Source organism: Nyctereutes procyonoides, unplaced genomic scaffold (genome assembly GCF_905146905.1).
Source record: "Nyctereutes procyonoides isolate TBG_1078 unplaced genomic scaffold, NYPRO_anot_genome, whole genome shotgun sequence".
In the NCBI taxonomy this organism is placed as follows: domain Eukaryota; kingdom Metazoa; phylum Chordata; class Mammalia; order Carnivora; family Canidae; genus Nyctereutes; species Nyctereutes procyonoides.
The window spans coordinates 704,522-844,570 of record NW_026575051.1 but is presented as its reverse complement, the minus strand read 5'-3'; the positions used below and the strand labels follow the sequence as shown (position 1 = coordinate 844,570).

At 47.0% G+C, this 140,049-nt stretch overlaps 6 protein-coding genes, 1 long non-coding RNA gene and 1 pseudogene across 18 annotated transcripts; 3 read left to right on the top strand and 5 right to left on the bottom strand.

Annotated features, from left to right (window-relative positions):
* Positions 1–34,832: 34,832 nt before the first annotated feature.
* Positions 34,833–53,194, bottom strand: MUC21 (mucin 21, cell surface associated). The gene is given in 6 exon segments (XM_055330321.1): positions 34,833–35,021; positions 35,574–36,664; positions 51,319–51,432; positions 52,210–52,425; positions 52,704–52,959; positions 52,961–53,194. Coding segments are annotated over 6 exon segments (2,100 nt in total).
* A 78-nt stretch (positions 53,195–53,272) lies between these two features.
* LOC129512772 (gamma-soluble NSF attachment protein-like) lies at positions 53,273–60,845 on the top strand (annotated as a pseudogene).
* A 2,136-nt stretch (positions 60,846–62,981) lies between these two features.
* On the bottom strand, positions 62,982–72,522 carry MUCL3 (mucin like 3). The gene is made up of 4 exons (XM_055330320.1): positions 72,441–72,522; positions 65,304–65,690; positions 63,616–64,850; positions 62,982–63,128 (listed from the first exon to the last, which is right to left on the bottom strand). The coding sequence occupies exons 1-4, from the start codon at positions 72,520–72,522 to the stop codon at positions 62,982–62,984; spliced, it is 1,851 nt and encodes a 616-aa protein (XP_055186295.1).
* A 6,818-nt stretch (positions 72,523–79,340) lies between these two features.
* SFTA2 (surfactant associated 2) lies at positions 79,341–80,030 on the top strand. Its single transcript, XM_055330319.1, has 3 exons — positions 79,341–79,457; positions 79,708–79,796; positions 79,944–80,030. The coding sequence occupies exons 1-3, from the start codon at positions 79,397–79,399 to the stop codon at positions 80,028–80,030; spliced, it is 237 nt and encodes a 78-aa protein (XP_055186294.1). The 5' UTR covers positions 79,341–79,396.
* A 2,454-nt stretch (positions 80,031–82,484) lies between these two features.
* Positions 82,485–96,439, bottom strand: VARS2 (valyl-tRNA synthetase 2, mitochondrial). Of its 4 annotated transcripts, none has more exons than XM_055329961.1 (29): positions 95,917–96,439; positions 95,744–95,825; positions 95,542–95,642; positions 95,131–95,252; positions 94,949–95,015; positions 94,755–94,852; positions 93,955–94,036; positions 93,699–93,818; positions 93,180–93,291; positions 92,273–92,361; positions 91,470–91,560; positions 91,125–91,252; positions 90,897–91,000; positions 90,546–90,627; positions 90,155–90,231; positions 89,989–90,064; positions 89,602–89,707; positions 89,329–89,399; positions 89,063–89,188; positions 88,738–88,842; positions 88,517–88,585; positions 88,313–88,433; positions 88,064–88,191; positions 87,791–87,943; positions 85,465–85,671; positions 84,736–84,847; positions 84,402–84,577; positions 84,087–84,215; positions 82,485–83,993 (listed from the first exon to the last, which is right to left on the bottom strand). In XM_055329961.1, exons 1-29 carry the CDS (start codon positions 96,115–96,117, stop codon positions 83,898–83,900), a joined length of 3,231 nt encoding a protein of 1,076 aa, XP_055185936.1. In that variant the 5' UTR covers positions 96,118–96,439; the 3' UTR covers positions 82,485–83,897. The 4 variants fall into 4 exon arrangements, with proteins under 4 accessions (XP_055185936.1, XP_055185938.1, XP_055185937.1 ...); XM_055329963.1 differs by having other exon boundaries at positions 84,473–84,577; XM_055329962.1 differs by having other exon boundaries at positions 88,313–88,391.
* A 136-nt stretch (positions 96,440–96,575) lies between these two features.
* GTF2H4 (general transcription factor IIH subunit 4) lies at positions 96,576–102,158 on the bottom strand. The gene is made up of 14 exons (XM_055329965.1): positions 101,969–102,158; positions 101,285–101,427; positions 100,938–101,042; positions 100,453–100,584; positions 100,071–100,167; positions 99,891–99,979; positions 99,587–99,698; positions 99,378–99,446; positions 99,092–99,175; positions 98,582–98,714; positions 98,248–98,378; positions 97,566–97,613; positions 97,335–97,413; positions 96,576–96,858 (listed from the first exon to the last, which is right to left on the bottom strand). Exons 2-14 carry the CDS (start codon positions 101,422–101,424, stop codon positions 96,686–96,688), a joined length of 1,392 nt encoding a protein of 463 aa, XP_055185940.1. The 5' UTR covers positions 101,425–101,427; positions 101,969–102,158; the 3' UTR covers positions 96,576–96,685.
* Positions 102,159–102,299: 141 nt separating this feature from the next.
* On the top strand, positions 102,300–106,682 carry LOC129512662 (uncharacterized). Its single transcript, XR_008665079.1, has 2 exons — positions 102,300–102,915; positions 106,458–106,682. It is a non-coding gene; the product is annotated as an uncharacterized LOC129512662 (long non-coding RNA).
* Positions 106,683–107,116: 434 nt separating this feature from the next.
* Positions 107,117–122,735, bottom strand: DDR1 (discoidin domain receptor tyrosine kinase 1). Of its 9 annotated transcripts, XM_055330143.1 has the most exons (19): positions 121,133–121,340; positions 120,383–120,510; positions 118,370–118,508; positions 118,179–118,281; positions 117,755–117,983; positions 116,222–116,369; positions 115,883–115,991; positions 115,278–115,464; positions 114,927–115,173; positions 114,314–114,409; positions 114,044–114,195; positions 113,007–113,172; positions 111,809–111,919; positions 110,451–110,695; positions 110,151–110,278; positions 109,670–109,888; positions 108,944–109,178; positions 108,230–108,379; positions 107,117–108,117 (listed from the first exon to the last, which is right to left on the bottom strand). In XM_055330143.1, the coding sequence occupies exons 2-19, from the start codon at positions 120,383–120,385 to the stop codon at positions 107,977–107,979; spliced, it is 2,808 nt and encodes a 935-aa protein (XP_055186118.1). In that variant the 5' UTR covers positions 120,386–120,510; positions 121,133–121,340; the 3' UTR covers positions 107,117–107,976. The 9 variants fall into 9 exon arrangements, with proteins under 9 accessions (XP_055186118.1, XP_055186120.1, XP_055186116.1 ...); XM_055330145.1 differs by lacking the exons at positions 120,383–120,510; positions 121,133–121,340 and adding an exon at positions 122,668–122,735; XM_055330141.1 differs by lacking the exons at positions 120,383–120,510; positions 121,133–121,340 and adding an exon at positions 122,492–122,651.
* Positions 122,736–140,049: the final 17,314 nt, after the last annotated feature.

The following is a 140,049-nucleotide window of genomic DNA, read 5'->3' as shown; positions in this document are numbered from 1 at the left end:
ATACCCCCACCGCTCAGCTCCAGGTCTAGAGATTAAGGGAGTGGACAGTTTTTATTTTCGCCCCTAAAGAGTCAGGGAAAACCTTCAGGGAATAAAAGCCATGCACAGCAGACAGCTCCCACTGAGCCCGGCACCCGGCAAGGGGTGGTGCATCTCGGCCCAGGCACACATACCTGAGGATCAGCAGGGCACGGCCCTCCCCCAGAAGACCAGCTGGAAGAACAGGGGAACAGCAAGTTTAGGGACCAAACAGGACTGTAAAACTCCTGGACTGGGGGAAAATAGTATGTAGAACTTGAAGTTTTTTTCTTAGGATTCACTTATCTTTCAGTTTAAAATTTTCCAATATTCTTTCTTTTTTCCTGCCTCAACTAGTTTCTTATTTTATCAACTCTTTTTGTCTTTTTAAATTTTATTTATTTATTTATTTTTTAAGATTTTATTTATTTATTAATCAGAGACACAGAGAGAGAGGCAGAGACACAGGCAGAGGGAGAAGCAGGCTCCCTGTAGGGAGCCTGATGTGGGACTCTATCCCGGGACTCCAGGATCACGCCCTGGGCCGAAGGCAGGCACTAAACTGCTGAGCCACCCAGGGATCCCCCATCTTTTTGTCTTTTTTTAAACTTTCATTTTTTACATTTACATTTTATAGTCTTTATTTTTGCCTTCATTTCACTGCATTCAATTTTATTTTTGTATACATGTAAGTTTTGGTTTCTTTATGACTTTGAAATTTAGTGTCTTCTAACACACAGCCCAAGGAAATTCCTTCCTGTGTGATTCATATATGCACAGATATTCCCCTAAGTTAGAGGTCAGATCAGGACTTTGTCCCTCATTTCACACCATGACAGAGATGAAACTCAGTTATTTGCTACAGTGGCCTGTTTCCACTGTAGATGCTCACTAGATATTTGTTTAATGACCAGTTAGCTACTTCCTGTAAACATAATCCTTTGGCCAGGGTGTGGAGAGGACTTGGGTGTAGTGTTCTTGAAAGACGAGAAAGCTATCTCCTTCAGGTACACCGACTCGGACTGGTCAGACAGAAAGGCATAGAGTGTTTGGCCCATGCTAGGCATTCCATTTTGTTAAATGAATGATGACATCGGGATCCCTGGGTGGCGCAGCGGTTTGGCGCCTGCCTTTGGCCCAGGGCGCGATCCTGGAGACCCGGGATCGAATCCCACATCGGGCTCCCGGTGCATGGAGCCTGCTTCTCTCTCTGCCTATGTCTCTGCCTCTCTCTCTTTCTCTCTCTGTGACTATCATAAATAAATAAAAATTAAAAAAAAAACAAACAACAAAAAACAAAAACAGAAAAAAAATGAATGATGACATCTAGACAGAAGCAGATGAACATCAGCTTTATTTCTTTGACCAGAATTAATGAATATCTCTTACACCTGAATTGTGTCTGTCTCCTTCAAATAGTTTTCACAACTAAACCTGGTAGATAGGTAAAGGCAATTTTCCTGAGGAAGCAACTATGGCCAGACCGAATTAGGAGATACTCGGAGCAGGCAGGCATCCTTTTGGGTGTTCCTGATATGCTTGTTCCCAGGGCCAGCTACCTTTCTCACCTGGTGGTTCCAGGGCTCTGGAGTGGGGAGAAAAGTGGAGGTCTTAGGATACATGTCATGATTCATGGTCCTGCAGAGCCTGATGGTGGACCGATTGGCTCTGGAACCCATTACAGTTACTTACTGCAGGAATCCTTTTCATGGTGCACTCCAATCCATGGCATGGGGAAAATAAAAAACCCCGGTGGATGGATTTAATGGCTGCAGGAAACAACTTTTCTAGAGGAGAAAAAAGTGGTTTGGTTTTAAGACAGTTCTTCTCTTATCTCTTGTGGTGAGTTATCAAGATCTATCCAGCTCCTCTTCCCAGTTTTGTGATTCCTTCCTATGTCACCATTTTCTTTAGATCTTGACTCTTACCCCTAGAGATACAAAATTTCCAAAATGTTGAAGTCAGGTAGGGAAAAGAAAAATTTTGGTAAATGGAATTAGTGGGGAAGATGAAAATATAGATAATTCTTATGTTTTCAACATTTTCAGTTAAATGTTTAAAAGTTAAAAATTTAGCACGTTGGAAACACAACTTTCCTCTTACTCCTGAGCTTTGAGCCATCTCTTGTTTTCAGTCTTTATAAAAGATTAAGAAGGCGCAATTACTAGTGACTGCTCTGTATCAGTACTTAGAGGCCCGGTTTGGAGGGAGGAAAGTATCCACCAACCTGGAGCAAGAGTGTCCGATTTTTCATCGTCATCCACATAATTAGAAATCCACTAGTCTGTGTAACACTGAAGTCAAGAGGTCCTTCCTCTACCAGTGAATACTGAATGTGACTCATGTGTGTGTGTCAAGTACATATAGAGGCTACTGTTCCCACTTTCCTCTTGTCAACTATCCATCAGAATGCTCTAGTTTCATAGTGTGATTTTGAATTAAACATGAACACCTCAGCTGAATAATACATCCCTTTTGGCTTAAATCACACTTACAAACTGATCTCAAGCTGTGGCTTTGCCTCCTGGGGCAGAGGTCCCTGCATAGTGGCATCAATGACCAACAAGAATTAATGAGGCTTTAATGACCTACATGAGCTGGCTAGTCATGTAAGCTGTCACTTGTTAAGATTCCAATGAGAACTTAATCTTTAGTCAGGACTACCAAAAAGGAGCAGCCCTTCCCCATCCAGCAGAAGTCAGACCTTGAAGGTATAGGTCTTGGACCAGAAGTCAGTAAGGGCAAGCCACAAGGCTAGCATGGAGTCTCTTTATCAACTCTTGTAGAAACAATGGGGCCCCTTAGAGGCAGAAAAATAGCTAGAGCCCTGCTTTGAGAGCTCTTACCAATTGTCTCACCAATATAGAGTAGCCATGCTCATAAAAACCTACCTAAACCTGGTTTTATTTTATTTTATTTTTTAATATTTTATTTATTTATTCATGATAGACATAGAGAGAGAGAGAGAGAGAGAGAGGCAGAGACACAGGCAGAGGGAGAAGCAGGCTCCATGCCGGAGCCTGACGCGGGACTTGATCCCGGGACTCCAGGATCACACCCTGGGCCAAAGGCAGGTGCTAAACCACTGAGCCACCCAGGGATCCCCCAAGCCTGGTTTTAAAAAAAACTTTTGCAGAATTTCAGAGCTGGCAATCAATACAAAACATCATTTTTGACATAAGTGGGCCAAAATGTTTCTATATTCTCTTTTCCTCTTACCACCAATTTCCTGTCTTTTTATGAAAATTTCAGAACTTTTACATCTATCTATACTTAATGGTTTATGCCTTTCTCCATAACTCTCCATGCCTTGCTGTATTTGTGTTTTTATGTTTCTTTCTGTCTGCTTTATCTTTCTCCATACTTTCTTCCCCTTCCCTCTTTCTCTCCATCCCCTTTTGTCTCTAACACCTTCCTCTCTCCCTTAGTGCTGCCCTCATTTTTTATGCTTCTTGTTCCTCTCCTTTTCCACATCTGCTTCTGTCTGTCTTTCTAAAGCTCTCTCTGTGTACGTTTCCTCACCTCTGACAATTTATCATGGCTTAACTCTTCATGCCCACATCCTCCTCCTCAGATACCCCTTTGCCCATAATGTCCTTTACATTCTGGGCCAATACTCACCACAAAGAAGCCAAGTCCAACAAGGAGTGCAACTGCCATTGTGGTGGCAGCCAGGGAAATGAGGACGTCAACACCGTAGGTGTCAACTGCCCAGTGGGTTTCACTGAGGTTATTGCAATTGTTCTCTCAGGGCGAGTGTCTGGATGTTTAGTGATATAGTTCTTGGTGGTTCCCAGGACAGCAGTAAAAGAGCCCTCGGTGGTGGCCAGGTCTGCAGAGGCATTGTCTTCGGTGGTGGCCGGGTCTGCAGAGGTTACCCGGTGTTCAGTACTGTAGTCCTCAGTGGAGCCTAGGTTGTCAATTACTTGATTTTTGGTGATCCTAAGGCCACCACTGGTATAGTTTTGTTTTGTCTGTGAGTCATCAGTGCTGCTCAATGGGTTTTTAGTGGGTACATTTTGGCTTGTTCCTATTCAAAAATAATCTCTATTAATGTGGCTCTTTGGTAGCCTGTCATCATCTGCTCTGCTTACTATTTTCAATAGTTATCCTTCCCATTTATATGACCGGTCTCCCCATATGATGTGGTTGGATTTATTCGAGTTAAGGATCATCTGGTATTTTGGATTTAATTCTGATAAAACATATTCCACAAGGAATCCTCTTGTACTACAATATGGAGTCTCTAGAGCTAAGCCATAACCTTAGGAGGTCTGGCTCACCAGCCTTTGAGTCTGCTTTTTGCAGTTCTGGTCTCTTTCTGTGAAACACTAAAACTGACTCTTTCTAAACATCACTGCCCCTCCCACTTGCATCCCCAGTTAGTAGTTCAGCATATTGGGTATTCTTACTCCATAAACAATTATGTCACCTCTCATCTAGTTATGTCTGGGGTAAACAAATGAGGCAGGAGCTGATTCATACTGGAGATTAAATTCAGGACATGGCTTGGTGTATGATCTAGAATGAGACAGTTCCTGGTTCTGTTCTGAAGCTGAAGTAGCAAGATTGGAGGCAGGTAAAATTTAAGATGGTTTGGGGGGTAGCATGAGTCGTGAGGAATCAACCTCTAATTGAGGTTGATAGCAAAACTGAGTTGGGTGTTAAGTAGAGGAAGATGCAAAACCTCTGTGTCTCCCACTGTCCCCACCTGCAGGACATCAAGACTGAGAATATTTATTCTTATGAATATATGCAGCCTATGTGGCATAAATTTTGGAGTTTTGGATCCTTCTGTTCAAAGGAATTCCTCTGTATCTGCAGCTGATTCCCAAAATTCTTCTAATAAAACTCAAATCCTTTATTTTTAAGGAAAATTGAGATAGAAAAACTTAAATAAATATAAATGATCAAAAGAAGATAATTTCCTTAAAAGAGGATGTGAGGGAGAGAATGGACGGGACTCTGGCAGCCCTGCTCACCTGTGACCGAGGTTTGGGGCAGGTAGCAGGGTCCGGAGCTTGCCAAGGTTCATTCCCTTACTCCATAGCTTTGCTTACGACTGGCCTTGCCTAGGGACGCCCTGGTGCCTCAGCCGTTGAGTTCTGTTTAAGGCTCAGGCCGTGACCCCGTGGTCCTGGGATCGAGTCCCGCATCGGGGGCCCCGCGGGGAGCCTGCTTCTCCCTCTGCCTGTGTCTCTGCCTCTTTCTGTGTCTCTCATGAATAAATAAACAAAATCTTAAAGGAAAAAAAAAAAAAAAAGACTGGCCTTGCCGGAGTCCCAGGATGCTTTTCCTCCATGGGTGGCGAGCCCGGAGCAGCCCTTGCATCTTCTCCAAAGTTCGTTTCCTCGCCCAATTCTGAACCCCCCCGAGCAGAAGCGGGAGCAGCAAGAGAAGCGATGTGGCCCAGCAATTTCTCCTCCTCATCTCAGGAGAACGCACAGGGGCTGGAAGCCAGGGCGCGCTTTCCTCCCTCCCTCCCTCCCGCGCGGCCGCGGCTCTCCTGTTCTTAAGCCCCGGTGGCCGCGGACTTCTGTGCTGCGGCCCAGGGAGCCCGAGTCCTCCGTCTTCCTTCCCTCAGGGCGGAGCAGCCTGCTCGTCGCTGTCTGTCACCAGGGGAAGAGGCGCCGGTGCAGCGAGCGGCCGGGGAGAAGACGCATGTCCCGGCGCAAACAGGGCGCAGAGCCCAGGCTGCGGCCCTAGCCAGCTACGGAGCTTGCGGCCTGGGGGGCGTCGCGCTGCGGCGCAGGACCCCGGGGCTGCGGGCTGCTCTCCCCCGCGTCTCGGTGCCCAGCGAGGGCCTTGGGCTCCCTTCCCGCCGGCCGTGGGCGGGGGGCGGGAGGCCGTAAGCCGGGTGGGCCTGGGGGGACGGTGCGCGGCGATATCTAGGAAAACTGGGTGTCAGACGGCACGAGGGGACATCAACACCCAATCTCGCTCCTCCAAAACCACCCTCTTCTCTCAGTCGTCACCCAGATCCTTCTCATTGGCTTATCTGCAGCCCACAGGCCCACCTCCCCGTCCCTACTGTTTGAGTGTCCTCCCCCTACCAGGATTTCCTCAATTACCAGATGAAGGTAGCTCGTGTCCCCAGGTTCCGTCCGGGCCTGGACAGAGAATGCCCGCATTCCCTCCTTCTCGGACCTGCGCCAGAATTGCACTCACCGGGTGGGTCTCCGCAGGCTCCTGCAGTCTGTGACAGTTTCTGGCTTTCTTTGTTTTTCATGATGACATTTTTGGTTTTTATTTGTTTGTTTGGTTTAAAGATTTTCTTTATTTATTTGAGAGAAAGCACAAGCTGGGGGGAGAGGCAGAGGGAGAGGGAGAAGCAGGCTCCCTGCTGGCAGGGAACCCAACATGGGGCTCGGTCCCAGGACCCAGGACAGCACACTGAGGTCATGACCCGAGCAGAGGCAGACTGACTGAGCCACACTGGCACCCCCTCCATACTCAAAGTATTTTCTTACATCAGAAGATGTTCCATGCTCATTTTGTATTTTCTCTGCCCAGGCCCTAGAATCAACCATTTCTCCATGTAACTCTGATTCTATTTATTAGAGAATGGTATTTAGAAACCAAGATCTGGGCACTCATTGAGGTATGCTCATTTTTAATTAGGTGTTGCTACCTCTTGTCCATCATAGAAGTTAGAGCTAGGAAATATGTATACTAACTCATGCATAAACGCATACCTGTATTTATTTCTGTATTATCTGTCTGTATTTATATTAAACATAAGTATGAATCCTGCAGCTGCAGCCCAGCAACACAGAATTCATTCTAGCTTTTTCTCTTCCCTTATTTGTAATTTCTTCCTCTGACATGGCTGCAAAATTTCTTTTTTTTTTTTTTCATATTTTATTTTTTAGTAATCTCTACACCCAACATGGGACTCTAACTCACAACCTCAAGGTCAAGAGTTGCATGCTCCACTGACTGAGCCAGCCAGGTGTCCCTGCAATATTTCCAGTACTTATTTATTCATCCCTATTGAACAGATGGTAGTTTCAGAGTTGCTAATCTACACCCATGTGAGAAACAAATTTGTCAATGAGAGTAGTGTTTGTGCAGTTCTTTTTATCTTCGGCCTAACAGTCATAACACTTTTTCTTTTTTCTTTTTTTTTTTTTAAGATTTTATTTATTTATTAATGAGAGACACACACACACACAGAGAGGCAGAGACATAGGCAGAGGAAGAAGCAGGCTCCACACAGAGAGCCCGATGTGGGGCTCGATCCTGGGACTACAGGATTACACCCTGGGCCTAAGGCAGGTGCTAAACCCACTAAGTCACCCAGGTGTCCCTATAACACTGTTTTTCAAAGTTACTTAGATCAACTCCTTCCTTATCCCATTTGATGTGGTGATGTGATTCATTTGTCAGAGTCTGCATTCCACCTCTCCCCACATACCCTGGATGATTTGCTAAATTTCCACACAGTAAAATTCACTCTCTGTAAGGTACAGTTGTATAGATTTTGATAAATGATAGAATCATGTCTTCAGCACACTGAAACATTCCATCACCCCCAACCCCTTCCTGGCTGTTCCTTAATAGTCAACCCTACCTGATTACCCTGACTCCCAGATTCTGGCAAAATAGACCTGGTTTCTGTCTCTATAATTTTGCGATATCCAGAATGTTGAATGAATGGAACTACACGGTCTGTAACCTTATTGTTTTTACTATAATCTATATATTATCCATAGAAATAATATTTGCAATTATCAGTCAAGAATAAAATATTTTTCTGGATATGTTCTTTTGTTTTGTTTTGTTTTCAATAATGTTTTTTTAATAATAAATTTATTTTTTATTGGTGTTCAATTTGCCAACATACAGAATAACACCCAGTGCTCATCCCGTCAAGTGCCCCCTCAGTGCCCATCACCCGTTCACCCCCACCCCCTGCCCTCCTCCCCTTCCACCACCCCTAGTTCGTTTCCCAGAGTTAGGAGTCTTCATGTTCTGTCTCCCTTTCTGATATTTCCTACCCATTTCTTCTCCCTTCCCTTCTATTCCCTTTCACTATTATTTATATTCCCTCTTGGATATGTTCTTGAATATAGTGTTTTAAATGAAAGTTTTTATAAATAAATATATTTTCTTGAGTATATTCTTGACTATAAGTATATTATTTAAAATTTTTATTTATTTATTTTAGAGAGAGAGCCTAGGGGAGAGGCAGAGGGAGAGAGAGAGAGAAAGAGAGAGAATCTCAAGCAGATTGCCTGTTGAGTGGGGAGCCTGACATGGGGCTCACTGAGGGGCTAGACACGGGGCTTCATCTCATGACCCTGAGATCTTGGCCTGAGCCAAAATTAAGAGCTGGATGCTTAACCAACTGAGCCACCTAGGTGCTCCAGCAACAAGATATTCTTCAGTCTCCCCTCTGCCTTTCCCCTAGTCTGTAACTATGGCAAGAGGGAGACGTTGATTGTTGGGTTTTTTTGTTTTTGTTTTTGTTTTTTAAAGATTTTATTTATTCATTCATGAGAGACACACAGAGAGAGAGGCACAGGCACAGAGGGAGGAGAAGCAGGCTCAAGGCAGGAAGCCCGATGAGAGGGAATCGATCCTGGGCCTCCAGGATCACGCCCTGGGCCAAAGGCAGGGGCTAAACAGCTGAACCACCCAGGGATCCCCTGATTATTGTTTAAAGACAATAAGAAAATTCAGAGAATTAAGGCACCTGGGTGGTTCAGTCAATTAAGCATCTGCTTTTGGCTGTCATGATCTCAGGGTCCTGGGATCGAGCCCTGTGTTATGCTCCCTGCTCAGCAGACATCCAGTTCTCCCTCTCCCTGTGCTGCTGTCCCTGCTTGTGCTCTCTTTCTCTCAATAAGTAAATAAAATTTAAAAAAAAAGTAAATAAAATCTTTAAAGAAAAAAGAAAATTTAGAGAATTAATCATTTGATTATTTTAAGAAAATTGCCTATAGCTGTTAGAGGAGGACCTACTTGAAACAGGACTTCTTGACAAAAGTCACCATGGGTTGTGGAGAAGGGGATTTTTAAAAAACTACTAGGCCAAAGCCTCTTTAAAAAAAAAAAAAAGATTTCATTTATTTATTCATGAGAGACACACAGAGAGAGAGAGAGGCGGAGACACAGGCAGAAGGAGAAGCCGGCTCCATGCAGGGAGCCTGACGTGGGACCGGATTCCGGGTCTCCAGGATCATGCCCTGGGCTGAAGGTGGCGCTAAACTGTGGAGCCACCTGGGCTGCCCGCCTCTTTTCTTCTTGATTCCCATTTCCATGTTTTTGTGGCCTTGGATCTGTTTGTTTGTTTCTTTGCTGGGATATTACAAGAGCCTTTGAATTCCAATCCTTACTGGATTCCCAGCCTCTATTTCCTACTCACTCAGGCAGAGCGTTCTTGCTTGGAAAAAATATTCCATCTCACAATACCTTAAAACATCTGTTGAATTCCTATTGTTATAGAAGGAAATCTCACCTCCTTGGTGTGGCCTCTAAAGCCACGCAGTTAACCTTTTGGCTTCATTTCCCTTGTGCTGTCTTATCTGGGCCCACAGCTCTTTTGATCATTCACTGGCAGTGCCACACCTCTTCTTGCATGAAGTGCTTGCATGCTTGACATTTCTCCTTTTCCTCCTTGTAAATGCCTGCTAACTCTTTATGATTCAAGTCATAGCCATTTTCTATGTGAGTCAGCTCCTCCTCCCTTGATTGAATTATATATTTTTTCCTGGGCTACTTTAATTAGTAGTACTTGATGCATTGGCCTAAACTTAACCTGTCTGTAAGTCTTTCTCCTCTACTAAATGGTGACCTACATATTTATCCTCATCTCCCCAACTTTTCTGAACCAGGCACCCAGCAGGTGCTCAGTAAATATGGTGAATGAATAAATGAAGAAATGAATGAGAAATGTGATAATTATTTTATTTATGTATTTATTTATTTTAAAGATTTTATTTATTTATTCATGAGAGGCACACACACACACACACACACACAGAGAGAGAGAGAGAGAGAGGCAGAGACACAGGCAGAAGGGGAAGCAGGCTCCATGCAGGGAGCCCAACGTGGAACTCGATCCTGGGACTCAGGATCATGTCCTGGGCCGAAAGCAGTGCTAAACCGCTGGGCCACCGGGGCTGCCCTGTGATAATTATTTTAAAACAAAAGACTGGGGACTATTAAAACTGAAGAAGAAATAACTGACTAGTTACTACCTTCAAATATAAAACTATTATTTTATAAAACTTTAAAGTATTTATGTAGTATAATTTATTTAAAAATTATATAGTATTAAATTATTATGTGGCAAAAAACCAACTCTATCATATCATTTTGTTTAGATAAAATTTCACAGACTGTGAAATGCACAGATCTTAAGTATTAAGTTAGATGAGTTTTGATAGATATATTTATCTGTGTAATCAAAAGACCAACCAAGATATAAAACATTTCTATCACCCAGAAATTTTCCCTTTCTAAAAATTCTCATACCCATGGGAACTCAGTGATCTAATCTCTGTCACTATAGATTAGTTCTGTTTATGCTTGAATTTCATACAAATGGAATCATACAGTATGTATTCTTTTGAATTTGGCTTCTATATAGCCTTTTAAAACTGTTTTGTTAACAGTGTTATAAAATGTACATGAACACCTTTGATTCTGTTAAGAAGGCTCTGGCAAAGATCCAGACATTGAGAACTGTAGAAGCTGAAGAGAGTTAGCAGGGTTAAGGCTAGTGATTTTGTAACCGAGAAGGGTTAGTTGAATGTGTGTTAGGAGCAAGTTGCACCAGAAGCCTTGACAACCCTATGTCCTTCACTAAGAGCATGGCACTGACACCTGGGCATCGTGTCCCTGCTGGAAGGTCTGGCAAGGCAGTCTGGGCCCGCCTTGCAGAAACTGGGAGCATGGTCTCCTTACCTGGTACCTCTCTTGGGGGTGGAAGCCCACAGAAGAAAAAGGTGGCAACTCACACCTGTCTTTTCAGTAGAGTCCAAGCCCAGGGCAGACATGAGTGACCAGCGAATGTGGCCATGCCTAAGGATAGCCCCATTAACAGCTAAGTCCTTCTCTGCCTTGCAGTAGTACCCCTACCCCTCACCCTCTAAGTTCCATTCACTTTTTGATTGTGCAACATAAATCTGTGAAGTCCAATACCTGCCTTCCCCCATTTTCCCTGATTGAATTCTTCCATCAACCCAGAGGCCTCAAGGGGATGGACGTAGGACAGGGAAGAAAATGGGACAGATAAAAATCTCTGGATGTCACTCTAGGGATTTGAGAGCTGAAAGGATACAGGAAAGAGGGGTCTGAGATACAGGGAACCTCTATTCACAGCAACATATAAACACTAACACATAGAGTCTGGCTTTCACATGTATTAGACACATTTATTTAATAATTCGGTCACATCTACAGCCTCTGTTTTATGGTCAGGAAAAACCAGGGGGAGGGAGGATGGTCAGGGCTGGTAGGAGTAGCCTGGGGACTTATGGGAGACACTCAGACCCCCATACATCCAGATCAGCTCCCTCCCTCCACCTGGTGATGCTTCTGCCTTCAGGGCTACTCAGATCCATTGGTGTCTCCCAGTCAGTTCCATGACTGCAGGGGAAGAGTAGTCTCCTTTGAACTCAGTCACAGATCTGCATGGACTCCATATTAGCTGTGAAGTGTAGACTAAGGTTGGAGCCATGAGGGTGGTAGAGATGTGTTGAAGAGGTTTCTTAGGCCCAGAGAGTTTCTCTAGTAAACAAAAGGATGAATTGTTTGAGTTATGCCCCCTCCTCCAGGGCTCTCCAGTCCCAAGCATCCTCTTTCCCTGTCAGCACTCCTCCTCCCCATTGCTTTTTTTAAGGTCCTATATTCCTCTCATCATTTTCCTCTGAATATGTCTTGACTTTTCTGTTTGTCTTGCTGGTTCTAACATGCTATTTCTGGATCTTGTTTTGTAATTCCTGATTTCTCATTCTCTATTATCCCTACAGTGACGCTGCTCTCTCTACCATACTTCCTTTATCACTTTCCTGCTCTCTTTTTCTTAGAAAAAGAGTTTCCTGTACATCAGGCACTCACAAGACAGAAAAGGAGCCGAGTGAAGAGAATCACAGCCATTGCGATGGAGACTAGAATGATTAGAGCAATTTCCCATGGCCTGAAGTATCTATTACATTTTTTCTCATTCCACAGAGGGGTAGTACTTGCACTTGTGACATTAGAGGCCATGGTTATTGTGTTAGTTCCACTGGATAGTGTGGTTGGTCCAGGCTGGGTGGTTGTGATGTTCTCACTGGATAGTGTGGTAGTTCCAGGGGGTTGGTTGTGATGGTCTCGCTGGATGGTGGGGTTGTGCTGGGGTGAGTAGTTGTTACAATTGCTCTACTGGATAGTGCATTTGTGCTGGGATGTGTGGTTATGACTGTCATCCAATGGATAGTGAGGTTGTGCTGGGATGGGTGGTGGTGACAGTCTTTCCACTGGATGATAGTTTTGTGCAAGGATAGGTGGCCCTGACTGTCATCCCATTGGATAGTAGGGTTGTTTCAGAGTAGATAGTTGTGGCAATCATCCCAGTGGATGGTGGGGTTGTTCCAGGATGAGTGGTTGTAACTGTCATCCACTTGGATTGTGGAGTTGTTCTGGGATGGGTGCTTGTGACAGTCTTACCAGTGGATGGTGGGATTGTGCCAGGAAGGGTAGCTGTGATGGTTGCCCCACTGGATGGTGAGGTTGTTCTAAGGTGTTGTGACAGTCATCCCACTGGATGGTGGGGTTGTTCCAGGTAATGTGGTTATTATAGCTATCCCATTGGATGGTGCGGTTGTGCTGGAATGGGTGGTTGTGGCAATCATCACACCAGATGGTGGCATTGTACCAGGGTGGGTGGTTGTGATAGTTGTTGTGCCAGGATGGGTGGTTGTGACTGTCATCCCATTGGATGGTGGTATTGTACCAGGGCAGATGGTTCTGATGATCATACCAGTGGATGGTGGGGTTGTTCCAGGGTGGGTGGTTGTTACAGCTGTCCCGCTGGATGGTGGAATTGTTAGGATGGGTGGTTGTACTTGTTCTCCCACTGAATAGCGAGGTTATTCCAGGGAGAGTGGTTGTGATGGTCCCACTGGGTGGCATGGTTGATACAGTGTGGATGACTATAATGTTAGCATTGGAAGTTACAGCACATTAAGGAAGGATGACTTGCTAGTTTCTCTGGAAACGTTTATTCTGTACCTACAACTAATAATAATGGTAGTTATAGTAGCTATCACTTATTGAGTGGTCACTATGCATTTTATCCAGGCATTGTGTTAGGTGCCATGTATGAATTAGTATTTCAAATTCTTACCATATTTCCATGAGATAGGGACTGTTATTACTCACATTTATACATAGGGAATTTGAGGTTTAGAGAAGTTAAACAAGTAGTCCCAGGTTAAAATAGCTAGCAGGGGATGCCTGGGTGGCTCAGTGATTGTCTGCCTTCAGCTTAGGTTGTGATCCCAGGGTCCTGGGATTGAGTCCTGCATCAGGCTCCCTGCAAGGAGTCTGCTTCTCCCTCTGCCTGTGTCTCTGCCTCTCTCTTTCTCTGTGTCTTTCATGAATAAATAAATAAAATCTTAAAAAAAAAAACAAGGTAGTCTGGCGCAGTGTCAGTCCTTAGCCCATATATTATTACACATCCAAGATATTGGGGAGTCATGTGACCTGGGTCCCAGGAGGTTGGTATTATTCCTCTTCTGACTATTCATGATACCAGATAAAGAATGAAAAAGAGAAAATAGGACTGTGTGTACATATTGAGGTGCTCTCCAAAAAGAATTGTACCCTTTTTCTAGGAGAAAGATAATCAAAGGTAATTAGTTTGGGGAGGGACAGTAATGGGCATTTTTACTACTATCAGGTAATTTTTATGCATATGACAGTTTGGGACCCACCCATTAAGGGTTCCTAAATGTACTTAGTACTTAGTCTAGCAAAGAACTAGCCACGTGTAGCTCAAATAGATAAGATATCCTAGGATGCAGGAAAGGGACTAAACCTCCTTGGTTAGTGAGTTAAAGTCAGTATGAGGCCATGCTTTTCCCCCCTATCTCATGCCTACCTCTATCTCTTATTTTCCATCCCAATAACAACTTGTTCTCCCATATGCCTATATGTCCAGTTAAGAGAGAAACTAAGTGAAACATCGAGATGCAAATCTGGCTTGTGGAGAGAGAATAGATTTATTTTGTGTTATTCAAGGGCATAAAACAAATGAGCCAAAGCTATGGTGGAGCAAATTCTAGAAAAAAATTAGAGCTATGCAAGTGTGCATTATTCCTGACATATTCAATTAGAGGCTTGGCAACTGCTGTCATAGATATTGGAGATGGATCCCTGCCTACTGTGAGTGGTCAGATATTAACTTTAAGATCTCTGCCAACTCTAATGTATCTCCATTTGAGATTAACTTGTGACAGAGGAAATAGGCCAGGCTTCTGTGCAGAAGAGCTGCTACTGGGAAAAGAATAGAGAATAAATGTTGAGTTAAATTGGAGAGAATAGAGCAAAATAATGGCCTTTACCACTTTTTGGAAAATGGGAACTAACAAGACAAAGTGTGCATCTCAAGAGTTGTCAAAATTTTCCCCAAATTCTATTCAAACTCCAAGAATATCCTTTTTTTACACAAAATCACTCACCATTTCCTAAAAGTAGAAGAAGGTGAAACAGCAGCCAGCATGCAAGGAAAATACTTTTCCTTCATCTTGAGATAATCTGCCTGTGAAGCCTAGAGAGTAGGGCTCTCAAGTCCCAGATATAACTAAGACCTAGAAGGAAAAGGGGGAAAAAACAAAACAATGGAGGATCTTGAGAGATTAGTGAAGATCTGAGGCTGGAGTGCTGGGAGTTTGAGTCTCCAAAGAATGGGTCCTTAATCTGAAGAAAACCACAGGAAGGAGGACCTGGGTTGCAGAGTGGAGTTGCTGGTGGTTTCCTCCATAGAATGTTGCCTCTTGGGGATCCCTGGGTGGCTCAGCGGTTTAGTGCCGGCCTTCAGCCCAGGGCGTGATCCTGGAGTTCCGGGATCCTGTCCTGCATCGGCTTCCTGCATGTAGCCTGCTTCTCCGTCTGCCTGCGTCTCTGCCTCTCTCTCTTTGTGTCTCTCATGGATAAATAAATAAAATCTTAAAAACTCTCTTTGTGTCTCTCATGGATAAATAAATAAAATCTTAAAAAAAAAAAAAGAAAGGATGCCGCCTCTTTATCTTTAAGAGAAAGTCTTTATAGTATCATCTGGGCTGGGCAAGGGCAGGGTATGTGGCTTGTTGTTTTTCCAGCTGTAGGCAGAATACTTGAACTCAGAAAGGAGGGTACAAAGCAGAGGTCAGGAGGTACAAAAAAGTGGAGAATGACATGATCCCATTAGGCAGGGCCTGGGCAAGAGCAGGAAGTAGGACAGTTCAAGAGGATCAAGTAGTCAAAGTGGAGGGGACCCACCCTCTGAGGCAGAGATGGGGCTGAAAACCTATCCTAATTCAAGACCTTATTTCCTGGATAAGAAGTCCTGAGTGCCTGGGTAAGAGTGAGGCCGGCTGTTAGAAGGAAGCCTTCATGAACAGCGCTTAGCAGGAAGGACACATAAAGTGAGATTTAGTGTGAATGGAAACTGGGGACTGGACCTCTGAGAGCTGCTGAGCCTATAGCAGGCATGTAAAATTCATTGAATCCAGGGGGATGAGAGACTCAAGGATAGACTTGGAAAGTCTGGGGCAAGGGAGGTAGTGGGTGGAAGGGCTGTGGGCTGCTGGGGAGATGAGACCAGTAGTATACTGGCATTAGTGCATACCTGTCTTCAAGGGCCCTAAATTGTTAAATTTTCAGCAGTTTTTGCAACACAGCCATCATTAAACATTATATTAGCTTACAATGAACTAAATTACATTTAAAGCAATGGTAAAAATACTCAAAAGTCATTATTTCCCAATTATTATACTACATTACTATGCTCATGAAGTCATGTACCTTTATTGTATCTGTCTGGTGGAAATAGCATATTTGTATATATAATAGTATATAATGGTGTGTGCACATCTCTTCTCAACCTCATGCTCAGTGATGCCACATTGATTAGCTTGAAATCAGCCATGGTGGGAGCATTTGCACCACAGAAAACTGGTTGTTAAATTTCACTGGATAGGACTTACAGGGGGTAATGACAACTGGAGAAGAATGTTCTTGTTTCCAAACCCCTTCATAGGGATTTCCTCCCTTATTTTTGAAGAGCTCATAGGAACTTTTACACCCTAGTGAACTTCAGCTGCTTCTTCCCATCAATGCTATATGCTGGATAAGCTGAATGATCAAGGAAAACACTGCCAAAAAAAAAAAAAAAAAAGGAAAACACTGCCAATATGCTGGAGATCTGAGACCTTGTGGTACAATTTCGTTTAGACACTTGGATGAGGCCAACAGAAATGACACAAAGCTGAACAAGGAGAACAAAACAAAGACAGTAGTGAGCTAAGGGGATTGATAGTTACTTCATCCACAGTTCATGGCAAACAAATTGGGAATAGACTCTCTGGAAATTTTAACTTTATATTCTATGTAAGCAAAACAAGCTGTCTCCACTCCCTCCAAAAGTCTGGCAAGGCTTCCTGGCAGAGGAACCATTTCAGATCATTAGACATTTGAGTGAAAGAATATTTATGGCATATGAAGCCTGATGGAAGTGAGCTGAGAAGCAAGAGATGGATGGGGATTCATCCCACAAATATTTAGTGATTGCCCATTATGTACTGGACATTGTACTCCAGTAAACAAAACAAATAAATTTGTGTTGAGAGTTTATACCCTAAGGTATGAAAGAACTATGAATGACTATGTCCTAGAAGCTGGAAGAGAATGAGCTGTGGTAGAAAATGAGGTGTTGAGTGGGGAGGGGTCAGGAATCTAGATTCTAGGATGTCTTGGAAGTTCATCTGCCTATTGTCTGCAATGGGAAGTTGCATGTAGAGGATGGATGAGTGGTGTGGTCAGTAACAAGTTGCTTCTGGAATCTCAGCACTCTGCTCTAAGAGTAAGAATCCTTACAAAACTTCTAAATAGAAAATTTTTTTCCCTCTGGAACCAATTGGAGTTAGAGAATTTGCCTTACAGTGAAATCTTGCTCACTTATTAGCTCTTTTTCTGAGTTTCAGTTATCTCATCTTCTTAATGGGGATTGTAATCTGGACTTCATAGGTTGCTGTGAGGACTACATGTAGGTTTATGTAAAACCACTTAGCACACAGCATGGCACAGGCAATCACTCAGAAACAAAGGACAAGAGCAAAACAGACAAAAACTAAAAGCTAAGCATTTCATCAGGATACCACATGCATTAATGAGTTTTTATTCCTTAGAGTGTCTAGTCATTTTCCTCTCAGTCATATAACATCTGAGGAAGACACAAAAGAAGAAAAGACTTCTCAAAGACAAAGTTAAGCTCTGAAGGGTACTGGAATGACCTGAGTGGAGGGAGAATGGGAAAGCAGCTGTGGTTTGTGCGGTCACTGTGCCCATTCTCACCCCTATCAAGAGCCAGCAACCTCTTTGATCTTGAGATTCTGAGTTATGGGGAGAGTGCGGAGAATGCATTTACTTAAGGTCGTTTCTAAGCCTTGTAAACCATGTCATCATTCAAAAGCACACTCTACTTGAACTGTAGTCTCATCAGTCAGATATTGACTTTACTTGGTTCTGTTCTTGAGTTATGCCATGACCTAAGGCCATTCCCTGGGAACATTCTGGTCCCACATCTTGACTTACTCCCCCATTATAACTCTTTTTCTTCTCCTCCATGACCCTCTCCTTTCATAAGGTGACCCCTTAGAATGTCTCTCATTTTCAGTGGCTATGGCAATGCCCTCTTAACAGACTTCCTCTAAGGTCTGTATGTGATTGTCATTAACATGACTTCTATCATGGTCCCATATCTGTGGCTTCCACCCTGACTTCCTCTGTGAGTACTTCACGATTTATTCTGTGTTCACATTCATGATTGTGGCTCCATTCATGGCCTGCGTTATAACTTCCTCATGGTCAAAACCAAGGCCCTCCATAGCTCATTTTATTGTTGAAGCTGCAGGACAATTAACCCAGGCCTAGGTCATGGATGTAATATGTGCTAATGTTTCTCAGGGACAGAAGAGTATCCCTCTAAAAGGAAAAAAATGTAAATACTTTAAGAAATTAGTCTTTCTTTCCCATTTCATAGCCTCCTGGTTGACTAAAGTCACAGACTTTAACTTTTTAGGAAAACCATTAAAAAAAATCTCTTTTTACTTTCTCTGTGTCTCTTCATAACACTGCTGTTTTATTCCTTAGCAAAACTGGATAGCAAAAATAACATAAAATAACGACTTTACTGTGCCTACGAATTCTCACTTATTGTGCCATATTGATATAGTAGAATTCTGAAAACAAAAACAATCAATCTCCCAAATTCAGGGGATGGACCCATCAAAGTGCAGAAATCAGTCATCATATTAACTAAAGAAATGTATGTTTGGGAGACTAACTGATCTGGAAAACCTACAGTCTTGAAATTCATCATATGACCTTGCAGTTGGGAGCATGGGTTCCTGAATTTTAAAAATCCTGGGTTGAGATCTAAGTCTGCTGTGTGCCCTTCAGTAAGTGACTTACCTGTCTATGCCTCCTTGTATATGAGATTTGAATAGTGTCTTTGTATATGAAATGTAGATAATAATAGCACATTTTTTCCCTACAGGGTTGTTGAGAGAAGAAAATGAAATGGCACATGTAAAATACTCACACAGTATTGGAACAGAGTAAGTGCTTGGTAAACATTACCTGCCATTATTATTGATATTATGTCTTGGTCTTTTTTTTTTAATTTATTTATGATAGTCACAGAGAGAGAGAGAGAGAGAGAGAGAGAGAGAGAGAGAGAGAGAGGCAGAGACAGAAGCAGGCTCCATGCACCGGAAGCCCGTTATGTCTTGGTCTTAAATAAGAGCGTGCCAGCACATTTAGGAGAAGACTAGTAGATGTGAGTCTGTATATAATGCTGTCCAGATGGAAGAGTCTAAAAGTCAAGAAACCATTCATGGTCTGAGTTGTCTTCATCGTTTACACCCTGCTATTTTCCACATGTTGTAGAAAATAATCTCTCTATAACAAGAGATATGGCATAAAAATTCAAAACGAGAAGTAAATACACTGGAACAAGACAGAAAGTCCTGATGAATATGTGCATGCAGAATGCAATCTGGGACTGAATGCGGCTCTCTCAGCCCTAAGGAGGAATGCTGGAGAGCCCGGGAGCCCTGGCTGAGCTCTGCAAACTCAGCACTTCATCAGGGAGACTGTTAGCGTTTTGTCTCCTGTCCTCTCTGGATTACTCCTGTTAGTCTGCCTTGATAAGGGCCATAGGTTTTTGTGTGCCAACCTAGTTCAACTCTTTTAAGAAGATACACCCTCAGTGGGATAGAAACATTAAAGGGCAAGGACTGTGCTCTTGGAGAGCACAACTGGATTAAAGGGTAGAACCCAAAGGGAAGCCAGTGTAGAACACTTAATTCTCCTCTCCTTTGCATCGAAAAAGGCTCCTGTTGGTGCTAAATTTTGGGAATTTTAGAGTTTTGTTCCCCCTATTCCTTGTCTCTATATTCCTTGTCTCTATATTCTCCTAGACTCCTTCAACCTCCTCTCCCCTATTTTTTAAAAAAGATTTTATTTATTCATGAGAACACACATAGAGAGAGGCAGAGACACAGGCAGAGAGAGAAGCAGGCTCTGTGGGGAGCCCAATGTGGGACTCAATCCCAGGATCATGACTTGAGCCAAAGGCATGCGCTCAACCACTGGAGCCACTCAGGTGTCCCTCCCCTCCCCTATTTTTATCTCCTTTCTCCATCTCTCTTTTTGTTTTCTGCTTTACTCTTCCTACCCTGTCTCTACAAAAACAATGCTTTCTGTCTCTGAATGACCTTCTTTTTTTTGTTCTAACAATCTTTACCATTTATTATTTCTAACTATGAGACTATTTTTTTAAAAGATTTTATTCATTTATTCATGAGATTTTTTAAAATTTTTTTATTTATTTATGATAGTCACAGAGAGAGAGAGAGAGAGAGAGAGAGGCAGAGACACAGGCAGAGGGAGAAGCAGGCTCCATGCAGGGAGCCTGATGCGGGACATGATCCCGGGACTCCAGGATCATGCTCTGGGCCAAAGGCAGGCACCAAACCGCTGAGCCACCCAGGCGCCCCTATGAGACTTTAAATGTCCATGCATTCCACACATATCTTCTAACCCATGATCTGTTGTTACCAAGAGCCTCCTCATTAACCAGTGACAAATACTCACTAGGTAAAATCCAAGTTCTACTAGAATGACAGCAGCTGCAGCCGAAGTCAGAGAAATGAGGATGTGCCCAAGACTATAAATATCTTGGTTTTACCACAGCCACTGGAGTGTGGTTCGTACTGTGTGTATACTGGAAAGGACTTGGTCTGCTTCATGAGTGCTCTCAGTGAATCCAACAGTGGTGATTATTTTGAGGATAGATCCTATTCTACAATTGTCATGACAGATAGAGGCAGGTCCCTGGGCTGTGGTGCCTGAAGCAGGAATGGTTGTGCCAATCTCAGTGGGAGTTGTGCCCAGGGCAGAGTATGATATTCCAGCCATAGGAATACAGTTGGTGCCTAGACATAGGTGGCAGTCTCTGTTCTAGTAAAGATTGTCCTTAAGAAGCAGTGTTCACACTATTCCCATGGGTGCTGTTGCCTGAGCCAGGGAAGGTTTTCATCTTCCAAAGCTGGTATTACCTGGGACAGAGCTTGTGGTGACTGAGTTGGAGGAGGTTGTCCTTTCTCATGATGGTTGGATCTAGGTTTAGGGATGTGCTTGCTCCAATGGTTGTCTGCTCAATCAGAGGCTGATGTTCCTTGTTCAGTACCAGATGATCAAAGGCTAAAAAGGCAAAGGTCGTGGTTCCTGTTCTGATCATAGTGCTGTATACAGTAAGGAGAGAGGTGCCCAGTCCAGGGTGGTTGTGTCCTGGACCAAAGTGGTTATGCTTTCTCCCACAATGGCTACGTTCAGGATCCGGGTAGTTATGCCTACTTTGGTAACGGTTAAACATTGGACTGGAGAGACTGATCCTATTTCAGCAGTAGCTGATTCTTGGGAAGAAGTGACGGTACCTGTTCCGAAAATAATGTGAATGGAATGGTGGTATATGGGATGAGGATGATGTGCCTGATACACGAGTGGGTGTGCCTTGGATGAAAGTTGTGCCAGCTTCCATGGTGGTTGTGCTTAGGACTGTGAAGATTGTTGTGCCTATTCCAAGGGTGACTTGCACCTGAAGCAGAAGTTGCTACACCTGTCTCCATGGTTGCTGATCCTTGAGCAGAGGTGGGTGTTCCTTTTCCAATGATGATGGTGCCTGTGATGAGGGTGGATGCATTTGGGACTTGAATGCTTATGCTTTGGGCAAAAGTTATACTTGTTTTCGTGGTAGTTGTGCCTCGGTCAGAGGTGATCATTTTTGTGCTAGTGCTGGCCTTATCTGAAATAGGACTGTCTGATTCTGTTCTAGAGCTGATGGTGATTGAGATGGACAAGATTAATGGTATTTCAGTGGGGGCTGAATTTGAGCAGTAGTGGTTGTGCCTTTTTCCTTAGTGGGTGAGACTTCAAAGGAAGAAGTGATGCCTATCCCAGTGATAGTGGTACCTGAGATGAGAGTAGATGTATCTGTTTCAGAAGTGTTTGTACCTTGCACAGAAGTACTAATGCCCACTTCAGTGGCAGTGGCATGTAGGCCAATCAAGATGGTTTCTGTTTCAGTGTTGATTTTTTCTGACACAGGAATACTAGATTTTGTTCTAGGGTTAGTGGTAACTAAAACAGAGGTATTGGTGACTATGCCTTGGGAAGAAGTGGTTGTTTCCATTTCAGTGGTAGCTCCTACTCTAACAGTAGAATGTGTGAGAGGGGAAGGAAGGGCCTGCCATGGTGGCAGTGTTGGGGGTCAGTCTCAGTGCCAGTGTGGGAGGAGGAAGAGTCTGGAGTTAGAGAGACCAGAAATAGTACAAGATCTTGAGGGGCATCCTCAGGGATTATTAAGGCTAACAATTTGAAATTAGACAGCATTTGTGGAGGAAATAGCATCACTTGCATTACCTTTAGATGTGGGCCTTGTACTGATTTGGACTTGAGGATGAATTAAAACTAGGATCTTCTGGTTCATTATAAAACATGCATTAATCAGTTTCTTCAATCCAGGATACTCAGGGAGTTGAGACTCAGTCTCTGCCCCCTGATCAAGCACTTGTCTGGGGGAGATGAAATGGATTTGCTTCAAGAGAAATGTGGGATCAGTGTTGTGGTCTGAAGAGTGGAACCAGTAATGAATTTCATAGAAATGGGCAAAAAATGTAATCATCATTGTTTCTAGAAAAGGAATAAGAATTTGGGGACATGATGCCTAATACACAGGACCCCAACTCCTTTAGACTTTCTGTGGTCTGCATATTGTTCTTTTTGATAAACCAGTAATTCAGCTACTAGATGCCAGGAAGTGAAAGGAACCAGAAGATGGAAGAGCGCTTTCTTCTCCTTATCTTGAAATAATCACCTGGGAGATTTTCTGGGGCCCAAAGCAAAAAATGAGCTGCAGATGGGGACAGTTAAGGATCAGATGCTTCAGGTCTCAATGGGAAATGAAGTTTCTCGGTTAGAGGTGAAGGCTGGCCAGGAGCCAGTCTTGGGAGGAGAGCAGTGGATGGTGGGAAGCCAGGAGCTGGGAGAGCTGGACTCCTGGGAACCACATTCTGTCTTCTTTTTCTCCACCTGAGTATAGCTGTGGCGTTTATAGCTGCTACTAGGTAAAGGAGGCCAGTGTTTCTGGACTTCTGCCTTTGAAGGAGCAATGTTTGGGGGATCAGTGTGGTTATTTAGGACTGAGAGAGGTGGGAGAGTGCAGTTTTGCTTGGAGGAAGGCATGTGGTGGTGTTAGGGGAAGAGAGAGGATAGTTGGCCCACTTCCTTTCGGGAGGAGATAAGGAGGAAAGCAAAACAGGGACAGCAAAATTTTCAGATATGAGGAGACCTGTCCTCTGAGCCTGAGAGGAGCAGAATCATGGTTTTCTCGGGTAAGTTTCATTTTTAGAGCAATAGGAAGGAGGAAGAAACTTACCTGGTCTAAGCTCAGTGAGTCCCTGTTGCATGACAGCTGGGGGTTTGGAAAGCATAAAGGTGCCTTTACCTTCAAGATGAGATTTTCTCCCTAATACTGATTTCTAGGGACACCTGGGGGGCTCTGTGGTTGAGTGTCTGCCTTCGGCTCAGGGCGTGATCCTGGGGTCCAGGGACTGAGTCCCACATTAGGCTCCCTACGGGGAGCCTGCTTCTCCCTCTGCCTGTGTCTCTGCCTCTCTCTGTGTCTCTCATGAATAAATACATAAAATCCTTTAAAAAAATCATAATGAGATATCACCTCACACCAGTCAGAATGGTTGGTATCAAAAAGTTAAGAAATAACAAGTGTTGGCAAGGATGTGGAGAAAAGGGAACCCTCATGCACTGTTGGTAGGAATGTAAATTAGTGCAGCCATTGTGGAAAATAGTTTGAAGTTTCTTCAAAAAATTAAAAATAGGGATCCCTGGGTGGCGCAGCGGTTTGGCGCCTGCCTTTGGCCCAGGGCGCGATCCTGGAGACCCAGGATCGAATCCCACGTCGGGCTCCCAGTGCATGGAGCCTGCTTCTCCCTCTGCCTGTGTCTCTGCCTGTCTCTCTCTCTCTCTCTGTGACTATCATAAATAAATAAAAATTAAAAAAAATAAAAAATAGAACTACCAGTAATTCCAATACAGGATATTTATCCAAAGAAAAGGAAAACAGTAATTTGAAAAGATAAGTGCACCCCTATGTTTATTGCAGCATTACTTAAAATAGCCAAGATATGGAAACAACCCAAATGTCTATTCATAGATGAATGGATAAGGAAGATATATATATATATATATATATATATATATATATATATATATATATATATGTATATGTATATATGGGTATGAATATTACTTACCTGTAATGAACGATGAGATCTTGCCATTTGTAACAACATGGATGGACTTAGAGGGCATTATGCTAAGCAAAATAAGTCACACAGAGAAAGACAAATACCATACAATTTCAAGTGGAATATAAAAAAACAAACAAACAAACCAATGAACAAACAAAAACATTCTTTTTATTTTAAGATTTTATTTATTTATTGAGAGAGAGAGAGAGAGAGAACATAAGTGGGGGAGGGTCAGAGGGAGAGGGAGAGAGAGAATCTTACCACACTGCATCGAGCACAGAGTCTGACGCAGGGCTTGATATTACAAACCTGAGATCATGACCTAAGCCGAAATCAAGAGTCAGATGCTCAACTGACTGAGCCAGGCACCCCAAAAACATTCTTGAATACGGAGAATAAACTGATGGTTGTCAGAGAGGAAATTAGATAAGGAAGATTCAGAGATACAAATTTCTAGTAATAAAACAAGTGACAGAGATGAAAAGTACAGCAGAGAGAATATGATCAATAATATTATAAGAACACTGTATGCTGACAGATGGTGACTACATTTAGGGATAATGGGAATACTTCACAGCTGGGTCTGGATGGAGGATATATAAGTACATGCATTGGTTAAAATTCAACAATTTGTGTGTTTGTTTTTTTTTTTTAAGATTTTATTTATTTAGGGATCCCTGGGTGGCGCAGCGGTTTGGCGCCTGTCTTTGGCCCAGGGCGCGATCCTGGAGTTCCGGGATCGAGTCCCACATCGGGCTCCCGGTGCATGGAGCCTGCTTCTCCCTCTGCCTATGTCTCTGCCTCTCTCTCTCTCTCTCTCTGTGACTATCATAAATAAATAAAAAAGATTAAAAAAAGATTTTATTTATTTATGAGAGACACACACACACAGAGAGAGAGAGACAGAGACAGAGACAGTGACACAGACAGAGCAGACTCCATGCAGGCAGCCCGATGTGGGACTCAGTCCGGGACCCCAGGATCTCACCCTAGGCCAAAGGCAGACTGTCAACCACTGAGCCACCCAGAGATCCTGAAATTCAACAATTTGAATACTTGTGCCACTTTGCACATTTTACTGCATATATGTTAGCCTTAATTTAAAAGTTAAAAAAAAAAAAAAAGAAAAACTCTCAGAAGACTCTTTTAGGTTAATATTCAGCCCATATGAAGTGCAGTGGCTCCCCACCCCCAGTGCTGTTTTTCTCATTTCAAGGAGTCTCCCCTCCACTTCTTTCCCATTTGTTCTCTGAGGGGAATTCATATCTCCTAATGGTCATGTGGAGAAAGGACTCAGGTCCTTCAAGCAGGTCTCTCTTGAGCTCCCTCTGTGGAGGCAGAGAAAAATCAAGGCCATCCCACCTAAAGTTTAGCATTAGCACAAGTACAGCCATCTTAGGCCCCTGTGAATAAGAGCTGAACTTTATAGGAAAAACTGTGAATGTCCTCAATGTCCTCGCAGGGAATCCCGTATCAGAAAGACAACAGAGCCCACCCCCGTGGTAGAAAGTCCCATATTAGAATGAGAACAGAGCTCAATGCCCTTGAAAGCCCCATATCTGAATGTAAACAGAACTTGAGAAATTCCTCCACCCCTTCTGAAGATCCCCTAGACCAGTCTTTAAAAAACCCATCTGTAACCCACCTCGGGGCCCAAGTCTCTGCTCCGCTGTGTCGGGTGCACTTGGACCCAAGCTCGAGCTTGTAAATAAACCCTCGTGTGTTTGCATCGGTGTCGGCTCCTCGGTGGTTTCTCGGATTCGCAATCTTGGGCACAACACCTCTTATCCCATCTGGTCAGCTGGAGCCTGTGCTGGTGTCCAACAACCCTAATACACAGTGCTAGTGTTGTCTCCATTTTACAAATGAGGCAGCCTGATGTGGGACTCGATCCTGGACCCTGGGATCATGACCTGAGCCAAAGGCAAGCGCTCAACCACTGAGCCACCCAGGCGTCCTCAGAGGTCATTTTTGAGTGGCCTTTTGGAGAGTCAGTTCTGAGGACTATGAAGGAAAGAACATACAGAGGCTGAAGGCTTAGAACTTTTGTCTGTTTTGCAGAGTAAGACATCATCACAATGTAAGGAATTTCTGGAACCAAGCACTTATGTAAAACAGGCAATTTGTAAATACCTAGTACAGATGTGAAATCCTTCCTTCTCTTGTGCTGAAAGTTTTATTTAGGAAATTCCTGAGTTCACTCCCTGTCTCCCAACCTCACTGTGCCCTTCTCCAAACTGGCTGGACAAGAGTCTGCATTCTCTTTCTGAATCCTCGATTCCAGGAGAGTTCTCGTCTGTATAAGGAGTCACGAAACTGCCTTTTCCTATGACATGTTGCTTATCAGAAAATAACATAAAGAGAAGCACAATCTTTTGTGAAATACAGACCTAGATGGTCCATGTCTCTGACCCATCTTCCCACAAGCTGGCCCCCTGATGGCAGCAGTTATCCTTGGATTTGCAAGTGAAGCTCTTTCATAAGGTTCTTTAGACTTCATCGAATACCTTGAATCACTGTTTGTGTAGAAAGTTTTTATGTGCTTGAGCAATGGTCTTCAACTTTTTCACTCAGATACTTTGAAAAAGAATTTTGAAAAACTGTATATTCCCTCATCTGCTTATGTGTAATCTAATGTTTAAATCACAAATTTAATAATTACAAAGAATATAATTTCTACCATATTGTAAATTTAAACAATGAAACAGTTTCACTACTCTAAAATGTTTCAGCTCTGAGTAGCATCTCAACTCTGCAGCCTCTCAATACTCACCAATATTCTTTTTAATAGCAGATAAGCAGGTTCTTCCTCAACAGTCAAAATTTCACATAGTTCCTCCTGCACTGTGAACATTTTCCTTGTCCCACGTTATTGTATTGTAATATTGTATTGTAATATTTTTTGCTTGAAGGGATTTTATTGGCCATGCTATCATGCTTCTATGCACCAAAGGATATGTTTTATGTGTTTTTTTTTCTCATGTTGTCCTGTTTGTTTTCTATCTATTCTCAGTTTATGATCTCTGCCATTCTGAGTAAGAGACAGGCAGGGCTAGGTAGGGAGAGATGGGGAGGGGGCTCTGGGGGCAGGCTCACAGAAATCCCAAAAATGCTGAAGTCTAAGGAAACCAGAGATAAGGGAACAACGACCACCCTGCCCTAGGTGTGGGTGGGGTGGGTGTCTTTTTTATGACAGTCACCTGTGAGAAGCAAAGAATAACCAGACCCTAAAAAGAAGTAAGCCATTAAAGATGTTATCACCAGTCCTTACTCAAACCAAGACAGCACAAGAATGATAAGGCCACAAGCTCCCTGGCCAGTAAAAGACTGTCAGTGGAGGCCCCCATTGGCAACCGTGTTGCCACTCCTGAGAACTTTTTCTGCATCCTTGCTTGATAAACTTCTATCGCTTTACTCACTCTCCTTCAACACTCAACCAACTGAGCCACCCAGGAGCCCTAGCATAGCATTTTTTATTTTAAGCTTTTATTTTAATTCCAATATAGTTAACATATAGTGTTATATTAGCCTCAGGTACATAATATAGTTATCAAACACTTTCATGGGGATCCCTGGGTGGCTCAGCGGTTTAGAGCCTGCCTTCGGCCCCGGGCGTGATCCTAGAGTCCCGGGATCAAGTCCCACGCTGGGTTCCCTGCATGGAACCCACTTCTCCCTCTGCCTGTGTCTCTGCCTCTCTCTCTCTCTCTCTCTATGTGTCTCTCATGAATAAATAAATAAAATATTTTTTTTAAAAAACCACTTTCATGCAACACCCTGTGCTCATCACAAGTGTACTCTTAATCTCTATCACCTGTTTCATGCATCCCCCTACCCATCCCCCCTCTAGTAACCAGTAGCTGTTCTCTATAGTTAAGAGTCTCTCAGTTTGTTACTTTTCCCCTTTACTTGTTTTGTTTCTTAAATTCCACATACAAGTGAAATTACATCGTATTTCTCTCTCTGACTGGCTTATTTCCCTTAGCATATTTCTCTCTAGCTCCACCCATGTTGTTGTAAATGGCAAGGTTTCATTCTTTTTTATGGCTGAATAATATTCCATCGCATACGTATATTGTCTCTTCTCTATCCATTCATCTATTGGTGGACATCTGGGTTGTTTCCGTAGTTTGGCTATTGTAAATAATGCTGCAATAAACATAGGGGTGCATTTATCCCTTCGAATTAGAGTTTTTGTATTTTGGGGGTAAATACCGAGTACTATGATTACTGGATCATAGGATAGTTCTATTTTTAACTTTTTGAGGACCCAACATACTGTTGTCCAGAGTGGCTGCATCATTTGCAATCCCACCAACAGTGCTAAGTGTTCCTTCTTGACATCCTCACCAGCACCTGTTGTTTTTTTGTGTTTTTGATTTTAGCCATCCTGACAAATGTGAGGTAATATCCCATTGTAGTTTGGATTTGCATTTATCTTATGATGGTGAGTGATGTTGAACATTTCTTCATGTGCCTGTTGGCCATCTGTATGTCTTCTTTGGAGAAATGTCTGTTCACGTCTTCTACTCATTTTTAAGTTGAATTATTTGTTTTTTTGGGAGGTATATTAGTTCTTTATATATTGTGGGTTTTTTTTTAAAGATTTTATTTATTTATTCATGAGACACACACAGAGAGAGAGAGAGAGAGAGAGAGAGAGAGAGAGAGAGAGAGAGAGAAAGGAAGAGGGAGAAGCAGGTTCCATGCAGGGAGCCTAATGTGAGACTTGATCCTGGATCCCAGGATCACGATCTGAGCCAAAGGCAGACACTCCGCTGCTGAACCACCCAGGCATCCCTTCTTTATATATTTTGGATACTGACCCTTTATCAGATATGTCATTTGCAAATATTTTCTCCCATTCAGTAGGCTGCCTTTTACTTTTGTTGATTGTTTCCTTCGTTGTGTAGAAGCTTTTTATTTTTATGTAGTCCCAATAGTTTATTTTTGCTTTTGTTCCCTTGCCTCAGGAGACTATATCTAGAAAAATGTTGCTATGGCCCATGTCAAAGAAATTACTGTCTCCTTTGTTCTAGGATTTTTGTGGTTTTAGGCCTCACATCGAAGTCTTTAATCCATTTTGAATTTATTTTTGTATATGGTATAAAAAAGTGGTCTAGTTTCATTCTTCTGCATGTAGCTGACCAGTTTTCCTGGCACAATTTGTGGAAAAGACTGTCCTTTTCCCATTGGATATTCTTTCCTACTTTGTTGAAAATTAATTGACCATGTAATTGTGGGTTTATTTCTGGATTTTCTACTCTGTTCTATTGATCTATGTGTCTATTTTTGTGCCAGTGCCATACCATTTTGATTATTACAGCTTTGTAATATAACTTGAAGTCTGGAATTTTGATATCTTTTTCAAGGTTGCTTTGGCTATTCAGGGTCTTCTGTGGTTTCATACAAGATTTTGGAATTCTTTATTCTATTTCTGTGAAAAATGCTACTGGTATTTTGATAGGGATTGCATTAAATGTGTAGATTGCTTTGGGTAGTATAGACATCTTAACAATATTTGTTCTTCCAGTCATAAGCATGAGATGTCTTTCCATTTCTTTGTGTCATCTTCAGTTTGTCTCATCAATGTTTTATGGTTTTCAGAGTACAGGTCTTTTACCTCTTTGGTTAAGTTTATATTCTTAGGTATCTTATTATTTTTGGTGTAATTGTAAATGGGATTCTTTTCTTAATTTCTCTTCCTGCTGTTTCATTCTTAGTGTATAGAAATGCAGCAGCTTTCTGCACACTGATTTTGTATCCTGTGACTTTATGGAATTCATTTGTCAGTTCCAGTAGCTTTTTGGTGGAGTCTTTAGGGTTTTCTACATATAGTATCATGTCATCCACAAATAGCAAAAGTTTTATTTCTTCCTTACTGATTTTGATACCTTTTATTTCTTTTTATTTTCTGATCATTGTGGCTAGGACTTCCAGTACTATGTTGAATAAAAGTAGTGAGAGTGGGCATCCCTGTTTTGTTCCTGATCTTAGGGGAAAAGCTCTCAGTTTTTACCCATTGCGTATGATGTTTACTGGGATTTTTCATATAAGGCCTTTATTATGTTGAGGTATGTTCCCTCCAAGCCTACTTTGTCGAGGGTTTTTTTTTTTTTAACATGAATGGATGTTGTACTTTGTCAAATGCTTTTTTTCGCATTTATTGAAATGCTCATATAGTTTTTATCCTCTCTTATTAATGTGATGTATCATGTTGATTGATTTGCAAAAATTGAACCACCCTTACATCCTGGGAGAAAAATCCCACTTGACTGTGGTGAATGATTTTTTTTAATGTATTGTTGGATTTGGTTTGCTAGTATTTTGTTAAGGACTTTTGCATCTATGGCCATTGGCGATATTGACCTATAGTTCTCTCTCTCTCCTCTTTCTCTCTCTTTTTTTGTGATGTCTTTATCTGGTTTTGTAATCAGGGTAATGGTGGCCCCATAGAATGAATTTGGAAGTTTTCCCTCTTCTATTTTTTGAAATAGTTTGAGAAGAATGAGTATTAACTTTTTAAATGTTTGGTAGAATTTTCCTGTGAAGTGTCTGGTCCTAGACTTTTGTTTGTTGGGAGATTTTTGATTACTGATCCAATTTATTGCTGGTAAACAGTGTATTCAAGTTTTCTATTTCTTCCTGCTTTAGTTTTGGTAGATTATATTTTTCTGGGAATTTATCCATTTTTTTCTAAGCTGTCCAATCTGAGGCATATAATCTTTAATAATATTCTCTATTAATTGTTTGTATTTCTGTGGTTGCTGATTATACCAGAAGATATGTTGATAAACACTTTAAATATTTTCCTGTGGTGTGTAAGACTCTAAAGTTTAAATTTCACAGTCCCCAATAATCATTTGGTGGAATGTAAATGAAAAAGGTTTTCTGATGCAATTATTTTCCATATTTTCAAGAAAATATGAAACATTAACCTACCCAATATAAAAAAACAATAACAGGGATCCCTGGGTGGCGCAGCGGTTTGGCGCCTGCCTTTGGCCCAGGGCGCGATCCTGGAGACCCGGGATCGAATCCCACGTCGGGCTCCCGGTGCCTGGAGCCTGCTTCTCCCTCTGCCTATGTCTCTGCGCCTCTCTCTCTCTCTCTCTCTCTCTGTGACTATCATAAAAAAAAAAATAAAAAAAAAACAATAACAAAATTTGTAGTGCTACTAATACACTCTTGAAATGCATGCATCCTCATGAAATGGGGACTATATCACCATCATTTTTTACAGATGAACAAACTGAGACCCAGAAGAGTTAAGGAATTTGTGCAAGGTCACACTGAGCTCAAACCAAAAATCAGAAATTCTAGTTCCACAATCTGTATTCTTAGATGACATACTGTAAAGCCTCTCTCTGTTTCTTTCATCTTCAGGAATAACATGAATCATTTGGAAGTAAACACGGAACTTGTAACATCCTCTTCCTTGAAATCATACAAAATATACAGCTATGATTTAAGCAAGAAATTGGTGAACAGGGTGTTTTATCCCCTGACAGAGAATGGTGTACAAGCCTGGGAGATGTTCTTCACATAATTTGCTATTTCCTAGCAAATTTTTTGCAAATCTTGAATATTTTAAAATAGGCAGAAGCACAGATAAGGTGGGTTGACTTGCCATAGGGTTTTGCCTAGGTTAAATAAGGGACTGCCACCTTTATTATTTCATACTGATATTGTCTTTGCTCTGCTTCCATGAGATACTTTCTCAAGAGGGATGCATTCTTTGACAGGAGATTCAAGAAAAGGGACTGTTAAAACAGAAATTCTTATTACTTCTCTCTCACTCTATAATATATCTAAATGAATAACATCCTAACACGTATTGAAATTCCCAGGTTTGTTATATTCCATTTAGTCCCTAACAGGATTTTACATGTGGTAGGGGAAAGCATGAAGCCCTACTTTGTGTACATGATGCCTAAATTAGAAATTTTGAGTTATTTTCACCTTCATTTGCACCCTAGAATTTTCTGCACCCCAGAGAAATGCACCATAATAATATGGGGGCTAGAAAGAAAAAAGGTGGATGATTGTAAAATGGGAGTTAGAAAAGTCTAACTGGCCTGATATCCTGAGGTATTCTCAGACAGATCAGGTTTAGGGAAAAGATGAGGATCTTAAAAAATGATTTCTGTAAAATATTCAATACGTGCATAATATTCTTTAGAAGTCTTCATGTACCTCCAAGTGTATGGGAGAGATTCCATTCAAAGATCATTGTGTTAGATCAATAGGGCAAAAACATGAGATCTGGAAGGGGCAGCACTAATTTTTTCCACTTCTTAGACTCTACTTGGATCAAACATGCTTGGTGAGCTGTGGCTTTGTCAAGTTAAAACATGAGTAGTCCATGTAAGTGTATTCCATGATGAAAGTTAAGTAATGATGCTTCCAAACTACATGCACGCTCCAGTTGCTGGGAGAAGTGAGATACAGCTTAACCATGTGAATTAATCATAAGCTAAATGGCGTACTGTACTTTGTTGCCTTTCCATTTTCCTCTGTGCTGAAATGCCTACTGCTTTGAGTTATTTGTTGTTTATCTTTGGAAATCAAAAATTTTATTTAAATTATATGCCTAGTAATAATATTTTAATAACTTTATTGAAATAGAATATACATACCATATGATTCACTTGTTTAAAATAGATGTCAGTGGGAGTGTCTCAGTCAGGTAAGCACCTGCCTTCAGCTCAGGTCATGATCCCAGGGTCCTTGATCAGGCCCCAACCATGCCCCAACGGGCTCCCTGCTCATTAGGGAGTCTGCTTCTCCCTCTCCCTCTGCCCCTCCTCCTACCTGTGCTCTTTCTCTCACTCTGTTCTCTCTCAAATAAATAAATAAAATCTTAAAAAAATAAACATCAATGATTTTTGTATTTACAGAGCTGTAGTTGGTGAACCCTTTCACTATGCAGATTCAAACCTTCTCTATTGTTCTTTTACTTCCTCTCATCCACCTCTGTTTTTTTTGGGGGGTGTGTGTTTTTGTTGTTGTTGTTGTTTTTTAGATTTTATTTATTTATTCATGAGAGACACACACAGAGAGAGGCAGAGACAGACAAGGAGAAGCAGACTCCTCGCACAGAGCCCAACGTGGGACTCGATTTCGGCTCCGGGATCATGCCCTGAGCCAAAGGCAGACGCTCAACCACTGAGCTACCCAGGCGTCCCTCCACCTCTGTTTTTTTCTGTTTTGAACCTTATTACTTGCATATTAGTCTTCCTAAATCTATTCTGCAAGTGTCTTCTATTTTCTGGGTGATTTTCATCTCTGTATTGTTGCGTATAATTAAGCTGTTTTTTCCATTTGCTCTTCCAGATTTCTAATTTTGTTCACAACAGTGGCCAGCCTCTTCCCATTTTTCTATTGCAATTTTAAACTTGAAAATTCATGTTTACATTTTTTAATGATCTAAACGGCTTCCTTTGCCTGACCTTCATAGTATGCTTTCCACTGTTCACACTGGTGGGAGGTACATTTTCAGGGCACTTAACACAGCTTCTCCTTCTGCTGCTGGATCCTTTTAAGTGAAATTGTGATGATGATGATGATGATGATGATGGGCCTGCATAGGGCTTAGCATGGCTTCATTGATTAGGATCAACTGGTATGCTCACACTGGAGAAACCCAGTAAATATTGGAAGGCAGAGCAGTTTACACTGCTACAAGTCAGGGTGAATCCCCCAACAAACTACTAATTCTATCTCAGGGTTCTGTCCCAGATGGGATTTCTCTTGTTGCCTTGTGGATTTGGAGCAACTCAGCCTTCCAAAATAGCTCCTCTCTGTCCTCCAAGACCTATAGGAACAGGGAGGCTTCTCCCCTGCACCCATGAAAGAGATATGTTCAGCCCTTTTGGAAGGGGACTCATGAGAATCACAGGCTTTATCACAGGTGCCTCTGCTATGAGCCTCTTGAAAGATTAGACCTTGTCCAGAAGGGTTAAAGCCAGAAAGTTTTTCCCTTGGTTCCCTTGGTTTTTCCCTGCTTCACTGTGAGAGAGAAAAGTGTCAACTTGCACCTTTATTTTGACAAGTAGACCAGGTATAGAGCAAATGTAAATGCCCAAGAAACTATGATTTTGAGTGAACATGCCCTGCTCCACAGCACATGTAATTGCACTTGTCCACCTCATCACGCTCTGGGTTCTCTCTCTCTCTCTCTTTTTTTTTTGCTCTGGGTTCTCTATGTGCCATGACGTAACCTCTGTGTACCATAGGCCTAATCAGTGAGCTCAGAGAATCCTGGCACCTGCCTCCCTTCTCATCTCTCCCAATTCAATTCTCCTGTCAATTTGGAGAGTCTCAGAAACACACTGGTCCTGCTTGGGACAAGAAGGATTAGAGAAAGGGGACAGGCAAAAATGACATTTTACTGTGAAGGTTTTGAATGCCAAGCGGGTTCCGGCATGGAGATTCTCTCATACAACTGGGAAAATCAACTCGGCGCTATAGACATCCACTCATGTGCACACACAGATTCTGTTACATATTTTGGATGTGTTTATTTTTTAGCTAAATGACCAATAGAGTCTCCTCTTTTCACAGTCTGGTAAAAGCAAGAGCTAGGGAGTGTCTTCGCCAAGGCTGTCAGAGACCCAAACAAAGCTGAGAGGGGACTTCTGGGGATAAATGAAAGGACTCTGGTCTCTGGTCTCCCAGGTCATCTTCCACCTTGGAGAAAGGGGCACTCTAACTTCAGGGGGCCATTCAGGGCCTATTGTATCCCCTACTCATCTCCATGGCTATTGAGGATACTGGTCTCCTCCAGAACCAGTTAGGGCTCCAACTAGGCCTGTGGTGGACTCCGTGATTCCCTCCAGGACCTGAGCCAAGGTTGGGGCCATGAGGGCAGTAGACAGCTGTGTCAAAGACGTTTCTCAGGAATAGGGAATTTCTCTAGAAAAAGAAGGGTGAATCATTTCAGAACTGTATCCCCTTATCCAAGCCTTAACCAAGGACTCCTTCTGGAATCTTCCCCCCTTCATATCATTTCCTTCACCTAGTACTCCTTCCTCTAGACTTTATTCTTTCTTTTGGCCTTCTCTTCCCACAACTCAATAGTTCCCTCTGCACATTGATTGGCTCTTCCAGTTCTTTTTTTTTTTTTTAAGATTGATTGATTGATTGATTGATTTATGATAGACATAGGGGGGGGCAGAGACACGGGAGGAGGGAGAAGCAGGCTCCACACTGGGAGCCCCACGCGGGACTCCATCCCGGGACTCCAGGATCGCGCCCCAGGCCAAAGGCAGGCGCTAAACCGCTGAGCCACCCAGGGATCCCCGGCTCTTCCAGTTCTAACTTGCTACCTCTTTTTAGTAACACTCTCCTGATCTTTCCTTCCTTCCAACCCACCCCCCAACTTGGTGGCCCTACTATTCACATCCCATTTCCTTATGTTTCTACCACTCCTTCCCCCAGACACTTTCCTACATATTAGGCACTCACCACACAGAAGAAGAGCCCAGCAAAGAATCCCACAGCCACTACAACTGAGACCAAAGTAATGAGGAATATTTCCCATGGTTTCAGGGACCCATTGGGTGTCTTTTCATTCACTGGAGTAGTAGCACTTGTGCCAATCTTATTGGAAGTTGTGTGTGTTCCATTTGGAGAAAGTGTGCCAGAGGCTCCGGTGGTTGCACCTGATGCAATGTTGGCAGCTGTGCTGGTCCCACTGGAAGTCACATTAGATCCAATGTCAGAGGGTACACTGGTCCCTCTGGAGGTCCCACTGGATCCAGTGTTGGCAACTGTCCAGGCCCCACTGGAGGTCATGTTGAATCCAGTGTTGGAGGCTGTACTGGTCTCACTGGAGGTCACACTAGATCCAGTGTTGGAAGCTACGCTGGTCCTGCTAGAGGTCACACTGGATCCAGGGTTGGCAGCTGTGCTGGTCCCATTGGAGGTTGTACTAGATCCACTATTGGCAGGCATGCTGGTGCCACCAGAAGTCATACTGGGTCTAGTGCTGGAGGCTATACTGGTCTCACCTGAGGCTTCATTGGATCTAGTGTTCACAGGTGTGCTACTCTCTCTGGAAGTTATGCTGGATCGAGTACTGGTGGTTGTGCTGGACTCACTGGAGGTCACACTGGCTCCAGTTTTGGCAGCTGTACCAGTTCTGTCAGAGGTTATGCTAGATCCAGTGTTGACAGGTGTGTCACTGTAGATTGTACTAGATTCAGTATTGGAGGTTGTGCTGAACCCACTGGAGATCACACTGGATTCAGTGTTGGAGGCTGTACTGGTACCACCAGATATTGTGCTGGAACTAGTATTGGCAGCTATGCCAATCCCTCCAGAGGTTGTGCTGGATCCAGTACTGAAGGCTGTACTGGTTCCATTAGAGGTCACACTAGATGCAGTGTTGGAGGCTATACTTGTTCTACCAGAGGTTGTGCTGAATCCAATGTTGACAACTGTGCTGGTTCCTCCAGAGACTGTGCTGGATTTAGTGTTGGAGATTGTACTGGTCCCATTAGAGATTATTCTGGTTTCAGTATTGCCTGGTATGCTAAACTCAGTGGATGTTACACCTGCTGATAATCGTAAATGACGATAAACACATATTGAGTGTAAATACTTTCTGTTAAATGGTTAAATTCATTACATTGATAATTCACTATAGCCCTATGAACTAGATACCATTATTATCAACAGCTAAGATGAAGAAATTTAAGCTTAGGAATGTTAACGTTTGCCCATGTTTATACAGATAGATAGTAAGTAGTAGAGCAGGAATTTGTACTCAGGGCATTGGATCTGCACTTTCAGCTACCATGCTAAATTGCCCTCCCCACCCAGCCTCAACCAGGGTTACATAACTTAGTTCCACTGGTGGTAAACTTATTCCATATTCCACTGTACAAGATCCAATACAAATTAGTATTATAAAGGAATTGTAGAAGCCCTGTGAAACTAGCATATATTGATTAATTCATTCTTAAAGTAGTATTGCTCCCTTCTGAGAAAATATTTTTCAGTGTTCTTAAGAAAACATCTATATCATAATTGTCTGAATAGCTTGTTAATAATAAAGATTCATAGGCAAACCACTCTAGATTAAATGAGATGTAGCCTTTCAACAAGGGACTGGGTGAGGATATATATATATCAATTCCCAGGGCTCCTGATCTCTATGGCGAAGGCTGGAGAAGCACAAGACATATACAGCTTAAAAATATATGATCTCCCAGGATTAAGGGCTGCAAAGTATACAAAATCTTTTCAACCTTCTTGGAGACTCAAAGTTAAAGTTGTTTCTTTTTCTTTTGTCCCTCACAACACTGGAGGTTGTCCCTCAACCTCCCCCAGATAACCAAAATTAATTAGTGGCTCATTTTACCACTAACTGGAACATGGGTGCCTATCACTTTATTCCACACATGTGAATTTTCTCCTCAGGCTTAACTGAACTAACATTGGATTAGAGTTTGGGCTCTATTATGGGAAGGCCCCCTGTATCTGCAACATGCTATAAATTGGGGTTAAGATCCGAATCTTGAGTAAAACTAGAAAAAAACTGAGATGACCAAGAGCAAGAATGATACCACAGTCAACTCTTCATGTTCTTAGTAGTTGAAACCCCAGTGAACCACACAGGTTATTACCATTTTATAGATGCAGAAACTTAGGACAAAGAAATTAAATAATTCATCCAAAGTACACAGGTAACAACAATGAAGCCATCATCCATGCACAGGCAATCTGAGACTAGAGTCTATAGTTTTAACCACTTGTTCGGTCTCCTGAGTGATACCTAATTAGATTGAAATGATTGGGGTAAAATGATGATCCCCATTCTATGGAAGAGAACCAGAGCTAGTCCAAGCAGTGGTCAGCATCTCCCAAAGCACCTCAAAGTTTCTCAGATTACCCATTTTTAAAGGAAATCACTCACCAGTTTCTAAAAGTAGGAGATGCAGTAGTAACCAACACTTAAGGAGAATGTTTCCTTTCTGCATCTTGATCTGTCTCGTTGTTGGAAAATAGGATGCCTGAGTCCCAGCTGTGGCCAAGATCTAGAAGGCAAAGAACAGGATTCTTAAGAAAGGAGAGTTCAAGGTGAAAAGATGAAGGCTGGAGCTTCCAAGAGCTTGGGTCTCCTAAGTACTTGTTCTTGGGAAGAACTTTGAACTTGAGTAGAAGACTGGATGTTCCTTAAGCTTCCTCCATGCAATGTTCTTGCCTCTTTCTTTATTATAGAAGAGCTGCAAGGACCTTTATAGCTTCATATGGGTTGGGGAGGAGTTGGGAAGTTGATTTGTTCTTCTGCCAGCTGTGAGCAGTTAAAAAAACAATACCGAGATTGAGAAGGAATAGACTAGGGGTCAAGAGGAAGGTGAGAAAGGAGAATGACATGATCACACTAGGCAGGGCACTGGACTGGTTGGGTCAGAGCAGGAAGTAGAATGGTATGAGGAGATCAAATTTGTCAGAGTAGATGGGATCCACCTTCTAAGGTAGGGATGGGGCCAGAAACCTGTTCTACTGAAAGACCTTGTTTCCTGGTCAAGAAGTTCTGTGTGCCCTAATGAAGTGAGCTAAGGGGTGGTACCCTACATCTCTGAAGGAAATGGAAATATGAGACTCAGAATAATAACCAGGGGTCTGGGTTATAGGCAGAAGACAGAGCATTGCAGGGTATGCAGTAGACACTCAACAACACATCTTGAATAAACAGGGGGAAAGAGATCCAGGGGTTGATGAAGGCATCTTTGGGGTCTCTGGGGCATGAGGGCTGAGGGCATGGGGAGTGCTGAATGTACGGAACAAGCCATCTGTCAGGCTCATAGCAGATGAAGGGGCGGTATAGGGTCCGCTTCTCATCCTCTGTCAAAGAAGTTCCCCTCTTGTTTGTTTTCAGAGGTAACTGCAGGATCTTTTCTGCCCTGGAATCCTTCAGATATTCTTTCTCATCAACCTAATGAAGCATCTCTCAGTAGGGTATACCACAGATAACATATTAGGAGATTTCAAGTCTTTTGGGGGAGGGAGATACATAGTCCGAGTCCTCCAGAAATTTCATGTTGGTCTGGACACAGATGTAGCAGCAAAGGACACACAGTCAGCTAAATGAGTATAATTGAACAGACTTAAATGAGCAGAGGGTTTTGGGAGTTCATGTGGAAAGCATCTTGTGGCCTGGACCAGGGGGGTGGATAGATGGGAGTTTCAGTGCACAGTCTGTGTGACCAAAGTCTGCTGACTTCATTACTGTTAATGAGAAGCTCTGTGGAAGAAGCAACATTTCAGATAGCTTATTTGTAGGTGAACAAGTATTTTCAACATGTAAGGCCTGTTTGAAAGGAGCAGAAGGTGGTCAGAGACATGAAGAACTTTGAATGAGTGAGTCTGAGAGTCAGGAGGGGACAGAGTGTACTGGAAAAGACTGATGCAGATCTGCCTCATAGCTGTGAGGCTGAAGCACTTCCTGAGGCTGAAGTGTGAGGAACCATTTAATGACTGGCTGGGGTTGAGACTCCTAGCAATCCCATTTTATGGTTGAGAGGCTACAGCTGTCTAAGAAATCCTTTTTTTTTTCTCTTCTAGAATTATTTGGAAGCAGAGATCCTGAATTCAAGTCCAGATTCCACCATTTAGGCATAACCCTAAAATTTTTTGCATGCATACTTATCAGATTCTATATGTAATTAGTATCTTTACTCTCCTTCAAAACAATATAAGAATCTTGGAACTTTAATTATTACTACCCAGTTCCCAACTCATATTCTAATGTCATCAAGTGTTTTAATTCTGTCTTGGTTTTTAACCTCATGAGAGATTATTGTTATCTGCTTACACACCGTAAGCCAGAACATAGTCATACAGCTACAGTAAACTGAGAGACTGGAGAATACGGTGAGTAGCAGAGTGGGTATGTGCTTGACTGAAACTCGAGATTATGAGCTTTCCTTCCCAATCCCAGTAGAATGGCTCCCACAAAGAAGAGTGGCAAGAAGAAGGGCCATTCTGCCATCAACGAGGTAGTGACCAGAGAATACACCAACGTTCACAAGCGCATCCGTGGAGTGGGTTTCAAGAAGCGCGCCCCTCGGGCATTCACAGAGATCTGGAAATTTGCCATGAAGGGGATGTGAACTCCAGATGTGCGCATTGACACCAGGCTCAACAAAGTTGTCTGGGCCAAAGGAATAAGGAATGTTCCATACTGTATCCATTGTCCAGAAAATGTAACGAGGATGAAGATTCACCAAACAAGCTCTACACACTGGTTACCTATGTACGTATCACCACTTTAAAAAATCTACAGACAGTTAATGTAGATGAGAAAATCACTGATTGTCAGAAAAAAATGTATAAAACCACAATACATAAATAAAAATACAACAAGAATACGATTGTTCAAGATGGAACATAGATATTAGTGGACAGTCATAATGCTATGACACACGTTTAAACCTACTTGCTTTCTATTCTGTATTTAATAATTCCAATACCTGATCCTGCTATTCTGTGTTTTGTTTCTTGCTGGCTTTCACTGATGCTTTATGACTGAGATGGTTTTACTAGAGAGTTATGACTGAGTTTATTTTTCTTGGAATATTATCTGTAGAAGTACTTTGAAGCCTAAGATGAAGGCATGATCTTCCACAGAGAATTTGCATGTTTTGGCCAAGCATATGGATGCATTACCATTTGACAATTCTCATAAATTAAACGATAGGCTTGAGGTCTTTTGAATAACCCATGATTTGGAACTGCAAACCATGCAAAGTTATTTCTCAAATTATTACAAGCTATTTCTCAAGAGATCTCTCCTCCCTTCCCGTACACCAAGTTTAGAGACAGGTAATTTTGCTTATTATTTCCTTAGAGGAAGAGTGGATTTATTCTAGCTTACACTCTCCCTGAAGGTTTCAGATTTATGCAAGAGTGCCCACCCAGGCTGGTCTGACTGAGGCTGTAGTAATACTAACTACTTCACTGGGTTTGGGAGATGTTGGCTTCAGTTACTCCCCTTACCTCCTTGGGTTCCTCCTTTAACTTAGTCTTTAATTATAGCATTTCTTACTTTTCCTGCCAATTCACTGATTTGTTTAAGGAGATATTTTAGCCCACCATTTTAAGTTTTTCAGGGTATTTTAAGTCAATGCACCTAGAGCATTTCAGAGCTAGAAATTTAAGTTCTCACTGGACGGTTTTGAAAGAAAAAATGATAATGTATTTAAAAGCACTAGCATGGTGTTTGGCACATAATAAACATGTAATTATAAAGGGCAAAGGAAAAAGAAAAAGAAAAACATATATATGTAGTAGCCAGTGTATTTTAAGATTTCAATTTGTAGCACATTCCTGTGGTTTTCTCATTGTCACATGGCACTTGGAAGAGACAAAGAAGTAGGGAAGAAGAATCTTCCCAAAGATGAAGGAGATCTAGAAAACAATGAATGGTTCTAAAATAGCTTCCTGTCCACCTAGTTTGTATGATTTGATGCTACAAACCTAGACAGATATTAACTACACTTACTGTGGTGATTGTTTCCCAATGTATACAAATATTGAATCCTTATGTTGTACACTTGAAATTACTATCATATTATATGTCAATTTTACTTCAAGGAAGGCAGGAAGGCAGGAAGGCAGGAAGGGACAAACATCAGATCAGTGAAGATCAAGCTACCAGCCTGCACTTGCAGAATGCCTGCTGTGTATCTCTCACCAAACAACTCCATAGTGGGGATCCAAGCCATATTAGGCTAATTATATCAAATTAGAGGGTGACTTCCCGCTGCTTTTGGAATCTGTCTTTTCAAACAGCCACAAAAATCATTTCCATTGCTGGAGTCAGTAACACAAGAACAAAACATGAGTTTTGCCAAGATAATCCTTGATGTGAACCCATCTTTCAATGAAGAAGTCCGTGGTGTGAAAATCTTGTTTTCAGCATCTAATATGATAGCTATTATGTCTTTTTTTTTCCTCTCGTGAAAGCCTTAGAAATTAACTCATTCATATTTTTAAACTTCTGTGTTGTTTCTGTCCTCTTAGGCTGATGATTTAAGCAGACTATGAAAGGATTGCCATTTTCCTCTATTTAAGAAGTATTGCTTTCTATTAATGTTTTTTAAATCTTTGCTTCATTACAAAATGATTCAATAAATTTGCCGTCCTCTGACTTAAAAAGAAAATAAAACCAAATGAAGAATGTCATGCAATTACAAATTCTCAGAGATTTTTTTCACCCCCCTCTGTTCAGTGTTAAGTTTCAAGATAGACATTTTTCTCAGTCTCCATGCACATGATGGGCAATGTAGCTTTATTCTAGTTTAACCATACCCTGAGGTTTTAACCCTTAATGCCTCAGCTTTATTTAGGGTTGCCTATTAGACTCCACTCCTTGTTCAAGTCCTGGACTTTGTCTCCTGTAACCTAACTGCTAAGAAGCTATGAGAAAATAAGCTTATGTTAACCAGATTTGGCAGGTGCCCTCAATACAAATCCTGGTTCAGAGCTTCTTTGAGTCTTTGTCAGTCTCTTCCTTCTCTCAGTTGCTCATCTAAATACTACCTACTATCTACCTAGTTAATTGATACAGTTACAAAGATTTGTTTTTTGGCAATTTTTGTTGCTTTTGTTAAGAGGAGTGGTTAACGTAACCACTCACTTACTATATTGCCAGAAAAGTGAAGGTTTTCAAAAGATTATTTTAAGATTACCAATTTTACAATCATACATGATAGCGCATTTAAAGTCCCTTAGTACAATGCTTAGCACATACTAATCACTCAATAACAAAGGAAAAAAGAGAAAGGAATGTCCACATGGATAAACAAATAAGCAAGTGATCTGGCTACCACAAATATTACGAGGTATTTTTTTCAGCTGTAATAATTCTTTTATTTTTCTTATTGGGCACAGGACATCCTGAGGAAACGAAAGAGTAGAAATCCAAAACCAAAAGCGCATACATTATCACTTGCACATCAGAAGATCAAAGAAACCATTCTGAGACTGTGGCTTCCTAAGAGGTTCTCAACTATGGTTAAGCTCAGGGAATATTTTTACTTGAGCTCACATCTAAACCTGATAAATCTGCAAGTCTCCTGTAGAATCTTCCCCCCCTCCCCCCCAGCTGGCCTGTTAGTCAAACTCTTAGTGATCTTTTCTCTATTTTCTTGGCTTGAGCATGACTATCTTTAAGGCCAATCCCCTGAAATCCTTTTGGAAGTTCATCCTGATCCATTTTATGGTCACTGCCTTCTCCTCCATGACTCCCTTCTTCCCCAATATTTTCTTTTCTAGAATATCTTCCATTGTTCAGTCTTTGTCTATACTCTCCTTATCCTCCATGACTTCCTTGACAGCCTCCTCTTTGATCCATTTCATGGCTCTTGTTATGGCTTCTTCCATGTCCATGACTCCCCTCATGATTCATGACATAACCACTCTTATGGCTGTGGCTCAATTCACAGTCCATACCATGGCCCACTTCATGTCCAAAGATGTGCTCCTCCATGAACCAGTTTATTTTCCAGACCGTTGAACATCCCAGAGCTCAGTGCTGAGTCCAGGTCTGGACCAAGGTCAATTCTGTGGTCAGGGAGGTTACAAATGCCTCTATTTATCAGAGGAAAAGAAAAGTCCTTCTAAAAGATAAAAAACATATATTTCTAGAGTTAAATTCTTTCCATTCCAGATCATTAAACCCTTTTAAATTGTGAAAAATCACAAAGTTTCACTTTTCAATATTATCTATTTTCTGTTTTTATCCTTTTTTTGGTAGGTGTGATATTACTGGTTTTCTTCTTATTTATTTATTTACTTCTCAGTGAAAACAGCCTTCTAGTTATTGTGCTTATATATTCTGTATATGAAAATTGTGATCTTTCTCTGTACCGTGGTAAGATTATATGCCACTAAACTTTCGAGACAAGGGTAAATCCATATCCTGTACCTAAGAAGTAGAGTCTCCCAGAAATAGGGAGTCTTTTGTTGTGCTATTCAACTAAAAATGTGTATATCTGTGAAGACAGGTACAAAATAAATGAAAGTTCATAAAATAGAAGTTAGAATAGTATTTACTTTTGGTTGGGCAGGTATTGGGATGACTGGGAGGGGACACACCGGAAACTACTCATATGATAGAAATGTTTCATATTTTAAACTGAGTGGTGATTATAGGGGTGTGTGCACATTTTAAAATTAATCAAATTGTACAGTTGAGATTTGTGCACCTCTTGTAAATTTTACTTCAATTTTTAAAAAGGCAAGAGAAAGCCCATAAAGAGCTAAAAGTTGAAGAACAGGCTTTAAACTGCAGCTAAGAACATGGCTCTTCAATCAAGCCAACTTGGATTAGAGCCCTGCCCTGTGATCTTCAGGAAGTTACTTTAGTCTCTGACTCTCATGGCGTAGTTTGTGAAATGGGATCATAAGAGTATGTACCCCCAACGTGGTTATCCAGAGTAAAAGAAAGACAAGGTTCTCTTACACTCTTGGCTCTGGACCTCACACCTAGTAAACAACCAATAAAGTGATAGTTTTTATTATTACATCTTTATCTTAAACATTTAGAGAATTTCTCATGGCCAGAAAGTTGCGTTTTGTTTCTGCCATGGGAAAGGTTCAAGATTCTGAAGTAAGAAACTAAAGTAAGTTGATTGGAAATTATGCCAACCATTTGTGGCTAGTGTGTAAATTTCTCATGTATTTTTTGTGGGTCACCCTACAAATGTTGAAGACCACTTACAGGAAAACATACAGCCCAAACAGGAAATAATAAATATATTTTTAAAAGATAGAACAAGAAAAATGCATTGGAATAGAAGATGAAGACCAGGATAAAGAATGGAAAGCAGAGATGCATTTTGCTGCCTGGCACATGGCTGTCATCCACCACAGAGAGCTTCAGGGGCTTCTGGGCCTCTACACATGTCAGTTCTCAGAGCGTCAGAAGCTTCCTCTATAGGAGGGTGAGTGTTTCTGTGGCTTCTGTCCTTGTGAAGATCATTTCCTTGTTATCTGCCTTTTTAGTATTTAGTGAAGTATTCTGAAACTTCCAACCTGTTTAAACTGTGCTAAGAGGTACCTAGAAAAGTGAATTTCTTTTCACTTGGGTAAAATTATAGAAGGAGGAGAAAAGAACCCACCTTCACTCTCTTGCCCTTGGAAGCAATATCTATAATGAAAGTGAAAAACCTGTTGGGAGTTCAAATGTTCATCTTTCTAGAACTTTTTAGAGATCCTTTTTCCAGTGCTTATTTTCAGCTACTTTATAAAAAATAAGCTTGTCCCTATTTTCTCAACAGTCTTCAATTCACATCACATTGACTCATATACTTATATGGATCCCATTTCACATTTCTTCTCCTTTTTCCTACTTCTCATTACATCTGTTATTTACCTTTTCTGTCTTTCTCTCTCTCATGGTCTTTATATCATACTCTCTGAGAAAGTAAAAACCAGACTGAGAAAGTAACAGTCCATACTTCCATTCCTCAGGGTGGGATGACAATATGGGTAAAGCCAGCTGCAAGGTTCACAGGAAAATGTTTTCCCCAAGGACACACTGCAGTTGTAAACCTTCATAACAGCCCCCTTGTTTCAGTGACTTAGTCACTTTCAGTGATTTTGTCAATGAAAAATGTGGTTCTCTAAATGCATAGACTATCACAAGTTTCCTGTTTGAAATTATATTTGTAAGAAGCAAATATCCTACCCTTGTCTGGAGAATCTAAGTTACTTTAACACAGAATACCAGCTTCAATTTCCATCCCAGGGGCAGAGAAGTTTCTGAATACAGTTGACCCTTGAACAATATGGCTTCAAACTCCACTGGTTCACTTTTACACTGAATTTTTTGAGAAATACAATATAATACTGTAGATGTATTTTCTCTTCCTTAGAATTTTCTTTTTTTAAGACTTTTTATTTTTGATTTTTTAAAGATTTTATTTATTTATTCATGAGAGAGGCAGAGACAGGCAGAAGGAGAAGCAGGCTCCCTGTGGGGAGCCCAATGTAGGACTCGATCGCAGGACCCTGGGACCATGACCTGAGCAAAAGGCAGATGCTCAACCACTGAGCCACCAGGTGCCCCTTTTAAAGAGTTTTTAAATTTTTTTATTTATTTGAGAGAGAAAGACAACAAGCAAAAGAGCAAAGCAAGAGGTATAGACAGGGAGAAGGAGAAGCAGCTGGCTTCTGAGCAGGGATCCCGATGCGGGGCTCCATCCCAAGACCGTGGGATCATGATCTGAGCAGAAGGCAGACTCTTAACCAACTGAGCCACCCAGTTTTTCCCTAGAAATTTCTTTTAAAAAATTTTATTTTTTTATTTATTCATGAGAGACACAGAGAGAGGCAGAGACACAGGCAGAGGGAGGAGAAGCAGGCTTCCATGCAGGAGCCCAATGCGGGACCCATCCCAGAACTCTGGAGGCAAAGGCAGACACTCAGCTGCTGAGCCACCCAGGTGTCCCTCCCTAGAACTTTCTTAATGACATTTTCTTTTCTCTAGCTTATATTACCGTAAGAGTTCAGTATGATATGTATAACATTCAAAATATATGTTAACCAACTGTTTATGTTGTTGGTAAGACTTTCAGGGCAGCCCGGGTGGCTCAGCGGTTTAGCGCTGCTTTCAGCCCAGGGCCTGATCCTGGAGACCCAGGGTTGAGTCCCACATCCAGCTCCCTGTAAGGATCCTGCTTCTCCCTCTCCCTGTGTCTCTGCCTCTCTCTCTCTCTCTCTCTCTCTCTCTCTCTTTCTGTCTCTCATGAATAAATAAATAAAATCTTTTTTTTTTTAAAAGACTTCCAGTCAACAGTAGGCTATTAGTAGTTAAGTTCTGGGGGACACAAAAGTTACACAGATTTTTGACTATAAGGGATGTGAGTGCCCCTAACCCCCATGTTGTTCAAGGGTCAACTACACAGCATTCCCCATTTGTTGTAACTTTGTTGTCTCCAAGGAAACTGAGTCCGCTTCACATTCTGGAGCTACTGTTGACCCTAGTATTCATTCTACTTTGTTGTGAGCTTACTAACACTTTGCTGCATTGAACTTTCACCAAAACTCCGCACTCCCTCAACACTATAATGACTCTTTCCCTTGGTTTAGTATAAAGCTCCTTAGTCCCTCCAGTGTGCCGTCTCTCTTGTTGCAGTGAGGTGATAAAGCTGATTTGTGAGACCAATAGGTATGCTTCTGATGCTCTTACGTTGACTGCGCTAGGATGTATGTGACTCTCCACACACAGCTCTATTGTCCTGAACATCCTAGTGGTCCTATTCTCATTATTCTCTTCCCACCCATGATCCATCATGTAGGTAGTTCCTCCATCCCCACCCACGGTAACTCACCAGCCAAAAGCTCAGTCTTGATAATGGTCCAACACCTACCACAGCGTCAAATAGAGAGATGAGGACGCTGTCCCAGGGCTGCAAATATCCATTTGGCTTAGTCCCATGTGTTGGCATTTGGCTCATAGTAACTGGGTCCGTGCCCGTGGTGAGTGGGCCTATTTTATGCGAAGTGGTGCTGCTTCCAGGAGTGGTGGTTGGCTCCTGGGTAGATCTCATCCTGGTGTTCCTGGTACCTGGAACAGAGCTGATAGATGGTGCTCAACAGTGGATGTACCCAGTCAGAGGTATCTGGGCTTCCTCAGGTACAATATTCCTGGTAGCAGGGGACATGGAGTCCATTGCAGGGGCCATGGTGACAGAGATGGGGCAGTTGGTCTCGTTCCAGTGGTCCTGGTGCCTAGGAAGCAAGTCACATGATATGATGCATTTATACTGACAATAATTGAGAAGGAGGCAGGTGTACTGAGAGCAGAAGGGTTGATCTAACACACTAATCACGTTGGTTGTTTGAGAAGAGCTACATGGTGGGAGAAGAGATGGTAGAAAGTGGTTCACCTGAAGCCATGAGGTCCCCAGAGTAGAGGTGAGTGTCTTACAGAAGAGGAGGTATACTATGTCCACTGGTGGTGCTGGTGATGGTGATAGTGATGGTGATGGTGATGGTGGAGGCTAAAACTGAGGAAATGTGACTGGGTTTGATGCAGCGATCATCCAAATAGAGAGTGTGGGCTGGGATAAAAGGGAGAGGGTCTGATATTATTGTGATGTACTCTCTGGGCATAAGGATGTTGTTAGAGGAAGGAATGATGGACTCAGATTTACTCAGGATGAGACAGGGGCCATCACTGGGAGAACAGCTGACACCACAATCGTGGTTGTCAACAAAGGTGAGGTGAGTGTGCTCAGAACATACAGTGGCATTTCTATACACTAACAATGAGACTGAAGAAAGAGAAATTAAGGAGTCAATCCCATTTACAATTGCACCCAAAAGCATAAGATACCTAGGAATAAACCTAACCAAAGAGGTAAAGGATCTATACCCTAAAAACTATAGAACACTTCTGAAAGAAATTGAGGAAGACACAAAGAGATGGAAAAATATTCCATACTCATGCATTGGAAGAATTAATATTATGAAAATGTCAATGTTACCCAGGGCAATGTACACATTCAATGCAATCCCTACCAAAATACCATGGACTTGGGCAGCCCGGGTGGCTCAGCGGTTTAGCGCCTGCCTTCGGCCCAGGGCCTGATCCTGGAGTCCCTGGATCGAGTCCCACATCGGGCTCCCTGCATGGAGCCTGCTTCTCCCTCTGCCTGTGTCTCTGCCTCTCTCTCTGTGTGTGTCTCTCATGAAAAATAAGTAAAATCTTAAAAAAAATACCATGGACTTTCTTCAGAGAGTTGGAACAAATCATCTTTTTTTTTTTTTTTGGAACAAATCATCTTAAGATTTGTGTGGAATCAGAAAAGACCCCGAACAGCCAGGGGAATATTGAAAAAAAAAAAAAAACCAGAGCCAGGGGCATCACAATGCCAGATTTCAGGTTGTACTACAAAGCTGTGATCATCAAGACGGTGTGGTACTGGCACAAAAACAGACACATAGATCAATGGAACAGAATAGAGAACCCAGAAATAAACCCTCAACTCCATGGTTGACTACTATTCGACAAAGCAGGAAAAACTATCCACTGGAAAAAGGACAGTCTCTTCAATAAATGGTGCTGGGAAAATTGGACAGCCATGTGCAGAAGAATGAAACTAGACCACTCTCTTTCACCATACACAAAGATAAACTCAAAATGGATGAAAGATCTAAATGTGAGACAAGAATCCATCAAAATCCTAGAGGAGAACACAGGCAACAGCCTTTTTGAACTTGGCCACAGGAACTTCTTGCAAGATACATCTGAAGGCAAGGAAAACAAAAGCAAAAATGAACTATTGAGACTTCATCAAGATAAGAAGCTTCTGCACAGCCAAAGAAATAGTCAACAAAACTAAAGACAACCTACAGAATGGGAGAAGATATTTGCAAATGACGTATCAGATAAAGGGCTAGTTTCCAAGATCTATAAAGAACTTATTAAACTCAAGAGCAAAGAAACAAACAATCCAATCATGAAATGGGCAAAAGACATGAACAGCAATTTCACCAAAGAAGACATAGACATGGCCAACAAGCACATGAGAAAATGCTCTGCATCACTGGCCATCAGGGAAATACAAATCAAAACCACAATGAAATACCACGTCACACCAGTGAGAAAGGTGAAAATTAACTAGACAGGAAACAACAAATGTTGGAGAGGATGCGGAGAAAAGGGAACCCTCCTGCACTGTTGGTGGGAATGTGAACTGGTGCAGCCACTCTGGAAAACTGTGTGGAGGTTCCTCAAAGGGTTCAAAATAGATCTGCCCTAGACCTAGCAATTGCACTGCTGGGGATTTACCCCAAAGATACAGATGCAATGAAATGCCGGGACACCTGCACCCCGATGTTTCTAGCAGCAATGTCCACAATAGCCAAACTGTGGAAGGAGCCTCGGTGTCCATCGAAAGATGAATGGATAAAGAAGATGTGGTCTATGGATACAATGGAATATTCCTCAGCCATTAGAAACGACAAATACACACCATTTGCTTCAACGTGGATGGAACTGGAGGGTATGATGCTGAGTGAAGTAAGTCAATCAGAGAAGGACAAACTTTATATGCTTTCATTCATTTGGGGAATATAAAAAATAGTGAAATTGAATAAAGGAGAAAGGAGGGAAAATGAGTGGGAAATATCAGTGAGGGCGATGAGAGACTCCTAACTCTGGGAAACGAACAAGGGGTAGTGGAAGGGGAGGTGGGTGGGTTTGGGGTGACTGGGTGATGTGCACTGAGGGGGGCACTTGACAGGATGAGCACTGGGGTTATACTATATGTTGGCAAATCGAACCTCAATAAAAAAAAATACAAAAAAAAAAAAGACAGGAGGACCTAATACATACAGCAGGTGGCATCAGCAGCAAGGGCTGTGCTTAGACTGGAAGTGGTTGTGTTGATGCAAGAACATGTCAGTCACCGGAACAGCAGTGGGTAGCTCAGAACAAAGTGGTAGAGTCACATCCAACACGAGTATGGATGGCAAGCACAGAGGTGCTTTTATTCAGAACAAGTGCCAGAATATGAAAAAATAATTTTGGTCTTAATCGACCTTGGAGCAAAGGTTGGCAAACACCTTCTCTAAAGGGTCATGATATGGCAAACTTTTAAATTGGGTCACAAAGTCTCTGTCACAAGTATGCAAAGTAGCTGGAAAGCAGCTATAGACGTAAAGGAGTACAAGTGGCTGTGTTCCAATAACATCTCATTTGGGAAAACAGATAACAGCCAGATTTGGCCCATGAAGTGTAGTTTGCAGTCCCTGGATCAGGGCTCAATATATTGAAGATGAGATGGCAGTGTCACAGGTGGTGGATGGAACAGAGCTGATTGTGCTTGGCACAGAAGTGACAGCATCTGACAAATTGGGATGTTTGTCACAGAGTTGAGGTGAGTTCCCTCTAGGCAGAAGTGATGGAATATAATGAGCTTGTGTGTGTGTGTGTGTGTGTGTGTGTGTGTGTGTGTGTGTAGGGGGGATACTTGCAAAGAAGTGTTTCTGGTTGGGTTAGAAATGGATGATGAACAAAAGAAGGTGAGACAGAGTAGAAATGAATAGGATTCAAGAAGAGGGAGCAGAAGTATAGGAGTGGTAGCTTGACTAGAGTCTAGAGCAGAAATGACAGAAACGGGCAAAAAGATGATGGTTAACACTGGAGGTAAATGTGTGTGCTTAGAGAAGAGATGGTGGTCAGTACCTGATATAGCTGTGTTGGTGATGGACTGAATAGAAAAGTCAATGGCTTTGGTGGGCACTGAGGTGATGGAAGAGTCTGTGAAAGGTTCAGAGACACTGGTGGGGACTGTGGAGACTGTGGGGACCCCAGAGGCAGAAGTAGAGGCTAGGGTGGGTGATGAGGACAAAGCGAGAGATGTGGTGACCTCTGAGGCTGTGGTGGGTCCAGAAGGTGATATGGAAGCTTTGGTCCCCAGAATCTGTGGAAGAAAATATGATGGGCCCAGATGCTGAGACAGAAAGTGTGGTGCTCTTAGACTCTGTGGTTGAGACAGTCAGGGTCTCTGCAGATGGAATTGTTGTGGAGAGCACAAACTCTCCAAGCATCACAAAAATTTTAGTGGATACTGTCAGTGCCTCAGAGGCTATGGTAGAGGCCACAGTGTTGTCAGAGAGATCAGTTGATGCTTTAGTGGTCTCAGTGGTGGTGGTGGAGGCCATGGTAATCTCAAAAACTGTGTTCTTAGAGCTTGTAATGGGCCCACATATAATTGTGGAGGCCATGGTGGTCTCAGAGACCTTGGTAGAGGCCCCAGAAGCCTCAAAGTCTGGGATAGAGGCTGTCATTGGCATGGATGCTGTAATGCTGCACCTGAGGGCCTCTGAAGTTGTTTGAGAGACTAGGATAGTTGAAGAACTTATGTTGATTTCAGAGGCTATGCTGAAGGCTGTGGTTAGAATGGACCTTGTGGTGGAGGAGTAATTATCTTGAAAGCTGTGCTGGGAGCACTGGTGGTCTCAGAGTCTGTGGTGATAAGTATGATGGGCATAGATGTTATGGAAGAACCCAGAGTGGTCTCAGAAGTAATGGTGGAGACCATGGTGGTCTCAGAGACTGTTGTGTTCTTAGCACCTGTAGTAGAAGCTATGGGGAGCAGAGATATTATTGTGGAAGATGTGGTGGTCTCAGAGACTATGCTGAAGGCCACAGTGGACTCAAAAGCTGTAGTAGAGACTATCATGGGTGGAGCTGCCATGGTGGAGGATCTGGTGATATTAGAGGTGGTGGGAGGGACCATGGTGAAGTCAGAATCTTTGGTGGTCTCAGAGGCTGTGGTAGTTTCAGAGGCTATGGCAGAGAATGTGGTGGGCATGGATGCTGTAGTGGTTTCAGCAGGTCTTGCCACACTTGTGGGAGGCACAGACTCTGAAGCTGTGACAGAGGCTTTAGTGAAAACCCTAGTCATCTCTGAGGCTGTGGTAGAGGCCAGAGTGCTCTCGGAAGCTTCCATGGAAACCAACGTGTTCTCAGCATTGGTGGTGGAGGCCATGGTGGTATTAGAGGCTGTTGTGGTCTTAGAGCTTATTTTAAGGGTATCCATGGGCCCAGGCATTATTATGGAAGACATGGTATGGTAGTCTCGGAGACCATGATGAAGAGCACAGTGCATTCAGAGGCTGAGGTGATCTCAAAGGCAGTGTTGGAGAAAGTGGTTGACACAGACATGGTAGTGGAAGGTGGGATGATCTCAGGGGCTGTAGTAGAAGCTATGGTGGCATCCAAGCTTATGGAGATTTCAGAGGTGAAGGAGGATGCCATTGTGGGCACACATATTGATGTGGAGGGCATGGTGATCTCAGAGCCTATGCTGGACAGACTCTGCAGTGGCATTTGAAGCTGCAGTGGAATCTATGGTGGCCTTAGGGCTTGTGGTGATTTCAGAGGTCATAGTGAAGACTGTGGCAGGCACATATGTCATCATGGAGGAAGAGGTGGTCTCAGAGCCTGTGATGGGCTTGGCAGTTATTGGGGTGACTAAGGAGGGCACGGACTTAGTGTTTGTCACAAGGGTTTTAATGGAAACTGTAGTGGTATCAGGGGCTGCGTTAGAGGTCATAGTGGGTACAGAGGCTGTGGTGGAGACAGCGATGGCCTGACAGGCTGAGTTGCTCTGAGGCCTACGGAGGAGTCCGTCATGGAGACCCACTGTGTGGTGGCCCCTGGGGCTGCAGTGGTCTTGGTTGTGTGCCTAGAAGCTGTGATAAGGGACATGGAGGGTTCAGAGGCTGTGCTGGGCCCAGGAGCTATAGTCCTCCTTAAAGTACATTAATTTTTATTCAGGAATCATTCTCACTTTTGCATTTATTTTAAAGATTTTTTTAAAAAAGTAATATCTATGTCTGATATAGGGCTTGAACTACAACACCGAGATCAACAGTCACATGCTTGGGGCGCCTGCGTGGCTCAGTGGGTTAAGCATCTGACTTCAGCTCAGGTCATGACCTCAGAGTCCTGGGATGGAGCCCCATGTGGGCTCTGTGCTCAACAGGGAGTCTGCTTCTCCCTCTCCCTTTGCCCCTCCTCTTGCTTGTGCCCTCTCTCTCTGTCTCTCATACAAATAAATAAAATCTTAAAAAAAAAAAGTTGCACTCTCCACTGACTGCTGGACCGACCAAGCCACCCAGGCACCCCAATTTGTGCATTTTTTTAAATTTAATTGGGAGCATTGCCCATCTTTGTCATTCTTGCGTCTGTTGAGTCAGCAGAACTATGTTACCCATGCATGTGGAAGCATGTACCTTATAGGGTGAAGCTATGGTAGTTCTTTCCTCTTCCTCTTCCTTTTTTTTAAATTTTATTTTTATGCAGATGCCATGGGCATGACTGCTGACTCAACTGTGCTGTTGAATGAATGAATCATTTGGTCTCTGTGCTTTCCTCTTTCCTCAAGAATTTTACTAATCAGAATCCTCAGGTTTTGGTTTCTGTGGGTTTTTTTCTCACTCTATGTGCCTAGGGGAATCATCTCATTTAACACATGGTAAAGAGGCAACACAAACAGAAACTGCGTATCATCTCTCTAACACTAAGGATTGTTGGAGCTCAGATAAAGGGTAAAATGTGTTGTTCAAAAACATAGAGGTCATGTGGACAGATCTCAGAAGCACTCCCTAAGCTAGGTGGAAGTAAGGAGACGTCACACCAAAAAGGGAGGGCACTTGAGCAGAGACCCCCTTCACTCTCTGGGACTCTCATACTGTCCCTGCCTGAGGAGAGCTTATGGGTTGTTATGCTTGAAAGGAAGGCAGTCAGGCTGTAAATTGGATAAGGCCAGATGTTGCTGGGTCTCTTGAGGCAGTCAAGGTCAGAACTGATATGTTAGGCAGTAGTAAAAGTTCTCTTAGTAAAGAGACACAAGAAAATGGTAGGAGGAGATACTTGGGATGATTTCTTTCTTTCCTTTATTTACTTTTTAAAAAGTATAAAGTGCTAGAACAAGTGGTAGCAGTGGGAATGGATTAGAGAAGAATCTAGGAGATTCTTGATTGCTCTAAGTTCCTCTCTGATAGGCATTCTCTGTGTCTAGAACTTCTCATTCATTCATTCGAAAATATTCCTTAAGAAGCTTCCATAAGGCATGTGGTATTTCAGGCATGGGACATAGTGGTAAAAAATTAGGTAGGAAGCTCTCCCAAGTAAGGGAGAAAGGCAATGAATAAGTAAATAGGTAACATCAGAAACAAAGAAACAAAAATCTGTAAAACTCTAACTAGGGCTCTTTCAGGGCCCAAAAGGAAGAGGCCCTCTTGATCTTAAGGTGAGGGAGAGACTGTGGGTCAAAAGAGAAACGAAGAGCTAGAACATCTTACCAAAGGAGAGAAATACCTGAAAACTGCTTTAAAAAAAATGCAAGCCAGATTATGACAGTGCCACTTCTGAATATGGAAAAGAAAATCTTCTGAGCAACAGGCATAATGTTGAAGGAGATGCAGAAACTATGAACTAATGCAGGTGCTTGGGTGGTTCCGTTGGTTAAGTGTCTGACTCTTGGTTTCAGCTCGGGTCATGATCTCATGGGTCGTGAGATCGAGCCCCATGTCGGGCTCCTTGCTTAGTAAGGAGTCTGCTTAAAGATTCTCACCTCTGCCCCTCCCCCTCTCACGAGAAAAGCACTCTCTACACAGCATCCCTGTAGGCATTGGAACTGTAGGCACTAGAACTAGCTGGAAAGCTCAGAGAAAATGCAGATCCGGAAAAGTCTGCACAATTCCATCAGCAGCCAACATACTTGAAAGTGAGGACCACTTCCACAGGCATTTGAAGGCTTAGGGCAGGCCTCTAGACTGCTGGCACAAGAATTGACCAGGGAGCAGTGTATTCAGAAAAGAAAAACATTTATAAGGACATTAAGAACTATTCACCTGGTTATAAGAAAACGGTTGCTCAAGTCTTAGTTCACATATTCGGAAATGGCCACAGAAAGGGGCTTCAGGGAGAGGTCTAGCACACCAGGTGCCCATGGAGGTCACAGCTGTGTTGCCCTAGCACAGCTTCTGGAAGGATATGACCAGAAAGGCCAAGCTGCACCATCGGAGGTCCCTACCCATGTTTCAAGTACCTGGACAGCAACAAGGTGAAACCAGGCCTGAGCGTGGTGATTCCAGGAGGCGGAATCAGGAAGAAGTCACCAGCAATGGTTGCACAACCATGTGCATGTACTTAATGCCACTGAACTGTACACTTTAAAAATGGTTAAAATGGTAGATTTATGTTATGTATATTTTACTACAATACAAATTTTGAGAAAGAGAAAGGAGGAGGAGGAAGAGGAAATCAGCCACATCACCACAGGCCAAGCCTGACGCTGTCCCCACCACAGAGCTGATGAAGAGGAAGGTGCATATTCAGAAAATTCTGCTAGCATTCTGCTTTGCAAAAAGAAAAGGAAGAATTCTGGAATGCCATCTCCTGGACTGGGAGCCTACCGAAGAGCATTCCATACTTCCCTGTGGCTGTGCCTGGCAATGCTAACAAGGACTGCAATTTTTAGTTGCCCATTACCCAAATCACTGGTCTGCACCTGCTACCTGTGAAACATTTTTTAAATTCTTTCTGTAAGAGCTTTCTTAAGACACAAGCAGGAGTTAACAGCAAATGTGCTGTCATGTTTTAACACAGTTGATTTTTAAATTTGTGAGCCAAATGCTAGATAAATTATGTTCTGAGAAACTAAGGTAATAGGCTTGGATTATTCTCTCTTGGGCTTGTGTAATTTGCTATCAGAGAATTTATTTTTCGTTTTATTTAGTAATTGCTGCTGAAAATGAGGTTAACTGATAAGAAAATTAGAAATTTAAAATTGTGTTTTGTTTTGAAAAGGATATTAATTCCACATGATATTGGATATATATACATTATTAAGTCTTTTCAGAGGCAAAATTGGGACAGGAAACTATTTTGAGTCTTGCAATATTACTTAGCCCAATAAAAGATGCATTTAAGGTCTTTGTTAAAAATCTATAAATAGCAATATAATATGAATGTGTGATGTTTAAGTCTGTAGGTGTAAATATCAGGAGAAAAACTAAAAGTTAAGAGCTGCCACCTCTGGATAGCAAACATCAGATGTGAAGGGGGCGGGTGCATCAGAGATAGCTATTTTTTGTAATGAATCTATAGGACAACTGGACTTTAAAACTATTCACATGAATTACTCTGATAAAATTTGCAAAGGAAATATATATACAGTGAGTAGAAGATGAGAAAATAGAGATTGTGTTTTTAGGAATGATTTCAAGAAACTTGGCAATGACAGAGGGCAGAGCTGGGAAAAATATGGGCTTGTTAAGATGGATGCTGGAAGAACAGAACTTTTCAAAGTGTGGCCCCTGGCCCAGAGGCTTCAAGATTGGTTGGGAGCTTGTTAAAATGCAGATCCCAGCCCCAACCCCAAACTTACTGACTCAGGAACCCCAAGGGACAGGGGCCAAAACCTACATTTTAGAAATAATATCGCATATATGCAATGAAATATTATTTAGCCATAAAAAAGGAAATCCTGCCATTTGTGACAACATGGATGGACCTTGAAGGCATTATGCTAAGCGAAGTAAGTCAAACAGAGAAAGACAAATACTGTATGATCTCACTTATATGTGGATGCTATAACAAAACAGCTCATAGATACAGAGAACAGATTGGTGGTTACCAGAGGCAGGGGGTGGGAGTGGGCAAAATGAGTAAAAAGGATCAGAAGGTACAACTTCCAGTTATAAGATAAGTAAGTCTTGGGGATGTAATGTACAGCATGGGGACCATAGTTAATAATACTGTGTTGTGTATTTCAAAGTTACACAGAGTGTAGATCTTAAGTTTTCAACACGCACATGCAAAAATTGCAATTATATGTGGTGATGGATGTTAACTAGGCTTATTGTGGTGATCATGTCTCAATATATACAAATATCTAATCATTTTGTTATACACTTGAAACTAACATAATGTTATATATCAATTGTACCTCAATAAAAAAAGAATTTTTAATAAATAAATAAGTAGACAAATAGAATCTCTTACTGGTGATTCTTGTGCACACTGTTCTAGAGCGTGGATGACAATGGGAAGGACCTGGAGAAGAAGGGGAAGTAGACAGAGTGTTGGGGAGGGGGTTAGAAACCTACGGAAAGGCAATACAGGTTAGAAGGACTCCTCCAATGTTAAGAGCGATCAGGGAGGGAGAGAATGGATGCAGATGAGGGAAATTGTAGAGACCTGATGGTGGGAAGATGAGGCGGTGCCTGTTAGCATTTTTGCACACTTGTAACTCTTCTGTATTTATGTGTCATTCCTTGTGTGATATCTGCCTTTCCCAGTGGACTGTGAGATCCCTAAAGGCAGGACCTGTTGTTGCTTTGTTCACTGATGTATCTTCAGATCTAGCATGGAAGAAATGCTCCAAAAATGTTTGCTGGACAAACATGTTCAATATGACATGACATCTAAGTGAAGTTGTTATGGGAAAAATAAGCCTGGAAATACAGGACTGGATTTCAGAGCAAATACAGGCTAGAGATGAGTCTGGAAGCTATCTGCAGTACTAATGGTTCAAGCTGAAGGAGTTCGCGGAGAGACCGGGAGGAGAAAAAGAATAGAATGTGCAAGACAACAGTCTCCAGGGCAGAGTCACTGGGAGACACCAGAGAGAGGGCACAAGAAAAATAAAATATCAATGATTGCACACTACATATGAAACTAAGTATGTACTTTATGTTGGCTAATCGAATTTAAATTTTAAAAAAGAAACAAATATCAAAGGAAAAAGAAAAAAAACACCATCCAAAAGTCCTTTTGTTCATTTAACCCAGGCCTGTTCCTATCAAATCCACACCTACCTGGCCTACTCCCTTTTCAGGCATTCCATCCTACAGTGGAAATGAAGAGCCTTTATAAGTTATTTGGCATTGGTTTTATTTCTTATTTTATTTTTTTAAAGATTTTATTCATTTATTCATGAAGACACACAGAGAGAGGCAGAGACACAGGCAGAGGGAGAAGCAGGCTCCCTGCAGGGAGCCCGATATGGGACTCGATCCCAGGACCCCAGGATCACGCCCTGAGCCAAAGCCAGACACTCAACCGCTGAGCCGCCCAGGTGCCTCTGGCATTGGTTTTAATAATTAAAAAGGGGAAGGCACCTGGGCGGCTCAGTGGTTGAGTGTCTGCCTTTGGCTCAGGGCGTGATCCCGGGGTCCTGGGATTGGTCCCGCATTGGGCTCTTCGCAGAAAGCCTGCTTCTCCCTCTGCCTGTGTCTCTGTCTCTCTGTGTGCCTCTCATGAATAAAAAAATAAAATCTTAAAAGAAAAGAAAAAGGAAATTGTTATCCAGAATGCCTGGGTTCTACAGCAGGAGTGGGCTGCAGAGGACAAGTTGATGTCTGGACTCTCATTAGGACATGAAGTTTCAAGAAGAATTAAAAGCTTACTAGGGCCAGGGTTGTGGGATCAGTAAGATCAGTTGGGATAAGTTACATGGTAGAAGGAAGCCAGGGACTGGAACAGCTGGACTCTTGGGTTCCAACACTTTCTGTACAATATGCCCGGCTCACTTTGCTGTCTCACTGGCCATTGCTGTGGGCTTTATAGTTGCTGCTGGGGGCGGCTGGGGGCAGGGAAGGTACATAACTTTTGGGCCCCTTCTCTCCAGGGAGGGGCATCTCTGACAATTTAGACATGTAGGAACAGGGAAGGAGAGAGAGCAAGAGACTCAAACCTGTCAGAGGAAAGGAGACCCATCATTGGGACCAGAAGTCAGCAAAAACCTGTTTTCTCTGGGGATGTCTTATTTCTGGAACAGAGGCCTTTGTAGGAGGCAGAAGTGAGAAAAATGAGGATGACTGGGCCCCAGGTCGTTGGATCTTCTTACCACACCAGCAGTCACTGTCCAGAAACAGGTGTGCTGGCACAGTCAGCTGCAAGGGGCACTGGTGCTGGCACAGAGGGCAGAGCACTGTGACTGAGTCCAGTGAATGAGTCTCAGAAGGTAACAGAGGCTGTCAGGACAGACCCTGGCCCAGTGGGGCCAGAAGAACGGAACTCTGGGAAGTCCAAGGGGCTGAAAGGGGAGACCTGGCCTCTGGAAGAAGGAGCTGGATGCTGTCTTGCACAAACCTCAATACACTTTGTTCCTTAGATGGTCCCTATAACATCCCACCCATCCAGGTCCCGCTGCCACGTTACACTAAGGAACAGAGTGTAATTGAAAGTGAAGTGAAATTGAGTTGGGAGAACAACTCTGATCCCAGAGCCATATGGGTTTGAACAAGGTACTTCCCTGAGTCTTGGTTTTGCCACCTGTCACACAAGTGTACTAAAGGAGAGTTCTTGGAGGACTGAAACCCATGCTGCGGTGAAAACTTCCCTTTAGTCCGGAGGTTTGCGGGTGGGGGGAGCGCACCGCCAGAGTCTGAGGCTGTGCCAGCATGGGCAGGTGCGCCCAGGCTCCTTCCGGTGCTGGGGCGGCGGGGGGCACCCGGGGCAGTGCTGGGGGCTCCCCTAGGCCAAGTGGAGCCTAGAGGGAAGGGAGGGCCGAGGCTTCAGGGCTCGGAGCTCACCTCCTCACCTCTCTGCCCTCACGCTGGGCGCCCACCTCAGCTCCAGGGGTCTTGGGCATTGATCTCTCCTGAGGGGGTCTGGGTGGGGTGTGGCGTTTAGCTTGTAAGGAAGGAGCCATTCCCTCCTTACCCCTCATCATTCACTTTTCTCTAATGAGAGCCCATCCCTGGAGCTTGTCAGAGGGTTTCTCCCTAGATTTCCAAGTGAGCATCGGGGAGAAAGAAGGGAGAAGGGAGACTGTTAGCCACTGTGTTCGGGCTCATAGTTCCTGTTACATTTGGAGAAACTTCCACACTCCCAGAACATATACCCTTTGACCCCCAATGCTCCAGTTGGGTGCCTTGGTGGAAAGGCATTAGGTTGGATATTTGACACTCTGGTGGGGGGCGCTCAGAGGTGTTCTTGCTTAGTTCGGTTTTGTTTTTTAAATTAGGTCCAGGCTGCAGAAATTCAATGATTAGAAGCTAGGGATAGGCGGTATCTGCTTTCTTCTGAGAACCAGTGACACTCCTGTCCTGGCAGCTGACACATGCTCAGTCACCATTTGCCCAGATGACTAAAAACCTGACATCCTTGTCCTTTTTTTCTCAGGCACCCCAGCCCTCTTCCAGAACCAGGTGTTCCCCTCTGCCTCAAGGCTCCTTCCAGGGACCTAAGTCTGGGGCCCCTCTGACTTCTGGAATGCCACCATTCTGATTCAACTCTGTAGCAGAGCAGAACTCTGGTGGGAGACTCAGAGGTATCCACCCAGCTTGGAGTGGACCCTGGTAAATAACTCAGTGACAAGGAGTGTCCGTGTTAGGACCACCGTTCATGGTAGACTTCCAGCTTCCTGCAAATGAGAATGCCAAAAGTAGCAAAAAGCACTGCATTTTTTAAAAGTTTTTATTTACTTATGAGAGACACACAGAGAGAGGTAGAGACAGAGGCAGAGGGAGAAGCAGGCTCCATGCAGAGAGCCCAATGTGGGATTCGATCCCCTTCCCGGGATCATGCCCTGAGCCCAAGGCAGATGCTCAAACACTGGGCTACCCAGGCATCCCAACCACTGTTTTGATTCCAAATGAAGTTCAAACTGGAAGGCCTGTGACAAACTGAAATGTCTTTCTGGTCAGGGAGGTTGCTGATCCTCCTTTGGTATAAGTGAGAGCCAAGGCTACGTGGATGATGAGCGATGGTTCTGCTGGGACTGACATTTGGGCATGGAATGGTTTTAGAGCAGGGCTAGTGTCCTAACATGAACTTGGGATATAGTAGTTGCCCATAAATATCGGGTTTAATTCGTTAGAGTGCTGTTTTATTCTGTGTAGTATTGCCTTGTGATATCTCTTATTATGTATTTAATTTTAATTTTCCTATATTAGTATCCTGATTGGCAACCTTGTCTTATACTTCTTTATAATCCTCAACAGAATTTATAATAGGTGCTTAGAAATACTTGCTAATTAATTAACACATTTTCTCCCTGTTTTGTCACCATGCAATTAAGCCCAGCAGGAACTCAGGAGTGACTCCTCTTAGAAGCAATAGAAATTCAGCCTCCTCTTCCATGACCCTCTAAAGAATTCCTGTTCTCTAGCCACTCCTGCTTAAGATCTTCTGTAAGGTCACAGCCAGAGTCAGGAACACCAGTCAGGACTTCTCCCAACTGATAGTCCAGAAATTATGATGTCCTTACTTTACAAATATTTTATACCTTATTATAAAAAGACCAATAGAGAGGAAGCTATCTATTATCTGTCCATTCTTTCCCCCTCTGCCAAACACTAATAGGTAAAAGGGCTTTAATGAGTAGGAGAGAAAATCCAGATGAGATACCTACAAAGAGGAAAATCAGAATCTGGGGTGAATGTGTGAAGAGAGAGAATGGGGGCAATGGAGAAGGTGAAAAGGGAAAGGGAAAAGCCTGGACTGGCTTTTGGTAAAACAGATAGGAAAATAAATGATGAGTGGGGAACACCATCATGGAAGTCCTGATGGGGATAAATGGGTAAGACTGTAGGCCAAACAAAAATCCCTCCCTGCATGCCACCTACAACCCAGCAAGCCAAACAGGCAAGATGCCTACTGTAGACATTTAGAAAAGCAAAAGGATTCAGGGGGATGAAGGAAGAATTATCTAGATGAGAGATATTTATGATATTTTCTGGATTTTTCCTTTCTCCCAGGTATGGAAGATGGTGAAAGAAATAAGTCCACTTAGGCACTTGATGGGATGAGCATTGGGTGTTATAGGTTGGCAAATTGAATTTAAATTTTAAAAATGTAAAAAAAAAAAAAAGATAAAAAAGAAATAAGTCCTCTTTTTTTCTCAGATCTTACTTATTCATTTTAAAAAGGAGGGGGTTAAGTGTCCTGGGAACTGAAAGACAAGCCTGCTTACTACACACACAGTCTGAGTAATAGTAGATGGAAATATAGATTGGTCCTGAAACCCAACTTCCAGTCAGATCTGGGGCATTGCCCCCAAACTTCCCTTAGCTATGCTGCTCTTCCCAAGACTTGGTGTCCTATTTTGGTGCCCATCCCATATGTCCATCAAACAGCTTTTCATTCTGAAACCATCATCTCCTACACATGCTCATATTATTCATTCCTTCTTTTATATCTCCCAGACTCACATCTTCTTGCTTATCATCTCATCCCTAGACCAGTTTCAATAAGAACACAGCAGATGAAGGGTGAATGCCGTTAACTTTCTATACTTTGCCCTTCCCAGAGTCTAGGAAATACAAACTGTGAGTCTAACTCCTCATGGAAGAGCATGGAAGAGCTGGGCACTTTCTGAGGGATCACCGTGGGGAAGTGATCTGGCCCATGCCAAGAGTCTGCTGCTCCATCAGGTGGACTGGGTAGGAGTTAGGGCCTCCATCATCTTCTGGGTCATTGTCCTCCTTGTTCTGGATCAGTGCCTGGCGTGTTTTTGTCATATAGGAGACCTGTGATTAGGAGAAAGGAGAAATGGGCTCCATCTGCTATGTCACTTGCTTCCTACACACCCATAACCCTTTGATTCTATTATTCCTGATCCTCGACCTTTAGCTTCCTCCTTTCCCAAGATTCCATCCAAACCTTGATCCTTATTCCAGCCCCAGATCCCATGCGCTAAGCTCCAGATTTCATCTCCAATTCCCTCTTCTGTCCAATTTTCCTTACCTTTATATCCCCTATTCTCACATCCCAGATTCTATCTCCAATACACAGTTTTTCCCTATTCTACATCCTTTATTCTCATGCCACTATTCATGCTCCATGCATCACTGTCTTTCCCCATCATTTTCGCCACCACTACCCCTATATTACCATCCCCTCAACACCACAATTTCTCTTTTTCTGAGCTTATTACACCCTCTGGTTCAGATCCATAATCTCTCATCAACTTCCTATCTGATGGATTCACTTCCTTGTAGCATCCCTGTCCCTTACCAAGAAGATAAGGCTAAGGAACATCAGGAAGAGAATCACAGCCACCAGGACCACAATAACTATGGCCCAGGCAGGGAATGAATCATTCTCACTCCTTCCTCCAGCGTGAACACCTCTGTGTGAGCCATCTTCATTCTGATATGGATGGCTTTCATTGCCTGGGATCTCTGACATGGTGGAACTCAGCTTCATGTGAGAGGTACTGGTGGTCTTCCTGCTGACGGTGGTGGTCTTCTCCCCAGGATTCTTGAGTCCTCCCAGGGGTCTCGTGGTCTTCCTGCTCGCTGCAGTGGTCTTCCTTCCATGGTCTGGAGACCCTTCTGCGGTACTGGTGGTCTTCCCGCTGACTGTGGTGGTCTTCTCCCCAGGATTCTTGAGTCCTCCCAGGGGTCTCGTGGTCTTCCCACTCGCTGCAGTGGTCTTCCTTCCATGGTCTGGAGACCCTTCTGCGGTACTGGTGGTCTTCCCACTGACTGTGGTGGTCTTCTCCCCAGGATTCTTGAGTCCTCCCAGGGCTCTTGTGGTCTTCCCGCTCGCTGCAGTGGTCTTCCTCCCATGGTCTGGGGGCCCTTCTGCGGTACTGGTGGTCTTCATGCTGACGGTGGTGGTCTTCTCTCCAGGATTCTTGAGTCCTCCCAAGGGTCTCGTGGTCTTCCCGCTCGCTGCAGTGGTCTTCCTCCCATGGTCTGGGGGCCCTTCTGCGGTACTGGTGGTCTTCCCACTGACTGTGGTGGTCTTCTCTCCAGGATTCTTGAGTCCTCCCAGGGCTCTCGTGGTCTTCCCACTCACTGCAGTGGTCTTCCTTCCATGGTCTGGGGACCCTTCTGCGGTACTGGTGGTCTTCCCGCTGACGGTGGTGGTCTTCTCCCCAGGATTCTTGAGTCCTCCCAGGGCTCTCGTGGTCTTCCCGCTCGCTGCAGTGGTCTTCCTTCCATGGTCTGGGGGCCCTTCTGTGGTACTGGTGGTCTTCCCGCTGACGGTGGTGGTCTTCTCCCCAGAATTCTTTAGTCCTCCAAGGGCTCTCGTGGTGTTGGCTGGAGTGGTCTTCTTTCCATCATCCTTGGGCCCTTCTAGGGCTCTTGTGGTCTTCTTTACATGGTCTTTGGGATCTTCTGGGGCTTTCATTGTCTTACTGCTGGCTGGAGTGGTGTTCTGTCCATGTTTCTTGGACTTTTCTTGGGTTGTTGTGGTCTTCCCATCGGCTGATTTAGTCTCTTCTCCATGTTTTGTAGACTCTGCTTGGATTCTTGGGGTTGTCTTATTAGCCAATGTGGCCTCTTTCCCATGTCCCAGTAGGCTTTCTAGTGATCTTGTGGTATTTATATGAGCTGACGCAGTCCTTTGTTTGTGTTCTGTAAGTGTTGTTAGTATTTGTGCAGTCCTTTCAATGGGTGATGTGACCCTGTTTATGTGTTCTGTAGGCTTCCTCACAGTCTTGCCTGAGGCAACCGTAGTTCCGGAACTAGCAACTATTTTATGATCTTCAGCTCCTTCTGACCTTTCTGGGATTCTTGTAGACTTTGTGACTGCTGTGCTTTTGCCTGAGGAAGATGTAGGTATTTTGTTGATCTCTGTATTGACTGAGGTGTGGACAGGAATTATGGTCTTGGGTGAAGTAGTGCTTTTACTGTCTAAAGTAGTGATGGTGTTTCCAAACGATGTTGCAGTTTTATGTATGTTTCCTGTACCTGTTTTGCTTACATTGGGCTTATTGCAAAATGGTTTTCTCTTGGGTGCTAGGGTTGAATATTTTGCACCAGACAGTCCTTTATGTGTGTTAGTAGAGTCATTAGGATCAATAGAGCGTCTATTCTGGATATTTGGTTTTTTTCCTTGATTGCTGGGTTTTTTTTCAGAAGTAGGAGAAACTTCATAATCACTTGTAGAATTTTGAGGGTTATCTATTGGTTTGTAAGTTGGCTTGATATGGTGTGTAGTATTGCAATGACTTTTTCGCTTATGGATTTCTGTAGATTTAGTGAGGTCTAGAGGGTTGTGGCCTAAATGAAGAGCAGTATAATCAGAGAGTGTACTATAAACAAGGCCTGAAGTAGGAGGCAACAAATGATCAGATGCTGGGGAAACACCAGTTTTCTGAAGTTCTTGAAATGCGGTAGCACCTGTGAAGCAAGAAAAGCAAATAAGAAACTTCCGTTATGTTCTTTCTTGCTTCTCTGCCCACCTCTATCTCTAGGGATCCCTTTATTACCTTAGGTATATCTCCCAGCAAGGATCCTCATAATACTATGATATATAATCCCCACTGTCTCCTCTAGTCTCTGGACCTTTGTTCAGGTGGTGCCTTCAGCAAAAATGCCACCTCTACTCTTCAGTTCTCAATTTCAGACTTTTCTGGTTTTCTGGCATCTTTCCAGATCCTTCCAAGCACATATGATCTAGCTTCATCTGAGTGCTCAAAAAATTCTTTGTTAATACCCTTTCCTGCTACTTTCAACTTCACATTACAGTTATTTGTGTGCCTATCAACCTCTACCTCCTGCCCTGCCTATCAAATCATAAGATTTTGAGATCAGGTATTAACTGTCATTTTGCTCCACAAATGCTCCTTTAGAATTTATATACTTATGGAATGGAGTTCCCTTTACATTACAGAGCTGAGAGGAAAGAGCAAATATCAGAATCTCCATCTTTCCTTAACATTCCAGCTCCATCCCAAATATAACTGTGAGAGACTGAGTAAGATTTCTGGCAGAGCTTCCCATGGGTATTAATAAGTAGATACAGATGATGAATGAGAGAAAGATAAGAAGTGAGATGGAGGGTGGGTATAGGAGGGAGATGGGAAATTTTCATTTTGGTGTTAAAGTTTGGTCTGAATGCAGAGAAGTAAATGAGATGACTCAATCCCTATGGTTCCCCCCACCCCTTCACACACCTAATGCCATCTGGAATAAAGATCACCCTCCTAAGAGAAAAAGATATCTGCTTGGGGGTCTTGAGAGGAGTGAATGAGGCAGCTGAATTCTGGAAGGGACTGACCATATTTAAGGACAGGGTGTGAGAGAAAACACTTCTATCAGTGAACAGATATGGGCCTTAATTATGTGGGAAAACAACCAATGGGGACAGAGGAGATGTCTCTGATACCTAGCCAGGAGATCGCCAAAGAGTGAGAGACTGTTGTTACATAACTGAGATTTCCAGTCTCTGTTAGCTCAAGGTGGAAACCAGAACCTGGACCCATTCCCAATCACAGAAAACCATGATCCACCTACCTCCCTGCTGCCAAAGAGAGTAGGAGGCTGGGGAACCCCTTGAAAGAAATATAGGAGGGAAAAGAAGAGGGTGAGGGTACTACAGAAGCCCAAGTCTCTGAAGGGATTCAAGGTTAGGGAGATAAAGGAGGACTGAATTATCAGGCTCTTACTCTACTGTGTTAGTTCTATTCTTTGATTCCCTCAGCAACAATCCTAGTTATAGCTGTTGTTCATTGGCCACATTCTCTGGGCCAAGATCTCAGGTGGTTGCCTCATAGACATTCTGATTTGCCTCATAGACATTTCTGGATTTTCTTCTAGAGTGACTGATCTCACAACCTCCCAAAAGGTGCCTTTGAAGCTATCAGTCTCCCTATTTTACAGCCAAGAAAATTGAGTTTCAAGTTTTACACTGGAAGAATGGTGCCTTGCACACAACTCCATAGCTATAGCCATGGCCAACCTCTCTTGCATACTTACTGTGAGACAGGCAGGTCCTATGAATGAGGACATGTATTAACTCATTTGCTTCTCACAACAGCCCTTTGAAGTTGAGAACTATTCACTATTCTTCCCTTATTATAGATGAGTATACAAGATTCAGAGAGGTTGAGTAATCTCCCCAAGGACATCCCCCAAGCAAGAAGTTGAGCCAAAGTCCTGGGTCCCCAGGCCCAGACTGGTTAAGACTACTGGTTAAGACCAACTGTTGGGAAAGGAAGAACACTGGCATCTGTGGAACCCCTAAAGAATGCTGTTTCTATATTTGTTTAATCTTCACCACAAACCTACAAGGACAAGTATATGACCTTATAGTTTTATAGATAAGGAAAGGAAGTTCAAAGAGATTAAATAGTTGGCAAAGTCAGTCTTCTCACTAAACCTCAGATGCTTTTATTTTTTATTTATTTATGTTAGAGAGAGTTGGGTGAGGAGAGAGGGAGAGAGAGAATCTGAAGCAGGCTCCACAGTCAGCATGAAGCTCTACACTCAGCACACACAGGGCTCAGTCTCATGACCCTCTGATCATGCACTGAGCTGAAATCAAGAGTTGGTTGTTTAACTGACTGAGCCACCCATGCATCCCCACCCCAGATGCTTTTAAATGTGATAAGGGATGAATAAATATCCATAGAGTGAATAAATGAGCAGTAGCAGCACAGTGGCAAATTCCACTGTTCTTAAAGAATCAGAGGACGGGATTAGAGTTTAGGCTTTGTCCCTCACCAGATTTGCATCCTTGCTTAGGTCACTTAAATATTCATGAACTCCACGTCCTTAACTGTAAATGACGATGATGTCGACTACATCAGCTTGAGCATAGACGATTCTTTAAAGTGTTTCTTGAATCCAAATTGTAGTCTTTGAAACAGTCTCATACTTTGCCCTTTTCTCCTGGTAAGGGGAGCCTGATCCCGTGACCTTCTGCAGCCCCTGCTATCTCTCCTGACCATATGCCCCTGAGGCCTGCCTTGACCACCTCTTCCAAAAGGCAGCCCACATTCCTGGGCCACTTCTCCTTGCTGTGTTTTATCAGTGTGACACTCATTATTCTCTAGTACATAATGAATACTTCCTACAATGGCAGGGATTTATATTTGTTTTATTCATTGCTAGGTCCCCAGTCTAAAGGAAGAACTTTATACATATTTGTTGAATAGGTGATTGACAGAATATTTTAAGACTGATGAAAACTCTTCAGAAACAACTTTTCCTTATGCACATTTAAGTTAAAAAAAAAAAAAAGCAAACATAACTGTGACCTCCAAAGTTTGGAAAACCAAAGGGTAATTTTTGTCATGTGAAATAATTGAGCCCCTTGAGATATTAAAAGAAGTCCTGAAGCATACCAGTTCTGGGATATTGGTTGTCATATAACCCCAGGTGCCACATAGTCAATAACTAGACTCAGATAACTAGATCTTAAAATTCCAGACCTACATCACACAATTGTTGAACCATCGATTATAAAATCTGGAATCAAAGCTCAAACAATTCCTTGGTTCTGAGCTTAACCATAAGGCAAATCAGTGACTAATACTCCCCGCCCCCAACCATGAGGTGACTATCTCTTCTCCCCAGTAGATCTATCTAGTAGCAGTTTTAGTTCCCTAGGAAGTTTTCACCATGAGATATTCATTTCACTGACCACAATAAGGGTCTGAAAATAACTTTTTTTGGTCACTGATAGGCACAGGAAAATCTGGCTTTAGCACAAGATACTGGAGGTGGATGCTCAGCCTGGATTAAAGAATGAACTGTGGAAGGAGCCTCGGTGTCCATCGAAAGATGAATGGATAAAGAAGCTGCGGTCTATGTATACAATGGAATATTCCTCAGCCATTAGAAACGACAAATACCCACCATGTGCTTCGACGTGGATGAAACTGGAGGGTATGATGCTGAGTGAAATAAGTCAATCAGAGAAAGACAAACATTATATGGTCTCACTCATTTGGGGAATATAAAAAATGGTGAAAGGGAATAAAGGGGAAAGGAGGGAAAATGAGTGGGAAATATCAGTGAGGGTGACAGAACATGAGCGACTCCTAACTCTGGGAAATGAACAAGGGGTAGTAGAAAGGGAGATGGGTGGGGGGATTGGGTGACTGGGGGACGGGCACTGAGGGGGGCACTTGATGGGATAAGCACTGGATGTTATGCTATATGTTGGTAAATCAAACTCCAATAAAAAAACACACAAAAAAAGAGAGAGAGAGAGAATGAAAACAAATCCCACAGCATCAAAACTATGTGCAATTCCAAAGGTCTGTTCAATCTGTTTCATTCTATTATTTGAAAAGATGGTGGATATCCAGGTAGGTGACTCACGATACAGGGTCTCTATCAGAGCAGCCTTGCCCAAAAGAGCATATCTAATGTTTCTTGGTGTCCTCTCCCTAGAAAATGGCTTACTTCATTTGTAATAATATGGATAAATGCTTGAAATGTCTATAAAGCATAAGCTCAATATGTGACCTAAAACTCAGAGCAAAAATAGTAAAGAGAAATATACTCAAATGGTTGCATGAGTGGGGAACTGGAGGGTATTAGGAGAGATTTTATTTTTCTTTCTCATTTTTTCAATTTTCCAGTTTCTATAGTGAGCACATATTATTTCTGTCATATAAATTAAACCAAATAACATTTATTTATTTATTTTTAAAGATCTCATTTATCTATTCATGAGAGACACACAGACATACACAAAGGCAGAGACACAGGCAGAGGGAGAAGTAGGCTCCCCACTAAGAGCCTGTTGTGGGACCCCAGGATCACGACCTGAGCTAAAGGCTGACGCTCAACCACGGAGCCACCCAGGCGTCCTAAACTAAATAACATTTAGTGTAGGAAAACAACCTTTTTAGATTCTCTCCAAGACCTCAGCCCCATTTGTGCTCCCCTCAGAGATGATTTAATCTAGTTTCTGCACCTCTGGTTCTATGACTGCAGACCCTGGGGTTCTAAGATTCAGTTATCTGAGTCTGGGTATTGACTAGTCCTGTGGATAAATGGGAGAGAAGGTCCAGAACTGTGGGCTAATGGTCTATATCCAACCCAGTCATCCCTCCTCTCTCTACCCTAGTCTTACTCCCTGCTGGACATAGTCATGTGCCCAGTGGGACCCACATTCCAGCTCCAACTTGACCCCATCCCAGCCTTATCCCAGTCTCAAGTCCTCCTGACCTATCATCCACTTGCTCTTCTCTACAGGATTTGAGCGTCCACTGCCATGGCCCTTCCCTCAGCCCTCCCCTCCCTCCCACCCAGGCAACATGCAGAGAATCCAGAATCTCCTGGACTGGAATTTGGATCTCAAGTCTTCCCTGTACCTGTCTGTGCCCTAGAGCAAATCTCCCTCAAAAGTGAATGTGTATGGAGTTGATTCATGACTCATGCCCTTCTACTCTGGGCATGAGTACATTCCTCTTCCTGTGCAGCAGCACAAAGGAAGGTGTTGGAGAGCAGCAGGTGGGATAGCAGCCTGACAGGAAGCCTGAAGATTGGGAGGCTGAGGATGGCTCTGGTGCTCTGTCCCCAGACCCTTGGGGGAAGGACATCAAGTCAGGGCACAAATAGAAGGGACCACTAAGACCTAGCAGAGGCAGCTTGAAGATTTCTCAGCCCTACCATCCACCATATGTTTGGTCCCCACACCCCTATCTGAGCTGAGCCCCAACGTGACCTGAGCTCAGGGAAGGAGAAACTTCCTCCAATATCACCCTCAGTCAAACACTATTAGAAGAAGCACCTTCTACCTGCCCTGCCCCAAATATTATCTGGAGCATCCAGACTCACAACTTTCTGGGCCCTGGCTTGCAATCATCAACATCATTGCCATGGATAACCGTATCCAGTACTTAGTTTTTCTGAATCTATTTGTGTGTGTCTGCCTTATGAAGACCCTTCTTTGAATCATCCAGGTCCCCTCCAAGCTGCCCCTGTGTTGGCCTCTCCACTCCCTGGGGTCAGTCACAGAACTCTTTCTTAACTAAGTGAACTAATTCGATGATTTAACTTGTAGGCCCTGTTTTGCTCATTACATTTTTCTTTCTTTTTTTAAAAATTGTATTTATTTATTCATGAGAGAAAAAGAGAGATAGAGAGGCAGAGACACAGGCAGAGGGAGAAGCAGGCTCCATGCAGGGAGCCCAACGTGGGACTCGATCCCAGGTCTCCAGGATCACGCCCTGGGCCAAAGGTAGACGCTCAACTGCTGAGCCACCCAGGGATCCTCTAAACTTCTCCATATACATTTTCTCACCAAAGCCCTGGGTTGTTTCTCAACTATTTGTAGGGGGACAAAACCATACATGCCTTATGGAGCTGCTATTGGATTAAATAAATGAATGTGGATGAAGTGCCTAGAATAATGCCTACCACACAGTAAGTGCTCAGTAAGCATCATCTATTGGTATTAGCCAGGCGTGAGGAAGTACAGAATAGTTAAATGGGCCAGACTTCAGAGTAGAACCAAGGTCAGCATAGAGCAAGGCTTCTGGAAAGAAATGCACCCTATGTCTCTTGAGGGCAGCAGGCAGTGTGGAGTGTCAGACTCCTTGTTCACTACCCTCTAGCTGCACGACTTTGGACAAGTCCCTTTATCTCTCTAGGTCACACTCTCCTCACTATCAAGTGGGATATTATTAATCATTTCAGGGGATTTGAGGAGATTAAATGAGATGAAGTATTGTGAGCACCTGTGAGTTTCTTGCACATAGCAGATGCTCAGCGAATGTCAGGTCCCCACTGCTATCTACCCAGGACTGCCAGCCTGTACAGTGTCTTTATGTAAACTGGAAGAAGCCCCTTTCTGGGTGGAGGCAGGCTTTCAGGCCATGTCTTGAGAAGCAGAGCACAGGCTGGGTTTCATCTTCTACCTGCCCGTTAGCCAGCAAATTTGAGCAGTGAACACCCTAGGCAATTTTTGAGCAGTGAACACCCTAGGCAATTTTTGCAACAACCCATACCCCTTCTCATCACACATTCACCTGTTGTTCATTTCTATGATTGTTCATTCAACCCTATTTCTGCTAAGAAATAATCCCTCTCTGTCTTCTGTCTCCCTGTATTATGGTGACCCCTTTGCCTCTAAAGGCAACTTACCTGACTCCCAAGAACCTAGAAGGAAGAGGAGGTAGCACTGGAGGCCAAAGGTGGAGTGGATGCAGTGGGCTGCCTGGGCCATGTTGGAGTTGGGCAGCTGCTTGGGACCATGGGCTGGGGTCCCCTCAGCTTATATGGGTCTGTATTTGACGTCATGGGGGCTGGGGCTCCTCAGGCCTAAACCTTAAACAAATGGAACCACCCCACCCCACAGGGGTGCCCTGATAACGGGAGACCGCAGCTGCTGCGTCATGGAGCCAAGCATCTGGGTGCCTGCTGAATGGGTGGGATCTGGGAAAAGGGACACAGAGGGGGCAGACTCTTGACCCAGCCCCATGAAGGGAGAGGGGACTGGGTAGGGGCAGCCTCCAGGGCTCTGGGGAGGTAGAAAGCAAATGGCTTGGCTCTAGAGGGACTGAGCTTTGATGAGTGGGACAGAGGGGATCACTGGGTGCTCAGGTTCTGGGAGGAGATCCAAATCCTGCTTCTTCTCCAGCTTCACATTTGCCCTTCCACCTCTCTCACGTCAGCCTGGCTCTCCACACCCCTTACTCATACACGGTCACTCTTTTTTCCCTGGGTGGAGCTGTCCATGAGTATCAGGTGAAAGAGCAAAGAGGAAAGCCCTCACGTGACCCACTACTGCAGAGACAGGTGCTTCTAGATGTTCAGAGATGACACAATAAGATGTGGAAGCAGTGGAGACAGTGAGAGACAAGTAACAAGACAGATAAAGAAGCCCAGGATATGACATCACACACTTCACCAGGGATGCAGACAGGACACAGAGGCTGAGATTTATCTTTGGTGGAGATGCTTGGTGAGCAGGGGCTCTGACTTCAGCCTACCTCTCCCTTCCCTCTCCCACATCAGCCCAGCAGCCATCTCTTTGCCTCCAAGCCACCATCTACCCCTATATAGAAATGCAGACATCTCATTTCTAGGATCTCCTGGAGTCTCCCTCTTTCCTTTCTCTTGATTTCTTGCCTAAAGCAAGCATTAGTTCAGAAGACTGTCAAAATTCATTCACTGGAGTCCCAAATGACAGTCTCTGAGGCTGGAGTTGCAGTGGTGGACAAACTACCAAGATCAAGGAGAGGGAAAGTCATAGGTCCAGGTGTCCAAGTCATCACCCCTCTATGACTTGCTTCATTTGTTCGCAGTGGGTCTCCTGTCATGTAAAGTAAGCACCCTGTAGGCAAGGTCTTTGCCTTGATCACTGCTGCTTCCCTATCACCTGAAACAGTGCTTGGTACACAGTAGACAATCAGTAAGTAGTCAACTATTGCGCTGTATGCAGTGGGTGCCTGGATGGCCTAACGCCTTTCTGGAGGAAGTACAGCAGGCAGCGGGAGGGAAGAGGGTCAAGATCTACTGGGCCTCAGGGCAGTGAGGCTCATGGCAGATCTGAGGACTAGACATCTGAATTTCTCTCATCATTTGGTATGATTTGTCCCTAAGCCCTAAGCAGAATGGAATGAGTGAGAACAGGCCACCTGCTCATTAATGCAATTAATGGGAAATTGATGAGGCTCCATGGCATCAGGCCAAAGACTGACTCCTCAGAACTGGGCAGCCTGCCTCCCAGGCAATGCACCCTGCAAGATGGCACAAGGTCACAGCTATATTGGTAGAGCTAGGATTCAACACCCAGGTTAATGTGATCCAGAGAGCAGACAGATCTGCACTACCTAGAGTTGAATTTAGTGTCTCTGTGGTCAGCCTCCAGCCCTTCCCAGCCTCTCTTTTGGTGGCCCCAAGTCCTCATCCCTGCCTGGTCAGTGTTTTAGCCACCCAGACAAGGTTCCCTTATCCCCCCTCACCTCTCCTAAAGTGTGACAAGCTGTCATCCTCCTCCCTTGAAGCTCTTGTTCTTCTCAAAGTCCTGGAATGCCAGGTCCCAGCCCCACTGGCCTTTGGGACCCACACATTTGGGCCACAGCTTCACTCACCTTCTTGACACCATGCGGTAGGCTGACCATTGCTGTCATCACAGTGAGAGCGATCAATAGGATGGCCCAGTCTGGGATGGAACTCTTCTCCTGAGGAAGAGAGAGGAATAGCGACCAAGGCTGCTGAGACCTCACCCCCCAGCTTCCCATTGCCCTCCTTCTCTTTTCCTCTGGGACTCTGATGTCTATACAACTCAGAGACCACAACTCTCTGTGGAGTTCTCTCCTAAAATCTTGAAAAGAGAATCTCAATGGAGGGTTTTTTTTAAGGGCTTCCATCCAAGTTGCAGCCACCTCTTCCCCAGCAGCTGTGGATGCATTCTGCTGGTCTCTAAACTCCTTGCTGACATCCACATCTTTCCATCTTTTTGAACTTTCCTCCAATACCTCTGGCTTTGTTGTCTATGTCTCTCTCAATCAGCAATGTGTCTGCTATGAGGATATCCAGGTAAGCCTCTCTCCTTCTGAACCCTGGTCCTTCCCACCACCCTGGCCTGATGCTAGCTATCAAGGGGAGCCAGAGCCTGTTGTTCTGTGTGCTCTCCCCTCATTTCCTGCTCTCAGCTACCTGGGGGGAGCCTGGCCATATCTCCTCTGATAGGAACATAGGAGAGAAGAAGATGCAACGGAGGGAGGAGGGGGAACAGGATCCTTGGAGGGGATGTTTCTTGCACCAGAAAGACAGAGCAGGCCATGAGGAAGGAAGTTGGAAACTTTTTAAGGAAGTAGTCAGGTAACAAATATCTGGCTGTTGGTGTGACCAGAAGCTCGAGGGAATACCAAAACTCCTTTAAGAATTGTGGACATCCTCAGATATGCTCAAAACACAGTTGAAAGCAAGCACTCGTGCCTGTCCCTGAATTCCTGTCCCAGAGCCAGGACTGGCTGCAGAAGAATAAGAGAGAATGGGCCCAACCAACATCTTTGCTGGTAAATGATCCAATGCAAATAAGGGCACTTACTGGGTTGGAGGCTGAGCTCAGAGCACGTGGTGGCCACTCCAGCTATTACGGAAGTAGAACCTCTGGAGATAGCCAGGCTGGGTGTAGAAGGCCAGGCACAGTGGGAGCAGTTCCAGGGGCTGCTGTGAGGGAGACAGGTTCTCGAAGGCCAGAAGAAATCAAAGTAAGAGCTATGTCCAGCGCCCCCTCAGTCAAAATCCTAGCAAGTTGTTGGTACAAGTTGATGAACTGATTCTATGAAAATGAAGACTGAGAATGGCCAAGAAATCCTAAAGCAAAAGAGAAGTAGAAGTCTTATCCTGGGATCCCTGGGTGGCGCAGCGGTTTGGCGCCTGCCTTTGGCCCAGGGTGCGATCCTGGAGACCCGGGATCGAGTCCCACGTCGGGCTCCCGGTGCATGGAGCCTGCTTCTCCCTCTGCCTGTGTCTCTGCCTCTCTCTCTCTCTCTCTCTCTCTCTCTCTCTCTGTGACTATCATAAATAAATAAAAATTAAAAAAAAGAAGTATTATCCTACCAGATCTTGAAACTTGCTACAGAATTGCTGTCATGTAGTACTGTGGCACAGACATAATAACAGACAGGATGGAATAGAATCCGGAAATAGATCCACACATGCATGCTCACTGGACTTTTGATAAAGGCACTCACATAATTCGATGGCGGGCAGAGAGGGAGGGTCTTTGAAATAAATGGTTCTGGGGCAACCAATTATCCATAAGGGAATAGATGAACCAACCTCTACTGCAGTCCATACACAGAAATTAATTGAAGATAGATCATAGGCTTAATTTAACTCAATAATGTAATTTAATTTAATAGGCTTTGATTTAATTTAATAGGTTTAAATTTCAGAGCCTAAATAATAAAGCTTCCAGAGAATACATAGGAGAATATTTTTATGATCTGGATGTAGGCAAAAAAAAGTCTTAGGTAGGATACAAAAGACACTAACTGTAAGAGAAAAAATTTGTAAACTAAAATGCAGAATGGGGGGGCCTTTGTATAGCCACCAAGGCCATGACACTGCTTCAGTGAGGTTCTGGGGAACTGTCAACTTACACATGGCCAAGCACAACACCGCCCCGCCCCCCGCCCCCACCGCCGCCCCGAGCCACAGAGCCCTTCAGAGCTGGATTGAGCAACAGAAATATCACCTGGTGGTGCCGAGACTGTTACCGCAGTGCTCTCAGAAATGGTTGTATCAGAAGTCTGAGGACTAATGAGAAAACGCCCAGAAGTTGAAGAACCTGGTGAGAAACACAAAGATGGTGCAGAGACCATCAGAGATCTCCCTAGAGACAGTAGGGAGACTGGCAGAGACAGTAGGGAGAGCAACAGAGATGGTAGGGAGACTTGTGAACACAGTGGGGAGACTGGCAGAGATCTTCCCAGAGATGGTGGAGAGACTGGCAGAGACAATGGGGAGACCAGCAGAGATATCCCCCAAAATAGTTAGGAGACTGGCAAAGAAACTTGTGTCTCCACCTGAGTATACGGGATGTTTTAGAACAACTAAAACAAAACATTCAAGAGCCTGAGGGACTCTCAGAGGTAGTCAAGATGCCTGCAGGTACTGTGTTTCCCCATGAGCAGCTGAACTGTTGGAAGAAAAAGAAAAATGAAATAATGGGCTTAGAAGAGTTGACCATCTCCCTGGGTCCAGAGCCCACATCTTCATGCCAACACCCCTTTCCAGAGGTTGGTGTTCCTGCAGGCAGAGGAACAGCACGAGCGCAGCATCCACTGTGTCTGTTGGTGTGTGCCTTTCCAGGTCCATCTCCCTGGCTCTTTAAAGAGTCTGAGTCTGATTTCAAGTCTCAAGTGAGCCAGGTATATCGGGGCCTCCATCAGGCCCATGATCTCTGTCCCCAAGAAGAGGTCACCAAGCTGTCCCGGGGGATTAACCTACCCCAGCCCGATCCCAGGAAACACTGAGCAACAGGGAGAGTGAGTGAGAGAGGCTGAAGACTCCCCTACCTGGCCCTCAGGCTCTCTCCAGACTTAGGACCAGTCTTCTGTGCCCAAGTCAATCTCCAGCCCAGAACTTCCTCAAAGGGAGGAGTCCTCTTGCTCCTAGAAGTACAACCATTGGGGTTGAGGATATGCGGGTCCCTTAGGGAAGCAGAATTTGAGAGCTAGATGGAGGCAGAGAATGTCAAGGCCTGGAGCCTGCATCTGACCTTTGGGAGACCTCAGGCAGGGTAAACACCTGAGCCATCTCTGATCCAGTTGGCAGAGCAGGGGCAAGGGGAGAAGAGCAGCACCAGAGAAGACCCGAATTGTGTTCAGAAACCACGTAATGCAGAAGTTCAGAACCTAGCTCTGAAGCCAGACTGCTCTAAATCCACTGCACTGAAATCCACTCCTCCCAACCTGTGCAACCTCCAGCAAGTCATGTGACCTAAATCTTTGCTTCTTCATCCTTAAAATGGGGTGATCTACTACTGACTTCAAAGGGTCATTACAAAGGAACATTAAAGGAAATCATGGTTCTAATGTTCCTAACAAACAGCAGTGCCATCCATGACTATATAGAAAGAGTTGGAGCACCAGCTGGGAAAGTCATAACGGTGCCCCCAACTGTCCTCTTAAGAAGACTCAGATGTGGGGCAGCCTGGGTGGCTCAGTGGTTTAGTGCCGCCTTCAACCCAGGGCCTGATCCTGGAGACCGGGGATTGAGTCCCGCATCAGGCTCCCTGCATGGAGGCTGCTTCTCCCTTTGCCTGTGTCTCTGCCTCTCTTTCTCTCTCTCTGTGTCTCTCATGAATAAATAAATAAAATCTTAAAAAAAAAAAAAGAAGAAGAAGACCCAGATGTCCCAAAGCATCTCTCTGTGCTCCTTCTTTCTATCCTCTGCTTATACCTCCAGTGTCTGCTCATGTTTCAGTCCATTTATTCTTTTCATTCTTGTCTACCTGCTGTCCTGTGCAAGTCTGGGTGTCCTTGAATGCCTCACTTAATATGTATGGTGTAGACAATGTCTCCTTCCGTCCCTCCATTTCCTTGCTTTTGCTTTTGGCTTCTTTCCCTGACTTTGCCCAGTGGTCTCACTGCTTCTGTCCCTTTGTGCTTGGGCCCACTGGTTTTCGAGGGAGGAGGGCGATAATACATCAGCATGCAAATAGGAAGACAAAGGACATGTGCTTTTGTGTGTTCCGGGGGATTATGTGACTCGTGTCAATCTGTTGAGCTTGTCCCTGTGTCTGGCATGAGGGATGGGTTCTAATCTCTCTGCTACTGACTTACTATGTGACCTTCGTGAGTCATATGCCCTCTCCGGGCCCTGGTTTCATAATTTGTAATGAAAGATGGTAAAGCGAGTGGGCTCCAAACTCTCCACATCCGTGCTTACAATGCCTGCATCTACAACCGTTGACTGGGAGGACAACTGTGTATAAGGCAGGGGGCAGAAGGATATTTGATGAAACTTGTGTCTCCACCTGAGTATACGGGATGTTTTAGAAAAACTAAAACAAAACATTCAAATACGAAAGTTCCCCCTTCTGCAGATTTCTCACCTAGAAAGCCACTGTGCCTGGGTGAGCAGGATACCTAGGTTTGGGGAAAAACTTGGTGTAATCTACCCCTACCCCTCCCTTTGGGCCTACATTCCTGAGGCCTTTGGTGGCATGAAAGATGATATTAATTGCAGTTAATAATTAATCCCTAAAGAGCAAGGAGAGGCCCAGGCCTGGGTGGGGCCCAGAGGCCTCCAGGAAGGACACCTCCTTAACTTCCCTCTCTGTAGGACTGGGCACCCTCCCCCTCAAATCTCCAGGCATAGGGGAGGCACAGGACTGAGGAAAGGGCATCGAATTCCATTTTCCCCAACAGCCCAGTGAATGGCCCTCTCCTGGGTCCTCAAAGCCTTATTGGGAGAACTGGAAGATCCAGTTACCCAGCTTCCCTCTCCCATTTCCCCCCAAACACCTGGGCTAAGAATTCAGTAGAGTGTAGAAGGCAAGCCTGGTAAGGAGAGGCCAGCCAGAGATTCGGACGTCTCTTCTGTCCATCAGGGAAGCAAGAATCGAGGTGGCCACAATGGGGGCCGGGATGCCCTTCTTCCTCTTCCTGACTTTCCTGGGCACCTCACAGGCAACAGGTGAGGGCCAGAGGGCTTGATGCTGGGTGCTCATCTCAGGAAAAGGCCAAAGAGGGGGAGTGAGAGGGTCAGAGCTCTTGGTCCCGAGCTCTTGGTCTGGGGCTACACTCCGACAGGGATAAGGTCTGGAAGGGCAATGTCAGGGAAGAGGAACTGGGGGAGGGGGAAACAGGGAAGGAGGGGGTGCCCATGTCTCTGAGGGAATTTGGCCCTAATTACTGGGCCCTAAGCTCTATTTTTGGATCCCTAGGGCCAGGAATGACTTTGCAGCTGAAACTAAAGGACTCCTTTCTAGCAAATTTCTCCTACAATTCCAGCTTCCTGGAATTGCTTGAGAAGGTAATTCTTTGGGAGGGGAAAGACAGGGCTGTGTGAACTCGAAGTGTGTTTCTGACTCAGTGTGGGCCTCTTTTCTGGGTCTGGCCAACTCCAGCGGATGAGTGAGAGCCATCTGACACTTTCCCCCTAACCCTTTCTCTCCCCCAGCTCTGCCTCCTCCTCCACCTCTCGTCAGGGACCAACATCACCCTACATCATGCAGGATCCCCACACCATGTCACCTGCAGTGTCTGAGAACCATCGAAAACTGTGTCCCCCTCTTGGCCCAGGCATTTGGCCACCGAAGTACAAGAGGGCTGCCCTAACCCTGCTGAGTGGTAGTAAATATGCTGAATTCAATGACTTGCCTTTGTGGGTTAATGAGCAGAGGGGTGGCAGGAAAATGGAATTGGACACCAAAATCTCTGACTCTCTCCCTTATTAAGCAGAGGGCTTCTGGGATGGACACTCTCCCTCAACACCAGTGTAAAAGGTCTAGAAAGAATATGGGGAACTTTTCTGAACTGTTTGGGGACACACACACCACATTTCACATCCGCATGTGCATGAACACACACTTCAAGCTGAGATCTTCAGAACACCTAGGAATAAAGGAAAGAAACCTGTGCTGAATCCCTACATTGTTCCAGGCTTGATGCTTTCCCATTTCGATGCTTGCAGCAATCTTGAACGTAGCATAATAGGTGTCACTATCCATTACAGATGAAGTCTGAGGCTAACAGGGGGAAAGTTATTAGCAGCAGACAGGTCGGACATGAGACAAATGCCTAGGCTTAAGCAAGGTTTTCATTTCACCTCTCTTTGCTTAAGCTTTAGGGCTGGGAGCTCAGGAGCCCAGAGACAAATGTGGACAGAACAGTCCCCCGACATGGGCCCCCCTGACCCAGGGCCCCACAAGGTCAGTTAGGGTAGAAGGTGGGGGTGGGAGGCAGCTCCAGTAGGAAATGAGAAGTTCCACCTGTGAAGGGATGGCCAGCCTGGCATAAGAGGTAGGGAGGAGGGCAGGTGGGGAGGAAAAGGGGGGAGCAGAGCTTGTACTGGCTGACTATGAGGACATTCAGTCCTACAGGCCCACACTTGAGCCCCAGGTGAATTTCTTCTTGGAGCCTCCATCTTTTCACCTGCAAAATGGGGATAATTGATAGTACCTGCTGCTTGGACTCTTGTGAGGATTACATGGATAAGCTACCAAGGGCACATGCCAGACAAGTGGGCAGTGGCAGTAGGGATTGTTAAGGTAGAACCCTGGGCCCAACGTATAAGTCCTAGTCCCCTCACAAATCCAGGGTCCTCCCTCTCCTGATTTTCTTGAGGCAGGCACTCATCTGACTCTTCACCTAAGATTACCTTGACTCCTTACCACCTTTCTCAAAATGCAAGCATGCAGCCCAAACTTGACCATTTGGGGGTATTAACATGATCATTTCCTATTCTCCACAGTCCTCATCCCTGCCTAATATTTCCCACCTACATACCATCACCATCATGCGAAATTAGAGGCTGACTCCATCTGAGGCAGGTGAAGGCAATAGCTCCATATAGAGCATCCCTGAAGATGAGGGGAGGATAAGAAATGGGGGAGTGAAAAGAAACACTTGCAAAACAAAATTCCTCTGGTTTCCTTTACAATTGTTCTGGGACCAGCGGCCCAGAAGGGAAGTAACTGGGAGTTGCAAAGGGCCCCAGTGTTTCATGGCTTGCTCCTAGCTCGCACCAGTGGGCAGGTGGCAGCTGTGGGCCAGGTGTGTATGCCCTAACCAAGTTGAGAGACTGGATGTCTGGATTTCCAGAAGACTGGAAACAGCTAACTGCTGCTCAATCTGATTTCTAGGTCTCAGGGCCTGGGATCACCAGGCTGTGATTTCCTGATTCTTTTCTCAATAAACTCTCTCCCAAGACTCAAGACAGTTCTTTTGGGTAGTCAAGTAAATTCTAGCTGAGCACATGGCTCACTTACAACTAGCTGAGCACACAGTCATTAACATTTCCTAGCCTCCCTTGCAGCTAGCAATAACAAGGAGATAGAAGTTGAAAGGAAGCATGCAACTTCCTGATGACATCTTTGAAAGGAAAGGTGCTTTCATTTCAGAGGGGAGAAAACAAAAGTCCTTCAAGCAGCCCACAGGGTCCTAGACCAGTGCTTTCCAATAAATTGTCCATGATGATGGAAATGTTTTAGAACCTGACCAATGGGGTAGCCACTAGTCACATGTGGCTATTGAACACTTGAAACGTGGCTAGTGTGACTGAGTAGCTGAATGTTCAGTTGAATTTCATTTTAATTAGTCGAGTGGCAACCATTTTCCATAGCACAGCTCTAGATGATCGGCCTTGAGCCTTCCCAACCCTCTACCCCACAATGGAATTTACCTCCCATTCTTCCCAAAAAGAATGGCCTCCTTGCTACTGAGTACTCATGGGACGCTCCTTAGTTTTATTCTGGCTCTTCCCTCTCCCTGGAACACTCTTCTCCCAAGCATCCACTTGGCTAATTCCTGCACCTCCTGCAAGTCCTTGCTTAAATCTTTTACAATTTTTACCCTGACCCCCTATTTAATACTACAATCTGCCCCCAGCCCCACTTATATTACCTTGTTCTATCCTCCACCCCCATATCATTAGTGACTCTCAGACCTACTACACAGTTTATTTATATGTGTTCTTTCTGAATGAAAGTACCACAAGAGGCAAGATCTTTGTTTCATTTACTAATGAATCTAAAAGGCCCAGAATAGGGCCCAGCGCAGAGTAGTTAAGTAAGTTAAGTACTCAAGAAGTACTTGTTGAATAGGGGGTTGGGGAGACAGAAAGGAAACTGTTGCCCACCTCCTTCTCTCCTTCTTCCCTCTGGGTGGAATGAGGGGGTGGTGGGCTGCGACAGTTCTTAGACACAGTTGGAAGGAATGTATCAGAATGGCAAGAAAGAAGATTCAGCAGGGTGTGGGCCTCCACTACTGGAGAGCCCTGCCCTGCCTCTGCCCAGCAGAAATGCCCTCCTTGCCTAAGTCGCCATTATATTTGAAGCTTGCTTACAGCACCCCAAATGAACCTGCACCTGTTTAATGGGTTGAATCCCAGTTGATACTTCAGACAAGTTACTTTTATTCTCGGAGCACATTTCTTCATTTCCAAAATGAAGCAAAAAGTCACTTCCTGAGGTGCTCAGTGGCATCATGGAAGACCCAGACTCTAACACGTCCACCATAAATAGTAGCTACTCAGAGCTGCTGGACAGAATATAACTTGGGCATGTAAAGAGGCAGGCCCCTGAACTTCATGGGGAAGACCCAAAGCATCAGTGGGGATGTGCATGTGTCAGAGGCTGGGCAACATGTCCCTGGCTCTCCAGTGTCAGGGACACAGAACGGGAGTGGCACTCAAGCCCCAGCGTACCTTGTCGCTCCTCGGGGCTAGAGAAGTACCTGCTCTTCTCCAGCATCCCCCCAAGATAAGACCAAGGAACAGAGGAGCTTCCATTTGGTGAGGAAGAAGGGCCTGCAGAAGCCAAGGCACCGTCAATAATTCTAAGTAGGTAGAACCCGAGTCACTGCGGCCAGACCCTACTGGAAGCTCTTTCTTCCAATGAGGCAGGCACCGCCAGCTCCTACACTCCCACTGCAGCCCAGAGCCCAAGGCTAAGACCAAAGTCTCAGGACATGACCCTGGGGTCCCAGGATCGAGTCCCACATTGGGCTCCCCGTGGGGAGCCTGCTCCTCCCTCTGCCTGTGACTCTGCCTGTCTCTCATGAATAAATAAATAAAATCTTTAAAAATAATAATAATAATTGAGAGGCAAGAAAGTCACCACAAAGGGAAAGATGGATAAAAGGACCACAGGCCATAATGTTTGAGATTTTAAAAGTTTATCTCATTCCTAAACTTCCAGGTGGCACTGCCTAGGAGGAAGGCTGGGCAGGAATGTGAACATCTTAAAGACACCCAGTGATGCTGAACAAGCCAGTCTGTTTCCTCATTTTACAAAATGAGGGAGGTGAGCCGCATGGTCTCAGAGGACCCATCATGCTCTGACGCTGCCAGATCAGTTTGTCCCAAAGGCAGGTCTGAGGGAGAAGAAAACCCCCAGGGTTAATGAACTGGTGCTCAGAGCTCCTTGGGGCTGGGACATGCATCCATCAGCTGCCGGAGGTGTGAGGCTGCCTTGTCCAGCTTTGACAACTCCAGCTGGAGGGAAGAAAGCTAGATGGAAAGAGAAGCAGGTGAAGATTCTGATATAGGGCCACCCCCTCCAGCCCACGTTCCCTCAGGGAGTCAGGCTTCCCCCAGCCTTACCCTCTGCTGCCTCTTAGTCTCTTCCTCTCCCCTTGACGGGGTCCAGGCCATGAGGCCATCCAGTTGCTTCTGCAACTTGCGTCTTCGGGCAGCTAGCAGAACCAGATGGGCCTGGGGGTCCACCAGGCCCTGTGGAAGAACAGTGAGGGCTCAGCCTTCTCTGTGCCACCTGCATCTCTGCTTCACCCACAGCCCGTCCAGTACCTCCCTTACCCCATTTTCAGGAGTCTTTCTCACTTTTACAGAACCCACCCCTTGCCCTCCTCCTGACATCCGTTCGATGTCTCCCTTCCCCTTCCAATCTCCTCTCAGCACCTGTAGCTCCATGTACACCTGAATGGTGTTACTGAGTGGGGCCTGAGCCCAGCCGGAGGGTGCCACTACACCTGGGGGTAACAGGCCCACGGCCCCACAGTGGCCCAGGGTGGCCAAGGGTTCCAGGAAGGGCTTGAAGAGGCTCAGCTCTCCAGGCTCTGAGCTCTGCAGCAGTACTGAGGAGGAAAGGGCCACTGTCAGGGTCAAAGCATGAGACCTTGCTTCTCTTCCCACCCTGCCCCTCCTAACTCTGGGTTCTGTCCCCCAGGCTTGCAACGTGCCTCTGCCAACCCCTTCTAGCCACAGGGCCTCAGGAACCTAGGGCCCATCTCACCTCGGGGCCGGGCCTTGGTGAGCTGGTACGTGGCTCGGAGGGCCCTCAGTGCCTGCACAGCCTCCTGGACCTGAGAGAAGTGTTGTTCCAGCGCAGGCTGGCGCCAGTGCTCCTAGAGACAAAGACCCAGAGCTGACGAGCAGGATCCGGGGAAACTCACTATCAACCCTCCTGGCTGCAGCCCACACCTGCCTACCCCAGTCTCCACTACACACAATTCATCACCTCAAGCACAACCTGGGGCACATCTAAGATCTTAACAGATATCTGTGGTTGATGTCTGTTAACTGCTCTGATCAAAGATGTCAAACAACCAAAAGGAAATTAGAATTTCAACTGTGTTGCTCACAAAACCGAACAAGCATAAGAAAATTTAAACAGTTCAACTTTAAAATAATTTTGGGGGTGAGTTGGTCAGCATTTATTCTTCTGAAATTATTAAAGCTTAAAATTGCAGATATTTGGGGGCCATCCTATCCTTATCACAACTGTGACATGAACTATTACTACTCCTGGTTAAAGATGGCAAACTGAGGCACAGCCACATAGCAATGTAGTTCTGTTCTTGTACGCTGCCCCCAACACATCCCTGCAAGAACTACTCACCTCCCTGAAGACTCTATATTTAAGTCCACACCAAGACTGTTGATGACCCCAGGGCACCACACCCTTTGAGAAGCCGGCGCCCCAGCTGTTCACCAACGGTCCCGTCAGGGACATGTCACTCACCAAGCTGTGGGTGGTGGGGTAGGAAGCAACAGAGATGCTAGGGGCAGAGTTGCTGCCAGGCCTGGGGGGCAGCCTCTGCCAGAGCTCTTCAGCCAGGAACGGCATCAGTGGGGCAAGGAGGCGGAGACCCACATCAGCGCAGGAGAACAGGACCTGGGGTGGGCCTTGGGGATGGGGTGAGTGCGAAAGCACTGGCTTCACAGCTTCCTAGGGAGGAAGCCATAGGGTCAGGGGACAGGCCCAGGCCCCCTCCACATGTCCTTTGTCCACACATTCACTGCCCTGCCAGTGGAAAATGCTGTGGGTAAACAAGGGCGGGAGCACACAGAAGCCTGGACACCACTGGCAGTCCCAGAACACACTCTGGAGCAAATGAAAAGTGGAAATCTATGGCAGGGAGTCTCAGAGGTGGGAAGAGGGAATAAAACTGTCAGTGTGGTTTGTATACTTTAGAAAGAAAAAAAAGCACTGAATTTTTTGCCTATTAAAAAGAGACAGAGTCCTTTCCGCCCCCAGATGCCGCTGAGTAAGCATCGTTAGTCTCCCCTCCCACTGTCGTCAGATCTAAGCCAGAGTCTCCCAAAGAGCCTGAGCAGCTGCAGAAGCTCTTCATCGGAGGTTTGAGCTTTGAAACAACCGATGAGAGTCTGAGGAGCCATTCTGAGCAATGGGGAACGCTTACGGACTGTGTGGTAATGAGAGATCCAAACACCAAGTGCTCCAGAGGCTTTGGGTTTGTCACATATGCCACCCTGGAGGAGGTGGATGCAGCCATGAATGCAAGGCCACACAAGGTGGATGGAAGAGTTGTGGAACCAAAGAGGGCTGTCTCAAGAGATTCTCAAAGACCTGGTGCCCACGTAACTGTGAAAAAGATTTCTATTGGTGGCAGTAGAGAAGACACTGAAGAACATCATCTAAGATTATTTTAAACAGTATGGGAAAATTGAAGTGATTGAGATCATGACTGACCAAGGCAGTGGCAACAAGAGAGGTTTTGCTTTTGTGACATTGGATAATCATGACTCTGTAGACAAGACTGTCACTCAAAAACACCATATTGTGAATGGCCACAACTGTGAAGGAAAGCCCTATCGAAGCAAGAGATGGCTAGTGCTTCATCCAGCCAAAGAGGCCGAACTGGTTCTGGAAACTTCAGTGGTGGTCGTGAAGGTGGTTTTGGTAGGAATGACAACTTCGGTCGTGGAGGTAACTTCAGTGGCTTCGGTGGCAGTCGAGGTGGTGGTGGATACGGTGGCAGTGGGAATGGCTATAATGGATTTGGTAATGACAGAAGCAACTTTGGAGGTGGCAGAAGCTATGATTTTGGCAATTACAACAATCAATCCTCAAATTTTGGACCCATGAAAGGAGGAAATTTTGGAGGCAGAAGCTCTGGCCCCTATGGTGGTGGAGGCCAATACTTTGCCAAACCACGAAACCAAGGTGGCTATCTATGCCTGTTCCAGCAGCAGCAGCAGCTATGGCAGTGGTAGAAGGTTTTAATTACTGCCAGGAAACAAAGCTTAGCAAGAGAGGAGAGCCAGAGAAGTGACAGGGAGCTAAGTTTACAGCACATTTGTGAACTCAGCCGAGCACAGCGGTGGCAGGGCCTGGTTGCTACAAAGAAGACACGTTTTAGACATACTCGTGGGTATGGGCAAAAAACTTGAGGATCGTATTTGTGACTAACTGCATAACACATTATCTTAGTTTCTGTTCTGTCTAAAGTGTAAAGAGTTTTAATGTAGTTTTTTTTTTTTCTCGCACCCATGCTGTTGATTGCTAAATGTAACAGTCTGACCATGACACTGAATAAATGTGTCTTTAAAAGAAAAAAGAGCGGCGCCTGAGTAACTCAGGTCATGATCCCAGGGTCCTGAGATGGAGCCTCACATGGGATCCCTGCTCAGGAGCATGCTGCCCCCTCTCCCTCTGCCCCTCCCCTTGCACATGTCTCTCTCAAATGAATAAATAAAAAATCTTAAAAAAAATAATGATTCTGTAATGATATTTAACTTTTTTTAAAAATTTTTTATTTATTTAATAGTCACACTAGTCACACAGAGAGAGAGACAGGCAGAGACACAGGCAGAGGGAGAAGCAGGCTCCATGCACTGGGAGCCTGACGTGGGATTCGATCCCGGGTCTCCAGGATCGCGCCCTGGGCCAAAGGCAGGCGCCAAACTGCTGCGCCACCCAGGGATCCCCTGATATTTAACATTTAAAACAAAAAGAGACTGAACTCTCTGCCAGAAAATCCAATCTCAAGGGGAAGAGGAGGCAGGCATGCAGGAGTGGAACGCCACATTCCAGTCTAACTCACCAAGTAGACATCACAGAGGCTGTGGAGCCAGAAGTGGTGGAGGGCATGGGTGATGAGTGGCAGCTCCCGAGCAAGGAAGCCTCGCTCACACTCCTGGGCAGTGTGGGCCAGACGGCTCAGGATCCAGGCGTCCGTGGGGGATGAGGGGGATAGCTGCGGGTGGAAGACGACTTCAGGACAGGATCACTCCTCCTCCTTCTCCTCCAAATGTCATCTTCAACCCTCAAAGAACTAATGATTCTGCCTCCCAAGCCTCTCTTCTTATTCTCTTACCTCCTCTGCAGGCTGCGGTACAAATCCCTCTCCTAAGGCATTGAGGATAAAACGCAGGGCATTCCAGATTTTGTTGCAGAAATGCCGGGAACTCAAGACCTCAGAGACGGACAAGTGTACATCGCCCCCTGGTAGGGAGTGGGAGGAGGAGTATGCACATGGGTGGCAGGAGCACAGGGAGCCCTTGACCCTGCCCCACCCCTCTACAGGGGTGCCTACAATGCCAGCCCCTCCCTTGCTCAGGCTTACCCAAGGCCCCGTGGGAGCACAGGGCAAATCGCAGGGCATCTGTCCCACACTCAGGGATCCCATGAGGGAAGTCCTTCCTCTGCAACCAGAGGGATAAGAGGGGTGGCAGATGCCTACACAGCTGCAGGGACAGAAGCCTGGGCTGCAAAGGAAACCCAGCAGCTGCCAGCTCGAGGCTGAGAGAGGCAGATGCTGGGGACTCACCTGTCCCGCAGCCGCAATCGCCAGCTCGGTGGAGTCCAAGTTCCCGTCCTTCAGCTTTTCCTGCAGCACCTGGGATGGGTAAGCACTTCAGTGGCCTCGGTCAAAGACCCTGCCCCTACAAGGGTCCCACCTGCTCACTCTCCCTCCCAGCCGGCTCCTCTGCTCGGGCTCCCTTCTTCTGCCCCACAAACCCCATCCTTCACCAGACTCTTCATCCTGACCTGCAGTTCCACCCCACTGATGATGTCTCGTGGGTCCAATACATTCCCCAGGGACTTGCTCATCTTCCGGCCCTGCCCGTCCCGAACCATGGAATGAAGAAGCACCTGGGGGGCACAGAGGATGTTGGTAGAGGGGTTAGGGGAGCCTATCCTAGGAGGTGCCCAGGGGCTCTCTGGCCTCCATGTGTCAGGGGTTAAGACAGGAAATGAATCAGGAAAAAGGAATTGGGACCACAGACAATAGCACATTAGGGATTCGAACAGAGACCAAGATTTAGGGAAAACTGGGGAGTCAAAGATGGGCTGGGCACCTAAGGGCCATTACCTTGGTGAAGGGGAGCTGCCCTGTGAGCTGTGTCCCCAACATGACCATGCGGCCCACCCAGAACAACAGGAGATCACTGCCTGTTTCCAAAAGTGACAGGGGGTAGAAACGAGCAAGGTCTGGGGTCTAGGAGGAAAAAGAGAAGCAGTGAGAAGCCTAAGCCCATACCTGCAGCTCTTGAGGCTCACAGCAGGGGTGGGGGTGGGGGGCGCTACTGCCTCCTTCATCATCCCCATCTCCACCCTCTTCCTCTCAACCCGCCTCACCTCTTGGGGCCAGCCCAGGGCAGCAAAGGGGAAAAGAGCCGAAGAGAACCATGTGTCCAGAACATCAGGATCTGGGAAACAGAGTGAGGAATGGAGACAACTGGAACGTCGAGCGTACTGCTGTGCACCTTTCCAGCCCAACTCCAGGCAGAGAGACCATGGTCAGGCCCTAACCCCATTCCCAACCTCCCTGACCTCACCTCCTCCACCCTAGAGTCTGCTCCCCCTGAGGCTCAAATGCCCTCCTTTGCCCTCCACAACCCTGACACTCACCCCTCTGCAGGGTCAGCTCTGCCTCTGATCTCCCAGTCAGTTCTGCAGCTATTTTTCTGGCCTCGGTCTCTGTCCGCCCAACCACCCAACAGTCTTCTCTATCACCCTACAGAGAAAGTAAGGGATCAAGAAGAATGAGGAAGAACAGCACCCGCCAGGTGTGAAACATCACTGAGTTGCACAGTCTCCCTTGTGGCCTGGGAATTGCCAGCCCCCTCTGGCGGTGAGATGAAGAAGTGCCAGCTTGGAAGCGCCGATCCCACAGTGGGGTCCCTGCCCAGGACAGGCAGGGAGCTGGGACTGGCACTGGAAGCCCTCTGACTCCTGAGCTGTGGCTACTTCTCTTTCTACTATGCCCAACCCTCCCATCCTCTTCATCCTACCGACCTTCATGTGCTCCTCTACAACCAGGTAGGCGGGAATCCGATGGCCCCACCACAGCTGCCGGGAGACACACCAGTCCCTGCCCAGAGGACGAGAGGGCATCAGTGACTTCTCAGCATAAGCAGTGCATCACCCTGCCCCACCTCCACAGAGCTCCCCTTGGCCTTACCCGATGTGGGAAAACCAGTGCTGCCAGTTCTTCTGGTGGAAGGATGGACTGAGCTCCAGAGCCCCTGACTCCACGGCCTGAACAGAAAGGTCGTTAGAGCTTCCCTTCCTGCACCTCACTTGCGTCTGTCCCGAGATGGAACAAGTAGCCTCTGAGGCAGTGCTGTGACTCAGAAAGGACCTTCCAAGGCTCCCAAGAAGATTCTGAGGTCAAGCGGGAGATGAGCCAGCCCTTTCTGGGCCACCTTGCCTCCACCCCCAAAGCTCTCCTCTCAAATGCCAGGGCCAGAAGTCTGTGGGGCAGGAGGCCTCAGCCTCCTTATGTCTTCATTCCAATTTTCAGGGCCTTCCCAGTACCTGAGGCTCCGGCCTTCCCTGCACTTCAGCCTCACCTGGGCAGCTCGGTTCCCCATCTCCCGGCAGCGGACAAACCACTGGCTCTTCAGTAGATATTCTATCACATCCCCAGAACGGCTGAAAGAGAAAGGAGGAATCTGCTGCTCCTCAGCTTCTGTGCTTTCCCCCCAGGGGACACAGGACCCTGCTACATGCCAGGTCCTCAGAACTGAGGCTACATGCCAGGCCCTCAGAACTGAGGCTACAGCAGCCAGTAAAACTGACAGAGAGCCTCTGTTCCCTTGCAAGGGGTACAGACCCCACCCTATTGTACTCTTAAGCTTCTTCTACTCCCATCCACTCCCTTCCTAGGGAAGCCCTAAGTAAAAGTGTTAAAATGAGGTTACCTGCAAATAGGAAGCACCATGGGGTGGTTCTGGAGGCCCCGGAACAGGCCCCGCTCCTGCAGCGCAGACATAATCTTTTCCCGGGCCACAAATCGGTGAAGACCCTGGGGAAAGAATGGCAACAGTCACAGTTAGAGGTCACTAAAAAACAAGAAAGCAAGAGAGGGGAAGAGGTGAGGAAAGGCAGAGTGCCCCCCAAGGATACGGTGACAGTGAGGCCAGTATCACCTGTAGCCAGTCCCCACAGAGGGAGGTCATGGTGCCATCCTCCGCAATGACACTCAGAGGGCTCAAGCCGTGTCGGGCCCCCAGCTCAGCATCAGCAGGGCTATGCGCTGGAGTCACCTTCACTGCCCCTGGGGGAGCAGAACCACAGTGAGCACTGGCTCCCGGCCTTTTCCAGAGGTTCCGTCATCGCCCACCTCCCCGTCCCTCCTCCCTCTTCTCAGTCTCTGCCTCCTTTTCGTCCCACTAGCCACGGAAGCTGCCCTAAAAGAGGCTTTCCCTCCCCTCCTTCCTTCCTCACTCCTCCAGGATCCCCGGCCTGCTTTCCTTCCCATGGCCTCCACCCACCTGTGCCCACATGTGGCTGAACAGTGGAGTCTGTGATGAGGGGGAGAAGCTGCCCAGTCAAGGGGTGACGAAGCTGTCGCCCATGCAGGTGCTTAAAGGAAAGGAGCAAGGTCAAGGACAGGCATGTATGTGGAGTACAAAGGTCTGGGCCGAGTCTGAGAACCCTGGGAATCAGAAGGTGAAACCAAAAAGTAAAAAGCCAGAGCAGTGGTCTGTGAACTTTTTCTTATGGGGTCAGAGTGTATTTTAGCCTTTGCAGGCCAAGAGGCAAATTCAGCCTCTGCACACTTACTCTGCTCTGCCACTGCAGCAGAGTTGGGTATTGACACCCAGCTGCAGGTAATACCTAAAGGTGCAAGTGTGGATGATACAAAAATAGGCAATGGAACGGACCTGGCTTGCAGACCGCATAATTTGTCAACCTCTGAGCTAGAGAAAAGAAAAGGCATCATGAAAAGAAAGAGACACCGGAGAGCTGAGATGAGAGAAGTCTTAGGAAAAGAAAATTGAAGAAAAGAAGGCACTACCAACAGGGAATCCCTGGGTGGCGCAGCGGTTTGGCGCCTGCCTTTGGCCCAGGGCGCGATCCTGGAGACCCGATCGAATCCCACATCGGGCTCCCGGTGCATGGAGCCTGCTTCTCCCTCTGCCTGTGTCTCTGCCTCTCTCTCTCTCTCTCTCTCTCTGTGACTATCATAAATAAATAAAAATTAAAAAAAAAAAAGGCACTACCAACAGAAAAGAAGGGAAGAGTAAGTTATGGGGTAGGAAAGGCAGGTGGCAGACAGCACGCTGTGCATTACTGTGTATCGGGAGTCGTCGGGATGAACAGCCACAGCAACGTCTCCAGGCAACGTCTCTGGCCTTGTAGTTCCTACCACGACCTCTGCATCTAAAGACAAAATTTAAGCACTTGACACCAGTCATCACCCTGGTCTCCCACTCCCAGGGATGGAAGCAGCCAAGGTTGAGCAGGCTCCCAGAAGCAACTAGAGAAAATTAGGAGACTGGAATTCCCCTGTGAGCTGATGACCAGAAGCCTGGAAAGCTGTCTGGCGCTAAGGAATTTCTTGATAACTTGCATGGGGGAGACGGAGCATTAACAAAAGCAACCAGAACATTTACTTGGCACCCAGATAATACAGAGGTTTCTCGGTGCCCTAATCATAAATGCTATGCATTCTTAGGGGTCAGCACCAGGCCCTCCTTGAGAAACTTCCTCTGTCTTTTCCAGCTAATCTTTCTTCACTTTCTCTGAACTCTTCCAGACACTTACCGTTCAAACACACTTTGGAACGGACCTTTTATCTCTTTCAGTGGTACCAGCCTCCTGTAGAATTATGCAAAGCTCCTGGAGGGCAGCCACCATGTGTACTTTTCTTTCATGGCCCAGAACACCCAGAATAAGTGCCCATAAGAACACAAACACTACCAAGGTTCCTTATGTGCCTCCCACCAGGTCATGTGGGAAACAGGCTGGTGGGTTCCCTCCCATCAACCCAACACAGGCTTAAGAAAGCAGAGGGAAAGGGCAGCCCAGGTGGCTCAGCGGTTTAGTGCCGCCTTCCCTGCATGGAGCCTGCTTCTCTCTCTGCCTCCCTCTCTGTGTGCGTGTGTCTCTCGTGAATAAATAAGTAAAATCTTAAAGAAAGAAAAAAAAATAAAAGAAAGCAGAAGGAAACAGGCAACTTTCCCAAGGACTATCCTCACCAGGCTCTCCATCCACAGGGAAGGCCACAGACACAAGGAGGCCAAAAGACACAGGAGTGGGGCAGCCAGGCAGTTGAAGCTCCGTGTGGCCAGGCAGGGGCCGGCTCTCCACCTGGAGGAATCAAAGCAGCAGGGTGCTGAGAGTAGCCTTTCTGCAGGCTTCCCACCTCCATTCACCCACCGCCCTGGGCTCCCTACAGGCATCTATAGACATTCAGAGGATTGAGGACCCACCTTCCCCTCCCTTAAATCAGTCACAGTTACAGAAATATTCACCAAGCACTTACACCGTGCACAGGTATTGTGCTGAACACCTTCCATGAATTCCCATTAAATTCTCACAATGCCCCCTTGACACAGACATTTCCATCATCCCTGATCTACAAACTGGGGAAACTGAGGCTTCCAGGGGCTTCCAGAGGCCTGCCAGAAGTCACACAGCTAGCTGGTAGGTGGCCAGACTCAGTGAATCCTGGCAGTCTGGTTCCAGAGTCTGAGCTTTCTCCTCCTCTGCCTCACCTCAATATCCGAGATGGCTGATCTTAAAGTGCAGGACCAGTTGACAAGCTGCTGGCTCCGGTACAACAATCCTGCCTCGTAGAGTCGCACAAAAGCTTCGGTCACGGCCACTGAGAAGCCCTAGGGAATAACTTCAGTGTCCAGGGACCCAGGCATTCCCATCCTGCCACCCCCAACGTACATTACATCCCACTTGCCTACACACAACTCTTGACACTGCCTTGATACCCTCAGGTACCAAGTATGGAGCACTCACAGCATCCATAGTGAAGCACTCTCGGTCCCAGTCCAGGGAGGCCCCCAGAGCTTGGAGCTGCTCACTGATCTCTCCACCTTTCCTGTGCCCAGAGAGACTGTTGTCAGCAAACGTGTCCTGAGCACCAACTATGTGCCAGGCCCAGTGATACTCCCAGTAACGCTGGAAATTGGAATATGGCATTGATCTAGCTTCTCGAAGCCAATGGAGACAGACATACAAACTCAGCATGGGCCTTCCATGGCATTAAAAGAAGTATAAAGTTCTGGGGCGCCTGAATGGTTCAGTTGGTGGAGCACGCGACTCTGGATCTTGAGGTTGTGAGATCAAGCCCCACGTTGGGTATGGAGTTTTCTTGGAAGAAAGGAAGCAGGAAGGAGAGAAGGAAGGTAGATAGATAGATAGAATTCTACAATTACAGAGGGGGCAGCTCATCTGGGAAAACCCCAAAGAAGCTTTACAGAGAAAATGGCATGTGATAACAGACCTGTAAGAATGAGGGTAATTTCAAGCAAATGGAAGGTAGGAACAGATAAGTAGAAGACCTGGTGAAATCTAGGCAAGGTATCATGAAATAAGCAGAGAAAAAAATACACAAAATGCCCACACACACAAACATGTGTGTTTTAAAGTACGTGTAATACCCACACACAGACATACACACAGACACACACACAGCATGGAGACCCTGCTGAATGCTAAAGGAATCCAGAGCTCCCCTCTCTGAGGGAGAGCCCATCAAGTTAGGGAGAACAGCTGGGGCAATCTCGGCCCCTCCACTTCCACTGGTCATTACTCACTCATCCTTCCACTTCCACACCTCCCTAAGGAATTTTTCCCGGCTCAATTCATGTCTCCTCATTCCTCGCTCCTTCCACAGTTGCTTCTCCACCACAGCCTACAGTAAGATCAACAGGCAAGGGGACAGAGAATCAGGTCACTTTGGGGGAACTCTCCTCTACCCAAGGAAAGGGAAAAATGGCAAAATGCATACTTGTGTAGCAATTCCTGCATGATCTGAGCCAGGGATCCATAGCACCTGATCCCCACGCATCCGGTGCCTACAAAACAAATACCATTACGTGAACCCCTGAGCTTACACGTTTACACTCCTTCCATACTACCACACTTCCTCCTTCCCCTCCAAGGATGCAAGTAGCCCCATTCCCCTCTCACCAGCGCACCAGGGCATCCTGTATGGCTACTGTCAGTGCATGACCGATATGTAGGGAGCCAGTGACATTGGGAGGTGGGATACACATGGAAAATGTCTCCCCTGTGGCCTGGGGCAGCTTGGTCTAGAAAGTGGAAAAGTCAGTGAGCAAAAGATAATGGGAGGTTACCTGGGGGAATAGCACCCTATGGTGTCTCTAAGACAGAAAAAACTGGGGGGAGAGAGAAGGAGGAATAGTCCTGCAAACAGGAAAGGAGAAAACCCTTTGGACAGGAAGGGCAGAGGACAAGCTCTGCCAGTTTCCTTGGGCAGGCTGGCTGGAAGCTCGACTGTGAGGCTCAGCTGTGACCAGCAAGCTCAGTGGCCATTCTGCCGTGGGAACCGCTCAGCACCCCTCCCTCCCAGGTACTAACCTGATACTCCGGCTTGAAGAAGCCCTCTCGCACCCACCAGGAGTACCAGGCCGCCTCAACATAGCGAGGACTGTATGCAGGAGGCAGGAGGCGGTACACATCTGCAGCAGTGGCGGAAGGAGAGCTCCACTAAGTCCTGAACTTAGCAGCCCAAGCCCGCAACAAAAATGTGGGTGCAGAGGCCTTCAGGTACCCTACGTACCTTTCTTTTCGCCCGGTTCCGTGGGGACTTCATACAGCACTACCTCCTTAGGAGTCCAGGCCTTACTGGATCCTGCAGGTGCCTGGAGAGGAGCAGCAGAAGCGAGGGTGTGGGATGCCAGGTCCAGCGTACCCCGGGCAGGGAACCAAGGACAAGCTGCGTGGCCCCCTGACCTTGCCCTTCGGGGTGATCCCAGCCTCCAGCGCCATCTGCTTCTCCCGCTGGCGCTTCTGTTTGGCTTCATGGTTCCTCCGGGAGAGGGAGGACCCGCACGGCGCTGACTGGGTAGAGAGAGGGTGGGACCTGCGGAGGGCCTGAGAGGGCCTGAGCCCCCAGCACCGGCACGGAAGGGAGGCTAAGGGCGAATGAGGCATCAGGAGTCTGCAAAGGCGGAGCGGCGCTCCGGACCGACAGCGTTAGCAGCCGTGGGTGGGCGGGTGCGGCACGCCTGGTCCTCACGCCCGGGCCCCTCGCTCCCACACAGCGCCTCCCCGTGAGGGCCCGAGCGCGCGGGGTCCGGCTCGCTCGGCCGGGGCAGGCACTCGGGCATTCGGGGAGGTGGTCGACCTCAGGGCGCCCCGCCCCGCCCCCTCGGCTCCACCCGCACCCTCATCCGCCCCGCAGGCCGACCGCGCGCTCCCCGCGCCCGCCCGCCGCTGTCCCAGGGCGCCCCGCGGCCGCCGAGCAGGGGGCGGGGCCCCGTCCAGGGCATGCGCGGTAGCAGGACCCGCCCCGCGCGTCTCCCTCGGGTCCGACGACGGTTATGGCTGCGGGGGGCGGGTCCTCCGAGGAGAGAAGCAGCCTCTAGGGCAGGCGCTCGGGGCCGCGTGGCTCGTTTCCACAACTTTATTAAACCAGAGTCCAACACGTAAATAGCAAACACCAGAGTTCTGAGGCCGCCCCGCCCCGCCCCGCCCCGCCCCGCCGCGGTCCGAGCCGCCCTCAGGAGCTGTGCTTCTGCCGCTTCCAGAAGCGCTTGACGTCGCTGTGACCGGCCGGGGTCACCACCATCAGCCGCTTGGCCGAGTTCTCGAACACCAGCACACCCAGCTCCCGAGCATGGGCCAGCAGCAGCTCAAAGTCCACTTGCGACAGGAACTGGTTATACAGGACACCTGCAGTCCGCAGGGCAGGGGCAGGGGCAGCGGAGGGCCAGCGTAGAGAGAGAAGCCAAGAACGTGAGGCCCCTGCGTGGCAGCCTCGGGGCGGTGGTCTGCGCTTGCCAGCCACCTCCATTTCAAAGCTAATCCTCTATGCTTGTCTGTTCCAAAGCTCATCCTAACAGTAATTGATCCAGCCACATTCCGTAAGGCAATATAACACGGTAAGAAAACCCACTAATGCTCACCAAACCAGAGAAGCCACTGTGAATTATCCCTCCCAATTTCCCTCTTCTAGCTAAATCCCAACAGCACTGATTTGAGACAATTTACTACTAGACTCACCCCCCAAATAAAGTGTCCTGCCAGCTTTCCTCTCCCACCCCATGTAATAAACAAACCGAAATGCATGAATAGCTTTTTCTGTTCATCAAGGCTCAAGTGTCCTTCTTCGGGCCGGTGACAAGAATCAACCACCAGAAGCCACTCACCCTCAGTGAACCGGAGTCTGTCCCTTTCCAGCTCCCATAGCCGAATCTGGTCCGTGATGGTGGGTGGCAGCACAGGCGTCTGCAGGGGCAAGCAGTTGCTCTGAAGATTCAGGAATACTGTCCCAGACAACCCTAGCCATCTACTCATTCCCCAGATTTGGATGTCCCTTTCTCTTTTCCATCACTTCATCGCCAGATGCCAGGGGGTTCCAGCCTCCAGCAGCTTGGTACCTGTTTGAGCATCACCGGGTGGGCCCTTGTCCTTAAGAAATGGATGATCTGGGAAAACAGACAAGAATGGGATCAGGGGCTCAAGTAAGAAGGCAGGAAAGCTACCTAAGCTGTCACCTAATGTCACCAGAATACCAGCTTGCTGTTTAAAAACCTGCAGCCATGTGCCTATCATTAACCTATCCCCATTCAGCTGTCATCCCAAGCTGCTGCTCCCACTGGTCATGTCTGCTATTCCTTCTCTAGCACATCTGCCCTTTGCATAGTCTGGTTTTATTCTTCTTTCTTTAAAATAGCAGCAACTATTATTTTTTTGAGCACTTACTGCATAGCAGGCTCTGAGCCAAAGGCTTTACTGCTATTCTCTCATTGAATCCTTCCCAAAGCCTGTGAGGGAAGAACTGTTATGATTTCCATTTTCCAGATGACGAGAGTGAGGCTCAAAGAAGTGAAGCAACCAGGCCATTAATGCAGCTAGGAAGGGGTTGGTGGTGGAGACACAAATCTCTATCTCCTCCCCTTGTGTTTTTTCCCACGCTCAGAGCCTTGACTTCTCTTTATGTGCATGGTCTATGCTCAAACACAACTCGCCAGCCGATAGTAGCCTTCTGTAAGATGAGCTGTATCCCACAGCCCAAGTGCAGCCTATCTTCCTGCACCCACCTTCCCCAAGTGGGGATACCTGCTGGGCTGTGATGCCACTGGCGATGGCCTGCTGCACGCTCTCCCGGGTCACCTGTGCCACCACCATATTGGGGAAGCGATAGAGCATCTCTGAGAAGAGGGCAATGAGGGCGATCTGCAACTCCGACTCTGGCTCAGGGGTAGGAAGACAAGATGAGGAGGCTATCCCCATACCCAGACTCCCTCCAGACCTTGAAGTGTGACCCAAAATGTCAGAGAACTCTGTAAACTGCCAGGTAAACATGAACATGAATCGGCACTCCCTCCTGCGTCCTTCCCTCTCCCCACTCCCATTCCCAGGCTGCTGTCCTCCCAGCCCTCTCTGGCCTCACCAGTGTAGGCATATAGTCGGTAATTAGTTTCCACGATAATGAAGCCTGGCTGATGGGCAGTACCCCCAGCTCCAGAAACACCTGATGAGAGATTGATAGCCAGGCGTGTGGGGTAGTAACGCCGAGATTTCCTCTAGAAAAGACAGAAGGGAAAGGCAGAGGGCCCCCTCTCAGGTGTCACTAACCATATTCCTGCCTGAGATATCAGACCCCTCCCAAAGTAAGAGCCTCAACGCCCAATTTATCAACTCCAAGGAACCCAAGTACTCAGTCTGGCGACTTCTTCCTGGTACTGCCTCCTGAGATCCCATTCTTTTTTGTTTTTGAGTATAGATGATACAATGTAACATTAGTTTCAGGTACACAAAATAGTGATTCAAGAACTCTACATCTACTTATGCTATACTCACTGCCAGTGTAGCTACCATCTGAGACCCCACCCCCTTTTTAAAAGCCAAGGCAACAGACCACCTTGCCTTTCCTAGAAGCCATTTATCTGGGTGCTCATACCTTCCTCTGGAAAACAAGCCCAAACTCACGCAGATGTTGCAGGAAATTCAACAACGAATCACTCATACCTTCCACAGAGTAATCCTGGGGAAGAGAAGTGGCCAGTTGGGGTCCAAACACATCCCATTCTCCCCCTTCCCAACCCCATACTCTCATTCCCTCTTTTCCCATCTATGCTTTGTTCATTTTTATCTTTCACACTTTTGCCCATAACCTGACGTCCCCCCTCATCTCTCTACCTACCAGCCTGCCCACCCAAGCCTCCAGCTCCATCCCCCTTGCTTACCTTGCCCAGAGTAGAGAAGCTAAGCTGGAAGAGGAAGGATAGAATCTCCACTAGGTCCATGCCCCGACTCTAGGGAGGAATGGTCAGAGACAAAGGGGCAGGGATGGAAGGGAGAAAATGAGGGGACACAACATCAGGAAACAGTCTGCGAGGGTAGTCTCTCATGGTTCTCGCGAAGATCAGAGCATGCCAGCAAGCCACCTCCTCACCTGGGCTGTCTGCAGATATTGCAACATAAAGTACCACAGTTGGGCAGGAGTGTCCAGCAACAGGAACTGGAAGCCGGCTGAAGTAATGCAGGGTGGCTCTCCAGGTTCAGTGCTGGAGGCAGAGAGGGACCATGGCAGAGGTATGCAAAGAGAGGCCATCGTCCCCATTTGTCCTCGCATTTTACCTTGGTTTCTCTCTGGCCATACTCCACTCAGCTCTCCTTTTTTAGTTAACTGCCTGCAATCCTAACCCACCCTGGACACACAGTTTAGCAGGGATCTGATGCACCTCTGGTTTCCTCACCTCTTCATGAGCCCAGCCTGGCTGAGGAGCTGAGCCAAGTCCTGGCTGACGGCTGCACTGGGGGAGCCCACCATGAAGTGCAGGACCACCTGAGGAACAGAAGTGGACAGAGAGAACAATGCCTTTAAGGGCCATGGGATGTAGGAGTACAAGCAGAGACACAGAGTCCCAAGTCCTCACCTCCCATCGCTCCTCGGCGTACTTGTCAAGTGAGGGAACATCCCGGGCGTGCTTGTCTGGACCCAGTTGACTTGTGTCATCAGACCAGGCCTTGCCCCTATGCCAGGATGGGCCAAGAATAAGGGACCCTGGCTGTGTTCCCTGCCTGCTCCTCTGCTCTTTCCCCCTTCATCCCCATGGGCTCTGAGTAGGAGACACTTCTTTCCTACATCATGCAGCTCCATCTTGTCCAATTTATCCCTAAAGGAGCTCCCAACAGTGGAGCCCACAAGGTTCCAGAGAGGCTCCTCAAGGGCTCTCTGCCCCATCGCTGCCAACCCCACTGCTAACAGTTTAAATACTAGTTCCCCTGGCCTAGCTTAGGAAGATGGAAGTGACATACCCACCCAGAAGGGCAATGCGGAGGTTCTGGCGGAAGATGGGGTTGAGGATGAGGCCCTGGAGACCACCAGGGAGCAGCTGGGTGTGCCAGATACGGAGACCACTCAGCAGTCCTGTACTTTCCTCCTGAGCTCTGAAACAGAAGCAGAAGGGTTAAGGGGGTGTCTGGAGAATAAAAAGAAGGAGGCCCATAAAGGCCTCCATTTCTGCCTTTCCTGAACTGATCATCCCTTGGAACACCGTTTCACACAGAGAAAACAGTGTCTTCTTAAGGCAGATTTCTTTACTGCCATGCCTACCAGAACTTTGTTGAAGACATCACAACTTTCCGGGAGGGAAAATAGAGTATGCAGAGTTTCCCAGACTTGTTTAAATGTAAGTGTTGTGGTATATCCATTAATATTTCTTGGAAGTGTTCCAAGGAACACCTGGAAGATCTAGTTGCTGAGAAATCTGTATCTGGCTGAGCATGCTGCAAAGACTCACTTGCTGAATTCCTTCTTCACCCACAGGGCTACAGCAGCTTGTGGCAAAGGCTGCTCCAGAAAGAGCATCCGCATCACCCAGTTCTTAGCCAAAAATGGGAGCTCCCTGTAAGGAGGTAGAGGTAAACTGTTAATATCAGAAACTGCCTTACCTGTATCTCTGCCCTCAACAGCCTCTCAAACATCTCATCCCGCCCACAGCTTTACCAGTCTTGCTGTTCCCACTCTGTTTTGGCTTGACACACTTCAATCTTCAAGCCCCAGCAGGGCTAAGCTTCAAGTCATGATAACTTATTCCAGCCTGAAGGCCCCATTACATTTGGTCCCTACCATGAAGGAGGTCCTCACCTGAAGACAGCCAGACAGGTGGCAGGATGCCCATACAATCGGTCCAAGACACCAGGGCTCAGGCCCCCTAGGAATTCCTGCAGATTCCTGCATTGTAGGTGTACTCGGTTCAGTCCTCCCCTTGCGGGGCTGCTCTCCATCACCTGAGAGATGCAAGGTTAGAAATGCACCCCCACAGTCCACGCCAGTGTCATCCCTCACCTCATTCCCGTTCCAGACCCACTGGCCCCCACAATAACCTGTACTTTCTATGATTTCCTTTCTATGTCACTCATCTCCTTTCCTTTCTCCCAGGCCTGACCAACCTCCTCTCCTCTCTTGCTTCCTTGCCCCACTTCTGGCCTCAACTCCAGTTTTCTCTCTGTTTCCAAATAGAGAATTGTTCATTGTCCCACATTTGCAGAATCAGTTTTTACTTCAATGTTTACCTAAGCAGTGACGCGGAAACTAGTTTCAGACCAGCCCTCCCCGGGCTCCCGGCTCCCGTCAGCTCAGTCCATGAGCTCGCGTTGGCCAGTCCTTCGCACCTACCTCCCGGCCCCGTTGGTCCTGCGCTGCCTGCCCGCCTGTCCTCCTTGCCCCGAAGGACCGCACCCGAGCACCCGGACCCACACCGCCCCGGCTCCTGTCCCCCGCCCCCGGCCCCCTTCCTCCCTCCCGCCTGAGTCGCTCCCCCTCGTGTACCCGGAGTCGCGAGGCGTCGCTTAGCCGGAGCTACGGTCCCGCCGTGCCTCCCAGGAACAGGAGAATGGACGAGGGGAATGGAGAGAGGGACAAAGGACCGCACAGGAGACCAGGCGGGAGGACTGAGGCGAGAAGGAAAGGAGGGGAAAGAGTGGGAAAGTAGGGAGGTAAGAACAGGCGCGGCACTCGCTCGCCCGCCGCGGCGTATTCTGGGAATTGGAGTCCTGTCCTGGCTCGCCCCGGCATGGGCCGAAGCGTGGCCGACTACAATTCCCAAAAGGCACCGCCGCCGGGAGGGAGGCTGGCCTTTAATTGAGAGAGCCGAAGAAACCCGAGGCCGCGCAACTTGGTTCCGCGCCGGGTTCCGCTCTCGCCGCCAGCGCCTGGTTTAACCGACCTGGACAGCGGGCGGGATGCTGGGAGGAGAAGTGCCCTGGGGCTTCCTGGCAGAGGTGCGGACCTGGCTCTTAGCGACACGCTTAGTGGAGAGACGCGGCGAGGTGCGCTCCTTGAGCTCTTTGCCGCTCGTCGAGTCGGAGGAAAGCACTCCGTCTAGAGCGAGTTAGGGTTGGCGCTGCTCCACGCGCTCAAAACAGCCCTAATGCCACTTCCCCGGCTCCCACCGCCCCGTTTCTGCAGAACATGCCAATCAACACAGCTGTCGTGAAGAAACCAGTTGTTGGTCTGGTCGGTGGGTGAGGCTGGGGCAGGGCCGGGGGACGTCCTAAGCCAGAGCCAGGGCTGCAAGCAGGCCGTATGGTTCCCCTGCTGCAGACGCGAGACGGAAGGCCCCACCGGACCGTCGGCCGGGACGCACCGAGGCCGGGGTTTGCGGAGCCCCGCGCAGCGCACCCTGCCTGCCCGGCCGCTCGGCCGCGTCTGGCTCTGTCCTTAGCGGTCGGGGCATCACATCCGCAAAAATGACACGAAACTGACAATGGCTAACGGTAAGTAAAATAAGAGACAAATTAGTCTGGGAAGAAATATTTGACAAAATAGACAATACAGCGAGCTTTTACAAAGCAACAAGGAAAGGACAGAATAGAAAGATTGTACAAAGACGTAGCAGGCAACAAACAGAACAAATATAAATTGTTTATAATCAAATGAAAAAGCTCTCATCAGTAATTAAAAGTAAATTTAAAAAATAAATAAAAGTAAATTAAAGAAACAATAAAATATCTGATTAGCAAAAAAAAAAAAATTAAGGATTGGCAGCCTCGATGTTGTCACTGCAAAGGGAGCATACAGTAGTCATATACTTTTGCTGAAAGTTTACATAGTCACACCTTTTAAAGGCGGCTTTGTACCTACCAATTATTTTACCGCGACTGCCATTTGACCAACTCCACCTTTAGAAATCTATCACACCGAAATCCTCCCACATGGATACAGATACACACGCAAAAGTATTGAAGTGTGTCTGTTACTGTTATGAAAGCAATGGAAACCGGGGCCCTTGAGTGGCACAGATGGTTAAGCATCTGCCTTAAGCCCAGGTCATGATCTCAGGGTCCTGGGATGGAGCCACACATCAGGCTCCCTGCTCAGAGGGGAGCCTGTTTCTCCTTCTTCCCCTCCCTCTGCTTGTGCTCTCTCAAATAAATAAATGAAATCTTAAAAAAAAAAAAAAAGAAAAGAAAAGAAAAGAAAAAAGAAAGCCATGGAAACAGCCCAAATGTCCATCATGGGGAGTTGGTTAGATAAAATGTGGGTCATTGCAACAATGTAGAGTAGTGGGCAACACTTAGAGCACTGTATGCATAGTGGCTGAGCTGTGTACAGCCTCAGGAGGGGAAGAAGAGCAGATTGCAAAGTGGCATGCAGAACTTTTATCTGTGTGTAAAACTGAAATAGGTCATGTGCTTCATTTTGACAGGAGCAAGCAAGGGGAAGTTTTGCAGACCAGCTTTAAAAAGAGAAAACTCTTTAAGGCTACTCTGTCCAGGGGTGCCTGGGTGGCTCAGTCGGTTGGGCATCTGCCTTCAGCTCAGGTCATGATCCCAGAGTCCCAGGTTGGAGCTCCACATTGGGCTCCCTGCTTAGCAGGGAGTCTGCTTCTCCCTCTGCTCCACACCCCACTCATGCTCTGTCAAATAAATAAATAAAATCTTTTTAAAAATAAAAATAAATAAAAGGCTGCCCTGTCCAGAACAGGAGCCACTAGACACCTGTGGCTATTTAAATTAACCAAAAATTTAAATTCAGTTCCTCAGTCACATCAGCCCCATTTCCAGTTCTCAATAGCCACAGGTGGCTAGTGGCTACCTATTGCATGGTGCAGATACAGACCAGTTCTATGATCACAGGTTGTCTTGGAGAGTCCTGCTTAAAGGGATGCAGTGAATGGGGGCAAGTTATCTGATGTCAGGAACTGAGTACAGGTTGAGTTTCTGGAGCTGGATAATCAGCCTGCACTCCTTGGAGCTTCCCAGCATAGGATTATCCAACCTGTGATGGAGAGATCATAACCTTCTCCCCTCAGGCAGCACCCTGGAGAAAAAGAACAGCCAGGAACCTATGGGCTGCTTCACACTAGCTTTGCAGTTTCCTGGCTGTGTGGCCTTGAGCAAGTTGCTTAAAATAGAGTCTTTTCTGTGAAATGGCAGCAACTTTAACTGTTTCATCTGTATTAAATAAGGTATAATATGTAATAAGCATGGTCCTGGCACACAGGAGGTACCCAGTAAACATTATCATTATTATTTTCTTTAAAAAAAAAAAAAGGTAAAATCACACCTGTATTAAGTACTATAAAGAAAGTCAAATGCTTTGAGAGCATCAAGAGGGGATTTGATCTGACGGGCCAACTCGGGGAAGATTGCTGAAGGACAAGCAGGACGTAACAAGGCAAAGACCGCAGTGAACTATGTTCCTGGGAGGGGTACAATATTCTGCAGAGGCCATGGCAAGAGGGACTGGCCCAGTTGTGGGAACTGAAAGCAGGCCAATGCTGTATAAAGGGCAGCTTGGAGAAGAATGCTGAAAGAAGGGGGTGGGGAGCAACTTGGTCAGGAAGGTTTTGTTCTTTATTGTAAAATCAACAGGAAGCCATGAAAGGATTTGAAATAAAGTAGCAGGGTGAGATTTATATCTGACTGCAGTCAAAACAAACCATAGAAGAGCAGGAACAGGGGATCCCTGGGTGGCTCAGTGGTTTAGCGCCTGCCTTTGGCCCGGGGCGCGATCCTGGAGTCCCGGGATCGAGTCCCACGTCGGGCTCCCTGCATGGGGCCTGCTTCTCCCACAGCCTGTGTCTCTGCCTCTCTCTCTCTCTCTCTCTCTCTCTCTCTCTCTGCATCTCTATGAATAAATAAAATCTTTAAAAAATATATAAAATAAAATAAAATAGAAGAGCAGGAACAGACCCTGGGAGACTATTATGGTGGCCTGGGCAGGATGGAGGTAGTGTATGCAGGACGGTGATGGAGGTGGAGAGAAATGACAAATTTAAGGAAAATCTGGGAAGCAAGATCAACAGAACTTCATGATAGGCTGACCTTGGAAGGGGAGAGGGGAGGTGTATCAAGGATGTTCCCCAGGTTTTTGGCATGTGCAGCTGAGTGGATGAGGCTGCTATCCACTGACCCAGGAAACCATGGAGGAAGGAGCAGGTTTGAACACTGAGACAAGTTCAAATGAACTCCCAAGTGGTTGTGTAGGTCTAGAGCTTTGGGAGTTCTCAACTCACTGCCATGGCTTCTGTTATTCACCATTCTGGGTTCTGGCCTCTAACCTCCTGACCTGATGAGCACTGGATGTTATACTCTATTTTGGAAAATAGAATTTAAAAAAAAATTTTTTTAAGTAAAATAAATAAACTTCTGACCTGTCAACTTGTGTCTTAAAACATGGGTCACAGTGGTTGGACCTACATAGGTTTCAGCAGGATCTGTGACCGGACCCCAAGGGGCTTTTAATTCAACAGAAGATTAAATTATTTCTATTGGCATCTTCATTATCTAGTTGGCCCACTCTGTGAGTATCATCAACGAAGACCCCAGGGTCTTTATTTCACATAAACTTCCATCAAGATAGGTCTGCCTTTTCCAATACTTGCAAGTGATCTTTTTTCCCTGACCAACTTAAATTCTGTTAAATGCTCTCTTCGTGGTTGTGGCTCATCCTTCCAAACCTCTGAAATAATTTAGGCTCTTGATTCTGGCTCCCATCCAAACAGATCACATCTATTGAGTTATCTGTACATCTGAACAGCCTAATCCAACAATTCTCTGCCCAGGACTTCCAAACCCTTGAAGGAGGTCCTAGAATTAAGGCCAAAAAAACTTACACGTCTATTTTTATTACCCTCTAACAGAAATTTAGCATTTCTTCCAAGTATGAATATGAGCAAAACCCCCAGTAGTATTAGCAGGACCTGGGACTTGTCACTGAGACACCACAGCTCTTTTTGTATCCCACTACCTTTGTAGAAATCTCCAAATGTTGAGTATTTTTTTTAAGATTTTATTTCTTTATTTATTCATAGAGACAGAGAAGCAGAGACACAGGCAGAGGGAGAAGCAGGCACCTGAAGTGGGACTCGATCCGCGGTCTCCAGGATCACGCCCTGGGCTGCAGGTGGCGCTAAACTGCTGCGCCATCGGGGCTGCCCAAGTGTTGAGTATCTTTTATGCTTATGACTATTTGGAAATGTTAGTAGTTATTACACCTGCTGCTAGATAATTGTTACCAAATATATTTTAAAAACACATAGGTTACTGTATCATACACTATTTAAACATTTTAGTAAACTCAATTGATCTCTTCTGTGATCATATATGAGATACACACATTTTTGTGTGTATATGTAATGGGTTTTAAAACAATTCTGAGGAGGCACTAGTAGACCTACCTCTCTAGTCTGCCAGAGGGATTGATGGGTCAAACAAGGTTAAGACCCTTGCCTAATTTGGCCCCTTCCAAGCCTCCTGAAGAGCTTACACTAGAATTAACAAGGAGCATACATTCCTATAGGATGTGAGGTCCCACAGGCAAGGGCCTGGCTAACAGACACTGTGCTGGGTAAGATACACGATAGGAAATGGAATGAGGAGAAGGAGAAAAAGGAAGAAACGAAATGGAAAGGAATTGGGGGCAGACACAGGAAGCAGATTTTACCAAAATGCTAAGAAACCCACTCACAGCTGTGGAAAATTCAACCTTTATTATTACCTGCCTAGTGCAGGATATTAAAATTGCATTGAGCTAGAACCATATATTAGTGTAAAAATCTGTGTCTCTCCCCCCAAAAATGTACAAACCCCAAGTGAGTATAGAAAAACCAATATGGCAGCTACAACAGAGATGTCCAACCCCAAGGCTGCAGGCCATTGCTCCCTCTTTCCCCCTAACCCCAGTATTTAATCCACAGAAACATATAGGCTTAGAGAAGTTCTAGCTACAACACAGCAGGTGGGAAGTGGGGATGGCTAGGGGTAGGGGACAGGGATCACCCCTAGGTCCAGTGTTTCAGAGGATGTTGGAGGGAGAAGCCAAAGACAAGGACAATTCCAGGAGTTAGCACAAGGGAACATGTTTCTCCCTTTCTTGTCCTCATTCCTCAGATTCTCAGCCAATGGGATCCAGTGTGCGACGGAAAGAGAGAGGCTAGGGGAGCCACAGCCTTCTCTCTAGGAACCAGTGTTGTCCAATGGGGCCCAGGTGCTCCAATAGGCCTTATCCAGTGTCTGTCCTATATGTGCCCCCATCTCCCCCCTCCCCAGGGATGGCTAGAAGAGGTCAGAGAGGATCCCATCCACAGGGCCAGCTGGGTGGGCAGCAGAGGCTTCCAAGAGAGGAGCAGGGAGGGGGCATGAGAGTATGTCCCTGGAAGGGAAGGCATCAGCTCCCTGGCAGGCCCAGCCCACCTCTGGTCACACTGCCTCTCTCTTAGAGGTGAAGGGTGGTCAGGACAGAGAACAGAGTGGGGGTGCCATTCAATTCCCTTGCTTATCGCCTCTGGTTTTGCCTTAATCCTCCCTGAGGAAGGGGCGGCTGGGTGTGATTCACACCGTGTTGAGCGCATCTTCCGCCAGGAACCGATGTAGCTGGGAAAAGGATGGTCGCTGCTCAGGCTCCCGGCTCCAGCAGCGGAGCATCAGCTCATACAGGCCCAGCGGGCAGGAAGGGGGCCGAGACAGGTACACCTGCATCATGGCAGGGTGGATGAAAGGCAGGGAACAAATGTTCTTTAGTCCCCAAGATAGGCTCTGGCCCTCCCAGACCCACAGCCCAATCTTCCCTCTCCTCTGCTCTGACCTGACGGCCCTGATCCCGGAAGAACTCCCCTGCATTCTCAATGACTTGCTCATCAGTGAGCTGTCCAAAGGGCTGGGCACGGCAGAGCATCAGCACCTCCCACAGGGTCACCCCAAAGGCCCACACGTCACTTGCAGTTGTGAACTTCCCCTGGTGTGTGGATAAAGCAACAAAGACAGAGAAAGGCATCAGGCAAACAGACCCTCCTCCCCTCCCACAGGGAGCTGCATGTCCACTCAGCACTTCCCAGGGCCTGACTCCCCCTGGCTGGCCCCCTCCCAGCAAGCCTGCTCCTCTCTCCTTTGTGCTCTCCCTTCATTCTCAGGCTCTAGTCCTCTCCTTGACCTCTTCCCTCTTCTACCCACCCTTACTCTTCACCTTGCCCCTCATTTTCTGGTCGTGATTCTCTTCCAACTCATGCCCTTCTATCTCTAGCCTCCTGTCCCCCCTTACCTCTCTTGCCCTCTGCCACCCTGACTCCAGCTCTTGTACCCACTCTTGGCTCCTGGACCCTTTCCCATTGTACCACTCCTCCCTGCTTTCTCTGGTCCCTAGAGCCAGAGGCAACTTCCAGAGCACTGGCCCAAACCCTCACTTCATAGATGAGGGAACTGCAGTCCAGGGAACGCAAGTGACTGACTGAGACCACACAGCAGCCAGTGCTCCCCTGCCTGCCGCTGCCCTCCCCTGCCTACCTCCCTCAGGGTCTCTCACCATGAGGATGCACTCCCAGGCCATCCACCGGATGGGCAGCACCGCCCGGCCTTGCACGCGGTAATAGTCCCCAGCGTAGAGGTTCCGGCTCATGCCAAAATCAGCAATTTTGATGGTGAAATTTTCCCCAACCAGGCAGTTCCTTGTGGCCAGGTCCCGATGCACAAAGTTGAGTGTGGCCAGATAGCGCATGCCTGAGGCAATCTGAGCCGCCACATGTAGCAGCATGGGGTAGCTGAGGAAGGGAGCCAACAACAGGGGGTCATGGAGGCAGCCTCAGACTCATCCCCAGTCACAGATCCCTAGGAGAGGAAGGGAGGGCCCATACCCTGGGACTGGGTCACATCTACTCCTGGTGCAGAGTTGGAATGCCCATGTTGAGGGCCCAGGGGTAGGTGCCCATTCAACATCTGTTTGGCTCATCTGACCCAGGGAGCTACTGCTTTATTGTCTGGACTCAGGCAGTGAAAGTGAGAGAGAGCAGAGGGAGATTCTCAACAGAGTTCACATCCCTTAGCACCCCCACCATAGTAACTTCTGGCCTTTTGCTCCTTAATGCCCAGATGGATGGCCATATATTCCTCATCCCAGTCCCCACCTCCCTGAACCTTAGCCTGCCTCTCCATCCTGTGCTCCCCTCCCTCCTCCACATTGGAGTGAAGGGAGAGGAGACCCCCTCCCACCGGGGAGCTCTCAGGGGAGGGCCAGCCTGGATGAGGGGGGTACCTGATGGTGGGCCCCTGGGCAGCCTCCCTGTCCCTGGGGGCCCCCTCAGCCGCCTTGTCTTCTAGCTGGTGGGCACTGAGGAACTGGTTAAGGTCACCATTCTCCATATAATCAGTAATCATGCAGAGGGGGTCATCCTGCACACACACGCCCAGGAGCCGGATGATGTTTGGGTCCTTCAGCCTCGACATGATCTTCACCTCCTTCAGGAAATCATTCCTAGAGAAGGCAGGGAGACAGCAGGGACACTGAGGGGCTGACCTATACATTCTCTCCTGCTCACATAGACCAGCGCCCTAACCCCAGCAGATAAGCTGACTCACTAGTGACACTGAGACTTGGCCTGAGATCAGCCTGAGATGGCAATTTCCTTCCCCGGCCAAGCCCCCTCTGTTGGTCGCTACCATGTTTCTCTCTAGATAATTCCCCACTCTTCACTGCCTCCCTTCTCCATCACCAGATATCATTCCCTGGTCCTCACCTGGCATTCTTGGTGGCATCTGGCCGTAGGATCTTGACAGCTACCAGTAAAGGGTGTCCCTTGCACACATTAAGGGGAAAATCAAGACTGACCAGATCTTGTGGGTTCTCTACCTCACACAGGTGCACCTGGGGAAAGAAGTTCGTTTGTTAGGAAGTCACATGGTTCACTGAGTCACAGGGTCAACTGGGATAACACAGACATAGATGACAGGTTCTGACCAATGGCGACATATGGGCATGGCATCAGAGCCCCAGACAGCCAAGACACTACTGATAGCTAGCCAGGGATCCTCCTTACCTCCCCAAACTGGCCCTCGCCAAGCTTCTCCTTGAAGCGGAGCCGAGATCGAGGGAAATCCACTCTGGGAGGCCCATCCCCGGCAGCCCCTGGGGGCAGCGCGGGCACAGCATAGGTGTTGCCCCCGGTGACGCCCTGCAGGGTGACAATGTCAGCCTCGGCATAATGGGGGACGCTGTTCTGGGGAGGTGGGGGCAGAAGTGGGGCACCCGGCTTCTCAGGCTCCATATAGTCCCCACTGCAGGCTGGAAAGGTGAGGGGAAAGAAGACAAGACGAGGCATCAGGAGCAGCACCTGAGAGCCATGGTTCTCCATACCCCCGCCTCCCAGAGAACCCTCGTCTCCCAGCTGGGTGAGAGACTGGGGCTATCCTTCATCTTCTTGGTATTCTACCCACCAACCTCAAACCAGCAGAGTCGCTGGCATGAGATGAGAGTGAGTTGTTTCAGAGTTTAAGGCAATGGAAATGGCTGAACAAAGAATGATGTAAGGTCCATTCTCTAGGGATCCCAGCATAGCCCAAGAGACCAGGACCCAAGTCTTGACTGGAAGAGGAATTCCTCTGTCCACCATCAGGAGGAGGATGGTGCCAGTCATCTAGTCACCCCCTACTTTCCAAACCCTTGTCCCACTCACTGCCAGTCCCTCCTGTTCACTTAGCTGTTCTATCTACCTACCCCACCCCCGCTTTCAGCCTTGGTTCCTCCCCACCGTGGTTACCCAAACCCTCCCTGACCCAACACCCCAAGCTCAGAGATAAGCAGAGACAGGGGCACACAGATGGGGGAGAAGGAACAATTCCTCACAGCCAGCACAATGAGGAATCTACAGACAGAGGAGAGGAAGCAGAGCCGTCCCCTCTTAGCCCTGGGGAGGGAGCGACAATGAGAGAAGGCAACACCAAGGAACAGAGGAGCAGACAAGAAGGGTGGGGTGTGAGCCTTCACCTCTGGGACTGCAGAAAGAGAATACATGGGGGGAGAGGACAAGCAACCAGGGTGAGAGGCCCTCTTCCTCACAGCTCTAGAGAGAGGGGAAACAAAGGAGGAGTTATAAAAGAACCTAGGTCAGCACAGCAACCTCCTCTCTGGCTCTAGAAAGCAGAAAAGATGGGGTGGAAGAGGAAGAGGAGGATAGAGCTTTGAACCAGTGAGCTTTCTGCTCCTCTGCGCAAGGGAAAGGCCTCAAGAACAAGTACAGCAGAGGAGATTTCAGGGCATAAGAGCTTCCTCCTTGGGAGCTCAGGAGAGCAAAAGAGGCCACAGCAGGGAGAGGAGGGAATGCAAGGTGTGAGGACTTTTCCCTGCCCCAGTAGAGGTATGGGGAGCCTGGAGGAGCCCAGAGGCAAAGGGGCTTACCCTGGGTGTTGGTGGGTTTGGCCCAGGCGGGTGTGGGGGGGCCAGGGCCCCGAGGGGGACGGGCGTAAGTGGCCAGAAGGAGGCGGTAGGCTGGATTGGAGAGCAGCAACGCTGTCGGGAGAAGGAGGGGAGAGACACGGGGAAGGAATGAGACTCAAGGCTAGACAGACAGGGAGACCCGGAGTAGGGCAAGACCAGGGCTGATGGGAATGAATGTACTGAGAAACAGGGACAGGATAAAACAAGAATCTGGAGAGTGCTGAATAGCTGGATGAATAATGAATGGAGGGATAGACAGATGGATGGGTAGATGCATGGATGATAAACAAATGGTTGGATGGATGGACAGATAGACAAATGGATGGATGAATATATATGGGTAGATGGATGGATAAATGGATGACAGATGAATGGTTGGATGGTGGATGGGTGGAGAGATGAATAAATGGATGTTTGAAGATGGATGGATGGATGGATGGATGGATGGATAGATGATAGATGAATGATTGGATGGTGGATGGATGGATGGATGGATGGATGGAGAAACGAACAAATGGGTGTGTGAATATATATGGATGGATGGATGATGAATGAGTGGTTGGATGGTGGATAGATGGATGAATGGTGAATGGATGAATGGATGGATGGATAGACAGAGGACAGATAGTGGATGGATGGATTGATGGACAGATAGATGGAAGATGGATGGGTAGTTGGATGAATGGATGATAGATGGATGCAGGGATATATGGATAGATGGATGGATGATCTATAAATGGTCAGATGGTGGGCAGACAAATGGATGAACAGATGGATGAATGAATGGATAAATATAGATAGCAGGATAGATAATGGATGGATGGATGGATGGAGCAAACATGGCAAGTCTAGGAGAAAGGCGAGGGGCCCAGAAGACACAATGAGAGGGCACAAAAAAGAAGAGACAGAGATGTATATGGGACACAGAGACAGGATGAAACCACTAGGAATTATGGGTAGTACATGTAAAATTCTTGAGGGAGATTATGTGGTAGGGACATGGGACTCTATATAGAGTGTGGTGACCAGGGGCACAGAAATGAGAATATGAGTTGAAACTGGAAAGATAGGAAAAGAAAGGAATGGACAGAGAGAAAAAGGGATACAATAAGAAAACAGGCAGAGGATGGAGGTGGGACTAGAATAAGGCAGGTCTTACCAGAGCCATTGGGGACACTGGGAGCAGAGTGGGGTGGATTCCCACGAGGTCGGGGCTCTTGGTAGGGGGGTGGCTCAAGAGGGCCTGGGCGGTTGTTGATTAGGATGGTGTCTCCCGGGACAGAGAGATGAACTGTCAGTTCCTCTTCTAACACCCGGCGCTCGGCCTTGTCATGGGAATGGGAACATTAACTGTGTGATTCTAGCTCGTTAAATGCCAAGCTCCCCTCTCCCTTCTGATCCTCACAGCAGTCCCATAGTGGTTTCTACTATTAACTCCATTTCACAGGTAAAGAAACAGAGGCTCAAGAGCATGTAAGTGAGTCTCCTGGTGTCCCACAATGGGATTCAAACCCAAATCTGACCAGATAATTATAGAATCATCAAGCTTCACACATACCACCACCACTGAACTCCTGCAGGAAAACATGGGCTCAGAGTTTGCCAGGCTTCTTCCTCTAGCTCCTCCCTGCCCCTCTTGCTCCACTCGCCACCTTTCCTATCTGGCTTCTGCCCCAAGAGGTTGACCAGGATGGACTATATGGACAGGCTTGGTTTGGGCTGGCCGGAGAGGAGTTTGTTGGGCAGGCAGCAAGTAAGATCAGGGTGATCAGTCTCCTACCCCCTCCCTGAAAGGTAGACTCAGGTTAGCTGTATCCCTGAAGCAAACTCCACTGCCCTTCTCAAGGAGCCTTTCCCCAGCATCACTGCAACAGGTTCTGGTAACTTCCCTCCTCTCATCTTGCAGGCCCACATCAGGTCACAGCTCTGTGGGAACTGCACTACTCCTTCTGATTTCCAAAATCCCTCCCACTCCTTTGCAACCTGTCACTTTACTAAGCCCACCTCTGATTAGAGGTTCTGTGGTCCCCACCAGATCCAAAAGAATGCAGGAGTCCCCACATATATTGGTCTCAGCCTGGCCTCATTCTCCACACCCACACCCTGCCTGTCCTCTCCAGGCTATTGCCTGCCACCACCACTCCCCCATTCCCCACCCACTGCCCCAACACCCCCCACCCCGCCCACTCTGCTTACCTTGCTGAGGAGCCGGCGCCAGTGCAGCCGCCAGAGCATGAGGGCAATGATGAGCAGCAGCAACAAGATGATGGCCACCAGGCAGCCAATGAGGATGGCAGTTGGGCTCCCCTCAGCCTTGGCCACAGGCTGCTGGCCTCTAGGCTCCAGCTCTGGCAGAGACAGGAGAGTCAGAACCACAGGAGGCTTCCCACCCAAGCAGAGGGGGGGCCCAGGGAAGAATGGCAGCACAGGACCCAGTTGTCCAGGAGGAGGCCCTGGGCTACTCACCCAAACTGCTGAAGTTGGTGGGAGGTGGACCAGGTGGCCACCAGGGAGCTGGTGGGAAAGTGCCCCCCAGAGCTGGAGAGGAATCATTTACAACATCTGTAGAGAAGGATGAGAAGAAAGAAGGGAATCAGGTAGGGAAGAGGCACCAAAGGGAAGCTACTTGCATGAGACCTATGGAGTTCTACTACTAGGAGCAGGGGCAATACTCAGGATGTGTACCAACCAATCTGAATGGGGGGGCCCTAGCTGCTGTGGATGGCAGTGTTTTAGTTGCTGGATTGTGGAGAGATACAGGACTCCCAGAGAGAGAGCCCCACGTGGGGTCTTGGGTATCAGGAAGCCTGGAGAAGAGTTCCTCAACCAGCACAGAGTATTTCTGTATTTTATGGCCAACGCTGTCCTACTGGCTCAATGTCAGTCATGAGTGAAGGGCTCATGAAGTAAAGACAGAGACAGGGGGTTAGGAGTAGGGAGGTGCTCCAATGATTTAGGGCATCTCTGCCTGGGAAGTCTCATGAGCGATAGGTAGGTAGGGTACCAGGAGCGGCTATTTTGGCATACTGTGGGTTGGCAGTCCCAGAGACTGAGGACTGGGCATAAACCAGGCGCTTACCAGAGATGAAGGAGATTTCACTGAAGAGTAACCAAGGCCCAGCAAAGAGGAAGCGGCACTGCAGAAAGCGGCCCACACGGCCGCCCAGGGGCACTGACACAGCCCGGGCTCTGGGGTCCCCCAGGCTGCCCCCCAGGGCGTGGCGCACAGGCTCCCCCTCCCAGGCCATGGCAGGGCCCCGCTTGAAGCGACATTCCACCCCACCAGGCAGGCGGGCTCCCAGGGTGTGCATGTTGTTACAGTGGACCTGGGGGGGAAGGGAGGAGGGACAGAGGGTCAAGGCCAGGAGAGAGCCCAGATGAGCACCCCAGGAGCAACCACCCTGGTCTCAGAAGAATGGGATGCGCTTACCTGCATGGCCTGGAAAGCCCTGAGCCGGTCAAACTCAAACTCCATCTCCACGTAGCCACCCAGGAAGCTGTGGTTGCTCCATCCCACATAGTCATAGCCTGGCCAGACCCGCAGTTCCTGGCTCTTCCTAAAGTCATCCAGCCCCACCACACCATCTGCCAGCTGCCCCAGACCTCCGTACAGCAACCTACAGAGCAGGGGAGCAGAGGAAGCGGAAAGTGGGAGAGAAGAGAGTGCCACCCACCCATGTGCTCTGCAACCAGGTGGTGGAGGTCCAGCCTGGACCTCTTGCCCCAACATCCTGAGGCACTCAGTCTCCCACCCCCTAGACTGTCCTGGTACAGGGCTGCTGCAAGCTGCACGGCGGCACCGCCTCTAGGGGGCACTATGCAACCTCTGGGACAGTTTCCAACAGTCCTCTTTTTCTAATTTGCAGTGTCACATGAGCTAGTAGTAGTCTGCCTGGTTACCCTTCAATCCTGGATCCTGCGTCCCCAAGGCCCTACCTGACCCATCTTGCATCTCAGTGCAGGGACTCCTGACCCCACCCACTACGTCCTCCCACTCACCGCAGGCTCAGGCCCTGCAGGGCCTGCCTCTCTTACCCGCCAACAGTGTGTGTGGTGTGCCCATCATAGGTGGAGTCGTTGAGGTGTACTGCCTGGGACAAGTACATCGTCTGTCCCACGGGGGCCGTGTAAGACAGGAGTCCATCTGGGGCGGGGCAGGGGGTGGCTGTCTGAGGCAGGAAGCCTCCTACCCCTCCCTCGCCCCAGTCTCCTCCCCCTCTTGTGTCCCTACACAGGCCACAATGTTGGCCAGGCCCCTCCTCACTCAGAATGACAGCTTCCCAACAGAAAAAAAAGAGGACCCTGGATGCCCTCCTCCCCAGGCCCCAGGCCTGGAAACAAATTCTCGAATTCTCGGGGGTATGAATGACTCACCCTTCCAGAGGCAGCCATAGAGCTCCACCCGCAGACAGACACTCATGACCCGGTCAGCCCGGGGGTAAAAGCGAACCAGCCGGGCCACCATGGGGGGTCCGAGGTCCTTCAGCACCACTCCCCCAGGGTCCTCATTACCTAAAATCACCTGCGGCCCAGGAAACAGGGTGGATGAGTGGGAAAGGCTCCAGGTTGGATCTAACTTCCCAGTCACCTGCTGTTCCTGGCCCAGCGCACACTGGCCACCAAGAGACTCATGAAGGGTGGTGTTGAGCCTACAGGACTATGGGATACAGCCAGGGATGTGGAAAATGAGGGGGTGCAGCAAAGAAAGATCTCTGACACATCTCTCAGCCTGAAGGTCTGTCCCCAACCTCCAGTGTCAGCCTCGACCCCGGACCCATCTCCATTTGTCTCTAAGCCACCCATCCTGCCATGCACAGGTTCTCCCCATTCCCTCACAGCTCTGCACCTCTGCTCTGGCTTTCTCTCTCCTCCTGCACGCCATCCTCTCTGTTCCTTCAGCAGACATTGGTTGAGGGCCCACTCTGTGCCAGCTCTGCACATTCTCAGTGGCAAACATCCATCCCTCCCCTCTGCCCCTGCAGTACTGAGATTCCAGTAGGAAAAACAGCTGTGAAGAATAGGAGGCAGGCTGTGGGGCTGAAGCAGGGGGAGGTGGGCTCTCCAAGGAGACAATATCTAGAGGAAAAGCGAGTGGAAGGAGAACCTAAGGACATCTGGGGGAGAAGCTCTCCAGGCACAGAGAGAATGACAACCGAAAGTGTCCTAAAACTGTGGGACCACCCTGGCTTGTTCCAGGGACAGCCAGAAAGTCGGTGGGCCCGAGTGGAGCGAGAATATAGGGAAGATGAGTAAGGGAGGTGGGCAAGAGCCAGGGCAGACTAAGCTTCTGCACCCAGGAAGGAGCTGAGCTTTTAATCTGCAGAATGGAAAGCCAGTGGAGGGTTACAAGCCAGGTGTGCCTCATCTGATTTGCACTTTTTTGGGTAAAGTGGCTGTAGCCTCTACGTGGACATGATTTCAGGTGGGAAAAGACAGGAGCATGGAGAATGGTTTGGAGACCACTGTGTCTGTCGAAGCTGGAGGTGGTGGGGGCATGGCCTAGGGTGGTAGAGGTGGTGGTGGTGAGAAGTGGCTGGCTTCTGGAAATACGGACTGGTCTTGCTGGTTCTTTGGAAGTAGGGGGTGAGAGACCAGAGGAATCAGCGCTATCACCTCGGCTTATGGCCTGAGCAACTGGCCTGAGCTGGAAGAAGAACGGGTTTGGGGTAGGAATGGGATTCAAATTCAGCTCGGGAAGTTTATGGTAGGTTTGAGACACCTCTTAGACCTCCAGGTGGAAAGGCCCGGAAGGTGGTCAGGTTTGCAACACTAGATGGAGCTCAAGAGCCAGGCCTGGACTAAAGAAGGTATAAATAGGGAGAGTCACCCGCAGCCGGGTGGCATTTAAAGTGTAGCTGGGGGAGAGAGGAGCCAACCTTCTGTGGGGGCTGTCCCTGCCAGCCTCACCTCCTGACCCCAGCGGTCCCTCCAGTCCATCCAGCGGTGGCCGTCCCGGGAGTAACGCAACCGGTAGCTGGGGGAGAACTCCTTGCCCAGGCCTCCAGCATGCCGCCCCTGGGTGCCCACCAAAGCTACCAGGTGCAGCCGCCGCAGATCCACCTGCAGGTACTCCTCCTCCTTTGGAAAGACTGGCCCTGCGGGGCACCATGCCCCATCCCCGTCGCTACTCTCCAGCCTGGGAGAGGGCAAGGGGTCACAATGAACATCTGGTCTGCCTCTGTCTCTAATATTTAAAGCCCCTCACGATGAAGGGTGGGGTTTCATTGGCACTGGCCCTCCCAGAAGCCTCTTGGCTTGGGCAGAGGAGTTGGAAGAGCAAGAGAGGCCCCAGGAACTCCCTCCAGAGCAGTCCCCGAGGTGTGCCAGTTACCTGCTGTGGCGCGCAGCAGTGGAGTCTGACCAAGAGCTGGAGGCAGATATGTCCCCATCTGGAATGGTCCTGTCCTGCATGCCCAGGGCATAGCGGCACTTGGCTGGGTGAACACAGGCATACGGAGGGTCAAGGCCCTGACTCTGTCTCCCAAGCCCCATCCTCAGGGACCCCAGAGCCAGCCTCCTCACCAGGGTCAAAATGTCCCTTCATATCAGCATCTCCAGTTGCCACTAAGAGTAGCAGCAGCAGCAGCAGCAGTAGAGATGAGAGGGCCCCTGGCCCCATAGCTCCTGACTCTTCAGGCCTAAGGGGGTGGAGGCAGCATCTCTGCAGGGGGGAGGCAAACAAGCAGGAAGGTTAGTGAAAGGGCAGTCAAGGGGCCCACCTCACAACGGAACAGTAGACTGGCAGAAGGGGCCACATGGGGAATAACAGAAATAAAGCAACAACAGCAATAGCTGCTGAATAGCATCAGCTATGTTGTTAGAATGCTCCCTGTGTGCCAGACACTGGGCTAACCTCTGGTCCCCTCCCCACCCAGGATCCCAGAATTCTAGAAGTGGGGGACCCCAGGGCTTTCCAGTCTCACTATCCTCTGTAGCCCCACCAAGCCCAGTGTGATCCCCAGACCAGCAGCCTCAGCAGCACACAGGCGCTTGGGAGACACGCAGAACCTCATCCCTACCCTGGATCTGCTGAATCAGAATCTTCCCATGAAAGTTTGAGAATCCCTGCTCTTCACTGGCACCCAAGCAGCATGCACTACCTAAAACCACCGCAGCTGTCATCTCCTTGTGAACCCAGATATCTCCCTATCCTTGAGACCCTTGCCCCACAGCCCCAGCAGGAAAGCTGCTCTGACCTCTCCTCTTCCTGACCTCTCTTCTCCAGGCCCTGGAATCCGGAGGAGCCCCTAGGGCCAGTCCTCATACCCTTAGCCCACCTCTGCCATCAGATCCAAAGCATCCTATCCCAGCTCTCCTCACTCTGCCTTCCATCCCTAAGAGTCAGACATCCTGTCCCTGGAGTTCCCATTTCCGAAGGTGGCTACCTCTGAAGGAAAAGCTCAGCACTGAGGAAAAGCCTGAGTTGCCTTGGAGATGAGGGCGGGTCTAAAGACTGGGAGGCCAGGTCACCCCAGGAGGTAGGAAGAGTGGGGGGATATTCCCCCATCCCTTTGTCCTCTTCCAGTTGCTCCCATGATGCTCTAGGGCAGGAATGTAAGAGGCAGCTGAGACCCCACAGCTCTGAAGCAGCAGCTGAGGGGGCTGACTGAGTTGCAGAGAGCACCCAGGGATCAAAGAAGAGCTAGAACCAGAGGCATCACACCTGGTCCCTTGGAGGTCCAGGAGCCACGTGCAGGGAGCAGGCTGCAGGGTCCCAGCCGTCTGGCCTCCACCCCCACTTCTCTCGAGAACAGCGGGGCCCTTGTTCCCCTGGGTAACCTTCATGCCTATCCCAGATGAGTCATCGGAGCCAGATGGAGCTCGAGGAGCCCCGGGCAAAGATACAAAGACAGGCAGAGGATAGGAGGCAGGGGGAGGCAGGGCGAGAAATACAAAGCAAGAGGTAAATACAGCAGGCTCAGAAGCACAGGGCACAGAGCCAAGCAGAGAAACACAAAGATGTCTGGGGCCATCCCTCCAACACTCCAATAACCCTATTTCTCTCCACTGGGTCAGAAAAACCAAGGACAGGTGGAGAAGACCTCCCCCAGCCCCACCCCACCCGACTGCATCCCCACCACAAACAATACCCACACAGCTCTGTGCACCCACCTACACACAGATATCAGCCAGGCAAACTTACAGAGCTGACTGTAAACACTGGAGCTAGATGCACACGCACACCCACACATGTACAGGTGCACAGGAGCGCACACACACCCCTCTGTCCCAGACAACTCTTCACAGACTTTCAGAGACAAACACTTGCGTGTGACATTCTCTTAAATCTGTTACCCACACAGGCTTTCAGCGGGGCAAATACAGACGCTCACGCACAAATCAAATCCATCCACAGGTCGGCCTTCTCTAAAGTCCAATCCAATGCCATCACTTAGTGAATAGCCATCTTCAGACATCTGTGAACGCGAAATGATAGAAACCACAAGCTCCCACCATTGGAGGACACCGGGACACACACTCTCAGGCTCAGGCACAGGATCCCAGGAGGACTGGGGCCCACTCCCAAATACACACCATGATCAAGCCAGAGGGAAGTCAAGGCGGTGGCAGGAACCGTAATGAGAAAAAGGGGCATTGCTCCTTTTCCTGTCCTCTCAGCTCTCCCCTGTGTGTCTGCAGTGAGTCTGAACACCAGACACTGGCTGGGGGTGGGGGGGTGGGGAGGAAGGTCCAGTCAGCAGGGGACCAGCCGGTGAAGGCTGGGCCCAGGGGGTGTGGAAGGGAGTGGGGGATGGGTGCCTGAGGATGCTACTCCCTGGGCAGTGGCACAGTCTCACAACAGAACCAAATGGCCATCTAGAGGCTGTCACCGGCAGGTTAGGGAGTCAGCGCCTCTGTCTGCTGGGCTGAGGGCAGGCCGCCCCCTGGGAGCTGACGGTGGGGGTCATCGCTCAGCGGTAGGTGCGGGAAGGGACCGGCCCGGTGGGAGGACTGCGGGCTGAGGGCATGACTCCACGGGGCCGCACGAGAGCAACCACGTCCCTGGGGGAGAGCCGCTCCACACCGAGGAAAGAAAGGGGCCCTTCCTCCGAGCTGGAACTCCCTTTCTCGGGGGTCAGGGGTTCCCCCCATTCTCAGACAGGACCAGCACACTGGGAAGGCGGGTAGGGACCCACCTGGCCGAGCGGGACAGCCAGAGGCGCCCGGGCACGTCCGGCCTCCGCCACCAGGCCCCAGCGGCCGCCGCGCCCGCCCGCAGCCCCGGCCCCTCAGTGCCCCTCAGTGCCCCCCGCCCCGCACGGGGCCTCCGGCCGCGCGCCCTACCTCTCCTCGCTCTTCCCGGCAGACCCAGGCGGCCGACCCCGGAGCGGGGCCTCCTGGCGGCGGGGCAGGGGCGGGGAGGCGCAGGGAGCCAGGAGCCGGGAGCGGGAGGCGCCGGCGGGGCTCGGGTGTCGGGAGGCGGCTCCCGCGAGCAGCTGTCGGGGGCCTGTTCCGGGGAGAGGAGCCGGGGCTGCGGCGGCTCGGGCCCAGGCGCCGCCTCCCCAGCGCCCCTCCCCTCCCCTCCCCGCCGCCCGCCGCCCTTCCCCCTCCCGGGCCGCGCCGGGCCCGCCGCTCCCACGCCGCCCCCCAGCATTCCCCGGCTCGCCCCGGCCCCCCCAGGTAACCGCCCTGCGGCCCGCGCCGCCCAGCGCCCAGCCCCCTCCGCCTACGCGCGGCCCAACCCCCAGGCCCCAGGGTCCCCACTAAAGGGAAGAGCCGGAGCCCAGGCCCCACTTGGGGCCTCCCACACATCCAGGCCCCGCGAGAGGAGGGCCCCCTCCCTACTCCCCGTTTCTGGGCTCAGTTCCTGGAGAGGGAGGTGAAGGGGGCAGCCCCAGGGCGCAGGGAAGGAGCAGGTTCCCACAGGCCCGGTGCCAGCCCAGCCCCAGCAGTTTGGATGGAGGAAGGGAGCAGGGCTCACCTGTCCAAGCAGGTCCCCAGACCCACACTTCTCACACCACCGACCTTTGCTTCCCTCCGGCCCCCTCTGGCCTCCTGGCCTCTACACCCTGATCCAGACTGTCCCAGAGCCTGATGGCCCCCACTCTCTCCTAGCCCCATTCTCTCTCTACTTGCACCTTCTACACTCACCGCCCCCCCCCCCCCCCCCCCCGCTGCCCCCTCACTCCCAGTTCTCTCAAGACCCTTTGGCCCAGACTCCTAGGCCCTAGGCCCCTTTGGCTTCCTGCTCAAGGCCCAGGAGTCCTCAGGCAAGCCTCCCTCCCACCCAGCCAGCTCTGGCCCTGGTAAGGTCGAGGCTCTGACCACTGGCAGGGACACACCTGGACGAGGTGAGGAGGTTGTGGGGGACAGAGAGAGAATCGGACACAACCTAAAGGCACCGGAAACAGGAGTCCCAGAGAAGATGGGCAAGGAGGCTGGGTGAGGTGGGCAGGATGGAGGACCTGTGGTGGGAGGTGCTGCACCCCACTGGGCACTGCCTCAGGCCACCATCCCTCCACACCCACACCTATCAGCCCCACATCAATGTCACCGGCTCAGAAAGATCTCTGAGTCCACTGCAGATCTCCACCCCACCACACCTCACAACAGATAGCAACTCACACCGTACGTGCAGTCCCAGACAACAGCCCCAAGAAAGAAACACCGAGTCCCAACCAGACAAGTACACAAAAGTACTACCAGGAAGAAGTTGGCCCTCAGAGTGGGCAAGAGCTCCAAACCACCCGGGACACACCAATCCCAGCACGTCCAGCTGCTAAGGGGCTCACTAACGAACAGCCCCATGGCCACTGGGAGATTTGCCTCTCCCCACTGTCCCCTCTGACCAAACCCTAGAGGTTCCCAGGGACACATACCCCTCTGAAGACGGCCGCTGGGGAATCTGGGCCCAGGAGAGGCTGAGCCAGGGGTGGAGCCAGGCCGGGGGTGGAGCCAAGGTTCCCCCAGTTACCTCACCTGGGCCAACTCCCGACCCCTCCTCCCAGGGACTGAGCTGGGAGGAACCCTGGGCGGGCAGGCCGGGCTGGGCTGCAGCCAGAGCCCCAGGGAAGCCCCTCACCCCCGGCTGGGACCTTCCACACCCCAGGCCGGCGCTCCTGAGCCTGGTGGCATGGCAGGGCCAGACAGAGGGGTCTGCTGGGGAGAGAAGACGAAACCATAGGACCCTGAAACTCTTGTCCCTGATCTCCCCCAGGAGAAATTCCTAGTCGGTGATAGCCACCTCCACCCAGCCTGAAGCTGGAAGAGTGGGAGGGATGCAGGGCTGGGGCCCAGCGGAGTCAAGTGACAGCGGAAAGGGGGCTGGAGCCGGCTGGAATGCGGGGCTCGGAGCAGAGATTCCCAGGGGCCAGAGAGGGAAATCCCAGCTATCCAGGGGCCCCTAGGGTGATGCCAAAGACTGAGAGTGTCCACACAGTCTTTCATGGTCCTCGAGCCCATCCCACATCTACCACATCGTTCCCAACTCCAGCCCCCAAAGGGCAGTCAACACCTCCTACACAATGCCTTCCCTCCCAGGTTACCCCCCCCCCAAGCCAATGGCCTCTAGCCGCCCAGGAAGGAGAGGAGGGGAAACAGCTCAAAAAAAATGTGACAAAAGGCACATAGGGGCCAGCAGACCACCCGCCGCTGCAGGGAAGGCCTGCAGGGCAGAGTGAGAAGAAGGATGGACCACAAGGGCCCCACACACACTAGTGGCAGTCCCTCCCCAGGAGACGCAGCTGCCTCCTGGGCCAGCAGCTGGGGACGATGAGAACTGATGGGGCCAGGGGGTGGCAAGGCCATGGCCATGAGTCAGGCCTTGATACCACTAAGTACAAATGGGAAACTGAGGCCCAGAAGTGGAAGCAGGAGGGAGAGATGACCTTGTATGGGGAGAAAAATGAGGTGGCTCAGAGGCAGCAGCCTGGAGGGTGGGAGGGGATGGGAGGTGGGGGGGCTGGAACTCAGAGGGAGGGAATGGGGGTCACAAAAAGGAAAGGGGGATGGGGATGAAGGCACACACAGCAGAAGGCAGGAGGTGGAGATGTGAGGAGAAGAGGGCTGGACTGAGCAGCTGACCCAAGTGGCGGTGGGCACTCAGAAAGTAGGGCTGGAAAGTGAGGAGCCCTAAGAAGTGGCCCACAGCCCAGGGGGGACGATCAACAAGGCAAAGGAGAAAAGGGGTTGGAGTGAAACCAAGAGATGGGAGAAGAGGAGGGAGACTGAGGCACAGGGGTTGAAACGAAGGGGCAGAGCGAGATGACAAGAAAGAGCCCAGGAAAGGAGGGGGCAACGGTGGGACGGACCAGAGGACTGAGGCCCCGACCTTTCTTTGGGAGGAGCCTAGCCATCTGCAGCGGCGGTGGCCCGCAACTCCACTTGGCATCCTTGACGCCCCGCCCTCCTCCCACACCACCTCCCCAGGACGGGTGGGCCCAGCTCCAGCCCCCACCGCTGCCCCCTCACCTCCAGCTCGGGGTTCTCCTGGGTCCCAGTTCCCCGGCTCAGCCCTCCGGGTTCCAGGCCTGGGGTGGCCCAGGCGCCGGGCTTTGTCCGCCTCTCCCGGGACTGAGAGCAGCTGCCCCGGCCAGCTGCAGCCTGCTTCGCCGTCACCATGGCAACCCGGCCCGCTCCCCTCCTTAGCCCCTCCCCCGAGCCGACCGAGCGGCGCGGCCCCGCGGAGAGGGAGGGAGCGGCCGGCCACTGGGAAGGAGCGGCGGGGGCAGAGAGGGCTTCAAAACTGAACCAGGGGGAGACCCCAGACAAAGGGACCCCCAGACAAAGGGAGATGACGGCGGCAGCGTCGGGCCGGCTGCACTGGCTGGCCGTGGCTGAGGGCTTACTCGGGCAGGGGATGTCCAGTCCTCCCAAGGCGGGAGAATCCAGACGTCGCCTGGCTGTAGGCCTTTGGAGGCCTCCTTCTGGGTCCCTAACAATCCACTCCCTCCACTCAGGATTTTGAAAAAGACACCCTGTTTTCAAGAACAGCCCCAGCTTCAAATATATGCTGACCTGTCACCTCTGAAATCAAATGTCCTTGTCAGACAGTGTCCGCTGGTTCTTAGTTTGGAAAATTTGATCCTCAGAGCAGAAGGTGACTGATAGGAGGGGGTGGCGCAGGGAGGGAGGTAGTGGCAACACCTCTCACAGCGGGGAGAGAAAGCAGAGTACCAAGTGGGGAGAGGAGAAAGCAAGGCTTGGCCCCTCCGAGGTGAGGGCTGAGCTTGCCTGCCACTCACCATCTAGCTTCTTGTGCTGCATCCTACTGCATCAGTTCCCTCACCAGGAGACTGACATGATAACACCTGTCCCTGGAGTCTGTTGTGATAATGTGAGATGGCATCTGTAAAGCACAGGCAGGCCCTTTCATGGAAGCAACCAGCCACACTCCACTAACACGATCTCCCTCTGTGGCTTCCTCATGTGTCACTCAGGTCTCTGAGTTCCACCTCCCAGCTGATTCCATAGTTCCTAAGGGTTTGCGCGGGCAGGGCTCTGAAAGCAAGCACTGTAAGACATACATTGAGGAACACAACCCACTCCGTGCCACCCTCCCCAGGCATTTACAGTCAAGAGGGGGAGCCAGACATGTATATGCATATATATATACACGTATATGTCTATAACCGCAGAAGGTAGCATCACCTGCGCTAGAGCTGGAAGGGGCTAGGGAAACCCAGGGGAGGAGCAGGCCAGTCCTGAGTCAAGGTCAAGGAAGACTTCATGGAAGAGTCGGAGTTTGGACTAGGCCTTAAGTGAGATGGAGATTTGCAGAGATGAGGCAGGGCCGCTCCTGGCTGAGGAAGGGAGGCATGAACATGGTTATGTGCAAATGCAGCTGTGACTGGAAGTCAGGGTCTGCCCAGGTGAGTAAACCCAGAGAGGCAGCGTGAGGTGAGGTGAGGTGATCTCATTAGTAGTTTGCCTCATTCTGTTGGTGAGAAGGGCCTTGGGATATTGAGCAGGGAAACGGCATGAATAGATTTTTAAAGGTGGTTCCTGGTGGCAGTGTGTTGGCAGCATCTGACAGAGCAACAGCTGAGGGGTGGGGGTGGGAGGGGGTGTTGATCTCAACTTTATTCTGTCCACATCTAGCCAATGTTTGACCTTCCACCCCCAGCCAGGAATGCCATGAGGAAATGCTGAGATCCTGTAGGGAAGTGGTGCACAGGCTAGATATTTTCCTGGTATTTACACCTATCATTTGGCCCTCTCCACTGGAGCCTTTGAGGTGGGTGGCACAGAGCTCTTCATAAAAGGGGAACCAGGGCTGGAGAGGTTCTGAGGCAAGTTACTGCTTCCTGCCCAGGACCTCTCCTAAATTTGTTCGCCTGTCTTCCAAAAGGGGGAGGGCAGAAGGAGGGGATCCAGAACAGCCCCTGTGAGGCCAGACTAGACACTCATCTCAGCCTCTGAGTCCTGCTCTCCCTGGAAACTTCACCTTTCAGCCAACTGTGGAGGCTTACGGTTCCTGCGATGAACAGGGAGGCGCATGCTCCACAAGTGACCAACAACCAACACTGCTATTGGAGAAAGAAGTGAAGGCCTGGAGGGAAAGAAATTCCAGCCTGGGCCTGGAGGCCAGAGAGGGAAGAAGGTAGGAGAGAGAAAGGCTGAGTGCAAGCTTAGGGTTGATGCGGGTCTCACTGGGGTGAAATATCCTGATAGTCCTGTATCAGAAATATTGTTGTTTATAGACAGAATCTCAGAATCTTCACTTTCTCTCCTCTGTTGTCCTTTGCCAAGAGCCTGTGGTACTCTCAGCAGCCCCTGGCCTCTTTCTGCTGGCGCTGCTGATTACTGAGCCTTGCTGGGCCAGGCTCTGCCTTCAGCACTTTCCTGAGTCCTCTCATCACAGCTCTGTGATGTGGCATTTTGATATATGCCCACTTTTGACAAGAAAAGTCAAATAAGGGATCCCAGGGTGACGCAGCGGTTTGGCACCTGCCTTTGGCCCAGGGCGCGATCCTGGAGACCCGGGATCGAATCCCACGTCGGGCTCCCAGGGCATGGAGCCCGCTTCTCCCTCTGCCTGCGTCTCTGCCTCTCTCTCTCTCTCTGTGTGTGACTATCATAAATAAATAAAAATTTAAAAAAAGGAAAAAAAAGTCAAATAACTTGCCCACAGATATGCACAGCAACTGGCAGATCTGGAATTCAAACCCAAGTCCTTCTGACTCCAAAGCCAAAGCTATACTGGAGGGTCTTAGCCATCATGATTTTCCCAAATCCAGAGTCTGTAAAAAGCCTTATGCCTTCCTTTTAGACCTTGAAAATACTCTTAACTTTCTTCATCTCCCGAGAATACCGGCAGCCCAAATCTTTCTTATTTGTGTATGAAGAACATACAGAGGGGGATCCAACAGCGCCAAAAGCTTTGCTCAAGGTCACACTAGAAGTCAAGGTCAGTACTGAGATAGCAATTCTCAAACCAAGGTCCCTGGACTCCTGAGAACCCAAAATGCCCCATGAAAATGATTAAACTCCATGTTTTCATTTCACTGGTAATTTTTAAAAAGAATTGTAAGCATTTTCTGGATCACATATAACTGATCTCCGCCCTGTGTGTTAGTACTTGTGTTTGTTCATGTTTGTGTTTACCGCCTTAGGGTCAACTTAGCACTTCTGTAATTGCCTGAGTTACATTTGTACCAAGTGAAGTCCAGGGAACATGTACTGACAAAGATTTCTTAGCAATTTGAGTAGACACAAGTATGGGGAGAACTGAGTCATCACCAGGCACACACACAGTGGAATATTGTGTCAATTTCAAGAAAACCGGCTTTAGGCAGTATGTGTTCATGTTGCCAGCGGCAACTTCGTTTCAGAGAAACAGCTATTCATCACATCGATTAAATTGTCTTTTACTTTTGTGGTTTTATTTCTCCTTTGTTTCTAGGGCTTTATATCTGATCAAGTGTTGAAGCATCAAAATTCATGGTTGGCTGGGTTTGCACACATTTAAATTATAAAAATAATTTAAATCAAGTCCATGATAATTGCAGTTCTTCCAAAAGTGTCCACACATTCCTCAAGTTTTAAAGCAGGGCTAAACTAAACCTGGGCCTTCAGGAGCCTCCAAAGGCAACCTGTAGTGATGGAACTCCTGCAAAGGACAGAAATCTCATCTTCAAGATCAGTGTAAGGAGGTGGAAACTTGAGACCTCTGGATTACTGAGATGAGGGTAGGTCAGAGTGAAGAGGTCTTAGAGCAGGTACTTAGGGAAAACCCCACGCAGTGTTTATATGACAGAACCAGGAAATGAGGTGAGAATGTGTAGAATTTTCCCCAAATACATGTACACAGATTTTTAAAGAAAAGGTGTCTATGAAAAAGTGAAGTGTGCATAATTTCCCTGGCAATTCTACCCCTAGGAATTTGTACTAGATAGATATAGTTGTACAGATGCACAAAGATGTGGATGGGGCTTCCATTACCTTGTTTGAAATGAAAGAAAGAATAGCAAACAGAAGAAAGATAAGACAGTGAAATGGTCACTAATACTTGTGAAGAGCCATGAAAATGATAGTGGTTTAATTATTTTTTAAGATTTTATTTATTTATTTGAGAAAGACAGAGATAGCAAGTGAGATAGCACAAATGAGGAGAGGGAGAAGCAGGCTCTCTGCTCACTGACCAGGGCGGGGCAGGGGGGGGTGCTCCATCTCAGGATCCCCAGATCATGACCTGAGCCACAGGCAGACGTTTCATCGACTGAGCCCCCGCAGGCACCCCAATGATGGTGGTTTTAGTTGATAATTTCCCATTAGCATGCACTGAGACAAGAACTTGTGTAAAAGTTGACTTTTGTCTTTTTGTCTCCATTTTAATTGACATTAAATAAATTCCTATGCCACCTGCAGCATGGTTCCATGGAGATGCCTGTGTAAGAAGCAGCTGGATGGCCAATTAGTCACTATGATTTGGAACATTCACAGTTATAGTTTCCTATGTGAGGTTCTTGCCTGTGATTACTGTTTGTTTTCTTTGTCCACAGCATCTTAGTAGGCTTGGAACATCTTTCCAGGCCTCTCCTTATACATAAATTTAATCTACTCTGGTGGGTGACTGCCAATTTCTTTAAGATAACATCACAAGTCTGCTAAATTAGATACAGTGTATGCCACATAGCATATATTTTAAATCATACTTCATCAGACAAAATTTTCAAATTGGAAAATCCACTGTGTTAATCTTCTAACACAAACCACCCTGGGATGCCTGGGTGGCTCAGCAGTTCAGTCAAGCCCTTTGGCCCAGGGCGTGATCCTGGAGTCCTGGGATGGAGTCCCACATCGGGCTCCTTGTGGAGAGCCTGCTTCTCCCTCTGCCGGTGTCTCTGCCTCTCTCTCTCTTTCTCTCTCTGTGTCTCTCATGAATAAATAAATAAAATCTTTAAAAAAAAACCCAAAAGTTAATAGCTTCAAACAACAATAAACAATTCACACATCCACATGTAGTAATTTGTTATTATTGAAGTTTTCAAAAATAATTTGCACGTCAAAAACCTCTCTCCTTGCCTTGCCACCCACACTAGACCTCAGCTGGTGTTCCTTCTCTCAGAAAGTTGCCTGTCACTGTCTACCCAGAAAAGGCCAGTTTCTTAGAATCCACGTTGGTGCCTCTTTCTTTTATACCCATATTCAACCCATCATCAGGATTTTACTCCTTAAATTAAATATTTCTCAAACCTGACAATGTCTTTCCATCTCCTCTATTAGCCCTCCTAATTCACATCTTGCCAGAATAATCCAGGCCCCCCTGGCCTTCACCCTGGACTACTACTATCAATCCACACTGCAGACAAGAAACTTTTCAAAATGAACCTCTGATCATGTTATCCCCTGACTAAAACTCTTCAGTGATTCCCTTTGTTCTAGAATGAAGTTAAAATTCCCCACCATAATCTAGAGTCCCTACTAGCCCCAGCAGTCGAGTCAAAATAATGGCTTTGTACAGACACACAAAAACAATGTGCCATGAGGTCCTCTAGCACTGAGGAGCATCCACATGTAAGGATGCGCAGGGCTAGAGTTGCCAGCATAGGCGCTGAGCTAATAGGAAGGAGCTGAGGGAGCAATGTTCCTAGAGGCCAATAGAAGGAGCAATGTAAGGAGGTCATGACCAACAGTAGCATGTGAGACTTGCAAGAGATCACTCCTAATCCCTTGGCTGAGCCTTTTAAGCATTAAATTTATTTTGTTTTGGCTTCTTTGTGGGTTGTTTTTTGTTTTTTGTTTTTTTTTTTAGCCCAATGCAGGGCTTGAACTCAGTACCCTGAGATCAAGACCTGAGTTGAGATCAGATGCTTAACTGACTGAGCCACCCAGGTACACTTTAATTATTTTTTTTTTAAAAAAGATTCTATTTATTTATTCATGAGAGACACAGAGAGAAAGAGAGGCAGAGACACAGGCAGAGGGAGAAGCAGGCTCCATGCAGGGAGCTTGACACAGGACTCAATCCCGGGTCCCCAGGATCACACCTCAGGCTGCAGGCAGCGCTAAGCTGCTGCGCCACCAGGGCCACTGTAAGTATTAAATTTTATATTTAGATTATCTTAATTTATATTGAGTAGGTAATATACTCCTACAGTTCAAAATTTAAAAGCTCTGAAAGTACCTACAAGTGAAGCTTACCTCTCACTTGACTCCCAGACCATCCTGTTCGTTTCCTCAGCAGCAATGCTGCAAATGAGTTATTTATATCTTTCTGGTACTCTTTATATCCTTCTATACATATGGAAGCAAAATCATAATATACACACAACACACATTTTTGTTTTTTAAACAAAAAGAATCATGTTCTGTGTGTGTGTACTACTCAGTTTCCTACTTTTTTTTCACTTATCAGCATTTGATATCAATATATCAAGGACTTGCATATAGTTCTTACAATTGCATAGCATTCTGTGATATGGAAATACCACAGTTTTAAAAACTGGCCTCCTATTCATGACCATTTGTTACTTATAACCTTTTGCACAAACAATTCTGCCACAAACTACCTTGTCATGTCACACATGAATGGGTATGTTTGTAGGGAAGATTTATAGAAGTGGCCATACTGAGTGAAAGGGACTTTGTGATTTTTTTTAAAGATTTTATTTATTGGGACGCCTGGGTGGCTCAGCAGTTAAGTGTGTCTGCCTTCAGCTCAGGGCGTGATCCTGGATCCCGGGATCCAGTCCCGCATTGGGTTCCCTGCATGGAGCCTGCTTCTCCCTCTGCCTATGTCTCTACCTCTCTCTTTCTGTGTCTCTCATGAATAAATAAATAAAATCTCCATGAGAGACACGGGGGGGGGGGCAGAGGGAGAAGCAGGCTCCCCACGGGGAGCCCGATCTGGGACTCGATCCCAGGACCGTGGAACCAGGACCTGAGCCAAAAAGGCAGATGCCCAACCACTGAGCCACCCAGGCACCCTAGGAATTTGGGATTTTGATTGACTTGGCCAGTTGCCTCCATTAGAGATTGAACCATTTTATACTCATACCACAAATGTAGGAGGGTCTTCTTAGTATAGATTTTGATAGAGATTTGCTCCCATACATGAACTGACAAAATTAAGAAGTCGAGGAGGGCAGCCCAGGTGGCTCAGCAGTTTAGTACTGCCTTCAGCCCAGGGCCTGATCCTGGAGACTCAGGATTGAGTCCCATGTCGGGCTCCCTGAGTGGAGCCTGCTTCTCCCTCTGCCTGTCTCTCTCTCTCTCTCTCATGAATAAATAAATAAAATCTTAAAAAAAAAAAAGAAGTCGAGGAAACCAAAATATAATTAAAGGCACTGTAATTAAAAAACAAAAGGAAAGAAAGAATCTTCTCTTTTGTGTTCAGAAGAGCTTTTGAAACTCTTTAGCACTTTCTCTTTGACAGAGGTTTTGCTAACTGCAGCCTACAGCTTTACTGACCACTGAAACCTGTCCTCTCTGTCCCCTTGTTTGGACAAGTGGCCCTGCCATTCAAATGTTAGTTCTATTAGAAATGTTGAAAAGAAAAAATCCTAGCTAAGTTAGAAAAGCATAGTGTAAAGTAAAATACAGGCATAAATAAAATTTAAATAATTTTTTAAAAGGCCTGGAGACATATCAACCAATTACAATATAGGAATCTTATTTGGATCCTGATTTTCCAAGAAATCATATGTGTGTGTGCATAAAACACACATTCAAAGAAAGTTAATCCTTTATCCCTGACTTGGTATTTAATGATATCATAAAAGAATCATTGTTGATATTTGAAGTGTGATAATGATATTGTGATAATATTTTTGAAAAAGAGAGCTGTTACTCTTGGAGATCAAAGTAAAATATTAATGAGGGGAAATGACGTAATGTTTGAGAGTGCCTCAAAACAATGGTGCAGTTGGGACTGGATGAATCAAGATTGGTTTTTTGTTTATATGCCACAGGCAGACAGTGGAGTCTATTATAGCATTGCCTCTCCTTTTTTTTATATATATATTTATTTATTTATTTGAGAGAGAGAGAGAGAGCAGGAGCAGAAGGGGCAGAGGGAGAGGGAGAGAGAATCTCAAGCAGGTTCCACACTGACCAGAGAGCCCAGTGTCACAACCTGAGTGGAAACTAGGAGTCCGGCGCTTAACAGACTGTGCCACCTAGGCACCCCACATTGCCTCTCCTTTTAAATGTGATTTAAACTTTCCATAATAAAAAGGATATTTTAATTTAAATTTTTAAGTGTTTTACAAACTACTATTTGCTCCTCAGAACAATGGGTTTTGATGGGATGCTTAAATTTTTCCATCAGATAGATTAGTAAAAGGTTTGGAGATGTTTCTCATAAAATTTTTTTGGTAAGAGAAGATGGGGAAGTTCTTATCTGCTCCACAAATGGAAGCATTGCTCCTATAGAGTTTGGAGCAATGAAGGGCAGTGGCACCACAGGGGTAGCTTCCCCTGAGTCTGTTTTGGGGAGCTGCAAAGATCTCACAGGAGATCACACCCAAGCTAGACAGGAAGGATGAATGGTGTTTACAGGCCAAAAAACAGGGAGGAAGCACTCCAGGCAGAGGGTAATACTGTATGCAACAGCTTGAAGGTGTGAGAGAGACCACTGTAGGCATGAAGTAGAAGGAAAGAAGAGGTGAATTGTGAAAGATTATATTATGCAAGTTTATCAGTCAGAATGTTGGTGGCTGCAAATGAAAAGTTTTTGGGTTTAAAAAGCTTCCAGACAAAGATCTGGGTTAATTTGGTGGCTTGATGATATCATCAAGGACCCAGCTTCTTTCCATCTCTCTGTTCCCTCATGGTCAGTGTTTTAGAATTCATTCTTATGGACTGTGTTTGACTGCTAAAGCAGCAGATACAATATCTTCAACAACCATGTTCAGAAGCAGAAAGGTTTTCCCAGAAGTGTCCCAGCCAACTTTCCCTCACTTCTCACTGGGCCCAGAGCCCTACTACTAAATCAACCATAGCAAGAGTGATGGAAGAGGCATTAGACGAACCATAGTAATACTTATATCTCTTTGGGATGTGAGGGGACCTCCTTATCTGAATTTATGAGAGGGCAGCACTGAAACAATAAATAAAATTTGTAAAAGCTTTGCCATCAAGGAAGTAGGGATGACTGTTTTGTGAGTGCCAGAAGTGTCCTCTGCGAAAAGCTTTCATGAGATTAGACAGGCTTTCTTAAAGGGATTTACCTGCCATGACAAGAGGTTTGGATCTAATCCAATAGACTCTGGAAAGACCTTTTGAAATTGAACTTGGGCATGATCAGATTTGCATAATGTTATAAAGAATGCTATGAAGGGAAATGAAATTAAGAGGCAGGGGTGCCAGTAATACAGGTGTTTTTTATGTACTTCTAATTCTAAATCAGTTACATATCAGTAAACCAAAGCTGGCAGGTGGATAAATAACCTATGATGCCTGCTGGATTGCAGGCCACAAAAGGTGTTCTTCTTGGATCCTCCCCATTAACTTCATTGCTCTTCACCTTTGGGTAGAGTTAACCTAAGTACAAACAGTAGACTTAATGCCTCACTAGGATCCACTGTGATGGCAGCTGGTGGGGGTGGGGGGCAGGGGGCCCTAAAGGCCCCAGTAGTCAGGGTAGGAGGGGGCTGATAATGTTTGAATCAAAAAGGGCTGACATAAGTGCTAAGTTCTGCTGCTCTGCTCCAAGGAGAGACCACTATGCCCCATTCAAGGCACCAAAAGTGACAACCTGAGACTTTTACTTAATTTTAGGCATTATGCTATAAACTATACTCCCATCTATGATACATTCATCTGAGGGAAGTGCCCAAAAGCCATCTCATGCATCACTCAAGAACTTCATAAAGACCTGTCCCCTGACCTGAGAGCAATAGTGATACAAACAAAGTGCTACGCCTCCTTCTCTGTACTGCCAAAGCCCCTCCATTCATCACAGAAATAGTCTGCCACCACTACTGGCAGATCGTCAGCTGAGGCTTAAAGTTCATATCGTATCTCTGGAAAAGAGTGTTCAAACTTCTCTGCTGGAAGAGTTGCCTGTCCATGTGCCATTACCCACAGCAGGGGCCAGGTTCTGAATAGCAGTGTAGCAACCTCCTGGAGGCATTCAACCATGGCAGGGTGTCCACCTTGACTGAGGCTTGGCCCATGTGCTCCATGAAAACTGCACTGAACAGTGAGGGGTTGGAGTTACAAAGTGGAGAAGGAAACTTCTCTGCAGAGATCTACCCTCCCTATTAATGGGATAGGCTTTTTAAGTTATTAAACTTACTTTATAACATAATTTCCAAAACACTCTACTCATATAATGAAATTATTCAAATTATGAAAGAATCTCTCACTTGATGAAGTAATTACATGAACCCATTAGGTAGTATTTTCTCTTAATGTTATTATAGGGCATGTTTCCTGACCAATAGACACTTAACAAAAGGAGGGATTGAAAGTTTCTGTATTCTAAGCCACAGAACCAGAAAGTAAGAAAATTAAAAAAAAAAAAAAATCTGAAATTCTAGTCGTGTAAAAAAAAAAAAGTTATATATTTGGATTTTCTTAGACAGGAAGCTAAAATTCCAGGCTCGTTTTCAATCCTGGATGACGATCAAACTGAGCTTGGTTTCTGTGGGCTGCACAGCTGGAGGCAGATGTGCAGCAAGGGCAGGATGGCAAGTAGGCAATGGGGCCTAGTCTTACTATTTGTTCACTGGATGTTCTTCATGAGATCCTTTCCCTTCTGTAGAAAATGAGGCAAGAATATATCTCCTTTGTATACCATTTGAAAATTCAGGAGTCTTTTCACTCTCACAGAAAACTCCAAGAAATATTGGTACTCAAGGTTTACAAGGCCAAAATCCAAACAGTATGGAGTCTCAGGGGGATGTACCAGTTGTTCCCTGCCATGCACCTGCTGCTCAGACCTTTAGTCTGTCTCTGCATGGGGTTCCCTAGGCCGAAGGAGAATGTGCCTCCAAGACCCTTCTCTGTTCCTCTGGAACCTTCCACTCCCCCCTCTGCAAATTGTCCTTCCTTTCAACTTCTGTCAAATTTTCCCATCTCCCCATGTCTGCACTGGCCTGCCTCCTTCTAACAGGATTAGCAAAACCCTGGTCTTCTCATGGTTTTGAAGTTATCACAGCCAACAAGCCATTCTCCTCACTATCCAGTCTTGCCACAGAGTTTGGGAACCATGGTGTGGAATGGAAGGAAGAAGCATTTGGAGAAATAAGTGCACGTTTTTCTTTGGCTGTCACTAAGTGTGGGGAAAAAAATCACACAATTTTAGCATAGCATAGATTAATCTCCTGTACTAGGCCCCAGTAGATCAGTGTAGCCATGGATTAAGAAGGATATTGCTCCACATGGTGAGACAGGCTGTCAGCATCTATTTGCCTGAGAGTTGGCAGGCTTTGTGCACAAAACTCACCCAAACAGGAGCAGCAGCCAAACACAATTAACTGCACCCAATAACAAAGTCCTGAAGGTAAAATTTTAAATGTCTTTTTTTTGTCATTGTGTGTTTTGTTTTGTTTTGGTCTTGCAATGGGCTATAAACTCCATGGATGCAGAGACCATATGTATCTTGTTTACCTCATGGCTAGCATGGAAGAGGAATTCGGGAGATATTTGTTGAATTAAAGAGTAAGTGGATGTGATTTGTCACCACCTCCAGTCCTCCATCCCAGGCAAAAAAAAAAAAGAAGACTGTCAACATGTATCTGGTTCTGGAAGCTCTGCAAGACCCTGAAGCACACAGGCATTGCTTGGGCAGTCCTCTAATGAAATAGAATATGAAAAAGAAGGGACTCCTGGGTGGCTTAGCAGTTGACGTCTGCCTTTGGCTCAGGGCATGATCCCAGGTCCTGGAGTCGAGTCCCACATCGGGCTCCCTGCAGGGAGCCTGCTTCTCCCTCTGCCTATGTCTCTGCCTCTCTGTCTGTGTCTCTCATGAGTAAATAAATAAAATCTTTTTAAAAAGAAAAAGAATATAAAAAAGAAATTTCCTCTCTAGGCATAGACATCACCCAATGTAGATTTGGTGCCTTAAGGGCTTCAATTCATTCGGGGTGATGCTCAAGCAGGTGCTGGATACAGAATGACAATATACCTGGATGACTGGATTTGTGAGCTCCTGTGAGATTCCCCTCAGAGCCCAGAAGTACTTGGGCAGAGAAGGGGACTTTTCAGAGGTTGGGAAAAGACACTGAAATTTTGATTATTACCTTAAGGTAGCCTCACTTACATATCTGTGTAGGCTAGTGAGAACCACGGAAACTCAGGTTACTTTTTTGGAGTTCAGTCTTGAAACACTACTTGCACCATCCCTGGAATAAGAGCCCCAAACCTGTTGGGTATGGTAGCAATGGCATCAGCACTGATGGAGTACTGCTGCTGCAAGTGGCTTTGGGTAAGGTGGTCTGGAAGTTCAAACAGAAGGAGAATGTGAATGCAGTGCCACTAGAGCTCCCAGGAATAATTCTTGTGTGATGCCGTGGAATGTACGAGGTAAGTGAGTGGGCTTGATATTTGGAAAGCAAACAGTGGCTCTTGCTCAAGACAATGTGCTTCTTTGAGTGCCTAACTGGCTCATTTCGTAGAGATTGTGACTCTTGATCTCAGGGTTGTAAGTTCAAGCCACACATTGAGCATGGAACCTACATTAAAAAAAAAAAAAAAAGACAATGAGCTTCTAAAATTTTGAACCTCTTCCTAAATAAAAGAGGGAAATCATGACAAAAGAGGCCAGAGTCCCTACGTGAAAGAACACTTCTGAAGTCCTGAGCCTGAGAGTGTCTCTGTGAAGGTGACCATAGTCTGGAGTAGGAAGGAGAAGCAATTAACAATTCAGCCTCCTGAGGGAACTAAGGTATTGCCCTCATTTAAGCCCAGGGAAAAGGGCTTTGGTAGGCCCTTTCAGAGAGTTTAATATGTGTCCCCTGCAGTTTGAGCACAGGGTGAGCTAGTGGCTGACTCATATCTGAAAACCAAAAAACAAAAGGCTGTCTAGCTGCCCTGATGGTGGTGTAAGAGAAGTTACTAGGTTGAGGGCTACCAACCTTCCCAGATTCCAGGGACACTGGATTCATGATGTTTCCTGTGGACCAGCTATGGGGCCAGCAAAAGAGAAAGCTGACACAGGATTGTATTAGATCCTGTCCAAAAAAAAAAAAAAAAAAAGATCCTGTCCAAAATGGTCAGAGAGATTTGGTGATCCTAATAAAGGGATGAGTTGCTAGACACTTGGAGGCTACAGAAAGAAGTATAGTTGACCAGCCTAAGGCATTGTCCTCATTAAAGGATCAAGGAATGAGAAATCCTAGCAAAGTCAAGGATTTATCTCCAAGAAATTCAGCAAGTGTCTAATTAAAGGAAGAATCAGCTATGCCTAATGATCCAGGAAGCACTTGTGCCACCTCATAGTATCTCTAGCCAAATCAGACCTCTCCTGGTCCCTTTAAGCCACCCCCTCTCACCACTCCAACTCTAGAGGGATCCAGCGTCTAAGTTAGCAAGATGAGGGACAAGCATGCAAAAAGACAAAAGAACAAAAGTTAATTTATTTCTCATGGAATAGTTCCAGCATAAAGACTCCTGGGCTGGATAGTAAGTCCACTGCTTGGGGATCCAGCTCCTCCGTCGTGCTGATCTGTCATTGCCCAGAATACTGCTTTCAGCTGCGAGGTTGGAATGAGCCATCATCACATCTACAGAGTCTCTTCCAGCCGAGAGTAGGGGAGAAGGATAGGGGAAAGGGAGCACTATTCCTGCTATTGAGCACATTACCAAAAGATTGCTCACTCGCTTTATTCATACCCTGTTGCCAGATTAGTCACATGGCCACACTTAGCTTCAGGGGATACTGGGAAATGTAGCCTTTATTTGGAGTAGCCACATATCCACAAAAATTTGGGAGTTCTATTAATAAGAGGAGAGGGGTGCCTGGGTGGCTCAGTCAGCTAAGCATCCAATGCTTGATTTTGGATCAGGTCATGATCTCGAGGTCATGAGATCAAGCCCCTAGTTGGGCTCCGCTCAGAGCATGGAAGCCCCTTAGGATTTGCTCTCTCCCTCTCCCTCTGCTCCCCCTCCCTCCATGCACACTCACACACTTTTACTCTTGCTCTAAAAAAATAAGGAAGAGGAAGAAAATGGGCACTGAGGGACAATAGCAGTTCCTGCCACAAAGTGGCAAGTGAGAGATCTCTGCACACCTTGATTCCTAGTGAAGGCAGCTGATTTCAAAGAAAGGGGAGAAGCCTTTATTTATTGATTTTTAAAATTTATTTATTTATTTATTCATGAGAGACACACAGAGAGAGAATCAGAGACACAGGCAGAGGGAGAAGCAGGCTCCATGCAGGGAGCCTGACGTGGGACTCAATCCCAGGACCCAGGATCATGCCCTGAGCTGAAGGCAGATGCTCAACCACTGAGCCAGGCAGGTGCCCCAAGAAGCCTATAATTTTTTTTTAAGATTTTATTTATTTATTCATGAGAGACACAGACTGAGAAAGAGAGAGAGAGAGAGAGAGAGAGGCAGAGACACAGGCAGAGGGAGAAGCAGGCTCCATGCAGGGAGCCCGATGCGGGACTCGATCCCAGGACTCCAGGATCAAGCCCTGGGCCGAAGGCAGGCACTAAACTGCCACCCAGGGGATCTCAGGAAGCCTTCTAGGCTTTAAATAAAGCTTGAAGTTTTTACCATTATGAGATTGGACCATTTAACTACTGAACTCTTTGGGGTATTAGAGTGGCCACATGACTTTCAACTACCTTCACATGACCAGAAAGCTTATAGAACCTGTCTCAAATTTTATCTAGGAGCAAGAGACTGGATCCCACAAAATGGGTTTACATAGAAAGAAATGAAAATAAAGTTACTTCCTGATCCTACCTTATATTAGGTAGGTAGCCTGTAGTAACAAGAAGATCTTAAAGTTAAAGTGCTTAACAAAACACACACACACACACACACACACACACACACACACACACAAAATAAAGTGCTTAACATTATGCAACATCATTTCTCATATATAACACCCCTGAGCAGGTTTGGATTCCAAGGGCAGATCTCCTCGTCGTGGTCAATTAGGAACTTAAACCAACAGTGGCTCTACCATTCTCAACTGTGACTTCCAAGGTCACCTTGGGTATCAAATTCTCAGTCAGCCAGAAGGGGGAAAGAGAAGGGAGAAGGAATGTGGGAGGTTTTTTTAATAGGCCAGACCTGGAATTTGGCAGATACACTTCTGTTCACATTCCACTGGAGAGAGCTTGGTCATATAACCAATTTGTTGGCCAGGGAGGCTGGGAAATGTAGTCTGTGTACCCCAAGAAGAAAGGGTCATTTTGGTATGTAGCTGGAAGTCTCCATCCTATGCCTCATGATTTTTGCTTACCCAATATAATGGTTATAACAATGACTTATCAAAAATACAAAGTCTTTGGACCAAAGATGAAAAAATGTCAGTCTTGTGTCAGGTCCAGAGGATGGGACATTTAATATGTTGGCTGGAACTTTCCTCTAAGACACTGGAGGAGTTAAAGAGTCATAAAGGAAAAAAAAAAAAGAGTCATAAAGGAGGAAAGAGAAGGAATGAGGCTGGTATAAAGCTACTAGGTGCCAGAAGCTCCAGAAATGTCCCTGGAGTCAGTACTGACCGGGCTCCGGGGCAGAATGCTTAGAGTGGCATGTCCACAGGGTTAGAATTGTGAAGAGCCACAGGACCATGCCATTAAATTTCACAGCAGATGTTAGAACACAAGGGAGAATCTCCATGTGTAGCTGT

Excerpts from the sequence above, each read along its gene's own strand:
- MUCL3 (XM_055330320.1), bottom strand. The coding sequence starts at position 72,522 with ATGGCCCAGGCAGCCCACTGCATCCACTCCACCTTTGGCCTCCAGTGC. Across the intron at positions 65,691-72,440 it reads TCTAGGTTCTTGGGAGTCAG|CATCTGATCATTTGTTGCCT; the intron begins GTAAGTTGCCTT and ends GTGTTTCCCCAG. Across the intron at positions 64,851-65,303 it reads GCCCAATGTAAGCAAAACAG|AGTCTACAAAACATGGAGAA; the intron begins GTACAGGAAACA and ends GAATCCAAGCAG.
- SFTA2 (XM_055330319.1), top strand. The coding sequence starts at position 79,397 with ATGGGGGCCGGGATGCCCTTCTTCCTCTTCCTGACTTTCCTGGGCACC. Across the intron at positions 79,458-79,707 it reads GGGCACCTCACAGGCAACAG|GGCCAGGAATGACTTTGCAG; the intron begins GTGAGGGCCAGA and ends TTGGATCCCTAG. Across the intron at positions 79,797-79,943 it reads TCCTGGAATTGCTTGAGAAG|CTCTGCCTCCTCCTCCACCT; the intron begins GTAATTCTTTGG and ends TCTCTCCCCCAG.
- VARS2 (XM_055329961.1), bottom strand. The coding sequence starts at position 96,117 with ATGCCTCATTCGCCCTTAGCCTCCCTTCCGTGCCGGTGCTGGGGGCTC. Across the intron at positions 95,016-95,130 it reads CAGGATGCCCTGGTGCGCTG|GCACCGGATGCGTGGGGATC; the intron begins GTGAGAGGGGAA and ends TTTGTTTTGTAG. Across the intron at positions 94,853-94,948 it reads ATGCAGGAATTGCTACACAA|GCTGTGGTGGAGAAGCAACT; the intron begins GTATGCATTTTG and ends ATCTTACTGTAG.
- GTF2H4 (XM_055329965.1), bottom strand. The coding sequence starts at position 101,424 with ATGGAGAGCAGCCCCGCAAGGGGAGGACTGAACCGAGTACACCTACAA. Across the intron at positions 99,176-99,377 it reads GCTTCTCTACTCTGGGCAAG|GATTACTCTGTGGAAGGTAT; the intron begins GTAAGCAAGGGG and ends TCTCTTCCCCAG. Across the intron at positions 97,414-97,565 it reads ACCCGGTGATGCTCAAACAG|ACGCCTGTGCTGCCACCCAC; the intron begins GTACCAAGCTGC and ends TTGCCCCTGCAG.
- DDR1 (XM_055330141.1), bottom strand. The coding sequence starts at position 122,596 with ATGGGGCTGTTCGTTAGTGAGCCCCTTAGCAGCTGGACGTGCTGGGAT. Across the intron at positions 115,465-115,882 it reads ACCACACACACTGTTGGCGG|GTTGCTGTACGGAGGTCTGG; the intron begins GTAAGAGAGGCA and ends CCTGCTCTGTAG. Across the intron at positions 115,174-115,277 it reads GGGCTTTCCAGGCCATGCAG|GTCCACTGTAACAACATGCA; the intron begins GTAAGCGCATCC and ends CTTCCCCCCCAG.